At 46.7% G+C, this 143,820-nt stretch overlaps 1 protein-coding gene across 6 annotated transcripts; it reads right to left on the reverse strand.

The window, feature by feature from the left end:
- Positions 1–8,509: 8,509 nt before the first annotated feature.
- RALGDS (ral guanine nucleotide dissociation stimulator) lies at positions 8,510–115,950 on the reverse strand. Of its 6 annotated transcripts, none has more exons than XM_040406158.1 (18): positions 115,921–115,950; positions 20,670–20,846; positions 19,435–19,628; positions 18,867–18,941; positions 15,381–15,574; positions 15,177–15,298; positions 14,572–14,787; positions 14,371–14,474; positions 14,176–14,260; positions 13,191–13,268; positions 12,966–13,052; positions 12,838–12,870; positions 12,588–12,709; positions 12,083–12,178; positions 11,645–11,909; positions 10,853–11,098; positions 10,552–10,666; positions 8,510–10,280 (listed from the first exon to the last, which is right to left on the reverse strand). In XM_040406158.1, the coding sequence occupies exons 1-18, from the start codon at positions 115,939–115,941 to the stop codon at positions 10,105–10,107; spliced, it is 2,406 nt and encodes an 801-aa protein (XP_040262092.1). In that variant the 5' UTR covers positions 115,942–115,950; the 3' UTR covers positions 8,510–10,104. The 6 variants fall into 6 exon arrangements, with proteins under 6 accessions (XP_040262092.1, XP_040262091.1, XP_040262090.1 ...); XM_040406157.1 differs by lacking the exon at positions 115,921–115,950 and adding an exon at positions 78,804–78,991; XM_040406156.1 differs by lacking the exon at positions 115,921–115,950 and adding an exon at positions 71,981–72,147.
- Positions 115,951–143,820: the final 27,870 nt, after the last annotated feature.

Consider the following 143,820-nt stretch of genomic DNA (forward strand, 5'->3'; position numbering starts at 1 on the left):
ACCAATAAGAGAACTGGGGCAATTTTTTCCACTTAGGGCTCATTCACACAACCGTACGGCCGTGTGAACCCCGTGGTGCGAACCCATTGACATGAGCTGTGTATCTAATCCTATCCTGTGTGATACGGTCTGCTGAGCTGTGTATCTAATCTCATGATGAGCGATACTGTCTGCTGAGCTGTGTATCTAATCCTATCCTGTGTGATACTGTCTGCTGAGCTGTGTATCTAATCCTATCCTGTGTGATACTGCCTGCTGAGCTGTGTATCTAATCCTATCCTGTGTGATACTGCCTGCTGAGCTGTGTATCTAATCCTATCCTGTGTGATACTGTCTGCTGAGTTGTGTATCTAATCCTGTGTGATACTCTCTGCTGAGCTGTGTATCTAATCCTATAATATGTGATACTGTCTGCTGAGCTGTGTATCTAATCCTATCCTGTGTGATACTGCCTGCTGAGCTGTGTATCTAATCCTATCCTGTGTGATACTGCCTGCTGAGCTGTGTATCTAATCCTATCCTGTGTGATACTGTCTGCTGAGCTGTGTATCTAATCCTACCCTGTGTGATACTGTCTGCTGAGCTGTGTATCTAATCCTAGCCTGTGTGATACTGCCTGCTGAGCTGTGTATCTAACCCTATCCTGTGTGATACTGCCTGCTGAGTTGTGTATCTAATCCTGTGTGATACTCTCTGCTGAGCTGTGTATCTAATCCTATCCTGTGTGATACTGCCTGCTGAGCTGTGTATCTAATCCTATCCTTTGTGATACTGTCTGCTGAGCTGTGTATCTAATCCTGTCCTGTGTGATACTGTCTGCTGAGATGTGTATCTAATCCTATAATATGTGATACTGTCTGCTGAGCTGTGTATCTAATCCTATCCTGTGTGATACTCTCTGCTGAGATGTGTATCTAATCCTATAATGTGTGATACTCTCTGCTGAGATGTGTATCTAATCCTATAATATGTGATACTGTCTGCTGAGCTGTGTATCTAATCCTATCCTGTGTGATACTCTCTGCTGAGATGTGTATCTAATCCTATAATGTGTGATACTCTCTGCTGAGATGTGTATCTAATCCTATAATGTGTGATACTGTCTGCTGAGCTGTGTATCTAATCCTATAATGTGTGATACTGTCTGCTGAGCTGTATCTAAAATTATACAAAATAATCTAAACTTTATTCAGATATACACAAAATACATAGACACAGAGGCGCCATCAGCCGGGCAGGGCCTAAAAGGGTTGTATCCATTCTTAGGACCACAACTGCCATGAAACCAATTGGGACCACGCGGTCGCCATTGACAGCGGCAGGTTCAGCGCTCAGGATCTGATATAGCGTTGATCCCAGCCGTTGCAGCTGGCACCCAGTGGGGTACTTAGCAGTGGTGTGGTCTGCCCCCATGATATGTTGCCCTTGGTGTTGGGGGGCAGCGCCGAACTTCTGCTTCTACACATAAATACACTGCAGTTTCCTCCAGCCACCACTAGGAGCTGAGTGCAAATATTTTACAGTTCCCCTTGTGTTCAATGGTAACGGTATATCTTTCAAGACGCTGAGCTCCTCCTAGTGGTGGCTGCAGTTTTATCATGTACTGAAACTTGATTTTGCAGACTGTGACTCCATACAAAGCAGGCGATCAGCCAGAGTGGCCTGTCCCCATGGGCTGTTCAGCGAGACCCCACTTTCTGGGCTAAAACAGCATGAACCTGAAGATTGTCATTACTCCCATAGATGGATAACAGGGGTAGAGTTTTAATGTCAAGTCGTTTTTAGTTCGATTTAAGGTCGGCCTGCTTTAATGTTTTGGGTCGGGGCCAGTTAGGACCATCACCTACAGGCCTCATTCTCTGGTGGCGCCCCCTGTGGAAAGGTACCACTACATAGTATCAGCTACATAGTAAGTCCTGCATTATATACAATAGCTATATTCTAATATATAGGAGCAACATTATATATTTTAGTATTCTTGTACTTAGGAGGCAGTATTATAGTAGATATATTCTTGTACATAGGAGCAGTATTATAGTAGTTATATTCTTGTACATAGAAGCGGTATTATAGTAGATATATTCTTGTACATAGGAGCAGTATTATAGTAGTTATATTCTTGTACATAGGAGCAGTATTATAGTAGTTATATTCTTGTACATAGGAGCAGTATTATAGTAGTTATATTCTTGTACATAGGAGCAGTATTATAGTAGTTATATTCTTGTACATAGGAGCAGTATTATAGTAGTTATATTCTTGTACATAGGAGCAGTATTATAGTAGTTATATTCCTGTACATAGGAGGCAGTATTATAGTAGTTATATTCTTGTACATAGGAGGCAGTATTATAGTAGTTATATTCTTGTACATAGGAGGCAGTATTATAGTAGTTATATTCTTGTACATAGGAGCAGTATTATAGTAGATATATTCTTGTACATAGGAGCAGTATTATAGTAGTTATATTCTTGTACATAGGAGCAGTATTATAGTAGTTATATTCTTGTACATAGGAGCAGTATTATAGTAATTATATTCTTGTACATAGGAGAAGTATTATAGTAGTTATATTCTTGTACATAGGAGGCAGTATTATAGTAGTTATATTCTTGTACATAGGAGGCAGTATTATAGTAGTTATATTCTTGTACTTAGGAGGCAGTATTATAGTAAATATATACAGTTGCAAGAAAAAGTATGTGAACCCTTTGGAATGATATGGATTCCTGCACAAATTTGTCATAAAATGTGATCTGATCTTCATCTAAGTCACAACAATAGACAATCACAGTCTGCTTAAACTAATAACACACAAAGAGTTAAATGTTACCATGTTCTTATTGAACACACCATGTAAACATTCACAGTGCAGGTGGAAAAAGTATGTGAACCCTTGGATTTAATAACTGGTTGAACCTCCTTTGGCAGCAATAACTTCACCCAAACGTTTCCTGTAGTTGCAGATCAGACGTGCACAACGGTCAGGAGTAATTCTTCACCATTCCTCTTTACAGAACTGTTTCCGTTCAGCAATATTCTTGGGATGTCTGGTGTGAATCACTTTCTTGAGGTCATGCCACAGCCTCTCAATCGGGTTGAGGTCAGGACTCTGACTGGGCCTCTCCAGAAGGCGGATTTCCTTCTGTTTAAGCCATTCTGTTGTTGATTTACTTCTATTCTTTGGGTCGTTGTCCTGTTGCATCACCCATCTTCTGTTGAGCTTCAGCTGGTGGACAGATGGCCTTAAAGAGGACCTTTCATCAGAATCAAGTATGTAAACTGAATATACATACATGGAGAGCGGCGCCCAGGGACCCCCCCTGCACTTACTATTATCCCCGGGCGCCGCTCCGTTCTCCGGTGATAGCCTCCGGTAAAGTCATAGTTAGGCTCCACCCATTTGAGCCTGCCGGCGTCTCCTTCTCCTATGCTGTAGCGCTGGCCAATCGCAGCGCTCAGCTCTTAGCAATGCTATGAGCTGAGCGCTGCGATTGGCCAGCGCTACAGCATAGGAGAATGAGACGCCGGCAGGCTCAAATGGGTGGAGCCTAACTATGACTTTACCGGAGGCTATCACCGGAGAACGGAGCGGCGCCCGGGGATAATAGTAAGTGCAGGGGGGTCCCTGGGCGCCGCTCTCCATGTATGTATATTCAGTTTACATACTTGATTCTGATGAAAGGTCCTCTTTAAGTTCTCCTGCAAAATGTCTTGATAAACTTGGGAATTCATTTCTCCTTCGATGATAGCAATCCGTCCAGGCCCTGACGCAGCAAAGCAGCCCCAAACCATGATGCCCCCACCACCATACTTCACCGTTGGGATGAGGCTTTGAGGTTGGTGTGCTGTGCCTCTTTTTCTCCACACATAGTGTTGTGTGTTTCTTCCAAACAACTCAACTTTGGTTTCATCTGTCCGCAGAATATTTTGCCAGTACTGCTGTGGAACATCCAGGTGCTCTTGTGCAAACTGTAAACGTGCAGCAATGTTTTTTTGGACAGCAGTGGCTTCCTCTGTGGTATCCTCCCAGCGATGGACTGGCCATCGGGAGTACCGGGAGAATCCCGGTGGGCCGATCGAATTATGGGCCGGCTGTCAATCACTGTCATTTTCTGTGTGATTTTGATTCATTTACCTGGCGGCTGGCGTCGGCGGCGCCGTCAGCCAATGACCGGCGTCCATCAAGCTGCGCTGGCCTGCCACTTCCCTCAGGCTCCGCCTCCTCCTATGTTTAGAGCGGCCCTGATCACCTCCCAGCGACGTGAGGTATCTCAGGGGTCACGCTCACGGCCGTATGCGGGAGGAGAGGAGGAGTATGGGAGGAGCCGAGCCCGTTCAAGCAACAAGAGGAGGCGGAGCCAGCGCCGCCGAGGAGGAACGAGAAAGTGTACAAGTACAGCGATAATTCAGTGCCACCACCACAGCGTCAGCAAGTAAGGTTAACAACAAGTGTTACCTATTGCCATTAGGTGTGACTTGCAACAACAAACATGTTAAAACACAAGACTAAACGTAAGGGAGGAGCCGAGAAGTTAAGAGACAAAAAAAGGCAAGCACTTGAGGCAGATGCCACTAAATGTGTAAAATTAGATGCATTATTTGCTGGAACGTCCGCAAAAGCTGAGAGCAGTGCGGGCCTGACTGCTATGGTAAGTCAGACATTATTATTTATTCCTTCTTAAACCACATACAGATTTGTGGACTTTATGGAACATATTTAGCCTACAGTTGTGACTTACTATATGTCTATTCTCAGGCTGGGTCCACAATAGAGGAGAGTGGAGAGGAGAGGGAGCATGAGGCAGGCGATGAATGTGAAGACGATAGAGGAGATGAGCAGGAACATGAGTGTAGACAAGAGAGAGAAGTTCTGAAAAAAGACAGAGGATTAGAGAGAGGAGAAGACATAACGCATGAGATAGTAGATGACAGAGGAGATGGAAACATACTTATACTTACAGTGGAATGTTTTTACTTATGTTTTTTTTTGAGTGTGTTTGGGAAAAATAAAGTGGGCCGGTCTGGCTGAAGTCCAGGGCCACTTTATTGTCCCAGTCCATCCCTGTATCCTCCCATGAAATCCATTCTTGTTTAGTGTTTTACGTATCGTAGATTCGCTAACAGGGATGTTAGCATATGCCAGAGACTTCTGTAAGTCTTTAGCTGACACTCTAGGGTTCTTCTTCCCCTCATTGAGCAGTCTGCGCTGTGCTCTTGCAGTCATCTTTACAGGACGGCCGCTCCTAGGGAGAGTAGCAGCAGTGCTGAACGTCCTCCATTTATAGACAATTTGTCTTACCGTGGACTGAGGAACAGCAAGGCTTTTGGAGATACTTTTATAACCCTTTCCAGCTTTATGCAAGTCAACAATTCTTAGTCGTAGGTCTTCTGAGAGCTCTTTTGTGCAAGGCATCATTCACATCAGGCAATGCTTCTTGTGAAAAGCAAACCCAGAACTGGTGTGTTTTTGTATAGGGCAGGGCAGCTGTAACCAACACCTCCAATCTCATCTCATTGATTGGACTCCAGTTGGCTGACACCTCACTCCAATTAGCTCTTGGAGATGTCATTAGTCTAGGGGTTCACATACTTTCTCCACCTGCACTGTGAATGTTTAGATGGTGTTCAATAAAAACATGGTAACATTTAACTCTTTGTGTGTTATTAGTTTAAGCCGACTGTGATTGTCTATTGTTGTGACTTAGATGAAGATCAGATCACATATTATGACCAATTTGTGCAGAAATCCAGATCATTCCAAAGGGTTCACATACTTTTTCTTGCAACTGTATAGTCTTGTACGCAGGAGGCAGTATTATAGTAGTTATATATCTCAGAGGACTTTAACACCTCTAAAGGCTCATTATCAGGACCCCCTGCTAGGGATAATGAGGGTGTAGACGGAAGTAGTTTGTATATATCTCAGTGGTCTCACCGACCACGCAGACGGCCTCCAGTACATTTTCGTTAAACCATTCACAAGTCTTTGGCCTACAGACCAGAGGACAGGGAAGTATCAGATGTGATGATCACTTACTGAACCAACTTTGCTGCCACAGGGTAAGGCGTCTTGCATAAGAACATTGTGTGCCCGTGGCTGTATTCACTTGAACAGTTCCGCAATCACGGAGATGTGGAACGGAAGCACTACGGAGTGCTTCTGTGGCGTTTCTGTCCGTACCTCCACACCGCAAAAAAATAGAACTTGTTTGCAGTGCAGATGGATCACGGACCCATTCAAGTTGAATGGGTCTCAATCCGTCCCGGCCACCGCAAATTGTGGTCCCCAATGCATGGAACGGACGCACAACGTTCGTGTGCAAGAGGCCTAAGTGCTGATTTTCCTGTATGTCCATGGCATACTGCAGGAGGAGGTATGAGTCCTGGGGCCTCTAATCTAGTGCTACCCCCCAATTAGTATTACTGCAGGGAGCAGAACATTATTTTATTTTCCAATTATTTTTGCCAATAGAAGTCAAATGACTGCCGACGGCTTTAGTCCCCGTTCCCTTGTATTGGAGGTTGAGGGTCGTGTTACGGCTGATGGGTGTATCCCTCCCCTAATATTAATCATCTTTCCTACGGACGTGAGCGCAGCCATAGAGTAAACGTCCGTTATTCCCTTGGTTCTCTCCATAATGACCTTACGCCCGCATCTTTTCCCAAACTTACCAGTAAGCAGCGCACCTGACCAAATATGAAAACCGTTGCACCGAGATGTGTCTTGCGCCGCCATTTTATTTTTAGACAGAGGACACCACAAATCTCGGTTCTGGAGTGTCAGAATTTATTGCAAAGACTAGTTTCCATTGCTTGTGTACAATGAGCACTTTAGAACAGTCGCCTTCATTAATCCGAGTTACAAAATACATGACACACAGTCAGAGACAGGGTTACAAGTGTAAACATTCGCACCTCGCCGGCGCGGTCGCACAGACACATGTAGTCACACACACACACACAGGCCAAAAGAAGATTGCACTTTAATAAAGAGAGAGCAAATCATGAAGGAGCGAGCGAGGTTCGTCGCTGTAGTGTCTCCACGCGGATCTGTGGACATGGAGTTCACATGAGTTTCCTTTTGTGGTGCGTTACCAGTTTTTAACACAAGGTGGCATCGGTGTAATCCGTCCGTCGTGCACTTCTATCTGCAGAGCTTTAACTACAAGTCCCAGAATGCAGATGGCAGGGCAGGCTTTAGGTATAAGCTACCAACCCATCGGCTGTATTGATTGGCACTTGTGAGAATCCTTGAAATTGTGGCAGAGAAAAAAAATATATGACCCAGAACGGGAAGCGTCCGGGGCAAAGATTAGGCTTTAAGGCGCGGTGAGAACTTTGCATTCTGGGTATTGTAGTATATTTGGAGGATGTGAACTGATGAATTAGAACTGATATTTTTGGGGTTTTCCACTTAATGTACAAGACATCTGAGGAAAGGTTCTTATTAGCTTAAAGGGGTTGTCCAGGATCCTACCACCGAAGGACAGGCCACCAATATGTGACGGGCGAGGGTCCCACCATTAGACCAGTATGTAATGGACTGAGCTGGTTGCTGCAGTGGTGCTCCGGGATGTTGGACCCCCACCAATCAGAGAATGATGGCTATCCTAAGGGTAGGCCATAAACAGTCAAATCTCAGACAAACCCTTTACCGTGTAGACTTTTGCTCCAATGCATCATGTGTTTCCAGCTCCTATGCAGAGCCATGCATCTCCGTGTGATGTCAGGGACAGGTATGGCTGCGGGATCAGACTACACCGGGGTTGTTTGTAGTCTGTAACCATAGAGACGCATAGGTCTGCACAGGGGCTGTATACGCAAAACACTCTATTTTCAGAATGATTTCAGATGCAATCAAAGAATGGTTGCAGAAGTCTGCACGCCCTGTAATTGTGATAAGTCAGATTTACTGCAGAATGAGAAGTTCTGCAACTTTCTAACGCATTTCCGTTCCTCACCATTTTCAAGATCTCTGCTGCTTGTCAGAAAGTGGGAATATCCTAATTTACAGACAGACCCTTCTCATGGGTTGCTGAGGATTGTCTAGACTGGATGAATTGCTACAAACCCCCAGCTGTGAGAAGTCTACTAGAAATCTGCAGCTCCCTCAATTATTTACGGCAAAACCTCTTTTCAGATGTCAGAACATTAGAAGTGATGACAACATACAGATACAGCGGAGCTGAGTTTGTCATTTGGTGTTACATGGGACTGCCTGGGAGCATGCATCAGTACTGACAGAGCGAGTTCCTAAAAAAAAGCATTAGTGACGCATTCACCTCTGCTACATCAGTGTAGGAATGAATGATTACACCGCCAGTCGGACTTGTCTCCTCGCTGCAGGCTTATAAAACCAACCCGTTTACAGATGATTGCAAACCCAGAAAATACAAAAGGCATCAACTTCCGGAAACGACACAGCAGAGCCACCGCGCGGGGGGAGGGACAAGGGAGTCATAACGCCGTCGCCTGCAGGACTCCATGATGGCTTTTCCGTTCAGGAAGGTGATGGAGTCCGATATGCGGCATATCCGGCGAGCTCCTTGCCTTGTCTTTTGGTTATGGTATACAGGCAGTAAACATGGCATCGAGCTGCTAATATATCTCCAGCAAACCGACTGCGGCCGCCATCTTGGATTTAGACAATGCCGTCTGGGGAAGGGGGGGGGGGGGGAGAACCCTGAAAATGTAGAAATCTGACCCGATTGTGCAAATAGTGTAGAGAAAGCACTAAGGCCGCAGGGAATGTGTGCACAAGAACCGGTCTGACGGGAAGATCCACGACCAGACGGTTCATCTCCAGGCAAACAGCAAAAACCCATTTTCCGGGGCCATCAATGAAGCTGGAGCCTCCCCTGTAAACGCTGGCGCTGCGGCCACCATATTGGAGAAAGAAACAGGGCTGATGACGTCACTGCTGAAATCGCCCAATCAGCGTCGGCCACAACCTGGTTGCAATCGCATCGAAGCACTCTATGTATAAAAAAAAATATTAACCCCTTCACTGCAGGAACTGAAGGCGAACAAACGAAGCCGGGGCTCTGCCTGTACGCCGTATATACAAGAACGGAAAAAGCGTCCAAACAAAGATGGAAAATAACGTCATTTCACTCTAGCGTCTATTTACAGTCAATAAATATTCAGAAAGGGGAAAAAAAAATATGATAAAAAGATTTTTACACTAAGAAATAAAAACATTTTTACAATAATAATAATAAAAAAAAACCTCCGCAGATCTGACCGTCACTGCCGGGAAGCTGAAATCGCAGAAATTGTTAACTTGGCCCCAAATTTTTCTTTAACAGAAAATATTTACAGGAGAAAAATGACTGTACAGGGTTGGAGGAGGGGGCATCGTTTAACCCTGTGATGCCTGCAAGACGGGAGAGACCATTCAAGCCTAGCCTTCCGCCCCGTGGAAACGTAGGGGGGTCGATGTTTTTGTGGCGCGGGATCTTTGGTGCGGTTTGAGATGCTGGATCGGTCAGTGGTGACGAGAGGCCATCAAAGGCGTGTCCAGGTTTTTACAGGTTAAAAAAGTATTTTTTTTTTCCTTTTTACAAAGTGCTTTTTTTTTTTTTTATGAAAAATGCACAGAATCATGGTATCCACAGGGTGTATGTACATTAGGGTCCCTTTAAGGGGATAGATGGCTAGTGTCGGGCCGGTCTGCCTCTCATAGCCTTCCGAGTCTCTTAACTGTCCGCACCCAAGACTGGGCTGACTCCATCTAATACTGGCACCCTGGGCATGGCACAGGCTGGGCACTGTCAGAATCCAAGGTCTTCTTATCTACTCAACCCCCTTCCCTTAAAGGCACCTGTGGCATGGAGGCGGATGCTGGGATCCTGATGGCGTCGGCTGCCCCTGAACTTGTCTCGTGTCGGCCTTTTATTTGGAGTCCGTTCAGTGGAGACCCCAAAAACTCCACACAGAAATCTGCTCTTGGTTGTCAGTTTTGTAAAGTCAGAAGAAAAGGCCGGAGAGGGGCTCATTCCGTAGGACGTAATAGTCGTCCCCCGTCCCCCCTTGGAGAAAGTGCTATCCTTGGATCGCTCCAGAGCTCTGGCTGGGGTACGGTGGGCAGACCTGGGGTATCAGAAGATGCCCTTCGCTATCTTGAGTCCTTTCTGTTTCATGCGGGGTAACGTGGAGCTGGACCCGTGCTTGATTTTTACCCCTTTGGAAAAGCCGCGTCTTTTCAGTATAAAGTCATAGTTGGCTCCTGAGTTCATGGCGTAGAAGACGTTTGCATTATCCGGGATCTTCAATTCTGAGGAAAGACAAAAATAAAACTCCAAATGTTATTATTGTGCCCATAGACGCCATCACCCTCTAGGCAGTCACCCAGCTTAATGGAGGAATTACTGTTCAAGGCTCTGGGAAAGCTGGGTGAGCAGCTGTGGTAGCCATATTTTCTGGCACCCACAATACTTGCTGCTTTACCTTTAAAGACCCGAAACTTGTCACAAGTTTCATAGAAAGTGGCCGGGCTGGTCTGTAACCGCAAAACACTTCCTGTCCCATTGCAGAAATTCCATTACCTCTCTCCTCGGAAATGATCTGAACAAGTTCGTAGTCCTCGGCCCGCTCCCCGTCCAGGTTGTGTTTTGCCATTGCTTTGCGGATCACTATGGGGGTCTTGTCCTGACTAGTTACCTGCGGAAAAATGAGAATGTGGACAGGGCGGTCAGAGAGAGGAGATTAGATAAAGGTTCTGCTTTATTTCCAGGAACTTTGCCACTTCTGAGAGCTGCAGTACCAGACATAGCCTCTGAACGAGAGTGGCGCTGTTTGACTGGTCTACGCTGGGAAGCACATAGGGGAAAGGGGGGAATAACTCACCAGGATGCTCTTGTACATATTGCCGTTGTCCACGTCTAGGCTGACCCGGATGATGCAGCAGTCATCAATCTGCTGGTTGTAGAGAGGAAGAGACAGAGATGAGTAACTGGAGATCCCGGAGACGGAGCGCTTGTGCGTCCGAGAGGCAGACACAGGTGTGGAGGAGACAGACGAAGAAGAAGCGCTGCTTGACCCTGATCCGATGCCGGACGTGTCCAGAGACGAGAGCGACGTCGACTCCCAGAACTACAAGCACAAAAAAAATGAGTGTCAGATATTGGTGGAGAAGAAGCAAACCTTTATAATACACAAGTGAAGAGCCCCAAGAGGACAACGGACCCCCAGCTATAAATTACGGCCCACCGCCCCTTTATAGCCTTATAATGTACAGCTGTGGTCACGTCATGCGGTATATTGAAATGTAGACGCCAAGCAGGAAGAGGAAACTAAACCCCTAATGGCCTTAATACATTTGCTCACATGTCTTTCTGGGAAAGCTGGATGAAAACCAATATGGCCATCTACGAGGAGGGAAATAATCTGCCTTCTTGTGCAGTAGTACTGGAGCATGGGACATCAGTCAGTCTCTGTTTAGGAGCTTGAGTGACGCTCCCTACAGAGGCAGCCATTTTGTTTGTCATCGACAGTATTTACTGCACCACTGATGACATCATCTGTGACTGGACTTGCCCATTTGACTCTAGGGGTGTAATTTCCCGCTTACACTGAATGACGCAAAAGCTTTCTATAATCCTTTTCCAACACAGCAAAACACAGAGAGCAGGGACTGACCCCCAGGGGAGCGCAGCGTTCTGTGGCCTGTGCCGGCGGATCTTTGGGCTGTTCCTCTCGTACCTTCTTCTCCTGACAATCCGGGGACTCGGGCACAAAGCTGATGTTTATCTCCTCCACGTCAGAGCTGCTGGACCCGGCGGATGTCACACTGACGGAGTCTGTGGTGTCGTTCCCGCAAAGGTGCGGGCTGCATTTCAGCTGATCGAAGGACTTGGAGTGAGAGCTGACGCTGGGGCAGGGCTCTGAGCTGGGAGGCTGACGGCTGCGGGAGACAGAAGGGTTAATGGAGACCATCGCAGCCAGCGCTTGTTTTCTACATCAGAGAAGTGGTGCCAGAGTCTGGCAGCTGCTTATCCCCCCTCCAGTGAAATAACATCACTGTGAAAGGCTGGAGGGTTAGATACTCTCTGGCCCTTTAAATCTGGGGATACTCACTCGCTCCATCGTTTGATGATTCCGGTGTTTTTCTTGGCTTTTAACGTGTTGCTCGCAGATTCGGATAAAGGTTCGATCTCACAGGATAGGCTATAGCTGCAGCACAAGAAAAATATACAGTTAATCCTGGGACAATTACTGTCAAATTCCTGTGATCCGACCTCAGCAGGCGCCGGATTATTAAACTAATTATGTTCATATTACAGAATTACATAAATAGCAACTGCCTTGTGATGGTTGTGATCTGATAATAATGCAGTCGCCACAAAAGATGGATTTGCACATTCTGCAATTTTACGCCATGGACAAAGGCATTGGTCTTAGATCTAGATGCAGAATTGCTGCAGATTTATCACTTTCCATTGCAAAGGGTGAAAGCGCGTTCTGCGTGCAGCCGATTTGTCCATAGGGTAAAATTCCAGTTAAGTGCACACCTTGCTGTTCGTGTCTACATTGGAGATTTTCCACCTGCATGGCCGCACCCATGAACCGCTCGTCATCTCACCTCTCTGCCTCCGTCAGCCGCTCCACGCTGTGAAACCACTCCACAAATGCCTCATCTGGGATAAAGCTGTAGTTGTTACAAGCCGACTGCAGAAGCTTTATCTGAGCGATCACCTCAAACTCCTAAAAGTGCAAAATATATTAAAAAAAACTATAATAAATCAGCACAAAGGAAGCAAAAAGTTACCAAAAGCGGCACAAATTCTAGTAGAAAACTAACAGTATATAATAAGATTATAAAAGACACTTACCTTCCGTCTCTTCTCAAAGTTTATAAGGCCGCCCTATGGAGAAATCAGCAATAGGTTAATCAGTAACCCTTGCAGCATCTTTATATTATCTACTGATTACCCGACAGTCAGGACGTAAAGATACTGACCTCTAAATAGTCCTTCATAGCAGTGTCCAGCATCACCAGGTCAGTAAGAAAAGTGCCGAGGTAAGGAATGGTTCCTTGCATGACGCCCTGCAAACAGCATTAAAAAAAAATACAATTAATTAGCACTACTGCAATGCAACACTAGGGGGCGCATCTTCTGGTCAGCATGCACCAATCATATCGCCTCCTTGTTAGTAGGTACATAGATGCCGACATGTCGCTTACCATTTCTCTTTGCTGTTGGTGTCTCTTCTGTGCTCTCTTAGGGTTAATATCAAGGGTTGCAAATTTGGAAGTGCCCTCCTGAAAAAGGTTAACAAAGGGTTACGCGTCCCACAGAGGGCAAGAACTCTTCACAATACAAGGGTGGGTGTTAAATCACTGGATTCCTGGTAGATCGCCCACATCAGAGCAGGCGCCGGCAGCCTGAGGCTATTGAATCACCCCCCCCCCCCCCCCCCCCCCGCATTGATAGAACGCCAGATGCAATGTGAACTATGTGCAAGCAATTGTTTTGTGGTTAAAGTCAATTGGAAATAATAGGTGGAAGCCTCGTGACCAATCCAGAAATAGGAGAGGCCGTGTATTACAAGCCCCGGCTGCAAACCAGGGACATAAAGGTGCAGCTGCCACGGGGTTTATGGGGAATGCAGACACAGGAATGTGATTGGCTGACGTTCTAGGTGCCCCACTTGGGCTCAGCTGGCGTTGATGGGGGTTGTAGTGCAGGAGGGAATCCCTCCGCCTCCACATGGAGAGTATCTCTGCTGTTCCCCAGCACGCCCAGTCTGACACATGAACGTGAACTTGGCCTGATGTGTAAGGGCGTGAGCTGAGGGTTTCCTCGTTGATAACAGCAGCCTACAGACGTGTCTGGCACGTACACATGAATCATATCAGGGGAGCCCCACACATATGACGTGTGCAGAAATACTGCAATACACTAAAAACATGCTTAAAAGGGAGAGCATAAACAACTGCTGCCCTGTCCATTTAACACGGCATGTGACCTGTATAGAAATGGAGAAAAATGGCTGCCTTCTTCCAAAAACAGTGTCACTCTTATGTGTGGTATTGCATCTCCGCTCTATTCACATCAATTGAAGTAAGCTGCAATACCCCAGACAACCTATGGGACAAGGGTGGAGCTGTTTTTAGTAGAACGCAACATGTTTTTTCCCTTTGATGATGGGCTGGGCGCTATCCTCACCTTAATCAGCAGCTCCCGGCTTAACGAGTGGTTGTTCTCATCAGAGAAGATTTCGGAGAGTTCTGTGAACGTCCTGAGGCTCTCCCTGAAATAAACAGATATGTTTTTATAATGCACAGCGCCAAACAGCGGCCTCCAACCCGATGCATAACTACGACTCCCAGCAGGACCTGACCGCCTCTGGGGTGTACTCACCGTGACACCTCATCCCATGTTTTCTTTAGCCTGTGGATGGCGTTGCACTGGAGCGCAGACAGAATGGCACGGAGAGACGAGAAGTTCTTCAGGATGCGACATTCCTACGGACAGAGGGTACAGGGCAGAAGACTATTTAAAGGGCCCCGAGCAAACGTTTCAAGATAAAATGCATGTGGCGAGGAAACCTAGAGCACTTACCCTGGCCACGTCTATCCAGCGCTCCACCACCTTGGCTCTCTGCTGGGGCTTCAGTGACCGGTCGCTCAGGCACGTGGATATGACGCAGTTGGTGACGCTATTGAACTGAGAGACGGTGGCGCGGATCGTAGGTGCCAGGTGCTCCTTGCCCTTCTTGTCCCTTTGGGACCAGATACAACCCAGGCAGTGATATGGCACCACTTTCTTAAAGAGGTCCTATGATGGACAAAAAGAGCGTTCAGCTGTAGGCTCCAGCCGGATCAGGTACATATGGCTTTTATAGTCAATGTCTCTTTAAAAGCTCCATTTTTCTGAAGCAGAGCTCCAAAACCCCAGCACTGACAGTAAAATTGTAACTGCAGCCACCACTAGGGGGAGTCCACTGCATTATTACTGAGATCAATGGATAATCAGTATGCAGTGAGCTCCCCCTAGTGGTGGCTGCGGGTCGCCGAATTTTACCATATCATACAGGGAATTTGGACTTCTGTATCAGACAAATGGGAGTCCGATCCCTCTGGCAAATAGCTATATTATAACCTAAGCAAACATATAGCAAGATGCAGATATGGTTGATATATAATGGAGAACACACGAGTACTCACAGCATCCATGACTGTAAACTGTTCTGCCACCATCTCCTGCTGGAATGACAGGAAGTCCGGTTTCCCCTCCAGGAGGGCGCTCTCCTCCACCAGGCGGAAGGTGCAGCTTGTGTGGTCCACAACTGTAAAACACAATGCTGTCAGGGGCAGGCCTTTGTGCGAACAGAGGCGGCCATTTCTAAGGTTGTCACCTTCCTAACTTACCATACTGATCCAACTCGCTGATCTGCTGCCGCTGGAACTGTGACAGTAGATTGCGAGCTCTGCGCTCCAGGTCTGAGCCCGGGATGTTGTGCCGTACGTATGCGATGAGCTGCTTCAGACACACGTAATCCGGTGCTTGTCGAAAATCCTCCGAATACTGATCCAGCCAGGCTCCCAGGATGGATGAGATGGTGCTGAAAAGAGGAGACATGCTTTGTTAACATTCTCTGGTCTTCTGTAGAGTGTTAGCTCTGTGGGTCAAAACACCGTCGGCATTGTGCTGTCATTACATGGGGGATTGCTGCACTATATATACATCGTCCAGACGGGATTATGTGGTAAACCTGCATGCTCTCCAGGGCACGGTCTGGATCCACGTCTCCTCCTCCTACTCTTTCATCTTACAGAACAGGATTTTGTGGACTGGAAACACAAGGGAAGAGCTTTTGTTTGTTTCCAGGCTGGAAAGTCCCTGCATTTTGCAACATGACTTCTACAATAAGAAGCTTAGAATTGTGCTGAGCTAATCAAATGTGACACGGACTTTTATTAAAGGGCCGGTACACCTTAAATCAGCACCATCAGTCATGCTTATGGATGTACAGAGCATTTGGAAAGATATTTTCACATTTGGCTATGTTGCCCCTTGCGCCAAAATAAATATAATTCTGCACTCAACACCCCATAATGAGAAAGTAAAAACAGAATTTTACAAGTTTTTGCAAATAAAAAGGAAAGACAATAATTTGCCCCGGACATAAGTATTCAGCCCCATTTCTCTTGATCATCTCGGAGACGTTTCTTCACCTTCATTAGAGTCACCTGTTGTAAACTCAGTGGAGTGGATATGATTTGGAAAGGCACGGCCCTGTCTATATAAGATCTCACATCTGACCATGCAGATCGGAGCAGGAACCAAGCCATGAGGAGGAGAGAACTGCCTGTAGAGCTCAGAGACAGGACTTTGTGGAGGCTCAGATCTGGAGAAGGGGACAAAACCATTTCTGCTGCACTGACCGTTCCCGAGAGCACAGTGGCCTCCATAATTCTTACATGGGAGAAGTTTTTGAACAACCAGGACTAGAAGAGGAGATGGTGCTGACCCACCTAAGTAATTTGGGGAGAAATGCCTTGCTAAGGCCTCATGCACACGGCCGAGAGCGGTCCGTGGTAACCCGGCCGGGATTCCTGCTGACAGCAGGAGCGCACGGCGTCACCGGTTGCTATGACGCCGTGCGCTTCATGCAGTCGCTGCTGTACAGTAATACACTCGTATAGATCATATGAGTGTATTACTATAGTGCAGCGGCGGCATAAAGCGAACGGAGTCATAGCAACCGATGATGCCGTGCGCTCCTGCTGTCAGCAGGAATCCCGGCCGGGTTACCACGGACCGCTCTCGGCCGCGTGCATGAGGCCTAAGGGAGGTGATCGAGAACCCAATGGTCCCTCTGGCTGAGATCCGAAACATCCTGTGTGCAGATGATCGACCATCACTGCAGCCTCCACCAATGTGGGCTTTATAGCAGGGTGGCCGGAAAGAAGCCTCTCAGTAAAAGACACGTGAAAGCCGCCTGGGATTTGTAAAAAAAAGAAAAGAAAAAAAAAGACCCTAAAGGACCTCAGATTGTGAGAAACAAGATTCTCTTAGCTGATGAACCCAAGATTGAACTTTCTGACCACAATTCTAAGTGTCCTGTCTGGAGGAACCAGGCGCCGCTCATCACTGCCCAATACTAACCCTACAGTGAAGCATGGTGGTGGCAGCATCATGTCTGGAGGAACCAGGCGCCGCTCATCACTGCCCAATACCATCCCTACAGTGAAGCATGGTGGTGGCAGCATCATGTCTGGAGGAACCAGGCGCCGCTCATCACTGCCCAATACCAACCCTACAGTGAAGCATGGTGGTGGCAGCATCATGTCTGGAGGAACCAGGCGCCGCTCATCACTGCCCAATACTAACCCTACAGTGAAGCATGGTGGTGGCAGCATCATGTCTGGAGGAGACCAGGCGCCGCTCATCACTGCCCAATACCATCCCTACAGTGAAGCATGGTGGTGGCAGCATCATGTCTGGAGGAACCAGGCGCCGCTCATCACTGCCCAATACCATCCCTACAGTGAAGCATGGTGGTGGCAGCATCATGTCTGGAGGAACCAGGCGCCGCTCATCACTGCCCAATACCATCCCTACAGTGAAGCATGGTGGTGGCAGCATCATGTCTGGAGGAACCAGGCGCCGCTCATCACTGCCCAATACCAACCCTACAGTGAAGCATGGTGGTGGCAGCATCATGTCTGGAGGAACCAGGCGCCGCTCATCACTGCCCAATACCAACCCTACAGTGAAGCATGGTGGTGGCAGCATCATGTCTGGAGGAATCAGGCGCCGCTCATCACTGCCCAATACCATCCCTACAGTGAAGCATGGTGGTGGCAGCATCATGTCTGGAGGAACCAGGCGCCGCTCATCACTGCCCAATACCATCCCTACAGTGAAGCATGGTGGTGACAGCGTCATGTCTGGAGGAACCAGGCGCCGCTCATCACTGCCCAATACCATCCCTACAGTGAAGCATGGTGGTGGCAGCATCATGATGGGGTGGTGGGGGCAGAGGGACTGGTCAGGGAGGAGGGAAAGCTGAATGAAGCAAAGTACAGAGACATTCTTAATGAGAATCCAATGGAAAATCTTTGGAGAGACCTGAAGATGGCTGTCCACCGACGGCCCCCGTCCAACCTGACAGAGTTGGAGAGGATCTGCAGAGAAGAATGGCAGAGAGCCCCCAAATCCAGGTGTAAACCTTGTGGCATCATCTCACTGGAGGCTGGAATCACTGCCAAAGGGGCTGAAGACTTATGTCAATGTGAGATTTTAGTCAAGATTTCTAACAATCTGTTTTGAATTTGTCATTATGGGGCATTGAGTGCAAAACTGGAACTTTTTTCTTTTTAATTTCAGAACAGGCAGCGACATGGGAAAAAAGTGAAAGGGTCTAAAGACTTTCCGAGTACACGTCCGTGGTAGGTCTCAGCACTGGGGAAATGTGACATGGTGACGATTATGGGGAGGTTTCTGCACTTCTCGTCACTCTTTCTCAGGACTCATGTGGCTGATAACAGGGTGCAATAGACTGTATTCACCCGGGCTACAGTATAGTCAATGTGTCTCCAGACTAATAGGACGGACGGCAGGGAGCAACAGATTGCATTTGCCTGCACAGCCCTAAGAGACCAGACTGCTTGCAGAGGTAGTGTGTGCCTTTAAGGTTATCAAAATGGCCTCCACACGTATCAGGTCATTATAAAAATTCCATCTGCACATAAGGCGTGAGTGATAAAACGCCCGCTGCTACTATATGGTCATCTGCAGTATCTGTGAATGAGTCTGATCTCTGCTCGGCCAGGAACACCTTGTATTTCTGGGTGGCAGCCATTAGTCCTGCTGAGGGTTATCAGCAGCAGATGGATGATCACACTTACTTCTTCAGCTCGAGCCGATCGTCGATGGTATTATGGGAGTGTTCGCCGTTGAGCTGAGGGTGAAGACGCCCAAACCTTAAAGAGAAAAGACGTTCCATTTAATATAGGGTGATGTATTAGACGTTCACTGGTTCTTGGACGCGGTAAGTTGTCAGACGTTGACTACAGCGCTCATTATCAGTATCTGATCACTTGGGGTCCGACACTCGGGTCCCCTGCACCGCCGCTCGCAGCAGCGCTATCACCTCCCCCCAGCTTTGCCTAGGCCATGTGACGTCACGTTCATCGGTCACATGGCCTACCAGAGGATAGGTCATCAGTAGTGTTGAAGCGAACTTGTGTTTTAAGTTCGGCGTCTAAAGTTCGGGTTATCGAAGAATCGCGTTATGGATTCTAAATTACGTTATGGTCCGTGGTAGCGGAATCCATAACACAATTCTACGATAACCCGAACTTTAGACGCCGAACTTAAAACACAAGTTCGCTTAACACTAGTCATCAGTTAAAAAAATCCTGGAGAACCCCTTTAAAGGGATATTCCTGAGGAGCGTCGGTCTTTCAGACTCACTTGTTCAGCAGCAGGTCCAGGACCTGTTTAGTGGTAGCGAATGCCCGGTAGGTGCACAGGAAGATGGTGACGTAGGTGGAGTCGTTGCCTTTGAACGCGGAGACCAGGTATTCCACCAGCTTCTCCAGGGTCCCAGCCTTGATGGTCCGCACCTTGCATGTCTCGTACAGGCTCAGGGCCGTCTCGTTCTCGAACTAGATCATAAAAACACACGGCGTCAGTAGAACCTCAAAGTGAGCGTGCGAGAAGGTTTTCTAGCTTCTAGGCCCCAAGCATTAATATTAGATCTGCACCGTGACACAAGATGTCAGGGGAAGCAGTAAAATACCCTGACGGGGTTTCACTTTTCTTGCCCCAGGTCAGGTGGGGGTTAGGGGTGAAGTTTAGGATCTCCAACCTCTAAAGAAAGGATAGCTGCAGTTGTAGCGTTCGCTGGAGAACCCCTTATCGTCCTGAATGTCATTAGCCGGATAATTAGGGACTTGTATAACGAGGGCGTGAAGTCGCCCTTGACGCTCTGCAGCCGCCTTGAAGAATATCCTGATATAGGACAGGATGCCAGCAGCTATTTGCGGCTTTCCTTCCTTCAAGCGCAGAGGACCTGGAGATATAGTCCCCGAGGAGGAGAGGAATGTCAGGACTGGGGACTTCTGTAATGTCTCACACTTATCCTTCCGCTCATGGGTTTCTATAAACTAAACTATTCCCAGCGGAGACTGGCCGGGTCACTATTCTCAATTGGCTGCATGTTACCGTATAAGCTTGGCTGACCTCAACTTGGCCGCCACCATCCCCGCCGCACCCCCGTCCTTGACAGGGAGGCGGTCGGTCTAGCGGAGGTATAAAAAAACCACACATGTTGTTTAACTCTTTCTGAACATGGAGGCTTCTAGTCGGACGGCAGTCAGAGATTTCACAGCCTAGGAAAGGACACGGGGCAGAGGCGGCCATTTTGTCGGTGATCATAAGAACAGAGGCAGCCCATAATTCATAAGTATGGATGACAACCCCCTAGAGTAGCCCCTTAAAGCCGTACCTCGGCCCAGCACCTTACCACTAAGACATAGAGGCCACATGCAGATGCATGAACTGCTCTTCAACATGGTAAATCTATTTTAACGGTTTGCATTGGGCTGGCAGTGCCAGGCATTAGTGAGGGTGGCAGACCCATGCATGGATTCTTGCTGTCCCCGACTACAGACATCATTTGTACACAGCTCCACCATCTTCCTCACCGTAGTGTCCCGGGGTCCAGCAAGCCCGCCTTCAGCAGTGCCCATGGGGGACGGGACCCTGCTCACCCCCAGCCATCGCTGCCCCTTGTTGGCCGTGTGGTGCAGCTGCACTTTCCGCAGGGAAATGCTGTAGATAACACCGTCATCCAGCTCTTCTCCGATCTCCTGGGCGGAGCTCTGTAAGGACGAGACACATAAGGGGTTAATGCGCCAGTCTCATGATTCCAAACAATCACACCCATCATGCACTAACATACAATATTATTCTATAAGGTGCAGGCTGCAGTGCTAGTGATCCGCTGCATGCTGGGAGTTGTAGTTTTGCAGCAGCTGGAAAGCCACAAGTTGGGGGTCGCTATCCTAGAGCAATATATTGTGCCAGGTCTGGGCGCCCCCATGCTGATGATGGCATCGCACAGAGGGTCCCACAGCATTGGGCGGTGCCCCCCATACACACGCTGCCAGAAAAGCTTCTTGCCACTGGAGCGGCTTTCTCGACGGCTTCCATATAAATCCTCCATGTAATGTAATCGGATCCGGGGCCTCTCTGATAATGACACCCACCACACGGCGCCCGTCGCAGCTGCCAACCACCAGATGGCCGAGAAACGGCGAATCACATAATGAACACAATGCGATTAGCGGGTAAACCTGTAACGGGATTACATGTCCTTCTCTCCATCCATCGGAGCAAGAAATGTAGGAGATCGAATTCTACGCCTCCTACAGCGCAATACACCCCCGACCAACGCACTGGAAATGAGCCGCTGCTCCACAGCATCACAACATCTACAGCTAGACTGCCAGCTCCTGGGACAAGAGATGCCTAGACCAGTTCTAGGCGAGGACACCCTAGTAATGCATATGACCAGGGCAATGAGTGTAAGCTCCTGGGGCAAGAGATGCTTAGACTAGTACTGGGAGAATACACCATAGTAATGCAGCTAACCAGGGCAATGAGTGTAAGCTCCTGGGGCAAGAGTGGCAGTCATCGCCTCTTGACGGGTCGCAGAAAATCTCAAGTTGATTGTTTTGAATGTTCTCCTAACAAGATTGAGAAGGTAAACATGGCGGTCACACTTTACCACTTCTGAAGTGACCTCGTCAGAGGCCATCGGTGGCAGACCGTGAACGATGAGAGTAGGAGACGGCTCAGTGCACACAGCGCTCCAGCCGCCTGTCCGAGGGATACATGCGGAAGTATCACACAGGGTAGGATTAGATACACAGCTCAGCATCACATAGGGTAGGATTAGATACACAGCTCAGCATCACACAGGGTAGGATTAGATACACAGCTCAGCATCACACAGGATAGGATTAGATACACAGCTCAGCAGACAGTATTACTATTGACAGGATTAGATACACAGCTCAGCAGACAGTATCACACAGGGTAGGATTAGATACACAGCTCAGCAGACAGTATCACGCAGGGTAGGATTAGATACACAGCTCAGCAGACAGTATCACGCAGGGTAGGATTAGATACACAGCTCAGCAGACAGTATCACACATGATAGGATTAGATACACAGCTCAGCATCACATAGGGTAGGATTAGATACACAGCTCAGCAGGCAGTATCACACATGATAGGATTAGATACACAGCTCAGCATCACATAGGATAGGATTAGATACACAGCTCAGCAGACAGTTTCACACAGGATAGGATTAGATACACAGCTCAGCAGGCAGTATCACACAGGATAGGATTAGATACACAGTTCAGCAGACAATATCACACAGGGTAGGATTAGATACACAGCTCAGCAGACAGTATCACACAGGATAGGATTAGATACACAGCTCAGCAGACAGTATCACACAGGATAGGATTAGATACACAGCTCAGCAGACAGTATCACACGGGATAGGATTAGATACACAGCTCAGCAGACAGTATCACACAGGATAGGATTAGATACACAGCTCAGCAGACAGTATCACACAGGATAGGATTAGATACACAGCTCAGCAGACAGTATCACACAGGATAGGATTAGATACACAGCTCAGCAGACAGTATCACACAGGATAGGATTAGATACACAGCTCAGCAGACAGTATCACACAGGATGGGATTAGATACACAGCTCAGCAGACAGTATCACACATAGTAGGATTAGATACACAGCTCAGCAGACAGTATCACACATAGTAGGATTAGATACACAGCTCAGCAGACAGTATCACACAGGATAGGATTAGATACACAGCTCAGCAGACAGTATCACACAGGATAGGATTAGATACACAGCTCAGCAGACAGTATCACACAAAGAGTTAACCTCCCGCTGCTTTCCTTCCTCATACTTTGCAGTCACTTATGGTTTTATGTACATAAAGAAAAATACCCAAAATTTCATTTATCTTCCTTCCTCATACTCAGAACTTGGACGACCGGCTGACCATTGTAGAATGATGGGGGAGGTATCATTGGCTTTAATACAGTTGATACACAGCTCAGCAGACCGTATCACACAGGACAGGATTAGATACACAGCTCAGCAGGCAGTATCACACAGGATAGGATTAGATACACAGTTCAGCAGACAATATCACACAGGGTAGGATTAGATACACAGCTCAGCAGACAGTATCACACAGGATAGGATTAGATACACAGCTCAGCAGACAGTATCACACAGGATAGGATTAGATACACAGCTCAGCAGACGGTATCACACAGGATAGGATTAGATACACAGCTCAGCAGACTGTATCACACAGGACAGGATTAGATACACAGCTCAGCAGACAGTATCACACAGGATAGGATTAGATACACAGCTCAGCAGACAGTATCACACAGGATAGGATTAGATACACAGCTCAGCAGACAGTATCACACAGGATAGGATTAGATACACAGCTCAGCAGACAGTATCACACAGGATAGGATTAGATACACAGCTTAGCAGACAGTATCACACAGGATAGGATTAGATACACAGCTCAGCAGTCAGTATCACACAGGATAGGATTAGATACACAGCTCAGCAGACAGTATCACACAGGACAGGATTAGATACACAGCTCAGCAGGCAGTATCACACAGGATAGGATTAGATACACAGTTCAGCAGACAATATCACACAGGGTAGGATTAGATACACAGCTCAGCAGACGGTATCACACAGGATAGGATTAGATACACAGCTCAGCAGACAGTATCACACAGGATAGGATTAGATACACAGCTTAGCAGACAGTATCACACAGGATAGGATTAGATACACAGCTCAGCAGTCAGTATCACACAGGATAGGATTAGATACACAGCTCAGCAGACAGTATCACACAGGACAGGATTAGATACACAGCTCAGCAGGCAGTATCACACAGGATAGGATTAGATACACAGTTCAGCAGACAATATCACACAGGGTAGGATTAGATACACAGCTCAGCAGACGGTATCACACAGGATAGGATTAGATACACAGCTCAGCAGACTGTATCACACAGGATAGGACTAGATACACAGCTCAGCAGACAGTATCACACAGGATAGGATTAGATACACAGCTCGGCAGACAGTATCACACAGGATAGGATTAGATACACAGCTCAGCAGACAGTATCACACAGGATAGGATTAGATACACAGCTCAGCAGACTGTATCACACAGGACAGGATTAGATACACAGCTCAGCAGTCAGTATCACACAGGATAGGATTAGATACACAGCTCAGCAGACAGTATCACACAGGATAGGATTAGATACACAGCTCAGCAGACAGTATCACACAGGATAGGATTAGATACACAGCTCAGCAGACAGTATCACACAGGATAGGATTAGATACACAGCTTAGCAGACAGTATCACACAGGATAGGATTAGATACACAGCTCAGCAGTCAGTATCACACAGGATAGGATTAGATACACAGCTCAGCAGACAGTATCACACAGGATAGGATTAGATACACAGCTCAGCAGACAGTATCACACAGGATAGGATTAGATACACAGCTCAGCAGACAGTATCACACAGGATAGGATTAGATACACAGCTCAGCAGACAGTATCACACAGGATAGGATTAGATACACAGCTCAGCAGACAGTATCACACAGGATAGGATTAGATACACAGCTCAGCAGACAGTATCACACAGGACAGGATTAGATACACAGCTGAGCAGACAGTATCACACAGGACAGGATTAGATACACAGCTCAGCAGACAGTATCACACAGGACAGGATTAGATACACAGCTCAGCAGACAGTATCACACAGGATAGGATTAGATACACAGTTCAGCAGACAGTATCACACAGGATAGGATTAGATACACAGCTCAGCAGACAGTATCACACATGATAGGATTAGATACAAAGCTCAGCAGACAGTATCACAGAGGACAGGATTAGATACAGCAGCTCCATCACACAGGATCGGCTTAGATACACTGTTTCACAGTAATTTCCTCTGCATTGCACTTTCCTATACACCTTCAGAAGTGCGCACAATTCTGTGTACAGAGGAGCTTGCAATCTAACCACAGGTGCAGGGTGCTATGACTAGTGGGCTGACGGGCTGAAGGAACCACATGTGATAACACCTCACAGGAGGCGTCATATGCAGCAGAGGTACGAGGCAGTGCTCCTAGCCACTGAGCCATCCTGATCTGCCCAGCTTTAAAGGGACAGTAAAGTAAATCTGCAGGTTGTACCCAGGCATCACAAGGGTGGCTCTATATACCCTGCGGAGTTCATGCCAGGTCAGGCAGCTGGCGGCTCTTCGATGCAAATCTGATCCCTTCATTTCATAAGAACCGATAGTCTAAGGCACGCCGGGTAATAGACAAATCAGGCAGAAGAGACACACAGAGCCGGCTTAGCGAGGGTTAATTTTTTTTTTTACATAAAATAAGACACATACTGGTAACCTCTGCTAGTGGGTGACAACCAATACGGCCTCCATTGCATCTGCAAAATGAGTTGTCACCCAGCTTTCCCGGACTCCTGAAGGTAAGTCTCCCTGATGATACAGCGATGTGACACGTGCGATTGAAGTGGACAGATGTCTAAGAGCCTGGGCGACCACCTCATCCGCACCACTGTGATGGCGGCCATATTGGTTGTCACCCAGCTTTTCCAGAGATGGCTTCTATTGTAGATTATTTTTGGGGTGGTCACATGACTGCGGTTGTGGTTTATATTTATGCCCTGTTTTGTAACGTTCACTTCCTCTTTTTACTTCTTATTTTTATACTAAATTGTTAATGAGTCTGAAGGAAACTCCAAGGAGGAAGCAAGAGATGATGGGGGGGGGGGGGGGCATGGAGGGCGTCCATGGACATGCAGCGAGGTGCCGGTGGGGGTCCCAGAGGTCAGATCCTCATCGATCAGACACTTATCACCTATCCGATAAACGTATAAAAGAGAACCGCTGTGGTGGAACCCGGCAATAAGTGTTTATCCTCCCTGCAGCGCCACCACAGGGGAAATGAAGTATTACATGGTGACCACTGAAATTTTTATGGATTGTCCCTATAACGTATAGGGATAGTCTTGAGTGCAACTCCTATTCCCTTTATTACCTCCGAACATCCCCTTTAAGTTACTCTTCCAGCCTAGTGTTGCACAGATCTGCTCCCATACTGAGGAGATCGCTCCTCTCTACTTCCCTTTATTAAAAAAGCAACAAAACAAAAAGCAGAGATGTCACCAAGACACAAAGCAGCAGCAAAACGTGAATGGCGAAAGGATCATGTGACCCCCCCCCCCCCCATGTACTATTGTGGTAAAGTTACCCAAGTATTAGTCATACAGTAACAATAGCAGGACACATAGTGACGGTGCGAAACAAAACACGGCCTGCAGCCCTGGTTGTCACTGCGGCCAGGTCACATCATATGGAGGTGGTGGCGGAAGAGTGATCATGGAGACTATGTATAGAACAAACACACACAAAAAAATATTCTATACAAGTAAAAAAAAAAAAAAAAATTAAAAATTAAAATAATTATATATATATATTTTTAAAAAAGTAAAAAAAAAAAGGGAAAATAAAAAGTTAAAAATTAAACAAAAAAAAGTAAAAAAAAAGTTAAAGAAAAATAAATGTTAAAATAATATATGTAAAAAAATGTAAGTGTTATTTATAATTTTTTTTAAATTCTGGATTGTGCTGCATTTATCAGATCAGATCCCATGACATCATGAGAAAACCCAAGCGCTGTAGCTCCAATATACAGACGGCACTTTGCGTGCAGAGGGTGAGCGCGGCTCGTCATCCGCCGCGGGGTCTTGTGACACCACCAGAGGCGGCCAGGAGCTCAGCAGCAGATTAGGCCTCTAAACCTCTTAGCTCCAGCAGGAGACACACTGTTCCGATTTGGGAAGCTGAAAAGGCGAGGCATTGTTTCTTGAAAATTCAACAGAAAAGCACATCTTAATGACCCCCGCCGCGCACAACACCGAATATAATCCAAGGGGGCTCGGGGCTGATTTTTACACGCCAGGCCTCTCAGTTTCATAACATATTAGCCACCAATTCCTCGTGTCTCCAGTCACATCCAAAGCTGCGTCTACGATTCCAGGAAGCAGCGTGTCGTGGGCGTTCAGAAGCGTCACACAAAGTGCAGACGGTCGGTTTCCAACAGAGGACCGGCAGAATTATGAATGCAGCTCTGGAGGTGACTGGGGTATAATAAAATGGTCTGTCTTCAGTGACGAAAGCCATAAAATCGATCAGCAGCAGAAATCTACAACCAGGCCGCAATTAAACATGGCGGATGTCACCGAGCGTCGTGACGAATGCGGACGGATTAACACTTCTCTGACATTTCCGCACGCCGTCATAACCTATCATTTCCCCTTATATAATATCATTCCCGCCGCTTACTATAAATACCACGCCGTGAAATAAACCTGTCCAGGGCGCGGTGCGGAGGTTGGCATCCTGACAAAAAAAAAGATAATTCTAAATATTACAAAATGTTTACAAATTGTTACAACTGAATGTCAAAAAAGTAAAAAAAGATATAATAAAAAATGCAAAATAAATAAATAAATTTGCTAGTTTTTACCTAAACTCCCATTGAAGTCTGTATTTATTTTATTTTTTTATAGAAATTCTACAATTTTACATCTGTGGCCGACCAATATGGCTGCCAGCTGATCTGCAAACCCTCCTTTACCTTATTGCTGTGCCACTCCCTGAGTCTGGGAAAGCTGGGTGACAACCAATATGTCTGCTGCCACTACAGCACCCAGCTTTCCCCGATCTTATGTTAGGCCTCCGGGTCTGTCACATGCGGAGTTAATTCGACCCACTAAATACTCGAAGCAGATGTAATTCGCTCAGTGTCAGGGCAGAGAGGAGAGTTTTTGAGTCAATAGATTGGGCTGGGGGGGGGGGGGGATCTTGGCCTCTTCTCTCCATTTGCCCGATACAAAAGCTGTTTGCCTGGAGTCAGTGGCCGGGGACAATGCGTCGCCCAGATGCAGATGACCTCTCACAGAAAGAGGGACTCCGAATTACACGGATGGATGGACCGCCGCTGAACACAGGCCTCCGCTCCATCATACAAAATGTACCATCTACTAAAGAAGGGGCGGCCGATAATAGGAATCGGTTCTGGAATAAAAAGAGAGACTCCTCGTCTGCGTACTGTAATGAGGTATGAGGTTCTCGGAGGTCAAGCTAACCTCGGTTCTGAATGGTATATATGTAAATAACTAAAGGTAAATAGGGCAAATTACATAATCTAATTTGCATATGCAAACGACTCTTACCTAAAACCCTATTTATAGTATTAATTTCTGGATGCGATGATTTGCAAATAAATTAGGACGGGGTTTCCGTGATAGAATTGACTCCCAGATTCCTGGATAGGGCATGCCCAAAATCATCGGCGCATCTCATTTCCACCTGTAGACGGTGTCCTGAGGACAGTACTGTGCGGTATATGGCTGATGGTGGGGGGGAGGGGGGAGATGCATGTGCAGGAATGTACCGTTTCCCTATGGATCCAGCACAATCCAGGCCGTATGCTGTATCCGGTTCACTTGACAATGTCCATAAAATGTATTACCATAGCAACATTCACCGGGGGTTTCGGGAAAGGAGGGGGGGGGGGAGATGAAATGTCCTATTTTGCAGCCAGAAAAAAAAACTAGAGGGACTCCGCATGAAAACAACAAATATATAAAAAATTACAGAATAACACAATGTAATAATATTTAATACAATAATACAGCAAATAATCTCTATATATGTAAAGAAGGACGTATATACCTGTATGTATGTTCCGCGATCACTCGATTTCAACGACACTTGGTATACACATCCCTTGCTACCTGGAAAGAAATCCTGTGGGGGTCCTCCGCCCTACACAGCAGCTGCATGGAGTCTGTTTGCTCCAACAGTTTTTGCTACACACATTTTGCTCTGTAACTCAAAAACTCATCGATCGATTTCTACTAAACTTGGTGACATATCACTTACTATCTGGGAAAGAATACTGTGGAGGTGACATGCCGGTACACAGGGAGTTTCTGTCTGTCCCGACATCTGTCTGGACGTTCTTTATGCACGACCAAACGACTGGACCGATCTTCACCAAATTTGGCACACAGGTACGTTGGGTGTCAGGGAAGGTTTTAGACCGGGTCTCAGCTCTCTAGGACGTACTATTTCTGAGATATTCCCCAAAAATGACCTGCAATAGCCAATACAAGCCTGCAAGGCTTTCTCTTCATATCCCACCTGCCATTCACACGGTCACATGTCCCTCATCAGCCAATAGAAGCTCGCAGGCCCTTAGTCTCCACACACACAGCTTTACTCCAGGTTTCCATAACAACCCAGCCAACCCAAGTCGCACGACACGTAAGACACAACTACGCTGCTACATGCATCCATCTTGGATGGATTTATTTGCGACTGTCATGTCGCAGCGCAACACCATAGCCTATCATTATAAAAATTGTTGTGACTTAAAGGGGCAGGGCCCTGTGTAGGTCCCTGGTAAAGGGGCGGGCCCTGTGTAGGTCCCTGGTAAAGGGGCGGGCCCTGTGTAGGTCCCTGGTAAAGGGGCGGGCACTGTGGAGGTCCCTGGTAAAGGGGCGGGCACTGTGGAGGTCCCTGGTAAAGGGACGGGCACTGTGGAGGTCCCTGGTAAAGGGACGGGCACTGTGGAGGTCACTGTTAAATGGGCGGACACTGTGGAGATAACATAAAGGGGCGGGCACTGTGGAGATAGCATAAAGGGGCGGGCACTGTGGAGATCACTGTTAAAAGGGCGGGCACTGTGAAGGTCACTGTTAAGGGGGTGGGCGCTGTGTAGGTCACTGTTAAAGGGGGTGCGCCTGAGAAGGTCAATGTCAAGGGAGTGAGGTGCTGTGAAACTCACTGTTAAAGGGGTGGGCTGCTGAAACTCAAAGTTAAGGGGTCGGGCTGCTGTAGGCGTCCCATTGTAAGGAGGCAGTGGCACTGTGCGGGGGGGGGGTCAGTGTTAAGGAGGCGGGGGGCTGTAGATGTCACAGTTATGGGGGATACTGTGGATACTTTTTAACGAGACACAGAAACATTGAATGAAATAGATTAAATCTACCCGTGCGAAGCCAAGTCCTTCTGCTAGTCTAATAATATAAAATATAACCATTTGGGGGGAAATTCTAAAATAAAAAATTAAAACACTACAAATATAAAAAAAGGAAAAAAAATGCCTGGAATTTTGCGTTTTGCTGATTTTTGTAACCAGTAAACCTGGGGTTACAATCATAACATCTGAGTTTTTGTTTGGATTTCTATGAACTTAAAGTTCAATGACCACTTTTTCAAAAATGATGCCCCAAAATAAACTAAAAAAAAAGCATAAAATCGAAGTCCTTGGGTCCACGTGGCTTAGATGTACCAGTTACTGCAGAGTCTGAGCTACTAACATGGCCGCCAGCTGTCACCAGGCTGCCCATCTTTCAGATCTCACCCGTACAGGGGTAGCCATACTGGCAGTTATCCAGCTTCTGAAAATATCTTTTGTAACTTTTTTATTATTATTTTAGCGGTGTATATTATTATTATTATTATTTTAAAGGGACATTTTTCCCCCCGCACCAAATTAGCGGCCATCTTGTTATGGCTGATAGATAGCAATTAGTCTTTCAGTGGAGCACGACCTCAACTTCGCTGCCCCCTCCCCGCAGCCCATACAATAGAAAGTCAATTGTGAGAGACATATTGATTCTCCTGTGAGACGTGAATCGCTCTCTTTTTAGACAGACGTCCACCGGGACGAGCGCTGTTTACTGTGGAAAGTAAAGGCTCCAGGGACGAGAAGTCGGAAACCTCCAGTGATAAAAAACATGATAAGGACTGGTGACTGGCGGCCATTTTTACCCCTCCCCTGAGTCTGATGACACAGAGATGAGATGGGTATGAAGGAGTGAGCGGCGCAGAAAAGAGTGAAACTGGTTAATTAGGGAAGTAACTTGTCAGAAAATCCATCGCGGTTGTCAAGTGTAGCAGCTTCGGAAATACCGGAGGATCACTTCTGTAATTATGTCTGAGATTTATTATGGAGAACAAGCGGCGGCCTGCCCGCGGTGCTCACCTACGCCGTATCACAACTGTATAGGGCTGTAATCCAATATGGCCGCACCCTCCGACCTAAAAACAACTGGTGACGGCTGAACAGAATGATGGGAAATGTTCTTAAAGGGATGCTCTGGGCAAAACCGCAGGGGGCGGAGCGTGACAATTTCAAGTGTCCTTAGCATCCCTGTGTCCACTCAGGACTGGAACACAATGCATCAGTTTTACATGGAGTGTCCCTTTAAGGAGCAAAGCAAAAAAAAAAAAAAAAGGAAAAATTCCTCCGGAGCATCACTTCGCTTCTTCTGCCAAGGAAAAAATAAATTAAACACTTTTCAGGCCTGACAGCCCCTGGACGTCATCTGGTTTCCACTACTATGAAAAGCTTTTGAGAAATTGGGTCATTTTTTTATTTATTTTTTGGGAAAATGAAGGAAAAAATAAAAATAAAAAATTCTCACACTGCAAGAATGTAACACTTTACACTGACCCCCCCGGAAGCTGAGAATTAACAGACATCTGCGTTTAATTCCAATGGAAGTTTTTCATGTGAGCGTTAAAAAAAAAAAAAAAAAAAAAAAACATAAGGAATCCATTCCGCCGACGCAAATAGAATAGAAAATTCCAAAAGAGCAAATTAGTTGTTAAAATAAACGTGAAGAACAGCCAAAAATCAAGAAAAACTTCCAGGACAAAACATATACATATATAAAAGAAAAAAGTTTTCTGTTTTTATTATCTCACGCCTATCGGAGGCTGCACTACTACGGAGACATTTTGATGACATGTCCCAGAGTCGTCTCCATCAGCGCTCACATATATACACGTACATCGGTCACGTTTTCAGTAGGAAATGTTCGCCGTTTAAAGGGGAGGATAGGTGGCAAATATGTCTCATTTCTGCCCTGTGTGAACACTCCAGCCAATCAGAACCCCAGAAAGAGGTCATGTGACACTTCCTTGCAGTCCTGTACTGTATCGGTAGTCACTGGGACAAGGCTCCCCCTCCCAGATATCCCTGCCTGTAACCCCCGGAGGCTATTCAGAGGCTGCGGCTGCTCCTACTAGTCCATTTTTGATAGGACGCCCTCTAGACGCCCCAATCTAATCTGGTGACGGTTCCCCTTTAACATCTCAGATTTCAGCCCAGTCAATAATTAAGCCGCAAATAACGCTAATTGATACTTTCCAGCGATTGCTCTGCAAACAATTAGCTCAAATGACTTGCGGTTGATGTTTTTCATAACTTTTATATTTTTTTCCCCAAAATGGCCGAGAACGGGGGTGTAGAGTCTGCAGATGGTGAGAAACTCTGCCAGGAAAAATAAACTGGGTTCCAAGATGGAAACAAAAAAAAAAAAAAAGACGAGCGTAAGGAAGGACTATTACTGCAAATACTGCACCTTGCTGGAACGTTTAACCCCACGCGGTGCGACAAGGTGACATTTTAAGTTTTTTTATTTTTTCCCCTCGTTCCTTTCATTCCTGACTGCAGTAGTAATAATAATTTTTTTTTAAAAAGACGGCAGTAAAGCAGATCCAGGATGGGGGAGATAAGCCTCCATGTTGGGTGAGAGGTCGATGGAGGTAAACATTAACCTCTACAGCAGATAACAACCAAAGTGCTCACATTGTCCCCTGCACTTTCTCAGGACTCCTGCCAGGACCGGGCGCAGCGCATTCTTTTTGTACGTTTTTTTCTGTATTTTTTTAAATATTAGATTATTTTTGCTCTTACATCTATACAAGTAGTTTTTTTTGTTTTGGGCATCAGCTGATTAAGTCATCCCCCGAAGAACCCCACCCTCCTGACTCCTAACCCCAATTAGAGAGTCCCCAGTACACAAACGGCAGCCAATTTCGACGTTACTGGCCGACCATCTAATATGCCTGTAGGTGCCCCAACATCTCCAAAATCAGAGGTCGGGCATTTTGGATTTCAACATGCCTGATCATTTGTTGTTATGGGAGATGTCTGATGGCAACTTAATCCCCTTGTCCCGTTGAGAACACATGCATGCTCGGTCAAGTGAGCATGTGTATGGGGGAGGCTTGGGTGTAGAAGAAGCCATACTCGCCCCTCGTCAATCTCTGTGTATGGGGAGGCTTGGGTTGTAGAAGAAGCCATACTCGCCCCTCGTCAATCTCTGTGTATAGGGGAGGCTTGGGTATAGAAGAAGCCATACTCACCCCTCGTCAAGCTCTGTGTATAGGGGAGGCTTGGGTGTAGAAGAAGCCATACTCACCCCTCGTCAATCTCTGTGTATGGGGGAGGCTTGGGTTGTAGAAGAAGCTATACTCACCCCTCGTCAATCTCTGTGTATGGGGGAGGCTTGGGTTGTAGAAAAAGCCATACTCGCCCCTCGTCAATCTCTGTGTATAGGGAGGCTTGGGTTGTAGAAGAAGCCATACTCACCCCCCGTCAATCTCTGTGTATAGGGGAGGCTTGGGTGTAGAAGAAGCCATACTCGCCCCTCGTCAATCTCTGTGTATAGGGGAGGCTTGGGTGTAGAAGAAGCCATACTCACCCCTCGTCAATCTCTGTGTATGGGGGAGGCTTGGGTGTAGAAGAAGCCATACTCGCCCCTCGTCAATCTCTGTATATGGGGGAGGCTTGGGTTGTAGAAGAAGCCATACTCGCCCCTCGTTAATCTCTGTGTATGGGGGAGGCTTGGGTGTAGAAGAAGCCATACTCACCCCTCGTCAAGCTCTGTGTATAGGGGAGGCTTGGGTGTAGAAGAAGCCATACTCACCCCTCGTTAAGCTCTGTGTATAGGGGAGGCTTGGGTGTAGAAGAAGCCATACTCACCCCTCGTCAATCTCTGTGTATGGGGGAGGCTTGGGTTGTAGAAGAAGCTATACTCACCCCTCGTCAATCTCTGTGTATGGGGGAGGCTTGGGTTGTAGAAGAAGCCATACTCACCCTTCGTCAATCTCTGTATATGGGGGAGGCTTGGGTGTAGAAGAAGCCATACTCGCCCCTCGTCAATCTCTGTATATGGGGGAGGCTTGGGTGTAGAAGAAGCCATACTCGCCCCTCGTCAATCTCTGTATATGGGGGAGGCTTGGGTTGTAGAAGAAGCCATACTCGCCCCTCGTCAATCTCTGTGTATGGGGGAGGCTTGGGTGTAGAAGAAGCCATACTCGCCCCTCGTCAATCTCTGTATATGGGGGAGGCTTGGGTTGTAGAAGAAGCCATACTCGCCCCTCGTCAATCTCGGTGTATGGGGGAGGCTTGGGTTGTAGAAGAAGCCATACTCGCCCCTCGTCAATCTCTGTGTATGGGGGAGGCTTGGGTGTAGAAGAAGCCATACTCGCCCCTCGTCAATCTCTGTATATGGGGGAGGCTTGGGTTGTAGAAGAAGCCATACTCACCCCTCGTCAATCTCTGTATATGAGGGAGGCTTGGGTGTAGAAGAAGCCATACTCACCCCTCGTCAATCTCTGTGTATGGGGGAGGCTTGGGTGTAGAAGAAGCCATACTCACCCCTTGTCAATTTCTGTGTATGGGGAGGCTTGGGTTGTAGAAGAAGCCATACTCACCCCTCGTCAATCTCTGTGTATGGAGGAGGCTTGGGTGTAGAAGAAGCCATACTCGCCCCTCGTCAATCTCTCGCCGCTCCCGTTCTGACACCAGGTCTCTGCTGCTCTCTGCTTCTTGGTCCCGTCTTGACACACAGGAAATGCCTGCTCAGCCAATCACTGACTGAGGCGGGTCACTGCTGCGGCCGGTGATTGGCTGAGCAGGCATTTCCTGTGTGTCAAGACTGGACCAAGAAGCAGAGAGCAGCGGAGCCCTGGTAAGTGTCAGAATGGGAGGGGCGAGTATGGATTCCTTTACTATTTAGGCCTTTAGCAATAATTTTTACCTCCTGCACAACCCCTTTAAGAACACCCAGAGTGGGCCATTTGTATTTTCCAGCTCCCTGATGGTCCCTATTGGTTGGGAGCCGAATGCTCATTCACATGACCGGGTGTGTGCACGTGTCAATTCACTTGAATAGGCCGTCAATCCGCAATATACGGCATAAGATAGGACATGTCCCATCATCTGTGGTGTGGAGGCATGGACCAAAAATCCCACGGAGCGCTTCCCATCGGTGCCTTTGCACTGTATATTGAGGATTGTAGACCCCTTCAAGTCAATGTGTCCGCATCTGAGGGATTCTCATGGCTGCTGCCCATATATTGCGGAACCGCCGTTTGCGATCCGCAATACGGGCATGGACGGCCTACAGTCGTGTGAAAGGAAGACCACATACACGTGGATCCATACTAGGCTGTAGACATGCCATGTACCGCTGTATGGCACCCACCTGCCAAGGTTATAGATCCGATGGATCATTGGAAACCCAATATCATTTCTCATATCTGCCCTGTTTAAAGCCTCTCAGCCAATCAGAACCAAGAAGAGGTCACATGACACTTATTTGCAACCCTGTCCTGTCCACGTGGTCGTCGGGACACGGCTCCCCCACCTTCGAGCTTCCTGTCCGTCACCCCCGCAGGCCATGTAGAGGCTGCACCTACCAAGTTCATTTTTGACATGCCATCCTCTAGACCCCAGACTCGAACCTGGTGACAAATCCCTTTAAAATTTTGTCATCGTCTCTCTGCCTTCAGCCAACTCCATAATTAAGACGCAAACGGATAGCCAAAATATGGCCGTGTGATGAGCCCTTATGGAAAGGGTGGGACATGACTGTAACCACCTCATCCTTGGCTCAACTACAACTCCCACAATGCTCAGCGAGGAAGAAAGTTGATGAATGTAGTCACTACAACACAATAGTACGATTAGAGGCCATTATCACAAAATGGCAAACACACATTAGCCATAATCTGATCTTCCCTTTAGTATCTAACACAAATAACGTTATCACAGCGACACAAAGCCCCCCCCGCCCCCCATACAACACTGCCGCACCAAGGGGCCATAACGAGGCAACAATCAAGCCCACAACACAATGGCGATTACAAAAAGTGTGAAAAACCTGGGACATGACATCACCAGCGTCAATGATGACATCATCAGGTCAGATCAGTCCATCTATGGGACCACCACAGGGTAACCAAGAGCAGAACAGAAACCCCGTCCAGATTGGATCGAGCCCCAACTGCAAAGCATCATGGTCTGAAATTTCAGGACCATAAACATCACATTTTGCCATTTTTTTCTTCATCTAATAATTGTATCCCAGAAAAACTGGGGGCACATGGAGCTGCCCTTTAAGAGACGCCAAAGGTCATTCGATGGCTGAAAAATGGGTCACGGCTCGCTTCATCAAAAGGATAAGACGCAATGAAATGTAGGAGCAGCACGTATAACGACGAGGAGCCGCGGGCTTTCCCATCGCATGCATTGTGAGCGGCCGGACCGGGGCACGTATAGAATTTACACTGACGTCAGCGCAGGTAACACAATGCAGATGGAGAGGTCACACCCAGCATTGGTAATAACCCTCATCGTTGTGACAAAGTGGCGAGGACATACACGGGCCAAAAATAGAAAAAAAATGCTAAAAATTAAAATAATCGATGACTAAGGAGTGACGGCCGCGGGCTGCAGGCAATCCTGATGCTACAGGGAGCACTGATTGGTAATAGGCACTCTACCGACCGCTATGGCGGCAGCTTTCAGAATATTAGGCAATCGCTGGACAAGCAATTGCCCAACATTCGCCCTGTAAACACATGGAGGTCTATGGAGTGGTGAAGGGGCTGGGCGAGCCTTCTCTGGCCGCCATGCTCAATTTCTGCTGACCTTAAATGCAGTTTGGGAAGTGCTATGTAAGCGGTTTTCTGCCATCTTACTATGTAGACGGCTACCCCCGACTGTATCCCAGAGAGAGAAGGATGCAGAGGAATGCAGCGCGGCAGATGAAGAGGAGGCGCATCTGCTAAGTATTAACACAGGCTGTGATTTGTAGGGGGTGGGGGGCAGCGCGGCCCCTCCTGTGAACTCTGCTGAGTATAAACAAGAGCCCCTCTGCCTGCTCCAAAATATTAACCCCCTGGAGTCCACAACAAGGACAAAAACATACATAGATGTACCGGCACAATACACACATGTAACACATACATACACTATATATATATATATATTTCTACACATACTATACATATTGTATCAACAAACACAAGGTATACAGGCAACGATACACCCTACACACGTACATATAGTACCAGATGCCCCCCGGCCGCCATGTTGCTGGCAGTGTAGCCCGCTGTGCCGCCTGCGACTTGATCCCTTTAATGTGATCCATAAGCAGTGCGGGCGTGGCGTCTTGTGGACGGTTTTGGGAGCCCAGCAATGAATATACAGTATTATATCAATGAGCCGTCCTGCTACTTTGTCATAGACTTTCTTTGTCACCATTTGCAACATCTCTGCTTACTGTCGGCAAACAGGCACAACACTGTTTACACTGGTTGCAAAACGAATGTATACAAACATTGTATCACTGTAGGTAACAGTTATCAGCATGGAGTCCTGGACAGGAGTCAGAGGGTTACCTGCACTGATACACTGTAACAAACCTTCAGCTCAGAGGTCCCCCCTCAGGTACTAGGGGCTTGGTGTGACTCCTGTGCTCCCCCTATAGCTGTATTAGTCAGGATGAGTTATCAAGAATGTTCCCATTCACTGACAGCTAGCAGAGAACCTGATGATTAAACTGGATTTACATAATTAATGTCCGGGTTTAGGAAAATGTTGCGATAACGATTACGAAAAAGGCGATGGTGGCGTTGCTATGGGCGACCAGTGATTCTGCATCATTCCGGGTGGAATCTCCCGACTACTTCTCTCCAGATAGAAGTGACAGAACTTTCCGCCCGGCAGCTGACGCGCGGCGTGAGACGTCTTCTGCCGCTTATCTTTCCGTTTACGGGATCAGACGAGCGGTAAATAATTCAGCGCCAATCACACGGAAAAAAATAAATAATCTGACACCAAGAAATACACAGATAATTGTGACCGACGGCAGCACGCTGCAAGATACTGCCCCCAATATGGCTGCCACACAGCTTTCCTACAAATCTGTTATATAGTAATACAGCAACACACGGGAGGACGCTGGACTAGCGAGAAATTCCTTCCATCCGGCATCAGCCTGACAGTCTGATAATCCAGCACACAATATACCGTGGAGACGTCTCCAAAGGGACGGCAGCAGAATTTGGGATAACATTACATTTCGGGCTTTTATAGGTTCTCTACCGCTACACGTGATCTTTATAGACCGTTCTATGACCGTCCCATAATCCAGAATATTCAATAATCTCACACCTATCAAGATACAACTCAGGAGATCACAAAATAATCCAGAACATTTGATAATCTGGCATCTCTCAATATAATCTAGGAAATTCCCTAATCTGCACCCATCAAGAAATCAACCAGGACATATAATCTGGCACCTATCAATTAATAATCCAGAACATTTGATAATCTGGATACATAATCTAGTACCTTTCATCAATAATCCAGGACATTTGATAATCTGGCAGATATTAAGTCATAATCCAGGACATTTCACAATCAGGATACATAATCTGGTACCTTTCATCAATAATCCCGGACGTTTGATAATCTAGCACCTATCTAGAGATCAACCAGGACATTTGATAACCTGGCACCTCTCAGGTCCCACTGATTCTGGATTAGGCTACTCCCTTTCCGCTATTGAGATCCTTTATAGGATCTCAATAGCGGGGGAAACCGCTTCCGTTTTGTCCCCATTCATTGTCAGCAGCGTTTTTCTGTCCGTGATGTGGTGCGGACAGATCCGTTTTTCTCGGACACAATAGAAAACGGATTCGTCCCCCATTGGCTTTCAATGGTTTTAGAGACGGATCCGTCTTGGCTATAACGGATGCATGCGGTTGTATTATCAGAACGGAGGCGTTTTTGCGGATCCATGACGGATCCAGAGGACTGTCCTATCCCTGGCCTCAGCGTCCTTCCCATAGCTGGCATTCTGAGCTCCTCACGTGCAGTACGCCGTTATTCACACAGTAGGAGTGGAGCAGCTGCTGACACGTCGCTGTCACCCTGATGGCATCTCACCGTCCTCACAACAACAAATGCTGTAATTAAACCGTGGAAATAATTAAGACGGAACAAGAACCCTTCAGGGAGCCTCCGCCACCATTAGATTGGGGGGGGGGGGGGGGGGGGGGCTTTCTTCTCCGTCAGAATCTCCATGTCCAGGGGCTACAGTCTTTATGATGGAAACTTCTTCGCCTTTGAGAGAGAATTTGGAGTATTTGGCACCACTTATCATAACTGAAAGCCCCCATGGCCAGCTGTAAATGACACGTCGATGCAAAGGGTTAAACCCTGGACGTCTATTGTCTTTGGAAGATCCGGAGGAAGGAAAGTGAAGCGGGGGCCCAACCAGAGCCCACTGGGACTCTATTACTACTTTGTGACAACCCATATGGCGTGCATGGCAGCTCACAAAAGGTTATCCACCCAGCTTTCCTAGGCTCCTGAGTATTCTCCCTGCCTCCTTACACCTTATCCTTACTTCTGTATTAGCAGTGTCTCTGGTTAGCTATATGGACACCCAGCTTTCCCAGGCTCCTGAGTATTCTCCCTGCCTCCTTACTTCTTATCCTTACTTCTGTATTAGCAGTGTCTCTGGTTAGCTATATGGACACCCAGCTTTCCCAGGCTCCTGAGTATTCTCCCTGCCTCCTTACACCTTATCCTTACTTCTGTATTAGCAGTGTCTCTGGTTAGCTATATGGACACCCAGCTTTCCTAGGCTCCTGAGTATTCTCCCTGCCTCCTTACACCTTATCCTTACTTCTGTATTACCAGTGTCTCTGGTTATCTACATGGACACCCAGCTTTCCCAGGCTCCTGAGTATTCTCCCTGCCTCCTTACATCTTATCCTTACTTCTGTATTACCAGTGTCTCTGGTTATCTACATGGACACCCATCTTTCCCAGGCTCCTGAGTATTCTCCCTGCCTCCTTACGTCTGTATTAGCAGTGTCTCTGGTTAGCTATATGGACACCCAGCTTTCCCAGGCTCCTGAGTATTCTCCCTGCCTCCTTACGTCTGTATTAGCAGTGTCTCTGGTTAGCTATATGGACACCCATCTTTCCCAGGCTCCTGAGTATTCTCCCTGCCTCCTTACTTCTGTATTGCCAGTGTCTCTGGTTAGCTATATGGACACCCAGCTTTCCCAGGCTCCTGAGTATTCTCCCTGCCTCCTTACATCGTATCCTTACTTCTGTATTAGCAGTGTCTCTGGTTATCTAAGGACACTCAGCTTTCCCAGGCTCCTGAGTATTTTCCCTGCCTCCTTACTTCTGTATTAGCAGTGTCTCTGGTTAGCTATATGGACTCCCAGCTTTCCCAGGCTCCTGAATGGCCAGACTAGTTCTGTAATGAGACCACCTCCGGCGCCGTCACCTGGCAGATTTGTCATTTAGGACAGTCATGACGGCCCTACTGATGGTCACCCAGCATTTTTAGAAACAGATATAAAGGATTGCGGGGCATCATCTACCATGTATGCGGCTCTACAGTAAACACTCAGACCCCAGGTAACAATGCTGCACCCATTTGTGTATTCTGCAGAGGTCTGGCATTATCATGGAAATGGTACCACAAGCGCCGCCCCCGCCCCGGCACCATCCCCGGCCTGTTCCCTCCACACTTTGATCATCTAATCCCTTTCCCAGTCCAGATCCTTTGGAAGCAGAAACTTTGCCCAATAAACCGATCCCTGAGAACCTGAAGTGGTTTTTCCATCCACCGTAATCCACTGATGATTAAAATTCCATCTGCGGCCGCTCACCTCTGGGCACCACTGCCAAGACAAACCACGCCGGCCCGGGGGCACTCATTTAACCCTTTACAAACTAGTGCAAAATCAGTTTGCGATGATGGTATGTGCAGAGGTATGGCGCCCGCTTACTGTCTGGACACACGTGCGTTCCGCAGATTCAGCTAATCTGATTCCGAGTCACGTAAATAAGTCACAATCAGCGGATAATGAGAAGTTCTGCAACTTTTCTAATAGACTGTTTCCTCATCACTTTCAAGATCTCTGCTGGCGGTCAGTGAACGGCTTTGGGGTCTCGTTACACCTGGTGTAATTTTATGTTGTAGGCGGATCAGCGCATCTCACATGGGGCTTTTGACGTGGACTTGGATGCGAATTTGCCGTAGGAGTACTGCAGGATTGCTGCGTATTTCAGCCTCGCAAGGCAAGTCGCAGCAATTCTGCATGTAAATCCTGCCGATTTGTCTGCGGAGGAGAACGTGAAGGGATCCTTAGGGTAGGATCACATTTGTGTTTAAAGGATCTGACAGAGAACAGCCTGCCGGAATTCACCGGATCTAGCCTAGCTGGATACTGCCGTTCACCGCCGGACGCCACTGACTTTAATGGGATCCGGCAGGGATGGGGCCACTTTCCAGTGAAATGCTGGCTTTCAGCTGGACAGGAATCGTTGCATGCAACCAGCACTTATGCCGGAAAGCGGCCGGATCCCATTACAATCAATGGAGTCCGCCAGTGAACATTGATATCCAGCTAGGCCGCATCCGTTAAACGCAAATGTGAACTTACTCTAAGGGCTCATGTACACGAACGTTGTTTGGGTCCGCATCCGAGCCACATTTTTTGCGGACAAGAATAGGCTTTTCTATTATGGTCGACCCATTCCGTTCTGCAAACTACAGAACGCACGCGGGAGGGATCCGCGTGTGTCCGAGCTCTAAGGGTATGTTCAGATGGAGGATTTTGTCTGTGCTGTGTTCTCATGCAGACCCGCTCTAGGTTTAGCGCCATCGGCTTTGCGAGGAGTCCGCTCGGTAACCGCACCATGAATGGACCTGGCCATTCTTAGGGCTCATGCACATGAACCTATTTTCTTTCCGTGTCCATTCTGTTTTTATTTGCGGACCGTATGCGGAAACATTCATTTCAATGGGTCCGCAAAAAAAAACTGAAGGTACGTGTGCATTCCGTTTCCGTATGTCCGCATGTTCTATTATTGTCCGCATTACGGATAAGGATAGGACTGTGAGGGGCCAGCTGTTCCATTCCGCAAAATACAAAATGCACACGGACATCATCAGTATTTTTTGCGGATTCGTTTTTTGCGGACCGCAAAATACATACGGTCGTGTGCATGAGGCCTAAGCGTGGTCTTGAAAAACATTTAGAAAAAATCCTCATCCTGAACTGCGGCGCAAACTCCCATCAAAAACAATTTGAGGTGGTGTCGACCTGGTTTTTCGACACCGAAACCCATCTGAACATATCCTAAGACTATGGTCACACGCTGCAGATATAAATCTTAGGCTGCGGGTGCATAGGATGATAAGTCGCTCCTTAGGGTAATGAAAATCGTATCTATTGTGCTGGTTCTGTACTGGTTAGCCTGGGAAACTGGAACCCATTCTTAGGCCTCATGCACACGGCCGTTGTTTTGGTCCGCATCTGAGCCGCAGTTTTTGCGGCTCGGATGCGGACCCATCCACTCCAATGGGGCCGCAAAAGATGCGGACAGCACTCCGTGTGCTGTCCGCATCCATTGCTCCATTCGGTGGTCCGCAAAAAAAAAATATAACCTGTCCTATACTTGTCCGCGCTTTGTGGACAAGAATAGGCAGTTATATTAAAGGCGTCCCTGTGCAAATTGGGGAACGCACAGGGACGCCATCCGTGTTTTGCGGACCGCAAAACACACAACGGCCGTGTGCATGAGCCTTACAGAGCTGCAGTTTGTTACCATGTATCAGTATAGATGGGATCTGTCGGCCTGGAGAGAGGCATGTTTACTCCTGAACTGATACACTGTAACAAGCCATCAGCTAGGACAATACAGGTTATTGACCCATCACTGACAGCAAGCAGAGCTCTTGAAACAATGAAGAACTGTAAGCCAAAGTACGTTCAAAAACTGCAGAACTTCTCATTGTATGGTAAATAAGATGGACTCTATGACGGGGTCTTGTATTCGATAGTGAAGTAAATAGAAAGTCTCACCTCCAAGGGGGGCAGATCAGGGTCGAGCTGAGTGAAACTGCTGAGGACTACAGGACTGCTGTCCCCGGCCACCTCCAGCTTCACCCCATCCCAGAGACTTCTCATCTTCCTGGAGCCATCGAACATCTTTTCTGGGGTGCTGGTTTTGTCATGATGAGGCTCCAGCAACATTAGGAAAATCATAGGGGCCGCTTGTCAGTTCAGCATTTCTATGGGGTAGAGCTGGGATCCAGGACCCTCCCAGGTTAGGGAGGGGGGGGGTTACTGGAGCTGTGGCCCCATATTCTGGCTGCAGGATCCTATCCCTGCGATCTTCTGAAACCAGATCCTCTGTCCTGTGCCGAGACTTTGTATCCCTTGGGTTTTAGAAGGTTCTTCTAGGCTTGTAATATCCTCTGTGATGATACAATGTATCCCCTGGCGTGACTGCAATACATCCACTGCGGTACTGGGATCCTCCTATGATACAATGTATCCACAGCTCTGAAGGGAGTTGTGATCTTCTGTGATGGGACTTGATACAATGTATCTTCTGTTCTTGGATCCCGTTTATACAATGTATCCGCGTTCAGCTCCTGATACAATGTAGCCACTGCCGTGTGTCCTCCTGCCCTGCGCTCTCTTCTCCTCTGCCTGGGCTGCAGGATTTCCAGGGCTGTGGGTTTTGCCATTCACGCTCTGAACACTCCCACACAGTGATGTAAGAAAACATGTCCTCACCCTCTGATATGCAAACAAGGAACCCGGCTCAGCGGGTGAGAAAACCTGGCCTGGATCCGCCTGTCACTGGGCTGGAGGGAGCGCTGCATCAGGTTTTATGCGTCACAATAAAAAGATCCGCAGCTTTCTAAGAGGGACAGTCTAAGGGCCAGTTCACACAGAGATTGGCACTGATTATGGAGCGTTTCTGCCTCAATATCACCTCACAGCAGCCTCTCATCAGATTCCGGTACGCAGCGCTATGTTTTTAGGCTACTTTCACACTTGCGGCAGAGTGATCCGGCAAACGGACAGCATTTGTAGACGGATCCGGATGCGGAGCCGTCTTACAAATGCATTGCAAAAACGGATCCGTCTCTCCAGATGCATCCGGAGAAACAGATCCGTTATATATATTTTGTTCACATTTTTACCGGTCTGCGCATGGACGGATCCGGCATTGCGGTATTTTTAATCCGGCACTAATACATTTCAATGTAAATTAATGCTGGCATTCCGGCAACTGATCCGGAATTTTGGACGGAGATAATACCGCCGCACGCTGCGGTATTTCCTCCGTCCAAAAAGCTGTTCAGTGACTGAACTGAAGACGTCCTGAACGGATCGCTCTCCATTCAGAATCCATGGGGATAAAACTGATCCGTTCTTTTCCGGTATTGAGCCCCTAGGACGGAACTCAGCGTCGGAAAAGAAAAAGGCAAGTGTGAAAGCACCCTTACACATGTAAAAAAAAGAAGCTTGGAAAAAAAGCAGCGTGCCCTATCTTGGGGCAGAATCGGTGCTGAATCTCCCAATGAAATGGATAGGGAGCATTAAAAAAAACAGTTCATGCCTTGTTTTGTGCGATTTTTGGCACAGGTCCGCGTCAAAAACCTCAAGCTGAAAATGCAGCTTTGTACTGAAGTGAACACTCATTGGGGTAAAAAAAAATAATATTATTTTTAAAGTGTGTTTTTCAAACTGGCCCTTAACATATATATATATATAAAATAAAAAAAACATTGGCGTGAAATGCGCCAAATTTACTAAAAGGCGCACACCTCAAAAAATAAATCAACTTTTTCCTAAATTCAGAAAATGAATTCGCAGGTGGAGATTTGTGCCACAATTTGCACCACTTTCTGGGTCTAGCGTTAATAAAGGCTTTAGGCCACGCCCTTTCTGATAAACCACACCCACTGCATCAACATGTTGAGATGGCGGGGTAAATGGCATCATACTTGCGCAATTTGTGTGGTTTTTTTTTGCGTAAACTGCAACTTTTTGCTGAAAACTGGGTAATATAATAAATATAGCCCTATTGTGTCTCAATTCTTGATGATTTTCTATATCTCTGCTTCATGTCAGTGAATAGCAACAGCTCAGCTTGCCTGCACTGATACGGTCAGGACAGAGTTTTCCCCATCTTATCACTAGGATATATTGTCACTTTCTGATTGGTGAGGGGTCCAATCAAACCTGAGAATTTAGGGGCCCCACCCCAGCAATGTTTCAGCACTGCGGACCCCTCATTCTTTCCCCCCTGCTACCCTGCTGTGGAAGGAGCTGCAGCTCCCCTGCGGAGTGAGTGGCCGGTGCGCCGTCGTGCAGGGGCAGCAGTCCGAAATTTGAGCTGCAGCCCCTTCATTTTCTGAGGTCCCAGAAGCAGAACCCTGACTGATAACGACGTACACCAGAAAAATAAGGCCCCTTTAAGGCCTCCTGCACACTGTGCGGAGAACCTGCAGTTTTTCAGAGCGGATTCTCACGAGGATAAACTGCGACGTAATACATTACCAGCAAAATGTATGAGATTAGACCAATCCCAAGTACCATTTCTGCGGATTTCACCCTTTTCAATGCAAGGGTGAGATCTGCAGCAAAACTGCATCAAATCCGTAAGTAACACATGGTCTTCGCTGCGGAAACGCACAAAAAATCTGCACGGAATTTCTGAAGGACAGTCTGCACACGTGTACAGGAAGCCTTAGGGCTCATGCACACAAACTTATTATTTGTCCGTTTTTAGTTTTTTTGTGGACCCGCAGGAAAAAAATTAAGAAAACGGAAATGACTACGCGTGCGTTCTGTGTCTGTATGTCCATCGTTCCGCCTAAAAATAAAACATGTCCTATTATTGTCCGCGTTACGGACAAGGATAGGACTGTTCCATTAGGGGCCGACCTTGACGCAAAATGTGGAATGAACATGGCCGGTGTCCGTGTTTTGCAGATCTGCAATTTGCGGACTGCAAAACACCAACGGTCGCGTGCATGAGCCCTAAGGGTGGGACTAGACGCCGACTTTGGGGGCCGCGCTGCTTAAATCATATCTAATGAGTTGAAATCCAGCAGGTTTGGGTTTCTGCCGCATTCGCCATCATTACTCACACTTTTAGCGACATTGTCCAGCAGCCAAAGTCGCCTTAAAATCAGAGGATTGGGAAACGTGGCTACTGAATCTCGAGCATGCTAGAATCCAGCAGCACGCACTCGTTGACGTACTGCCACGTTATGTCCCACTTCTACCGTGGCGGGGGTCAGTTCTCTTTCGCCGCGGGCGCCCTTCGCTCTCCTGCCCTGGAGCTGCTCTCAATTCATCACTCCCTGCACAATGAGAGGAAACATAATCCGCCCGTCACTTATTTTCTAAGCTGATAATTGCCGACAATTCGATTTTCGAATGACTCCACGGAACGGATTCATCACTCTGACGGCTGCATCGCTCCATGATTAACCGCGTTGGCCATCATCATTTCATCCGCGATTATTGCTAGCAGTTACCGCTCGTAGACGGAAGAAGCCCCCCTTCCCCCAATAAAATGTTTAGGGCAGGGATGCTTAACCTGCGGCCCTCCAGCTGTTGCAAATCTACAACTCCCACCATGTCCTTCTGTAAGACGATAGCTGTAGGCTGTCATGGAATGATGGGAGTTGTAGTTTTGCAACAGCTGGAGGGCCGCAGGTTGAGCATGCCTACTGTAGGCTATCCAGTTTCACAACAGCTGGAGGGCCGCAGGTTGGCCATGCCTGGTTTAAGGGGTCTGATATCGTTACTCTTTAGAGATAAGTGGCACAAGAGATACCTGGCAGCTGCTTATCTCCATTGCTATGATCTCTGCAGAGCTAACATGCAGGTTATTGCACACCAGGAAATGAATGGAGGAGTAACTGAGGGTCCTCGCTAGGCAGTGAGGGGGTGTCTTTGGAGGCAGGGATGTGATGATGTGACTATGGGGGGGATCGGGATGGGGCAGTTGGCTTTCACTATGCCTGATCCTGAGCCACCGCCAGGAGGTGTCCTGCTACCTGTAGACCCTGGGGCAGAGCTGGAGCTGTACATGGGCCCCTGGCAGTGTTATCCACATAGCCCCCACATCCTGCGCTTTCCCCTATGTTCAGGCCACGTGCACACCTGGGACTATTACAAGTTTTTGGAGACTTGGAGGAAGCCCTGTCTCCTCCATCAGATGCCTCCCTGGCCAGAACCGAATCTCCAGATCATCATTTACTACTGAAGTATCGGATCACAGACCTCAGCCCTCTGCCCAGATGTTACTTATTAGGGCGAAGGGTTTCTCGCTTGCACCAGATGTTACAGGATCCGTCAACAGGAACGCTTTCTGTAACATGTCAGCAGTTCCAGCTGGAGAGCCAGTAAAGCGCCGCAGAGAGATTTTGGGTTTTAAGTCCATTTCCTCGCTGTTTCCGAGAAGTGCTGAGCTGTCGCCCTGCGGTCTTCTGCTGAGGAATGTGGACAAAACAGGAAGTTCATGGGAAAGGAGCCGGAGATCGCGGCCAATGGGACGGCAGCATTTCACTGCACCCGTGGTTCTGCTGACTCCGCAGGATTCCCATCATTCTGGTACACGGCCGGAATAATACACAACATGAAACCCGCCGTTCTGGGCGATTCTCCATCACGGGGGGAGCGGCGGAAAATGATCAGAATACGATGAGGTCGCTGAGATGTTCCTCCTATGACAGATTTATACTTTTCTATCACGCAATATCCGTTCCGTGACCCAGAATATTTTATCAAAAACAAGGACGTAACTAAAGTCCTGTGGACCCCACATCGGATTGTAACCTGACCGTACATACCGCCATAGACCTCCACATAATACCGCCATAAACAGTCCACATAATAATAGTTTGCATCACCACATAATACCACTATATAGAGCCATATAATACTTTCAGATGAATGTACAACTGCTGGGGGGGTTTGTCCGCTGGGACCCCACTGATCACCTCCTGTATGAATGGACCGGGACACAACGGGGACTGTATAGTGCAGCACTCACCTGTCTCCGTCAGTCCCATAGAAGTGAATGCCCCCCCCCCCCCCCCCCATGCAGACAGCGGACCCCTGCTCCTCGTAGCACCCAGAGATCATACATTTATCACCTACTGATAAATGTTGTTGAAGGGCCAATCCCTTAAGGGTATGACCACAGACTGTGGACGCAGCTGGCTCTTGTGTAGTTGGACTGCATTGTTAATAGCCGCATGGCACCTTCAATATCACGCGGCCATTAACAATGCAGACCGACTAAACATTGTAGGTTTCACTAGTCGACCCATACGGCCGGACGGTACGCAGCCACAGCCTGGCAGATACATTACCGCACCACGTGGTCCGACCACGTGGTAGGGCTGAAAACACACGGGCAGTTTTTGAGCTAACACTAAAAGTGAAGCCGGCAAGAAGAAGAAGAAGAAGCAGCGCTGCCGTCACAGGTCACAGTCCAGGCTCTCGGCTCCCCAAAAACTGCATTTGTATTTCCAGCCTTAAAGGGATTGTCCAGGGTTAGAAAACACATGACTTGTGGGCCCTTACAATCCCTTATTAATTATGGGCCCTTACACTAGATTGTAGTGCATGCCCATTCCCTGACACGCTCCCCTATGGTCAGGTTAATCAGACGGCCCAAGGCCCTAGGAGAAAAATGCATCCTTACAAGGCCGTATATTAAAGGCGATAATTAACCCCTGCCAACACGCCCTTTTACAGCAGCTATTAAGGAGCCAAAAGCCGCCAAACACAAACGAGATAAACCTTGGCTGGCAGCTATATCTCCCAATTCAACCATACACATACATGCTGAGTTTGGCCGAGCCTGCGATCCACCCGTACACATGCATGCTCGGTTTGGCCGAGCCTGCAATCCACCCGTACACATGCATGCTCGGTTTGGCCGAGCCTGCAATCCACCCGTACACATGCATGCTCGGCTTGGCTCAGAATGGGAGAGGCAAAATAGTCGCTGCCCAGACACCTTGGAGAAAAAAAAAAAAAGAAGTTCGGGGTGTCCTATTATGACGAGTCGACGACACAAAACGTAATTTTTTTTTTTACCTCAAGTTTTTTTTTATTGTGCAAAAGTAATAAAACTTAATTGAGATGGAAATACTGATATTTTTCCCATCCCCCCGAAACAAGAAAAAAATATTTAAAAAGTTGGGTTGTAAAAAATAAAAAAAACTTTGCCGGGGCATTAGGACCTTGGATGCCTGAGAGGGGAGCAGCTAATCCTTTATTTTACATTTATTTGCATTAGGCCTCATGCACACGACCGTTGTTTTATTCCGTGTCCGTTGCGCCGTTTTTCGTGATTTTGTGGGTCCATTGAAAACTCGGCTAATGCACCGTTTGCCATCCGCGTCCGTGATACGTGGTTCCAATCCGTCAAAAAAAATATAACCTGTCCTATTATTTTCGCGGAAAACAGTTCGCGGACCCATTCAAGTGAATGGGACCGCTAAAAAACGCAGAGGCACACAAGATTGTCATCCGCGTGTCCGTTTTTTTACTATCATTTGCATGGCAAACCTGTCTTAGACTTTTTTTTACATTCCTTTATGTCTGGTGATCCTCCAAAAATAAAGGAAGACAAACGGAAACAAAAACGGAAATAGATAACATTTTCTGATGCGTGATGTGAACGCATAGCGCCCGCACTGAATCCTGACCCATTCATTTCAATGGGGCTGTTCACATGAGCAGTTTTTTTCACCCATCAGTTCTGCGTTGCGTGAAAAACGTAGCATGTTCTATATTCTGCGTTTTTCACGCAGCCCTGGCCCCATAGAAGTGAATGGGGCTTCGGTGAAAAAAAGCATCGCATCCGGAAGCAAGTGCGTTTTTCACGGATGGTTGCTAGGAGATGTTGTTTGTAAACCTTCAGTTTTTTATCACGCGCGTGAAAAACGCATCAAAACGCATTGCCCCCGCGCGGAAAAAACTTAACCACTGAACTCAATCGCAGACAAAACTGACTGAACTTGCTTGCAAAATGGAGCGAGTTTCACTGAACGCATCCGGAGCCGATCTGGACCTAATCCGTATCCTTTGTGTGAAAGAGGCCTTTTCTTTCTGACTACAATGGGAGCCGTTTCGGTGATCACCTTCAGGAGACTAATTAGCAGCGGGAGGCCCGGGGGCGACACGTCTACATGCTCGGCAGCACATACAGAGACAAAGCACAACAACAACAACAAGGGCCGCAGGGTTATGGTGGTGTCCTGCTGGGGAGGGGGGTCTTCTAAGATGGAAGTGGTCTTACTGGGACGCCGAGTACTGTAGATCATCGGTGGCACTGGAGGACGATTATAATCTCCTAGAAGATGCAGACAGACACGCCACCAGAATAAATGGAAGTCGAGGTGAGCAACAGTCATGTAAAAATAATCCAAAAAACTGTAAAAAAAATAAAATAAAAATATATATAAAAACATTAAAAAAAAAGATAATAAATACTATAATATATAATAATATCCAATAGTTTTCCTGCACAAGACTGACATATAAGCACGTCTCCTGGAGCTGGGCTGGTCGCGGCGTGCTGTGGCTCCTCCGCTAATCAGTGGGGTGCCGAATCATCTATACCAGACCTGGAAAACCATTTTAACCCCTTTACTGTCCTAGACCACCAGGGATGCAGACGCTGCTAGACCTGGATGCGGGGATTATTTTTAGCGCTTTACTGGAAACCAAGACAAACGCGGGGAGAAGGTACAGGCTCCATGCAGAGGTGGTCCTTGGTCCGATTTGAACCGAGGACCCCCTGCTAATTACTGAGCCACCGTGCTGCCCGTATACATCGCATTATATTCGTTTGCTGTGGTTCTGTCCCGTCCGGCCTACAGGGATCAGCGCCCAGGTCCCGAACTGCCCGCTCACTGCCTACACTGGCTTAGGCCTCATCACGTGCCATATGAATGTACATTCGCCACCTGTAGGTTATAATTTTGCTGCTACTTAAAAGACCCCCAGACATAAAATACAGCAAATATGGCCGCCGTCCAGTAACAGGACTCCCCTGACGATTCCTCCCCTCAGCTCATCAGGACACAATGTCCCTTTTATTAGTCGCCAATAACCATTCATGACACTGATGACGCCAGCCCCCCTCCATTGTCCGGACCGCTACGGCCATGCATGATAACGCCATCATCCACCTGGAAAGTTTGGTTTTGTCCATTCCTTATCAGCACAAAGAACAATGAGCCAATTAACGGATATAAAGTACAAAGTAATTCATTCTCATTGATTAAAATCTAATTACATGAAAGTCACTATACAAATAATACCGCCATGAAGTGCACACATAATTATACTATGGAATGAAATAGCGCTATAGAAGACTTAAATACTGCCATGAAGTGCACATATAATTACATATAGAAAGAACAGCAGCACTACATAGTACCCAAATACCGCCATAAAGTTCATGCATAATTATACTATAGAACAAAATGACAGCACTATACGGGACTCAAATAATACCGCCATATAGTGCACACATAATTATACTAGAGAATGAAATAACAGGACCCAAATAATACCGCCATAAAGTGCATGTATAATGATACTAGAGATTGAAATAACAGTGCTATATAGAGGGAGATTTATCAAAACTGGTGTAAAGTAGACCTGGCTTAGTTGCCCATAGCAACCACTCAGATGCCACCTTTTCATTTTTCAGAGCTCCTTTGGAAAATAAAAGGTGAAATCTGATTGGCTGCTATGGGCAACTAAGCCAGTTCTACTTTACACCAGTTTTGATAAATCTCCCCCATAGTACCCAAATAATACCGCCATAAAGTGCATGCATGATTATACTATAGAATGAGAAAACACAGCTATATAGTACTCAAATAATACCGCAATAAAGTGCACACATAATTATACTATAGAATGAAATAACAGCGATATATAGGACCCAAATAATACCGCCATAAAAACCCTGAATAAAAAAGCTCCTACAGCCACGAAGGCTGCTAGAAATATTCCACCAGGGAGCGGGACATTGTTAGAGGCTTATAAATGGGGTCCTAGGACAGTTGCCCCCTATTATAGTGTGGCTTATAAATTAGGATTGGTTGGCAAACCCTATAAGGCAGCCATATTGGTTGTCACGCAGCCGGACAGATGAGGACGGCTCCAGGACATGTACGATGTTGGCCCCCACTGACTTATAATAGGGATCCAACAGTCTGACGGGATCACACGGATACATAAAACCGAGGGATGGACAGCGCGGCTAGTCCGCTGGTGATGGGTGCACGTCTCCTGGGAAAGTGGCGAGTTTTCCCTCTGATAATCGGATAATCCAGCCGAAACGTTGCATCTGGATTAAAACCAACTCATATGGGATGTGCCGTCTCCACAGTCCTTTTTCTCCATTGGATTATCCGCCTGTCCTTACACCACACAGATCTCCCTCCTCGAAGGCCACGCTGAGGTATCTGGGGACACAGCGCGTCACAGCTGGAAACAGGCACCGCTGGTTTCTCACGTGTGCGGACATGACCGTTTATCCCGGCTGTCAGCGCCAACCTGAGTCAGCGCAACGTGAAATTCCAGAGAGAGTGAAATCACCGCCGTTATCACCGGCTCATACAGATCCGCGCGTCCTCAGTTCACATCCCTAATTGTAACGGATTGGGTCGCTCCTCACCCGGGGCCGTTGAGCGTCCCGCTGGGATATTTTTGCTTCCATTTATGCAGACGACTGGCAACAAGTAAATGCAGAAAATAGAACACAAAGTAGCAATCAAGGGGCCACAAAGACAGATGGGGCCCCAGCAGAAGCGGATTTAATCCCCCGCGATCCCTCCACCCTGGAGGAATGCTCCTGCCCCTGTTACCCCCTAGGCTCGGCCCTCTCTCTATCACATGTATCCTTTTGTGCATGCATGCGTAGATTTTTGGCGGACACACGGACTGCAGAAAATCACGGAAATGTGGACAGTATGCTGTCCATAAAAAAAGCGGACAGCACGCGTCCATGAGAGGCGGACGAGGCCTAAGGCATTATGACAACCATGCGACTTAATAAGATATAGGTTGTCAATATGAGACCACACCTTTAAAGCGGTTGTTCGACTCGACAAAATAAGAAAAGGTTGCAGTACATGCTACTGACCTCATTACTGAGGCCACTGATTGGCTGCAGTGGTCACGTGCTAGCAGCTTGTAAATGAAGATTGGCGGGAGCGGCTGCGCTGGATTGGTGGTGGTTTGAGAGCTGTTTTTATTAGCGTGTTTGCTGCTTTAATATTGTGCCTGTCTCCAGATCCATTCTTAGCGCAGTCGGCGGGGAGTTGGGGTCTCTTAATGAGCCACGGCTGGCCTCCTTGCTCACAGGATCACCATGGGTCCCGGATAATGGACCACCTGTCGCCTGACGTGTCTAGGAGTCACATTTCACATAAGTTTGCTAGGGAGTGAGGCCTCATGCAGACGACTGTATCCGTTTTGCGGTCTGTGTGCCATCCCCATTTTCATTGGCGGACTCATTGACCTCGATTGGTCCGTGGTCTGTAATTGGTGGATGATTTGTGTGCTCTCTGCCTCCACAAATAGATAGAAAATGTCCTATACTTGTCAATAGGTCCGCAAAAAATGCAGACGCAACACGGCCGGTTTCCGTATTTAGTGGATCCGTGATTTGCGGACTGCCGAACGGATACGGTCATGTGCGTTAGGCCTTACCCTGTATTTACCAAAGGAAACAAACCTAGGTAGTGTCATTACTGCTGAATATTACCGAGACTGGTGAGGCCTATAACTGACCGGCAGCACGTGCCCGTGTCAGTGTGTTCCACATCAGGACGGCATTAACACCGTCCTATAGCAGCTCACGGACACCTGTAGTGGTTGCTCAGAAACTACAGCTCCCAGCATGCCCTGACGGCTGGAGAGCCCCAGGCTGCTGCAAAATAACGTGACTCAGTGTCTGAATGATCAGCAGTCACCCATTATCTTCTCAAGGTGGGATATCTGGCCTTATTCCTGGCAGGGGGCATGCCCTCGGGGCGGATAATCTGCGAGAGGGTCTGAGTAACGAAAGCTTCGCCACTGCCAGGAACCTCTGATCCTCCCCAATGAGCGCCGGTAAATCATCTGCGTATCATGAAGGGCGACCATCGCCACCACTCTCCCCCCTGGCGAAACAGAGGACCCGACCCCCCCCCCCCACAGGGTGTATAAAAATGGGTTTTCTAAACTGGACCCCCCCCCCCACCTTTTTCATACAAGCTGAGCTTCTCTACAGCGAGGACTCCTCAGTCAGCAGGATTCAGCTATTACATAATCGAGGACTTTTACAAGACTCTATTCTGGGAATACGAGGGCCGTGAAGTGGGAAACGGTAGACAAGCGGCAATCACCAAGAAGTGTCCGGAAATCAGTGGCGCCCAGGTGGCGCAGTGAAGAGGGAGAGTGTTACGACACAAGGAGAATTCCTGCCGACACAAGGAGCACTTCACCCCAAAAAGCAAACGAATGCAAGTGTCTGAGGTCACAGCTTGTTCCAATTCTGTCTCTAGGGAAAGCGCCCAATATGGCCGCCGTTACAGCTCCCAAATAGGTGCACAATTTTGTAGCAAAAAAGGAGGAGCCGCATAGTCATTAAAAGGGGTTGTCCGACAAAAAATATTTAGCCGTTTTCATACTTTTGAAATTGCATGTAATTAAAAAATGTTGTATAGCCGCTGAGTTATCCAATAAAATGCATCTGTATAGCGCCACCTGCTGTTTGTTTCTATTCCCTATTTCAGAGGTGCATTGTGGGAAAGTCAGATCTCAGTTATCCAATGAGGGCTCAGCAGCTGGGTCACATGTCTGACAGCAGGGTGGAGCTCAGCGGAGGTCTGTTTCTAAAGGCAACCAGCAGGGTTGTGAACGCGGTTACCTATACGAATAGAGGAAAATACACAAAATAAGGCTACATGCACACGACCGTATGTGTTTTGCGGTCCGCAAATTGCGTATCTGCAAAAAAAAAAAACCAGCCGTATGCCATCCGTTTTTTTTTGCGGATCCATCGTAACAATGCCTAAAACGGAGAATAGGAAATTTTTTGCAGATCCATTGAAATGAATGGTTCCGTATACGGTCCGTATATGGAACACAAAAACCGGAACGGAAACGAAAAAAAAAAAAAAAAAAGTGTGTGCAAGAGGCCTAAGGGCTCATTCACACGAACAAGCTGTAGACAGAAAAATTGCGGTCCGCAATGCACAGGCACCGTTCGTGGGGCAGTCGCATGGGGATCGCAGACACATTCACTTGAACGGGTCCGCGATCCTTCTGTTCCGCAAAAAGATAGAGCATGTTATATCTTTTTGCGGTGCGGAAGCACGGAACGAAACCCCAGAAAGCACTCCGTAGTTGCAGTAGTGTTCCGTTCTTCTGTTCCACATCTCCGGATTTGCGGACCCATTGAAATGAATGGGTCCGCATCCGTGATGCGGAATGGCTACAGAACAGTGCCCGTGTATTGCGGATCCGAAAATGCGGTCCGCAATACGGCAACGGGCATCACACGTTCGTGTGAACGAGCCCTTAGGCCTCTTGCACACGAATGGGTTTTTTTCCCCCGTTTCTGCGGATTCCGTTTGCGTTTTATATGCGGAAATATTCATTTCAATGGTTCCGGAAAAAAAACTAAAAGAAATAATGAATGTGCTCCGTATGTATTCCGTTTCCGTATTTCCGTTCTGCTGAAAGATAGAACTTGTCCTATTATTGCCCGCAAATAACGATTCGTGGCTCCATTCAAGTCAATGGGTCCGCAAAAAATACGGAATGCATACGGAACACATCCTTATGTCATCCGTTTTTTGCGGATCCACGCTCACTTTGCCCATGTGTATACCGTATAAACACATTACTGTACATTATATTAATGATTAAAAATGTTATGTTTCTGTTTGCTATCCGCAAACAACGGATCGCATACGGAAACCATACAGAGACTTTTTTGCGGAACGGAAACAAAAAACGGAACGACAGATCCCTTAAAAACGGACCACAAAACACTGAAAAAGCCATACGGTCGTGTGCAAGAGGCCTAACTCAAAATCTGCATGAAAGGAGCAAAGTTGCTCAGGTTTTAGGTAGATTTAGGCTACATGCACACGAACGTGAGGGCTCCGTGCCCGGGCCGCGGACCGCAAACAGAATCACTTGAATGGGTCCGCAATCCGGAGGAGACGGAGTATTAGGCCACGGAAGCGCTACCAAGTGCTTCCATGGCATGTCGGTCCAATAATAGAGCATGCTCGATTTTTTTGCAGTGTGGACGGATCGCGGACCCATCAATGCTGAATGGGTCTGTGTCCGTCAGTGCAGGACACACCGACGGTGCCCGTGATTTGGGGACTGCAATTTGTGGTCCTCAATGGATTGTACATGTTCGTGTGCAGGAGGGAAAAACTGCGGCAAAGGGAATGAGATTTGCCAAATCTCATGTATAATGTGCATGGTTTTTACAGCGTGGATCTTGAACGTCACAGGTGACATAAGGGCAAAAGCGCAGCAAAATCCTCAAGTAAACGCACACGGATTTTGGTGCGGAAACTTACAGAAACCCGTGTTTATGTATTCTTAGGCCTCGTTCACATTTCTGTTTTTCACAGAATTGATATTAATTAATAGGTTTTCCGCAAAAAAAAAAAAAAGAAACGAGAGCATGCGCTACTTTCACATCTGTGTTCCGGACCAAACAGGCCCATTTAAGTGTATGGGTCCGTGGAAAAACACTGACACAACATGGAAGGCATCCGTGTTCCGCCAATGGTTTTTCATGGACCATAACGCTCTGCAGATAAATTTTTCAGCTGAGTAGTGTCTGTAGAATACGGATGACGCAAAGAATGGACACACAGACCGAACACGGATTTTTCATGGATGAGGTGTTGACGCCAAACGGACCCAGAAATGTGACCGAGGCCTCGGACTCCAGCGGCTATGGTCCAATACAGTGACTCCTACAGGTTGCACGATGTTACTGCACCCTGGAGATAAATCGCCTCTTCAGGTAAGTGCGGAGGAGTGACTTACAGTCAGGGGCTGGTTTCTCCTTACCGTCTACGGCTCACAGAGCAGTATTTCAGCCCGACACCAGCGCCGGAGCATCTGCACCAAACTTGGCATTTCATAGCTGTGGGTGCGGATGTGAACCTGAGGTTATCGTACATTTCGAGAAAGAAACTTGTTTTTCCTGAAAAAAGTCAGAACCTGTCATATTCCGGTAGATGTACAATCCCCACAGACTGCCAGGAACCGATGTCACCTGTATTTCTGTCAGCGCGTTCTTATCTGAGGCACATACATAAGTGCAGCAGCATGCTGGGAGTTGTAGTTTTGACACAGGTTGGAGACCAACGAACTATAGTATCACTGGCATGTTATGGAGTACATTGCAGAAACTGAATATATGTGTGTGTGTGTGTGTGTGTGTGTGTGGGGGGGGGGGTTACAAAAACAAAGGAGAACCACCAGTAAAATCCTAATGGAGTGGGCCTTTGCTTTGCCCCATACACAAACTGCCCCTTCCCATAGACTGGTCGAGTAAGGATGCAGTGTATCCCAAATCCCACCCAATGTCCTAAGGTACTCTAAGGGACCCCTTGTCAAATCCTATGATGGCAGGTCTGGACCCTGGCACCTCTTCAGGCTGCTTCCCATGGCTCCCTAAGAGGGCTGCCGTCTCCAGGAGGGAGACCCCAAAGGGCAACTACAATAAGATTATCTAAAGCCATTACAGATGTGAAAACGTTTCTTCCAGTCCTTGCGGCTCCTCTGCTCCGGTGTCCCCCATGACAACACTTCCTGTGCAGCTCAGCGTTATGGACTGGCAGAGATGTCATGGGGACTCGGAAGCAGAGGAGCCGCTCGCTTCAATCACAGAGGTGGAGAAAACACTTTTGATCATTTTTTTTGATGGTTTCCGATTTTGCATCACGAAGAGGAAAGTGACAGAACACGGCAACCGCAGAGGAGATCACTTTTTTTTTTGGCCTCTAATTATATTTTTTGCATTGCCCCCCCCCCCCCCCCGGAGTGCATGCACTGACAGAAAGTCTTCAGCGGGTCCGATATCGTTCCTGCAGCTGCGGAGCACAGACCAGAACTCTGGCCCAGTCCCCCCGCGCCGAGAGACGTGACAGAGAAGAGACATACACACACAGGCCTTGCCTTCATGGGAAGCTGATGTTCACCGGCTGGAGCCCAGGATTCTGCTCCCTTCTGCAGAGTTCCTCGAGATCATCCCCAATCCCCCTCAGATCCTCCACAGCTGCCTGCTGGTGACTGAGGCAAGGAGCTCACCCTTGGCAGAGAGGTCTCCTCTCAGCTACACCCACGCAAAAACAAGGAAAACCAGAGAACGTTAACCCGCTCCTCTGGTATTCTCACTCTGCAGCCTTCCCTTAACACATCGACTGCTGGAGCGTCCAACAGCCCTAAGGCCCATCCGAACATTAATATGGAGGAAGGCAGTGAGACCCTAGAAGACCGGTCTTCTGTATGTACCATAGCAATGTAATCAGTGCAACGCATAATCCAGTGGACTAATATGCTTGGAGGGTCCACAGGCAGTCTCTTCACTAGGGGGTCTTGGGTCCGCAGGTGCAGATAGAGGACAGTCTCTTCACTAGGGGGTCTTGGGTCCGCAGGTGCAGATCAAGGACAGTCTCTTCACTAGGGGTCTTGGGTCCGCAGGTGCAGATCAAGGACAGTCTCTTCACTAGGGGGTCTTGGGTCCGCAGGTGCAGATAGAGGACAGTCTCTTCACTAGGGGGTCTTGGGTCCGCAGGTGCAGATAGAGGACAGTCTCTTCACTAGGGGGTCTTGGGTCCATAGGTGCAATAGAGGACAGTCTCTTCACTAGGGGGTCTTGGGTCCGCAGGTGCAGATAGAGGACAGTCTCTTCACTAGGGGTCTTGGGTCCGCAGGTGCAGATAGAGGACAGTCTCTTCACTAGGGGGTCTTGGGTCCGCAGGTGGAGATCGAGGACAGTCTCTTCACTAGGGGGTCTTGGGTCTGCAGGTGCAGATAGAGGACAGTCTCTTCACTAGGGGTCTTGGGTCCATAGGTGCAATAGAGGACAGTCTCTTCACTAGGGGGTCTTGGGTCTGCAGGTGCAGATAGAGGACAGTCTCTTCACTAGGGGGTCTTGGGTCCGCAGGTGCAGATAGAGGACAGTCTCTTCACTAGGGGGTCTTGGGTCCATACGTGCAATAGAGGACAGTCTCTTCACTAGGGGGTCTTGGGTCCGCAGGTGCAGATCGAGGACAGTTTCTTCACTAGGGGGTCTTGGGTCTGCAGGTGCAGATAGAGGACAGTCTCTTCACTAGGGGGTCTTGGGTCTGCAGGTGCAATAGAGGACAGTCTCTTCACTAGGGGGTCTTGGGCCCGCAGGTGCAGATCGAGCACAGTCTTTTTACTAGGGGTCCAGGCTCAGGGGGTCTTTCCCATGTAATTATTTGGGGAGTATTTGGGGAGAGTTGCAGTGAGCCCTATTTGGTTCCCTTTGCATTGCTGTAAACATTCTCAAAGAAAGGCAGGGTCCCTCCAAAGCCAAGGAATATTGAGGGTCTTGATTGGGGAACCCCTGCTATTTAAAAAGTTTACAATGGGCTGCTGCCTACAACCCTCGCTAGGGGTAGGTTTCTATATGCTCCATCTGACCCCACCTATGTCAGTGCGATGATGCAGACACTTTGCTGAGATGTTTTGCCCCATGAAAACTGTGATAAGAGACGTTCCTTCAACCGGCTCCCATTCCAGAGCACGGCCAGGGCCATCCCTAGACCAGACCCCTGGGGGGTTCAGACCGAGGTGCAGGTAGCTGATGCCCCGGTGATAATGCCCGTGCATGGCCCTATACACACAACTGTCAGTCTCAGAGTTTACCTGAGTAATAGGGCACCACCAAGTGGAAGCAATGTGAATGCGCACCTGTCAGTATCACCAGGGTCACATTTCGGACTTTCCCAGGAACGTACCTAGGAAGGAACAACCTAAAGCTGCCCCATAACCCAAGACAAACTCCAAGACGCTGACGACCATCAGAATGGGCAAAGAAGAAAAATCATCCCAGATTTTAGGACGTTACCTACGTGACTGGAGGGGCCCTTTAAAAAAAAACTGCCGAACCTACACTCATCCGCTTAAAGGGGCCCCTAAATGTAGGACAAAAGAAGTCTTTGCACCATGTGTCTAGGCACTGTTCTCCAAATACAGCCTGCAGTGTAAAGAATGGCGGATCATGTCTATATATACTCTGTACGCATCTCTGTATATGAATACATTGTGTTACATGTGCAGTTTGCAACATAATTGCCAATGAGATCCATGCCTAAGCCTGGATATAACCATGGCAACCAGATTGAAAGCCTCAATTCTTTACACTGCAGGCTGCATCCAGAGAACTCTAAAATGATGCAACATGACAAAGAAGGATTACAGGTGTATACAGATGTTCTGACTGAACGGCTTTTTTCATAAAAAGGCTTTGAGCCCCTTTAATCGAGGGGGTCTGACTAAATTTTCATACTATAGGATGTGAACTCTGCCACCCCTGAAGAAGGGGGGCAAAATGGGGCTGGAATGTCATCTCCCATGAACCCGCCTGAGGCTGACATACCAGCGCTGGATTCTGGTCCTGGGGACATTCCACAACCTTGTCCTTCGGTCTCCGCAGAGCAGCTGTCACAATGTGTCAGTTATCACGGCTCCTCAGTCACTGGGACTCTGGATGTAATGCTCAAATATGACCGAAATGTGAAGCGTGCGTTCCTGCTAGGTGTCATAATGCAGAAGGACCTGTAAGGTGATGAATTCACACCCGTCAGACTGAGATTAAAGTGGTTGATAACAGGGGGCAATCGTTCCCAAGCACAAGGAGGGGCTCCGCTCCGGAGGGCCCGAGTTCAATGACAGAGTAAGGCGGTATTCACACTGTGTTTTGCAGCGTCCATTTGCCACTTGCACCCGGAAAGCTCAAGGCGCACACGTCAAATGAAGGCATTGGCCCCATGCATCCAATAGAGGTGATGGATGGCGGTATAGCTCTGCTGTACGGAATAGCGCGGTCTGCTGTGCTGTTCCATCCACAGGCGTCTACTGAATGAACGTATATCAGGCGCGGTATACATTTTTGGCCAGTGGAGTCAATGGGTGACATAGTCCCCTACAGGACTATACAGTGCCACCTGTCAGAGGTACACCTCCTGATGTATACTGCAAAACGCACTGCGAAAGCTGCCATATGCTTCAATTCCCGTGCTGACTATGGGGGTCCCACCGCATAAGGCAGGGATGTCCACCTTCCAAACGCCCCCAGTATAGGACATGAGGAAAGCACCTTTAGGTCTTCCGGCAATTGTCTCCGCCACGAGCGGCACCTGCTCAGCGTCTGTACAGACCTTATATTGTCATCGTTTTGCAGGAGCCCGAAATGACAAGTGACAGAGACCTCTCCGCCGTGCAGGGCTGAGCGCACGATGGTTCACGAGGACAGCGAGGACAGGCGCCGTCATTGTGCTGGAATGTTTGTTGTGAATTCTGGATTTTTACTGCCAGGGGGGATGGGGGGGGCACAGGACCGAACAATAGCGCCCTGTTTTGTGTTGGCCACAGGCTGGCACATGAGGCGTACAGTCAGCTTGTGACGCGATTATCACAGACCCACATTTTATCCTCCCCTGCTGCAAAACAATAGGAAAAAGAGAGAAATAACCTGAAATCGACCATTCGGGGCAAATGGTTTCTCTAAGGGTTCATCAACGATCAGTCTAAGGAATAGAAGCAAATATGTCACCCCAAAGTCATAATACTAAGAAGAAGTAATATAGAAGGAGCAAAGGGGACGGAGAACTACAATTATACTGTACGTAGGAGGATTACTACTACTATAATACTGCCTCCTATGTACAGGAATATAACTACTATAATACTGCTCCTATGTACAGGAATATAACTACTATAATACTGCTCCTATGTACAAGAATATAACTACTATAATACTGCCTCCTATGTACAAGAATATAACTACTATAATACTGCTCCTATGTACAAGAATATAACTACTATAATACTGCTCCTATGTACAAGAATATAACTACTATAATACTGCTCCTATGTACAAGAATATAACTACTATAATACTGCCTCCTATGTACAAGAATATAACTACTATAATACTGCTCCTATGTACAAGAATATAACTACTATAATACTGCTCCTATGTACAAGAATATAACTACTATAATACTGCCTCCTATGTACAAGAATATAACTGCTATAATACTGCCTCCTATGTACAAGAATATAACTACTATAATACTGCCTCCTATGTACAAGAATATAACTACTATAATACTGCTCCTATGTACAAGAATATAACTACTATAATACTGCTCCTATGTACAAGATTATAACTACTATAATACTGCTCCTATGTACAAGAATATAACTACTATAATACTGCCTCCTATGTACAAGAATATAACTACTATAATACTGCCTCCTATGTACAAGAATATAACTACTATAATACTGCTCCTATGTACAAGAATATAACTACTATAATACTGCTCCTATGTACAAGAATATAACTACTATAATACTGCTCCTATGTACAGGAATATAACTACTATAATACTGCCTCCTATGTACAAGATTATAACTACTATAATACTGCTCCTATGTACAAGAATATAACTACTATAATACTGCCTCCTATGTACAAGAATATAACTACTATAATACTGCTCCTATGTACAAGAATATAACTACTATAATACTGCTCCTATGTACAAGAATATAACTACTATAATACTGCCTCCTATGTACAAGAATATAACTGCTATAATACTGCCTCCTATGTACAAGAATATAACTACTATAATACTGCCTCCTATGTACAAGAATATAACTACTATAATACTGCTCCTATGTACAAGAATATAACTACTATAATACTGCCTCCTATGTACAAGAATATAACTACTATAATACTGCTCCTATGTACAAGAATATAACTACTATAATACTGCTCCTATGTACAAGAATATAACTACTATAATACTGCTCCTATGTACAAGAATATAACTACTATAATACTGCTCCTATGTACAAGAGTATAACTACTATAATACTGCTCCTATGTACAAGAATGTAACTACTATAATACTGCTCCTATGTACAAGAATGTAACTACTATAATACTGCTCCTATGTACAAGAATATAACTACTATAATACTGCTCATATGTACAAGATTATAACTACTATAATACTGCTCCTATGTACAAGATTATAACTACTATAATACTGCTCCTATGTACAAGAATATAACTACTATAATACTGCCTCCTATGTACAAGAATATAACTACTATAATACTGCTCCTATGTACAAGAATATAACTACTATAATACTGCTCCTATGTACAAGAATATAACTACTATAATACTGCCCCCTATGTATAAGAATATAACTACTATAATACTGCTCCTATGTACAAGATTATAACTACTATAATACTGCTCCTATGTACAAGAATATAACTACTATAATACTGCCTCCTATGTACAAGAATATAACTACTATAATACTGCTCCTATGTACAAGAATATAACTACTATAATACTGCTCCTATGTACAAGAATATAACTACTATAATACTGCCCCCTATGTATAAGAATATAACTACTATAATACTGCTCCTATGTACAATAATATAACTACTATAATACTGCTCCTATGTACAAGAATATAACTACTATAATACTGCTCCTATGTACAAGAATATAACTACTATAATACTGCCTCCTATGTACAAGAATATAACTACTATAATACTGCTCCTATGTACAAGAATATAACTACTATAATACTGCTCCTATGTACAAGAATATAACTGCTATAATACTGGTACTGTAGACATGACCTGACACTTGGAGTCTGTCTGGGACGGTTGAGAATATTATTTCTTGTCGTCCTCCTGTCATGGGTTTGCTGTAATTGAGTTTAGCGTGTTGATGAATCCTCTTCTGTCTCTGAGGGCAGAGAATCACGCTGCGCTCATTTATCAGGGGATGGAAGCCATGACAGGAGCCTGAAAATGTCAACAACAAGGGGGCACGGTGTTACACCCGGTCATTGCCTCTCCATATAATGGGCCCATGGTGCGATGGATCCGAGGGGTGAGGACCCCAATCTACAGAAAATAACACAATAAATACCTCTCCGTATAGTCGCACAGGGGCAGAGGTCGCCCATGGGGAGGCATATGGCGGGTGAATGGAGCCCTATGGATATGATGTTTCATACAGTAAACACAGGGCTCAGACACAGTGTGCACAGAGCCTTACCTGCACGGATACATTGTATCAATGTATCCAACTGTACACAAAGTACCGAGGATACAACTGTAACAAGAGCTCAGCTGTGAGAAGGATCAGGGCATGCTCACAATCTGCCTGTAGCCAATCAGAGACGATCCATGGCAGAAATCTGAGGAGGACGCTCTGATTTCTGATGGCAGATCTTTGGCCAATGTTTCCTCGGATCCGCGCGTCATTCAATTATCATCGTTTGAGATTTTTTCAATGCGAAATCCAGAAGCAGAATGGACATACGAATGAGGGGCTTAGATCAGGAAGGGCTTCCTGCCTCTGGATGTAAACAGGAATGCACAGACAGCAAGCAGAGATCTTGAAAATGGAGAGGAATTAAAACACAAAATATCAGTGATCGCTCTTCATATCTAAGAAGTGGACACCGGCCCTTTAAGCTTCTCTCTCTTATGTAAGGGGCCCGCGCTGAGGTGTGCGGCCTCTGTAATTTGGGTGACGAGCAGGGAGTGGGGACAGATGACTTCACCCCCCATCACCGAGACCCCCCGCCGCCCTGTATCATCCAGCGATGTGATGTGTCCTGACAAGAATGCTATCACTTTCACGCCTCACTGCTGGGAAGACGGTGCCTCGGCAGGACATCCATCCGAACGGGGCGCTCATGGACTATTTATACACAGTGATCTCCGCCATGAAGACAACGTGGGCCCGAGACCGACAAGATGGCTTCCTTCTGCACCCCGACAGGACACGTCAGACACCAATGGGCAGTCGCTGTAGACATTAGACTGTGAGCGGATCCAGGGCCGCCATGCGCTTCCTCATGTATCCCCATACACATACTTGGTCAGATCAGCCAAGCGCAACTCTATTTCCATGCAGGAATGGAAAAACATGGCTGCCTTCTTCTAAGAACAGCGCCACACCTGTTTATGGGTGGTATTGCAAGCTGACTCCACCAACGTGAATGACACGGAGCTGCAATACCACCCACCACCCGTGGACAGGGTGTCGCCGCTTCTGGAGCACTCTGCAGGTCCGGGACAGGGCGGCCGAGCACGCGCTCCGATAATGATTTTCATCGTTCGGCCATGCTCTGCCCCCCCCCCCCCCCCTAATAATGCCCCCATTAGTGACTCCCAGTACTGCTTAAGCCCCTATTAGTGACTCCCAGTACTAATAATGCCCCCATTAGTGGCTCCCAGCACTAATAATGCCCCCATTAGTGGCTCCCAGTACTAATAATGCCCCAATTAGTGGCTCCCAGTACTAATAATGCCCCCATTAGTGGCTCCCAGTACTAATAATGCCCCCATTAGTGGCTCCCAGTACTAATAATGCCCCCATTAGTGGCTCCCAGTACTAATAATGCCCCCATTAGTGGCTCCCAGTACTAATAATGCCCCCATTAGTGACTCCCAGTACTAATAATGCCCCCATTAGTGGCTCCCAGTACTAATAATGCCCCCATTAGTGGCTCCCAGTACTAATAATTCCCCCATTAGTGGCTCCCAGTACTAATAATGCCCCCATTAGTGGCTCCCAGTACTAATAATGCCCCCATTAGTGGCTCCCAGTACTAATAATGCCCCCATTAGTGACTCCCAGTACTAATAATGCCCCCATTAGTGGCTCCCAGTACTAATAATGCCCCCATTAGTGGCTCCCAGTACTAATAATGCCCTCATTAGTTGCTCCCAGTACAAATAATGCCCTCATTAGTGGCTCCCAGTACTAATAATACCCCCATTAGCGACTCCCAGTAATAATAATACCCTCATTAGTGGCTCCCAGTACAAATAATGCCCCCATTAGTGGCTCCTAGTACTAATAATTCCCCCATTAGTGGCTCCCAGTACTAATAATGCCCCCATTAGTGGCTCCCAGTACTAATAATGCCCCCATTAGTGACTCTCAGTACTAATAATGCCCCCATTAGTGGCTCCCAGTACTAATAATGCCCCCATTAGTGGCTCCCAGTACTAATAATGCCCCCATTAGTGGCTCCCAGTACTAATAATGCCCCCATTAGTTGCTCCCAGTACAAATAATGCCCTCATTAGTGGCTCCCAGTACTAATAATACCCCCATTAGCGACTCCCAGTAATAATAATACCCTCATTAGTGGCTCCCAGTACAAATAATGCCCCCATTAGTGACTCCCAGTACTAATAATGCCCCCATTAGTGACTCCCAGTACTGCTTAAGCCCCCATTAGTGACTCCCAGTACTAATAATGCCCCCATTAGTGACTCCCAGTACTGCTTAAGCCCCCATTAGTGACTCCCAGTACTAATAAAGCCCCCATTAGTGACTCCCAGCACTAATAATGCCCCCATTAGTGGCTCCCAGTACTAATAATGCCCCCATTAGTGGCTCCCAGTACTAATAATGCCCCCATTAGTGGCTCCCAGTACTAATAATGCCCCCATTAGTGGCTCCCAGTACTAATAATGCCCCCATTAGTGGCTCCCAGTACTAATAATGCCCCCATTAGTGGCTCCCAGTACTAATAATGCCCCCATTAGTGACTCCCAGTACTGATTAAGCCCCCATTAGTGGCTCCCAGTACTAATAATGCCCCCATTAGTGGCTCCCAGTACTAATAATGCCCCTCATCTTGCACACGTAGGGACAGTTGCTCCTCACTAGATGCAGTACTTTTATTATTTTAACCCCCCCGAAGGCCAAGTTTCACTGGTGTATCCATTTTTAATGGCTGTTAGACGGGTGCACTCCTGTATCAACAAACGTTAAATACGGCCCCACTGATTTTGACCACAAAAATTGCCAAAAATAGGACATGTGGTATTTTGTGACGGCTGCTAGTTATTCACTGGCCATGTGAACAGCTCCATTGGGGTGAATGCATCCTAAGATTTAGCAGATTGCAGTCGGCGCCGCCGGTCTCCTATGGTGGGAGATCTCCGTGCAGCGGCCGCCTCCGAGCTCTGCCAGTGACACCTGCGGCACCATTTCCATACGTATCCCATACAGAATGGTTATCTGCCCTACATAGCTGACAATCCCAGTCTGCAGGGACAAGGCTCACACAAGCGCTCGTTCCCATCACTGCCCCCTGTGAATATGTCCGCCGATCGCATCTTTTACACGGATGTTAAGATCATCGTCTGTTGGAAGCAAATTCCCCCCCCCCCTTCCCCGGGTGAGGATGAATGATCCTAATAAGGATTGTTCGCCCCCATGCTCATGGAGCTCCATCTGCTCGTGTAGTAAGGAGGAAAGCAGAGGTCAGGAAAGATCGGCCTCCGGGACAACGAGCTTCCACCTGAATCACACACATGGCGTCTGCCCCAGAGGAACTTACACTCTAATCTCCGGTGCAATATAGTGAATACGGCCGTGGGGAGACGTGGCAATGGACGTGGGGCTGTGTGGTGGTCAGGTTTGCCAGCCAGCGTGCAATGTCTCCTGTGCAGACATCACTAGTTTGTGGAAAGTTAAAGGGGTATTCTGGTTAGATTAAGTTATCGCCCCCCCCCCCCCCTCCCCATCATGATAAAGGGGGCCTTGTACCCCCTGAAATGAATGGTGCGGCATGCAGACTGTAGCGTAACTCCATTCACTCTCTATGGGAATGCCAGAGACAGCTGAGCGCTCGGCTATTTCCCGCAGAGATGAATGGAGCGGTCCTGCCAATGCTCAACCTGCTGCTCCATTCATTTTGGAGGTGTTGGGGGTCCTTGTTCTAGGTGGGGGGGGTCACAGTGGTTAGACCCCCACGATCCTGAAGATAGGGTATAACGTCATCTAAACAGAATGGCCCTTTAAGGATGCGTGTGGCCATCCGCTTATTAGCACATGAATGTCTGTACGTTGCTGTGCACACGCATGCATCTGCAGGTGTCTGTACCCTGTACGGTATTATAGCACGTGACGCCGTCCTTCCACATGCTGACCCAGGATTACCAATAAAACAGAAAGTGCCGAGAATCATGAAAACTGCAGCAAATGTCAGCAAAACTGCAGAGAAACAGGAAGTGGAGGCGACCCGACGTAAACCCCCAGCGTCCCGAGGTCGTGCGCTCCCAGATACTTCCCTTTAATTGGAACTTACTCTGAATTAAATCTTCTACCCCCTTGGAGATTTTGTCATGTATCTAGTACATCCATGGAGGGAGGAAGAAAGGATTATGGCAGAGGAGTAGCATGAAGCCTCCGGGGCTTGGTCGTAGGTGGTATAATAGCCCAGGAAAGTGGGCAACCTGTCGGCAGTCCCCCCCCCCCCCCACACACACCCCGAATGGATGGGGAATGTCACGTGAATCAGTCGGCCAATTTAGGTAGGACGCTTCTATGTGTAAGGGGACCTCCGGACAGTAGATGGATCGGGCAGTTGTATTTCAATATGCCCAATCCTTTTCTGCTCACAGGAGCGAAGCTCTCTGGCAGTGGTTTACACCCTTCTCTTACTGAAAACACATGCACACTTGGCTGAACCAAGAATGCATGTGTATGGGAGTCAAGAGGAATGGCGGTCAGCTGAACGAGAACTCGGCTGACCGCTACGAGAGGCGTATGGCCAGCGTTAGATGAACACAAATCAACCAATTTGCATGGGAGCGACCAATAATGTGCAGGCGGGTGTCCTGACCCCTACAGGCAGGTGTTGGGCGGTGTGAACAAACATTGGGCTGATCCTTTACCCTTCAGGGAGGCAAGCTACTTCCCCCTGTCCATACTGACAACACATACATGCTCAGCCGCGCCGAGCATGCATGTGTATGGAGGACTCAGAGAGGGATCTCTCCGACTGGCCCCATACCCGCCCCATCCGTACACTGCACAAAGGATTGAAAGAATGCAGCAAAGAGTTAACCAGGAGCCGCAATTCTTTGCAAGACTTGCAGAAAATGAGGTTTCAGGAGTTCAAAAAACAAATAAAATCACATTGTGCTGCGGCTCCTCCACAAACCACAGGCCGGATTTCACAACGGAGGTAGTGCTGATACAACAGAAGTGTCCGCAGGGCCCGGGCAGAGGGCCACGTGACTGTCAGGAACCCGGCGGCCATGAATGAACAGGCCCAGCTCATTCACTATTGTTTTCTCGTTCTTTTTGTCAACCTGTGATTCCTGGAAATGATAGGAGTCATTTCTGCGGAAATTTTTCACTGGAAATTTCCAAAGAAATGTCGCCGTCCTTAGAAATGAGTCGTATCAAACGTCTCACGTGCACGGCCACGTTTCTCACCAGGTTGTCGCTTTGTGGGCACTCTATCGTCTCAGCACTGAGATGTAATTCACATGATTTCGGAGTGTGCCCCCATCCTAATGGACTTTTAGAATAAAAATTGGCGTGTTTGCTACACAGATGTGAAAACACTGAGGTTTCCGCAGACGCCTTTACCCCAACTGTAATAACAGATAATTAGAAAATTAAAGCACAAGCTAAAACCTCGAGGGCGACGGCGTTAATTAATTCAGTGCAGTCTGCATTGGGCTTGTGATGCATGGAGGGTAAGGGTTGTCTCCTCTGAGTGGTCCCATTCTCCAGACACAGAGTGGGCAACCAAACTGTGGAGGCAACTGATTAAGGAGAAAGGAGAACTAGGACCAGCGAGGCCGGGGGGAGGAGGAGTCGGACCAGCGAGGCAGGAGTCGGACCAGCTAGGCAGGGGGGAGGAGGAGGAGGACCAACGAGGCAGGGGGGAGGAGGAGGAGGACCAGCGAGGCGGGGGGGGGGGAGGAGGAGGAGTCGGACCAGCGAGGCGGGGGGGGGGAGGAGGCGGACCAGCGAGGCAGGAGTCGGACCAGCGAGGCGGGGGGGGGGGAGGAGGAGGAGGAGTCGGACCAGCGAGGCAGGGGAGGGGGGGAGGAGGAGTCGGACCAGCGAGGCAGGGGGGAGGAGGAGGAGGACCAGCGAGGAAGGAGGGGAGGAGGAGGACCAGCGAGGCAGGAGGGGAGGAGGAGGATGACCAGCGAGGCAGGGGAGAGGAGGAGGAGGACCAGCGAGGCAGGGAGGAGGAGGACCAGCGAGGCGGGGGGGGGGGGGGGGAGGAGGAGGAGTCGGACCAGCGAGGCAGGGGGGGGGGGGAGGAGGAGGAGGAGTCGGACCAGCGAGGCAGGAGGAGGAGTCGGACCAGCGAGGCAGGGGGGAGGAGGAGGAGGACCAGCGCGGCAGGAGGGAGGAGGAGGAGGACCAGCGAGGCTTGGAGGAGGAGGAGGAGGACCAGCGAGGCAGGGGGGAGGAGGAGTCGGACCAGCGAGGCGGGGGGGGGGGGGGAGGAGGAGTCGGACCAGCGGGGCAGGAGGAGGAGTCGGACCAGCGGGGCAGGAGGAGGAGTCGGACCAGCGAGGCAGGGGGGAGGAGGAGTCGGACCAGCGAGGCAGGGGGGAGGAGGAGGAGGACCAGCGAGGCAGGGGGGAGGAGGAGGAGGACCAGCGAGGCAGGGGGGAGGAGGAGGACCAGCGAGGCAGGGGGGAGGAGGAGTCGGACCAGCGAGGCAGGGGGGAGGAGGAGGAGGACCAGCGAGGCAGGGGGGGGGGTTTGGAGTCGGACCAGCGAGGCAGGGGGGAGGAGGACTTGGACCAGCGATGCAGGGGGGAGGAGGACTTGGACCAGCGAGGCAGGGGGGAGGAGGAGGAGGAGGAGGACCAGCGAGGCGGAGGGGGGGGGTTTGGAGTCGGACCAGAGAGGCAGGAGGACTCGGACCAGCGAGGCAGGGGGGAGGAGGATTTGGACCAGCAAAGCAGGGGAGGAGGGAAGCGGGTGGTCTTGTACCAGTGAGGCAGGGGCGGTCTTGGACCAGCGGGGCAGGGGAGGGAGGTCTCGGACCAGGAGGCAGAGGGGAGGCTTTTGACCAGCGAAGCAGAGGGAAGGCCTCAGACCAGCAAAGAGGGAAGGGGGTCTTGAACCAACAAAGCAGGTGGAGGTCACCAAGCAACCCAGCGAGGCAGTGTTTTGGACCAGTGAGGCATGAGGGAGGCATTGAAGCAGCGAAGCAGGAGGGAGGTCTCGAACAAACGAGGCAGGGAGAGGTCTCCGACCAGCCCAGCAAGGAAGGTGGAGTTCTTGGAACAGCAAGAGTAGAGGTCATTGAACAGCGAAGTACGGGTAAGGTCTCCGACCGGTGAGGTGGGTGGGTATCTGACCAGGGAGATAGGGGGATAATTCTCCTACCATCGCCAAAGGGAGGTCCCTGATCGCCGAGGGGAGGTCCCTGATCGTCGAGGGGAGGTCCCTTATCACTGAGGGGGGGGGTCCCTTATCACTGAAAGGGGGGGGTGTCCCTGATCATTGAGAGAAGCAGATCAATGGAGCATAGTCATGCAGTACGGCACCATGCGGTAGGTCACCAATAAACACACCATAAAGAGTTGACAAAATCAGCCACAGAGCGGCAGCTTACCATGCTTGGCACCGGGACACGGAGGCAGAAGGACTCTAAGATTTTGGCCAGGTAGTTGAGGTACAGGTTGTCTTTCTTTGGGGGCATGGGCCCCTCCTGTGGTGCCGGTGGCACGTTCATACCTGGGCGCTGCTTCTGACCTGTTCTTATGGGTATTTCCTTCCACTACGGCACAAACCCTCCGATTGTTAGGTCTGAACATTCCTCAGTCATCTTCTTCCTTCTTAGATGTTTACTTACTGCTCGCACCGCCCACTTAATGCCAGGTTAGCAGCTGGCACAGCAAACCTGTACTAAACCGCAAGTGAGTCAAAGTATAAGCGTCTGGCTAAAGCAATAAGGGACGGGGGTGGAGGATTTCCGAGAAAAAAAATTGTGTGACCAAATGGTTAATTCTAAATAAATAAATCAGGAAACATGGCAGCAAACCCGACCATGGAGCCGTCAGGACGGGAAGAAGGAAAGGTCCTGCAGCCGTCCGCCTCTGAATTCCTCACCATTTTCTAGATCTACACTTGCCGTCAGTGAGGGGCAACCAACAATCATACGCCGTCACAATGTGTCACCGCAGGTAACAGAGGATACTATGGGCTGTATATATTTGTAACAAACCCTCAGATCTGAGAAGTATTAGGTCCGGAGGGATTTTTGGCCTTAGGTTTTAAATATAAAGCTGGTCAATCATCGCTCGCACCACGTCCTTATGAAACCCTGTACTCTGCCAAAAAGGAAATCCTTTCATTAAATGCCCAGCACTGATGCCAAGGGGCGCCTGTCACCAGCTGGGTTATAATGTGCTCAGATTCCATATCTGTAACTGGAGAAGCTCAGCCCCTGTACAGTAGAAGAGGCCCCCCACACCGGGTAAGGACCACCCAACCTGTACAGGATATTCCTCAGTGGAAAAACAAGCAGATCCAGACCACCAAGATATGAGAACCAGTCCTTCCCACCTGTATATCAGGACCGGACACGTGCTTAGAAAATTCACTATTATCCTTCTTCACGTTCAAACAGTTCTCATTCATCCAGGGTATGACATTACTTATCCTGTACTGATCCTGAGTTACATCCTGTATTATACTCCAGAGCTGCACTCACTATTCTGCTGGTGCAGTCACTGTGTACATACATTACTTATCCTGTACTGATCCTGAGTTACATCCTGTATTATACTCCAGAGCTGCACTCACTATTTTGCTGGTGCAGTCACTGTGTACATACATTACTTATCCTGTACTGACCCTGAGTTACATCTTGTATTATACTCCAGAGCTGCACTCAGTATTCTGCTGGTGCAGTCACTGTGTACATACATTACTTATCCTGTACTGATCCTGGAGTTACATCCTGTATTATACTCCAGAGCTGCACTCACTATTCTGCTGGTGCAGTCATTGTGTACATACATTACTTATTCTGTACTGTTCCTGAGTTACATCCTGTATTATACTCCAGAGCTGCACTCACTATTCTGCTGGTGCAGTCATTGTGTACATACATTACTTATCCTGCACTGATCCTGAGTTACACCCTGCAATATACTCCAGAGCTGCACTCGCTGTTCTGCTGGTGAAGTCACTGTGTGTACATACATAGAAACCTAGAATGTGTCGGCAGATAAGAGCCATTTGGCCCATCTAGTCTGCCCAATATACTGAGTACTATGGATAGCCCCTGGCTTTATCTTATATGAAGGATGGCCTTCTGCCTATCCCATGCATGCTTAAACCCCTTCACTGTATTTGCAGCTACCACTTCTGCAGGAAGGCTATTCCATGCATCCACTACTCTCTCAGTAAAGTAATACTTCCTGATATTTAAACCTTTGCCCCTCTAATTTAACACTACAGTAGGTGAACCCGATTTTGTGTCAATCTCGCTCTCTTTCTCGGCGAGATTGAGCACCTACGAGCCCCATCGCGGGAGCCAGCGCCGAGCTGGCTTGCCGCGATGGAGACAGAGCCGTCATAGAAGCGACGGGAGATCCGACTTGGATTCCCGCCAATTCTACACGTGTGCGGCGTTTGTTATGAATCCTGAGGGGGAAGTCCCCGCCGGATTTTAAATAAAAATCCGGCCTGGGTCCCCCCCTCAGGAGCATACCGGGCTCTTAGGTCTGTTATGGGTTGTAAGGAGAGCCCCCCCTACGCCGAAAAAAACGGCGTAGGGGGTCCCCCTACAATCCATACCAGACCCGTATCCAAAGCACGCTACCCGGCCAGCCAGGAAGGGAGTGGGGACGAGCGAGCCCCCCCCCCCCTCCCCCTCCTGAGCCGTACCAGGCTGCATGCCCTCAACATGGGGGGGTTGGGTGCTCTGGGGCAGGGGGCGCACTGCGGCCCCCCCACCTCAGAGCACCCTGTCCCCATGTTGATGAGGACAGGGCCCCTTCCCGACAACCCTGGCCGTTGGTTGTCGGGGTATGCGGGCGGGAGGCTTATCGGAATCTGGGAGCCCCCTTTAATAAGGGGGCCCCCAGATACCGGCCCCCCACCCTAAGTGAATGAGTATGGGGTACATCGTACCCCTACCCATTCACCTGCAAGAAAAGTGGTAAAAACACAAATAAACCACACAGTGTATTAAAATATTTTATTTTTCTGCTCCGGAGGCCGCCCCCTGTCTTCTTTATTAGCTCTTTTACCAGGGGGGGGCTCTTCTTCTTCCGCTATCCCGACGGGTCTTCTCCGCTATCCGGGGGGTCTTCTCAACTCTCCGGGGTTCTCCTTCTGTCTTCTCCGCTATCCGGGGGGGTCTTCTCAACTCTCCGGGGTTCTCCTTCTGTCTTCTCCGCTATCCGGGGGGGTCTTCTCAACTCTCCGGGGTTCTCCTTCTGTCTTGTTGACTCGGCGCACCCCGGTTCTTCGTCTCGCGAGACGAAGAACCGGGGTGCGCCGAGTCTCGCGAGACGAAGAACCGGGGTGCGCCGAGTCAACAAGACAGAAGGAGAAGACAGAAGGAGAACCCCGGAGAGTTGAGAAGACCCCCCCGGATAGCGGAGAAGACAGAAGGAGAACCCCGGAGAGTTGAGAAGACCCCCCCGGATAGCGGAGAAGACAGAAGGAGAACCCCGGAGAGTTGAGAAGACCCCCCCGGATAGCGGAGAAGACAGAAGGAGAACCCCGGAGAGTTGAGAAGACCCCCCCGGATAGCGGAGAAGACAGAAGGAGAACCCCGGAGAGTTGAGAAGACCCCCCCGGATAGCGGAGAAGACAGAAGGAGAACCCCGGAGAGTTGAGAAGACCCCCCCGGATAGCGGAGAAGACAGAAGGAGAACCCCGGAGAGTTGAGAAGACCCCCCGGATAGCGGAGAAGACCCGTCGGGATAGCGGAAGAAGAAGAGCCCCCCCCTGGTAAAAGAGCTAATAAAGAAGACAGGGGGCGGCCTCCGGAGCAGAAAAATAAAATATTTTAATACACTGTGTGGTTTATTTGTGTTTTTACCACTTTTCTTGCAGGTGAATGGGTAGGGGTACGATGTACCCCATACTCATTCACTTAGGGTGGAGGGCCGGTATCTGGGGGCCCCCTTATTAAAGGGGGCTCCCAGATTCCGATAAGCCTCCCGCCCGCATACCCCGACAACCAACGGCCAGGGTTGTCGGGAAGGGGCCCTGTCCTCATCAACATGGGGACAGGGTGCTCTGAGGTGGGGGGGCCGCAGTGCGCCCCCTGCCCCAGAGCACCCAACCCCCCCATGTTGAGGGCATGCAGCCTGGTACGGCTCAGGAGGGGGGGGGGGGGGGGGGCGCTCGCTCGTCCCCACTCCCTTCCTGGCTGGCCGGGTAGCGTGCTTTGGATACGGGTCTGGTATGGATTGTAGGGGGACCCCCTACGCCGTTTTTTTCGGCGTAGGGGGGGCTCTCCTTACAACCCATAACAGACCTAAGGGCCCGGTATGCTCCTGAGGGGGGGACCCAGGCCGGATTTTTATTTAAAATCCGGCGGGGACTTCCCCCTCAGGATTCATAACAAACGCCGCACACGTGTAGAATTGGCGGGAATCCAAGTCGGATCTCCCGTCGCTTCTATGACGCGCTTGCTGGGATGTGCTGTCACTATTCCAGTGAGTGCGAGATCTCGGCACCATGTTGCCGAGTATCAGCGCGACGCTGTCGTGCTAAAAGCACAATCTCACAAACACCTACTGTATGTCCTCTTGTAGCAGTTTTTCTTCTTGTAAATCTTCTCTCCTCTTTTACCTTGTTAATTCCCTTCATGTATTTAGCAGTTTCTATCATCTCCCCTCGGTCTCGTCTTTCTTCCAAGCTCTACATGTTAAGGTCCTCTAATCTTTCCTGGTAAGTTTTATCCTGCAATCCATGGACCAGTTTAGTAGCTCTTCTCTGAACTCTCTCCAAAGTATCGATATCCTTCTGGAGATATGGTCTCCAGTACTGAGCACAATACTCCAGATGAGGTCTCACTAGTGCTCTGTAGAGCGGCATGAGCGGCCCCCTCTGTCTACTGGTAATGCCTCTCCCTATACACCCCAGCATTCTGCTAGCATCTCCTGCTGCTCTATGACATGGTCTGCCTACCTTTAAGTCTTCTGAAATAATGACCCCTAAATCCCTTTCCTCAGATACTGAGGTTAGGACTGTATCACTGATTGTATATTCTGCTCTTGGGTTTTTTACGCCCCAGGTGCATTACTTATCCTGTACTGATCCTGAGGTACATCCCGTATTATACTCCAGAGCTGCACTCACTATTCTGCTGGTGCAGTCACTGTGTACATACATTACTTATCCTGTACTGATCCTGAGTTACATCCCGTATTATACTCCAGAGCTGCACTCACTATTCTGCTGGTGCAGTCAGTGTACATACATTACTTATCCTGTACTGATCCTGAGTTACATCCTGTATTATACTCCAGAGCTGCACTCACTATTCTGCTGGTGCAGTCAGTGTACATACATTACTTATCCTGTACCTTTCCTGAGTTACATCCTGTATTATACTCCAGAGCTGCACTCACTATTCTGCTGGTGCAGTCACTGTGTACATACATTACTTATCCTGTACTGATCCTGAGTTACATCCTGTATTATACTCCAGAGCTGCACTCACTATTCTACTGGTGCAGTCACTGTGTACACTTATTACATTACTTCCTAAGTTACATCCTGTATTATACTGCAGACAGGGGTGTAGCTATAGGGGAAGCGGCTGCTTTGGGGCCCTGACCCAGAAGGGGCCCATACAGGAGGAGGAGGAGGACTAAAGGATTTTGTCAGGGCCCCCTCAACATTATTACACAATGAAATTATATACAGTGGCAGTATAGACAGTGTAGGAAACGGATGGAACAGCTGCCGGGCCCGGTCTGAGAGAGCGATCTTTACTAGCCACAGGAATGGGGGTGGCATGAAAGGAAGAGGTCACTAAAAAATTACTGTAGGAGGGGGGCCCCATTGAAAAATATGCTGTGGGGCCCAGTCATTTCTAGCTACACCACTGACTGCAGAGCTGCGCTCACGCCTATAAAAATAGCCAAATCTCAAACATAATGCAATTAAAGGGACTGTCCAGTTTGGCCGTCATTCTTTTTACCTGGAGGGCGAGTTGATTAGATGAGATGTACAAGCTGATATTGTGGTGCAGCTCGTCAGTGAATCCTCATGGGCACATCTATATTTTTCTGGATTTCTGCAATAAATCAAATTATACTGTCCTTTGAAATCAGCCCCTTTCATACATGTTGATGGTTACAGGCCCTGCCTAGTGTGAATTGCGGCCTGTTCACAAATGACTGGAAGGCTGTGGATTTCCCTAGTATTCCACTGTTTGCAAACAAAGCAGAAATAACAGTGCGTCTCTATGGAGGGGGGGGGGGGGGGGGGGGGGGGGGCGCTCACCCCGTGAATCACATGCCCGTCGTCAGAACGAAACTGAAATGTTATGAAGAGTAAAAGCCCCGAGAGCGAGAGGCGGAGGCGCTTCGTGACGCTGATCTCTGGCTATGTGGACAATGCTGTGCGTCAGGTGCTGCATACCAAGCACCCTTTACTTGCCAAGCCGTACAGTGATGCCTCCGCGTGGTGAAAGCGATTATCCCAAGTCATCCTGGCCGCAGACGTGGCAAATATTATCTACGGCCACCCAAAGTGGGTCTTCTGCAGTGCCTAGGACCCCCCTATATCAGCTGGAGGAAGCACTGGTGCTTTACATGGCGCCTGTACAGTGCACAGCAGTCAGTGGTCCAGCAGATGCTCTCTGCATGGTCTGGTTAGTAGAGGGGGCTCCTGAAGAGACCCCTTCTATTACAGCCAAGGGATCAACCATACAAGGGTTCCCCGCCTTCAATCACACTCGAGTCACAGTAAGAGTCTAGAGTTACAATTGTAACAAAAACTCAGCTGTGAGACGGGATCTCAGCATTCGGGTGTAAACATGATTCCATTCACTGTCAGCAAGCAGGTACTGCTGCAAATCTCGAAATGCCCGACACGGCAGATGAGCGAAGTGTCTGGTTAGCTGCCCAACTCATCCCAATAGGACGCCATGGGGACTTGCTTCGCTGAAGGGTTCGTTACTATTTGGCAAAAGTAAACAAGCTCCGCCGTGAATCACTTCTCATCAGTATGCACTGGGTGAATCGCTTGCAAATATAAAACGTATATGCACATGCGGCAGAGATTTCCGTGACTGCCCTAGTCGTAACAACCCTTAACCGACCATCAAATAGCCTTTGGGGCCCCATGGGGTCTCATAAGCCAGGGGCGCCTGCAGCCACTGCAGTGATTGATGCTGGTTGCCATCATCTCATATTGCACAGGGTCCCCCCCAATCCCTGCAGCGGGGGTCTACTCACTTCCTGATCCACCAGCAGGGGCATGTCCAACATGCACATCTTCACCGGCTGCAGCAAGGCTTTCTGTAGTGTGAATGCCGGCCTTTGCTCCATCGTTCCCTCTGGTCCTTCGTCTTCTCCTTAGTCACCGCTCAGCAGCTCATTCATTGCTCGTCCTCGGCCTGTAGGTCCCTCCTCGATGGACCCACCACTGAGCGTCGGGCAGTAGTAACAGGTGATCCTCTTGTTTTGCAGGGATCTTGGAGGTGCGAGGCTTTACGTAGAGGTTTCCTTCTCCCTCCAAGATATGAAAAGCTGTGATTCCCTCTCACCCCACCCTGTGAGCGTGCTACAACAGGCCGGGAGGATCCGTCTCCAGGAGCTCATCTGTATTCTGCAGACATGAACAGCCCCTCCGCCTGCGGTATAGACCACTTTATGATACCACGCTGAGATGGAGGGGAGCACAATCCTCCTGCATCCGCACGCCGCTGAGTCGCTTACCCTCTGGTCTGCACTGCAGCTTTGTCTAATGGGCTGAGCTGGGTAAAGCCTCTGTTTGCCCAAAGATGCAAGGAGACGATAATTTATTTGGAAGGTTTGCACACAGATGAGGCCCACGTGGGTGGTGGCGCCCGTACAACAGCAGACTACGACGCTCGTAACAATAAACAACATAGGGTTCTGTTGCTTTGGGGGGCACTAGATGAGGCACACATGGAGTCCCCTTATACACTGCAACCACTAGAGGTCATCATCATTGCCTACAATGGAGAAAATAATGGGTTCAGCATGCAAAGCACCCAAAAGGGAGCAAGTTATGTCTAGCATTCAATTTCCGTGTCATTCAGATGTTTTTTCAATCACTGTCAAAATCTCTGCTTCCTGTCAATAAGTGGGACAATTCTGCTTTACAGTAAAAACTTGCATCTGAGGCCGTGCCCATGAATTTCAGTAGTGAGCGAAAACCCCTATAAAAGTCCAGCGGCCTCCTACAGAGAAACACTGGTCACGGGGACCCCTTTACTGCTCACCCCTATTGACAGTGGTGGGCTACAATCTTACATCAGGACAAAGCACTAGAAAGAAAATCAGCAGCATCGAAACATTCACTGCAATCCAGAAACCAATCACAACACGGTGCAAACGCTGCGTGCAAAGGTCGCCATACATCCACTTGTAGTGCATCAGGTAGACATCCATGGCACAGTTACCTCTGCCGCATCGATCCGGGAACTAGAAGGGATCGTCCATTACATGATGGAAATAAGGACAGTGGTGTTGCCATAGCAACCGATTAGACGTCAGCTAACAGTACGGGATACGGGATAGAAAATAACAATGACCAGTGCGGGTTAACAGGTACCGGGGGCAACTACCAATCACTGCTGCCGTGACCTTTCCAGAGCGACAAAACTGAGATTTATTCTAAATGTCGCAACTGTCAAAACGCAGCGAAAAATCGCTTTACTGTGGAGTAAACATCTCGTTTCTATAGTGTTGAACATTGTACGGGGAAAGGTAATGTACTAAAATATTAGGAGCAAAAGGAATGAGAACTCCCATTATAGTGTACTTTGTACATAGGAGGATTACTACTACAATAATACTGCTCCTATGTACAAGAATATAACTACTATAATACCGCTCCTATGTACAAGAGTATAACTACTATAATACTGCCTCCTATGTACAGGAATATAACTACTATAATACTGCTCCTATGTACAGGAATATAACTACTATAATACTGCTCCTATGTACAGGAATATAACTACTATAATACTGCTCCTATGTACAAGAATATAACTACTATAATACTGCCTCCTATGTACAAGACTATAACTGCTATAATACTGCTCCTATGTACAAGAATATAACTACTATAATACTGCCTCCTATGTACAAGAATATAACTACTATAATACTGCCTCCTATGTACAAGAATATAACTACTATAATACTGCTCCTATGTACAAGAATATAACTACTATAATACTGCCTCCTATGTACAAGAATATAACTACTATAATACTGCCTCCTATGTACAAGAATATAACTACTATAATACTGCCTCCTATGTACAAGAATATAACTACTATAATACTGCTTCCTATGTACAAGAATATAACTACTATAATACTGCCTCCTATGTACATGAATATAACTACTATAATACTGCTCCTATGTACAAGGATATAATTACTATAATACTGCCTCCTATGTACAGGAATATAACTACTATAATACTGCTCCTATGTACAAGAATATAACTACTACAATACTGCTCCTATGTACAAGAATATAACTACTATAATACTGCTCCTATGTACAAGAATATAACTACTATAATACTGCTCCTATGTACAAGAATAGAACTACTATAATACTGCTCATATGTACAAGAATAGAACTACTACAATACTGCTCCTATGTACAAGAATATAACTACTATAATACTGCTTCCTATGTACAAGAATATAACTACTATAATACTGCTTCCTATGTACATGAATATAACTACTATAATACTGCCTCCTATGTACAAGAATATAACTACTATAATACTGCTCCTATGTACAAGAATATAACTACTATAATACTGCTCCTATGTACAAGAATATAACTACTATAATACTGCTCCTATGTACAAGAATAGAACTACTATAATACTGCTCATATGTACAAGAATAGAACTACTACAATACTGCTCCTATGTACAAGAATATAACTACTATAATACTGCTCCTATGTACAAGAATATAACTACTATAATACTGCTTCCTATGTACAAGAATATAACTACTATAATACTGCCTCCTATGTACATGAATATAACTACTATAATACTGCCTCCTATGTACAAGAATATAACTACTATAATACTGCTCCTATGTACAAGAATATAACTACTATAATACTGCTCCTATGTACAAGAATATAACTACTATAATACTGCTCCTATGTACAAGAATATAACTACTATAATACTGCCTCCTATGTACAAGAATATAGCTACTATAATACTGCTCCTATGTACAAGGATATAACTACTATAATACTGCTCCTATGTACAAGAATATAACTACTATAATACTGCTCCTATGTACAAGAATATAACTACTATAATACTGCTCCTATGTACAAGAATATAACTACTATAATACTGCTCCTATGTACAAGAATATAACTACTATAAATAATACAGCTCCTATGTACAATAATATAACTACTATAATACTACCTCCTATGTACAAGAATATAACTACTATAATACTGCTCCTATGTACAAGAATATAACTACTATAATACTGCTCCTATGTACAAGAATATAACTACTATAATACTGCTCCTATGTACAAGAATATAACTACTATAATACTGCTCCTATGTACAAGAATATAACTACTATAATACTGCCTCCTATGTACAAGAATATAACTACTATAATACTGCTCCTATGTACAAGAATATAACTACTATAATACTGCCTCCTATGTACAAGAATATAACTACTATAATACTGCTCCTATGTACAGGAATATAACTACTATAATACTGCCTCCTATATACAAGAATATAACTACTATAATACTGCCTCCTATGTACAAGAATATAACTACTATAATACTGCTCCTATGTACAAGAATATAACTACTATAATACTGCCTCCTATGTACAAGAATATAACTACTATAATACTGCTCCTATGTACAAGAATATAACTACTATAATACTGCTCCTATGTACAAGAATATAACTACTATAATACTGCTCCTATGTACAGGAATATAACTACTATAATACTGCTCCTATGTACAAGAATATAACTACTATAATACTGTCTCCTATGTACAAGAATATAACTACTATAATACTGTTCCTATGTACAAGAATATAACTACTATAATACTGCTCCTATTTACAAGAATATAACTACTATAATACTGCCTCCTATGTACAAGAATATAACTACTATAATACTGCCTCCTATGTACAGGAATATAACTGCTATAATACTGCCTCCTATGTAATACTTCCTCACGATTTCCTGGGGTGAGAGCAGTTGATGGTCCTGTATATAATTGTGGCACCCCCTTGTGTTTGGTGGCTTGTTAACGTTCTGGGCAGCCTCTGCACATGTAATGAGGCCTGAAAGAATGAACATTGTCAGGATTCCTGTCCGTTCACGTGTCCTGATGAATCAGCCTATATCCACAGGGTGTGAACAGCGCACATGGAAACACTCAGTCTGACAACAAAATAAACATCTTGGAGCCAAGGAGCTGCAGAAAGTCACCGAGATAGAAAATACTTAGAGATGTCACCAAGACAACCGGCAACAGAGCAGAGAAACCAGTGACCACAGGACACATAGTGAGACCCAGAACTATCTATCTGCATCTCCTATTATTATCTATCATCTCATATCTAATCGATCTTTCCATCTTCCATCTATCTCCCTCCTATCTATATTATTATTATTATTATTATTATTTATTATAGCGCCATTCCTTTCATAGCGCTGTACATATGATAAGCGGTGCACATACATAATACAGACAACTGCACTAAGCATGACCAAGATGAGTTACAGACTGGTACAGAAGGAGAGAGGGCCCTGCCCGCGAGGCTTACAATCTACATGTTATAGGAGTAGGACACAGTAGGTGTATATCCATCTATCTGATTTTGCCAAATCTTTTTCAGTAATACATAAAGACTAAAGTTTGTATTTAGGGCGTCTAGCAGCATTTGTATAATAATATGCAAGTCCAGTGGCGGAGGGCGTCACTTGCCCGGACTCTGACATCATAGGACGGCCGCAGATGATGACAGTCCTGTTACCTTGAGGACATCTTGTATACAGTAGCAGATTCTCCACATACTGCATGCTGCACTGTGTGACCACATACCGCCGGCGGAATGGGAGAGGCGACCACAGGACACATAGGGAACATTGCTGAGGACACACAAATACCTCAGGTGCAGTGAGGGGACACAGGACATCTTCTGGTGCTGAAGTAGCATCAGATTATGAGCCGCCACGGCTGACCGACCACTGATCCGTAATAGCGATGCTGCACTGTTTATAATGCTATTTTACAGGGTCTTTACAGAGAATAGCTATATATTTTTACTAAAGGGTTGTCCAAGACTTTTAATACCACACAAGAATATAAGTACTATAATACCGCTCCTATATACAAGAATATAACTACTATAATACCGCTCCTATGTACAAGAATATAACTACTATAATACTGCCTCCTATGTACAAGAATATAACTACTATAATACTGCTCCTATGTACAAGGATATAACTACTATAATACTGCTCCTATATACAAGAATATAACTACTATAATACTGCTCCTATGTACAAGAATATAACTACTATAATACTGCCTCCTATGTACAAGAATATAACTACTATAATACTGCTCCTATGTACAAGAATATAACTACTATAATACTGCTCCTATGTACAAGAATATAACTACTATAATACTGTTCCTATGTACAAGAATATAACTACTATAATACTGCTCCTATGTACAAGAATATAACTACTATAATACTGCTCCTATGTACAAGAATATAACTACTATAATACCGCTCCTATGTACAAGAATATAACTACTTTAATACCGCTCCTATGTACAAGAATATAACTACTATAATACTGCCTCCTATGTACAAGAATATAACTACTATAATACTGCCTCCTATATACAAGAATATAACTACTATAATACTGCTCCTATGTACAAGAATATAACTACTATAATACTGCTCCTATATACAAGAATATAACTACTATAATACTGCTCCTATGTACAAGAATATAACTACTATAATACTGCTCCTATGTACAAGACTATAACTACTATAATACTGCCTCCTATGTACAAGAATATAACTACTATAATACTACTCCTATGTACAGGAATATAACTACTATAATACTACCTCCTATGTACAAGAATATAACTACTATAATACTGCCTCCTATGTACAAGAATATAACTACTATAATACTGCTCCTATGTACAAGAATATAACTACAATAATACTGCTCCTATGTACAAGAATATAACTACTATAATACTGCTCCTATGTACAAGAATATAACTACTATAATACTGCTCCTATGTACAAGAATATAACTACAATAATACTGCTCCTATGTACAAAAATATAACTACTATAATACTGCCTCCTATGTACAAGAATATAACTACTATAATACTGCTCCTATGTACAAGAATATAACTACAATAATACTGCTCCTATGTACAAGAATATAACTACTATAATACTGCCTCCTATGTACAAGACTATAACTACTATAATACTGCTCCTATGTACAAGAATATAACTACTATAATACTGCTCCTATGTACAAGAATATAACTACTATAATACTGCCTCCTATGTACAAGAATATAACTACTATAATACTGCTCCTATATATAAGAATATAACTACTATAATACTGCTTCTATAGACCATTATATAAAAACAATAAGTCCAGCAAGGGTACCCTGTTATAACATGAGGTGACTAAATTTAATAAGAAATATAAATATATACATCAACACAAAAAACTCTCAATAGTTGATCCGAGGTGAGCGGCCAGGATACAGTCAGATGCACTGGGTAAGTGGTGGGGAAGAAAAATCCCTAGCACTGATACCCTAAACTGGTCCTCTGCCCAGGGACGTCTCCTGGTGGTGGGGACGCCCTGTCCACGTACCTAATCTCAAACTCCTGACTGTCCCTATTAAAGTGAACAGTGGAGGGAGATAGGTAAGGAGTGGTGCCCTAACGGATAACTAGAGCGGATTACTAGCACACAGTCAAAAAGTTTGAGAGGTGTCCACTGTATACTGCCCTCGTGACAAAATGCCAGGAGGTACAGGGTCCACCAAGAGGATAAAAAATATATATATACACAAACAGACACACGCACAAATAAACACAAATATATAATAACCATAGATGACCTACAACCCCGACGCGTTTCACCCACAGCAGTGGGATCATCAGGGGGTTATACGGGGTAGGTATAATAAGGACGGGAGGCCCGTGACAATAGCGATGGCAGGCCCAGTCCAATGATACGTGCGTAGATAAATGCGTGGATAGATAGACACTTATAACGCAATAACAGACCCAGAATTGGTAAGTAGTTGCCAAATGGCAGATTACATATGGTCAACTCGGCGGCACGGTTAGTGAAATCCACCGCCTAGATGCAAACTGCAAATCTATATAGAGAACAAAGGCTTGGGTAAGCACATATAAAACAAAAAAGGAAGGAAATACATCCGTAGCGCTAAGAAGATACAGTGATAGTAAGTACCTGTGATTGGCGAAGGTATTAGGATAACATTAAGGATAATTAATGAAGAGGCTCATGCAGGGGCATATAGAATAATCACCCCGGATCCACCTAGCTGTATAAAACACAAGGTGAACATAATGATCCCTAAATACATGATCCTAACCAATAACGAATAGAACCAGGATAGGAGAATCCTATATAGATACCTGATAAGCCCTCCAGGAATACGATAGCTGGGTTGTAGCTCATAAGATGTAGGGCTACCCGCCAAAGAGATACCTAAAATGCATATATGCCTGAAGTTAGACTCAGGGGCTAGGCCGTATAGAAACTCTAGTAAACATAGCGCACTGGTACTTACATGATGCCGCCGTAGGTGTAAGGAAGAGGGTCTGGGGCGGTCATGCTGTATTGCCCCGCCCTTTAAATACCCTATGCGCCCATTACATATGATGGAGCAGATACCCAGGAGGCGGGGCGGCTAGAATGCAGCCGCCGTGATTAGTGCGTTCCAGGGTGGAACGCACGCTAAGGTGCGTCCAACCAGATGATGGGCCGGACGGATATCTGGTGAGAGTGATACGACCATCCTCTGTATAGCTGGCGTATGACGTGCGTGCCAGGGTGGAACGCAACCCGGAAGTAACGCACCATGTCACTGCCGGACCAACAGTATGGTATGTAGACCGCATATATCCATAAATGGGGTAACTGCTAAACAGGGTAATGGTGAAAGTAATGGGCATACAATGAAGAATAAAGAAAAAGGAAAAATGGGCAAAATGGGGGGCGAGGGAAAACATATGTGCCAGGAAAAAATAATGATAATGAATATATATATAAAACTACTTAGATGCAGCGGTAGGGCTACCTCGATGATAGCGAGGACGCCCACAAGGGGGTGTGAAGAGGTACAAGAACACCCCAAATAAGTGACATTCGGGTACTTTACGTACCCAGGCTAAGTAACAAGGGAAAACATACTATTTTTACTGAGGCCATAGGTGCTAAAGGGACACCCACGGAGCAGGGGAGGTCCCGCACCGAGGCCCGGACAGCGAGGCAACAGGAAAATTACAGTGTAAATAGGCATGGATGAAAGTGGGTATATAAAAGATGGATATAGGTGGGCATACAGGGGAAGTAGATAATTATAAAAAGCACGAAAAGGTCAGACGCTCGTTAAGTCCACGGGGTGATTGGGAGCGGAACCTGTGAATCCACTCACTCTCCTTCTGTAGAATACGCCTGTCCAGGTCACCCCCTCGTGGGGACGGGGGTATCACTTCAAGGACCGAAAACCGAAGACAAGAAGGATCGCCACCATGGCAGTCGTTAACATGAGTGGCCACAGGTGTAGGCTACTTCTTGATGACATCATTGACATAGAAACATAGAATGTGTCGGCAGATGAGAACCATTTGGCCCATCCAGTCTGCCCAATATACTGAATACTATGAACAGCCCCCGGCCCTATCTTATATGAAGGATGGCCTTATGCCTATCCCATGCATGCTTAAACCCCTTCACTGTATTTTCAGCTACCACTTCTGCAGGAAGGCTATTCCATGCATCCACTACTCTCTCAATAAAGTAATACTTCCTGATATTACTTTTAACCCTTTGCCGCTCTAATTTAAAACTGTGTCCTCTTGTAGTAGTTTTTCTTCTTTTAAATATTCTCTCCTCCTTTACCGAGTTGATTCCCTTTATGTATTTAGCAGTTTCTCTCATCTCCCCTCTGTCTCGTCTTTCTTCCAAGCTATACATATTAAGGTCCTTTAACCTTTCCTGGTAAGTTTTATCCTGCAATCCATGTAATAGTTTAGTAGCTCTTCTCTGAACTCTCTCTAGAGTATCAATATCCTTCTGGAGATATGGCCTCCAGTACTGCGCACAATACTCCAAGTGAGGTCTCACCAGTGTTCTGTACAGCGGCATAAGCACTTCACTCTTTCTACTGCTTATACCTCTCCCTATACATCCAAGCATTCTGCTGGCATTTCGTGCTGCTCTATTACATTGTCTTCCCACCTTTAAGTCTTCTGAAATAATTACTCCTAAATCCCTTTCCTCAGATACTGAGGTCAGGACTGTGTCAAATATTCTATATTCTGCCCTTGGGTTTTTACGCCCCAGGTGCATTATCTTGCACTTATCCACATTAAATTTCAGTTGCCAGAGTTCTGACCATTCTTCTAGTTTTCCTAAATCCTTTTCCATTTGGCGTTTCCCTCCAGGAACATCAACCCTGTTACATATCTTTGTGTCATCAGCAAAAAGACAAACCTTACCAGCGAGGCCTTTTGCAATATCACTTATGAAGATATTAAACAAAATCGTTCCCAGTACATGTTCTAAGATTCTTCTCCTAAACTCCTGTATCGTTTTGCCCACGTAGTCCATGGGACCCTGGAACGCACTAATCACGGCGGCTGCATTCTAGCCGCCCCGCCTCCTGGGTATCTGCTCCATCATATGTAATGGGCGCATAGGGTATTTAAAGGGCGGGGCAATACAGCATGACCGCCCCAGACCCTCTTCCTTACACCTACGGCGGCATCATGTAAGTACCAGTGCGCTATGTTTACTAGAGTTTCTATACGGCCTAGCCCCTGAGTCTAACTTCAGGCATATGTGCATTTTAGGTATCTCTTTGGCGGGTAGCCCTACATCTTATGAGCTACAACCCAGCTATCGTATTCCTGGAGGGCTTATCAGGTATCTATATAGGATTCTCCTATCCTGGTTCTATTCGTTATTGGTTAGGATCATGTATTTAGGGATCATTATGTTCACCTTGTGTTTTTGTCATGGTCTTACCTTCTTGCTGTTCTCCTTCGTTTGACATGTGCTGGCGGCCATCTTGGTTTCTGGGTTTCTTGTAGCCTTCCACCCTGCGGCTCCTCCTTCCCACTGGGAGGAGCTGGATGCCTAGCTCATATATATAGGAGGTCTGTGGCTTCAGTTCCTTGCTTGGTCCTCCTGTGTTCACATGCTTCTAAGACTGCTGCTGCTTCTGGTTCCTGATCCTGGCTTCGTCTGACTACCCTGCTGGTTCCTGATCCTGGCTTCGTCTGACTACCCTGCTGGTTCCTGATCCTGGCTTCGTCTGACTACCCTTCTGGTTCCTGACCCCTGGCCTCTCAAAGACTCTGCTTCGGTTTCACCATCCGTTTGGACTTTTGCTTTACAGCTTTATTTTCAATAAAGCCTTCTTATTTTCACTTATCTCTTGTTGTACGTCTGGTTCATGGTTCCGTGACATTAGGACCAAGCCATGAATTCTGACGGTACAGGGCCATCCTCGCTACCCATGATGGTTGCCAGACTTGATCAGCAGGATCACCTGTTGGGTCGGTTCGCTGTGGCGTTGCTAACCCTGCTTGAACGCACGGCTCATTTCGCTCCCGTTGCCGATGGGTCGGTTGTCGCTCCTACTGCCGCTCCGGTTGTTGCGCCAGAGTCTACCCCGACACCTGTTGTTGCGCCTGCGGTGTTTCGGGGTATGACCGGTTCTGCCCCTCTTCCACAGCGCTTTGGGGGAGAGCCAACTCAGTGCCGAGGTTTCCTTAACCAGGTGGGCATTTATTTCGAGTTGCTGCCACATGCCTTTCCTACTGAGAGATCAAAGGTGGGCTTCTTGATCTCGCTGCTCTCGGACAAGGCCTTGGCCTGGGCCACCCTTTATGGGAGAACAACAATCCGGTGGTTGCCGAGTTTTCCGGTTTTGTTGCTTCTCTTCGGAAGGTATTCGATGTGCCGGCTCGTGCTGCCTCTGCTGCGAAGCTCCTTATGTCCATCAGACAGGGTTCACGATCCGTAGCTGAATACGCCATTGAGTTTCGTACCCTGGCAGCAGAGGTGGGCTGGAATAATGAGGCTCTGGTCGCTGCTTTCTCTCATGGTCTCTCGGATGCCTTGAAGGATGAGGTTGCAGCTAAGGACCTACCAGTGGAGCTCGAGTCTCTTATTTCTTTCCTGATTTTGATTGACACCAGACTCAGGGAGAGACCTTCCTTTAAGGAGAGCCTGCGGAGGTCTTCTAACAGATTGGCGCCTACGTTTGCTGTCCCACCCGTGCCTCCCTCTCCTCCCACGCCTCCTGGGGATGACTTGTCTGGGGGTGAACCCATGCAGCTGGGGTTTGCTCGCCTGTCCGAGGGGGAGAGGGTACTCCGGAGACGCGAGGGCCGATGCATGTACTGTGGTCTCGGTGGGCATTTTCGGTTGGCATGTCCGAACCGTCCGGGAAAACGCTCGCACCTGAGATCCTGTCGTGGGCAGATCTTGGGTGGAGTCTCCTCGTCCCTGGTTTCCCGTGTTGACAAACCACTGATCACTGTTGTCCTCTCCTGGGTCGGGGGCTCGGTGACGACCCAGGCGTTGGTGGACTCTGGTGCTGGTGGTTTGTTCATTGATAGTGTGTTCGCTGCCGCCAATTCCATTCCTCTGCAGGCTCGAGGTTCCCCACTGGCTCTTGAGGCTATAGACGGCAGACCCCTTCTTCCGCCACACGTGACTCATGAGACCCTTCCAGTGGGGATAGCCATTGGTGCCGTTCACAGAGAGTCGGTCTGCCTCCAGGTTATTTCGTCTCCACACTACTCGGTGGTCTTGGGGTACCCCTGGCTCCAGAAGCATAATCCGACTTTCGATTGGAGATCGGCCGAGATCCTCTCGTGGTCACCGCAGTGTGGGGCTAGTTGCATCCATGGGTCTGTCAAGTTGCTGTGTACTTCCTCGGACTCTCTGTTGCCTCCTGAATACGAGGAGTACCGGGATGTATTCGATAAGGTGCGCGCGGTTGCCCTACCTCCGCACCGCCCATACGATTGTGCCATAGAGTTACAACCTGGTGCCGTTCCTCCTCGTGGCAAAGTCTATCCACTGTCGGTAGCGGAGAATGAGGCCATGGAGGAGTACGTGAGGGAGGCGCTTTCACGCGGACACATTCGCAAATCCTCGTCCCCGGCAGGGGCTGGATTTTTCTTTGTGAAAAAGAAGGGCGGTGAGTTGAGGCCTTGCATCGATTACAGGGGTCTCAATCGCATCACGATCAAGAACGCTTACCCGATACCCTTGATTTCCGAGCTGTTCGATCGCCTTAAAGGGGCCACGGTCTTTACCAAACTCGACCTGAGGGCGGCATATAACCTGGTAAGGATCAAGGCGGGCGATGAGTGGAAGACCGTGTTTAACACCAGGACCGGTCATTATGAATCCTTGGTTATGCCCTTTGGGTTGTGCAATGCGCCCGCAGTCTTTCAGGAATTCTTCAACGATGTTTTCCGTGACCTGTTGCAGCAGTGTGTGGTGGTCTATTTGGATGACATCTTGGTATATTCTGAATCCATGGAGGCCCACATTCTGGATGTCAGACGAGTGTTGCAACGGTTACGAGAGAACAAGCTGTTCGGTAAGCTTGAGAAATGCGAATTTCACCGATCCCAGGTAACCTTCTTAGGTTACATCATTTCCGCTGGGGGGTTCTCCATGGATCCTGAGAAGGTTTCGGCTGTCTTACAGTGGCCCCAGCCCAGTGGTCTTCGTTCCCTGCAGCGCTTTTTGGGCTTCGCCAATTATTATCGGAAGTTCATCAGGGACTTTTCCATGCTGGCCAAGCCTCTCACGGATCTGACCAGGAAGGGCAGTAATTCCCAGGTCTGGCCGCTCGAGGCCATCCGAGCTTTTGAGGCCCTAAAGTCCGCTTTTGTGTCGGCTCCGATTCTGTCGCATCCCAACCCTGGGTTGCCCTTTGTCCTCGAGGTGGACGCGTCTGAGACGGGAGTAGGCGCCCTTCTGTCTCAGCGTAGAACACCAGAGGGTCCTCTGCTTCCTTGTGGGTTTTACTCCTGGAAACTGTCTTCCGCGGAGTGCAACTATCAGATTGGTGACAGGGAGTTATTGGCCATCGTGCAGGCCCTTAAAGAATGGAGGCACTTGCTCGAGGGTTCGGTGGTTCCGGTTCTCATCCTGACGGACCATAAGAATCTGACCTACCTTTCTGAGGCCAAGAGATTGACACCACGTCAGGCCAGATGGGCTCTGTTCTTGTCACGTTTTAATTACGTGGTCTCCTACCTACCCGGTTCCAAGAACATCAGGGCGGATGCCCTATCACGGCAGTACTCCGAGCTGTCCAGGGAGGAGTCGATTCCGACTTCGGTCATACCTCCGAATCAGATCCTGGCCGCCATTCGCACCAGCCTGACCTCTCCCCTGGGTGAGCAGATTTTGGCGGCTCAATCTGGTGCTCCCTCTGGGAGACCCAACGGCAGATGTTTTGTGCCTGAGGAGTTGCGCACTCGGTTGTTGCGAACCTACCATAACTCCAAGACCGCGGGGCATCCTGGAAAGAATCAGCTGTCCTGGGCTGTTTCACGTCTGTTCTGGTGGCCTTCCCTACGTTCCGACATCGCCGCATATGTAGCGGCATGCTCCGTTTGTGCCCAGAGTAAGTCCCCTCGGCACCTTCCGTTGGGCCTTCTGCAACCCATAGCCACCGGGGAGCGCCCATGGTCACACCTGGGGATGGATTTCATTGTGGACCTCCCTGCATCCCGAGGCCATACGGTCATTCTCATGATTGTGGATCGGTTTTCCAAAATGTGCCACTGTGTTCCTCTCAAGAAGTTACCCTCTGCACAAGAGTTGGCCACGATTTTTGCCAGGGAGGTCTTCCGGTTGCACGGTTTGCCCAAGGAGATTGTGTCGGATCGGGGGAGTCAGTTTGTGTCCAGGTTCTGGCGCGCCTTTTGCTCCCAGTTGGGGATTCATCTCTCCTTCTCCTCGGCCTACCACCCTCAGTCCAATGGGGCCGCAGAACGATCCAATCAGGCCTTGGAGCAATTCCTTCGTTGCTATGTCTCCGATCACCAAGACAATTGGGTTGACCTCCTGCCTTGGGCTGAGTTTGCCAGGAACACGGCGGTGAACTCTTCCTCTGGGACGTCTCCCTTCATGGCCAATTATGGGTTCCAACCTGCCGTGTTACCGGAGGTATTCTCTCCCCAGGATATTCCGGCTGTGGAGGATCACCTTTCCGTCCTACGTGCTTCTTGGGTACAGATCCAGAAGTCCCTTGAGGCCTCTGCGCAGCGCCAGAGACTCCAGGCTGATCGCAGACGAGCGCCTGCTCCTTCCTACCAGGTCGGAGACCGTGTATGGTTGTCCACCCGCAACCTCAACCTTCGAGTGCCCACTCCCAAGCTGGCGCCTCGCTTTGTTGGTCCCTTCCGAGTGCTTCGCAGGGTAAACCCGGTAGCCTATGCCCTTGCGCTTCCTCCTGGCATGCGGATCTCTAACGTGTTTCATGTCTCCCTGTTGAAGCCACTGGTGTGTAATCGTTTCACTTCCTCGGTTCCTCGGCCTCGTCCGGTCCGAGTGGGCAATCGTGAGGAGTATGAGGTGAGCAATATACTGGACTCACGCCTGGTCCGCGGTCGGGTGCAGTTTTTGGTCCATTGGCGTGGTTATGGTCCAGAGGAGCGTTCCTGGGTTCCCTCCGCAGATGTCCATGCTCCTGCCTTGCTCCGAGCCTTCCACGCACGCTTCCCTCAGAAACCGTTTTTTGCTCCGCGGAGGAGGGGCCCTTGAGGGGGAGGTACTGTCATGGTCTTACCTTCTTGCTGTTCTCCTTCGTTTGACATGTGCTGGTGGCCATCTTGGTTTCTGGGTTTCTTGTAGCCTTCCACCCTGCGGCTCCTCCTTCCCACTGGGAGGAGCTGGATGCCTAGCTCATATATATATAGGAGGTCTGTGGCTTCAGTTTCTTGCTTGGTCCTCCTGTGTTCACATGATTCTAAGACTGCTGCTGCTTCTGGTTCCTGATCCTGGCTTCGTCTGACTACCCTGCTGGTTCCTGATCCTGGCTTCGTCTGACTACCCTGCTGGTTCCTGATCCTGGCTTCGTCTGACTACCCTGCTGGTTCCTGATCCTGGCTTCGTCTGACTACCCGTCTGGTTCCTGACCCCTGGCCTCTCAAAGACTCTGCTTCGGTTTCACCATCCGTTTGGACTTTTGCTTTACAGCTTTATTTTCAATAAAGCCTTCTTATTTTCACTTATCTCTTGTTGTACGTCTGGTTCATGGTTCCGTGACAGTTTTATACAGCTAGGTGGATCCGGGGTGATTATTCTATATGCCCCTGCATGAGCCTCTTCATTAATTATCCTTAATGTTATCCTAATACCTTCGCCAATCACAGGTACTTACTATCACTGTATCTTCTTAGCGCTACGGATGTATTTCCTTCCTTTTTTGTTTTATATGTGCTTACCCAAGCCTTTGTTCTCTATATAGATTTGCAGTTTGCATCTAGGCGGTGGATTTCACTAACCGTGCCGCCGAGTTGACCGTATGTAATCTGCCATTTGGCAACTACTTACCAATTCTGGGTCTGTTATTGCGTTATAAGTGTCTATCTATCCACGCATTTATCTACGCACGTATCATTGGACTGGGCCTGCCATCGCTATTGTCACGGGCCTCCCGTCCTTATTATACCTACCCCGTATAACCCCCTGATGATCCCACTGCTGTGGGTGAAACACGTCGGGGGTGTAGGTCATCTATGGTTATTATATATTTGTGTTTATTTGTGCGTGTGTCTGTTTGTGTATATATATATTTTTTATCCTCTTGGTGGACCCTGTACCTCCTGGCATTTTGTCACGAGGGCAGTATACAGTGGACACCTCTCAAACTTTTTGACTGTGTGCTAGTAATCCGCTCTAGTTATCCGTTAGGGCACCACTCCTTACCTATCTCCCTCCACTGTTCACTTTAATAGGGACAGTCAGGAGTTTGAGATTAGGTACGTGGACAGGGCGTCCCCACCACCAGGAGACGTCCCTGGGCAGAGGACCAGTTTAGGGTATCAGTGCTAGGGATTTTTCTTCCCCACCACTTACCCAGTGCATCTGACTGTATCCTGGCCTCTCACCTCGGATCAACTATTGAGAGTTTTTTGTGTTGATGTATATATTTATATTTCTTATTAAATTTAGTCACCTCATGTTATAACAGGGTACCCTTGCTGGACTTCTTGTTTTCTATATAAATACTCTGATTTGATATATTATTGGCATCTTCATTGCTGGACTTTTCCATTATATAAATACACCAGTTTCTTTCATGTATACTTTCGTTGTGCGCTCTTATCTTTTCGCTGGGTATCGGTTATATTTTTGTGGCCTCTGTTATTGCAGATATTATCTTCTACAATCAGGAAGTCATCTCTCACACAAGTATTTTTCGGTGACCGATAAGCGTGATGCGTCCGTCAATATCGCATAGAATTCTGCTGTATTTTCGGCCTTGTTATCAGTTTAGCATTTCAAGGACATGAAAATACAGGAAGCGGAGAGAAGTGATAAGTGCTGGGGCCCGACCTCCACACCTCTCAGGAAGCCCCCGCATCCGATCTGCACCACACGGGAAAGAGATGGCGACACACAGACACCGCAAACGCACCCAACGTGAGCAAGAGGTCAGGGCAGATGCCAGACAACACAAGCAGTGACATCAGCAGAGCCCCACCACAACCCTGAACGTGGAGGAGATAGAGCGCTGCAGCGGAAGACCTACGGGTGGGGGGCTTTACTGCCTCCTCACTGACATTAATTCATTGTTTTGATTTATTTATTTTTTTACAAAAATGAACTTAATTAAAAAGGGGTAATATTCATGATAGAATTAGATACACAGCTCAGCAGACAGTATCACACAGGATAGGATTAGATACACAGCTCAACAGACAGTATCACACAGCATAGTATTAGATACACAGCTCAGCAGACAGTATCACACAGGATAGGATTAGATACACAGCTCAGCAGACAGTATCACACATGATAGGATTAGATACACAGCTAAGCAGATAGTATCACACAGGATAGGATTAGATACACAGCTCAGCAGACAGTATCACACAGGATAGGATTAGATACACAGCTCAACAGACAGTATCACACAGGATAGGATTAGATACACAGATAGCAGACTGTATCACACAGGATAGGATTAGATACACAGCTCAGCAGACAGTATCACACAGGACAGGATTAGATACACAGCTCAGCAGGCAGTATCACACAGGATAGGATTAGATACACAGCTCAACAGACAGTATCACACAGCATAGTATTAGATACACAGCTCAGCAGACAGTATCACACAGGATAGGATTAGATACACAGCTCAGCAGATAGTATCACACAGGGTAGGATTAGATACACAGCTCAGCAGACAGTATCACACAGGATAGGATTAGATACACAGCTCAACAGACAGTATCACACAGCATAGTATTAGATACACAGCTCAGCAGACAGTATCACACAGGGTAGGATTAGATACACAGCTCAGCAGACAGTATCACACAGGATAGGATTAGATACACGGCTCAGCAGACAGTATCACACAGGACAGGATTAGATACACAGCTCAGCAGACAGTATCACACAGGATAGGATTAGATACACAGCTCAGCAGACAGTATCACACAGGATAGGATTAGATACAGCAGCTCAGCAGACAGTATCACACAGGATAGGATTAGATACACAGCTCAGCAGACAGTATCACACAGGATAGGATTAGATACACAGCTCAGCAGATAGTATCACACAGGGTAGGATTAGATACACAGCTCAGCAGACAGTATCACACAGGATAGGATTAGATACACAGCTCAACAGACAGTATCACACAGCATAGTATTAGATACACAGCTCAGCAGACAGTATCACACAGGATAGGATTAGATACAGCAGCTCAGCAGGCAGTATCACACAGGATAGGATTAGATACACAGCTCAGCAGACAGTATCACACAGGATAGGATTAGATACACAGCTCAGCAGACAGTATCACACAGGGTAGGATTAGATACACAGTTCAGCAGACAGTATCACACATGACAGGATTAGATACACAGCTCAGCAGACTGTATCACACAGGATAGGATTAGATACACAGCTCAGCAGACAGTATCACACAGGAAAGGATTAGATACACAGCTCAGCAGACAGTATCACACAGGATAGGATTAGATACAGCAGACAGTATCACACAGGATAGGATTAGATACACCGCTCAGCAGACAGTATCACACAGGATAGGATTAGATACACAGCTCAGCAGACAGTATCACACAGGATAGGATTAGATACACGGCTCAGCAGACTATCACACAGAATAGGATTAGATACACAGCTCAGCAGACAGTATCACACATGATAGGATTAGATACACAGCTCAGCAGACAGTATCACACAGGATAGGATTAGATACACAGCTCAGCAGACAGTATCACACAGGATAGGATTAGATACACAGCTCAGCAGACAGTATCACACAGGATAGGATTAGATACACAGCTCAGCAGACTGTATCACACAGGATAGGATTAGATACACAGCTCAGCAGACAGTATCACACAGGATAGGATTAGATACACAGCTCAGCAGACAGTATCACACAGGATAGGATTAGATACACAGCTCAGCAGACAGTATCACACAGGATAGGATTAGATACACAGCTCAGCAGACTGTATCACACAGGATAGGATTAGATACACAGCTCAGCAGACAGTATCACACAGGATAGGATTAGATACACAGCTCAGCAGACAGTATCACACAGGATAGGATTAGATACACAGCTCAGCAGACAGTATCACACAGGATAGGATTAGATACACAGCTCAGAAGACAGTATCACACAGGAGAGGATTAGATACACAGCTCAGCACAGTATCACATAGGATAGGATTAGATACACAGCTCAGCAGACAGTATCACACAGGATAGGATTAGATACACAGCTCAGCAGACAGTATCACTATTGACAGGATTAGATACACAGCTCAGCAGACAGTATCACACAGGATAGGATTAGATACACAGCTCAGCAGACATAATCACACAGGATAGGATTAGATACACAGCTCAGCAGACAGTATCACACAGGATAGGATTAGATACACAGCTCAGCAGACAGTATCACACAGGGTAGGATTAGATACACAGTTCAGCAGACAGTATCACACATGACAGGATTAGATACACAGCTCAGCAGACTGTATCACACAGGATAGGATTAGATACACAGCTCAGCCGACAGTATCACACAGGATAGGATTAGATACACAGCTCAGCAGACAGTATCACACAGGAAAGGATTAGATACACAGCTCAGCAGACAGTATCACACAGGAAAGGATTAGATACACAGCTCAGCAGACAGTATCACACAGGATAGGATTAGATACACAGCTCAGCAGACAGTATCACACAGGATAGGATTAGATACACAGCTCAGCAGACAGTATCACACAGGATAGGATTAGATACACAGCTCAGAAGACAGTATCACACAGGAGAGGATTAGATACACAGCTCAGCACAGTATCACATAGGATAGGATTAGATACACAGCTCAGCAGACAGTATCACACAGGATAGGATTAGATACACAGCTCAGCAGACAGTATCACACAGGATAGGATTAGATACACAGCTCAGCAGACAGTATCACACAGGATAGGATTAGATACACAGCTCAGCAGACAGTATCACACATGATAGGATTAGATACACAGCTCAGCAGACAGTATCACTATTGACAGGATTAGATACACAGCTCAGCAGACAGTATCACACAGGATAGGATTAGATACACAGCTCAGCAGACAGTATCACACAGGAAAGGATTAGATACACAGCTCAGCAGACAGTATCACACAGGATAGGATTAGATACACAGCTCAGCAGACAGTATCACACAGGATAGGATTAGATACACAGCTCAGCAGACTGTATCACACAGGATAGGATTAGATACACAGCTCAGCAGACAGTATCACACAGGGTAGGATTAGATACACAGCTCAGCAGTCAGTATCACACAGGATAGGATTAGATACACAGCTCAGCAGACAGTATCACACAGGATAGGATTAGATACACAGCTCAGCAGACGGTATCACACAGGATAGGATTAGATACACAGCTCAGCAGGCAGTATCACACAGGATAGGATTAGATACACAGCTCAGCAGACAGTATCACACAGGATAGGATTAGATACACAGCTCAGCAGACAGTATCACACAGGGTAGGATTAGATACACAGTTCAGCAGACAGTATCACACATGACAGGATTAGATACACAGCTCAGCAGACTGTATCACACAGGATAGGATTAGATACACAGCTCAGCAGACAGTATCACACAGGAAAGGATTAGATACACAGCTCAGCAGACAGTATCACACAGGAAAGGATTAGATACACAGCTCAGCAGACAGTATCACACAGGATAGGATTAGATACAGCAGACAGTATCACACAGGATAGGATTAGATACACCGCTCAGCAGACAGTATCACACAGGATAGGATTAGATACACAGCTCAGCAGACAGTATCACACAGGATAGGATTAGATACACGGCTCAGCAGACTATCACACAGAATAGGATTAGATACACAGCTCAGCAGACAGTATCACACATGATAGGATTAGATACACAGCTCAGCAGACAGTATCACACAGGATAGGATTAGATACACAGCTCAGCAGACTGTATCACACAGGATAGGATTAGATACACAGCTCAGCAGACTGTATCACACAGGATAGGATTAGATACACAGCTCATCAGTCAGTATCACACAGGATGGGATTAGATACTCAGCTCAGCAGATAGTATCACACATGATAGGATTAGATACACAGCTCAGCAGACAGTATCACACAGGAGAGGAATAGATACACAGCTCAGCAGACAGTATCACATATGATAGGATTAGATACACAGCTCAGCAGACTGTATCACACAGGATAGGATTAGATACACAGCTCAACAGACAGTATCACACAGGATAGGATTAGATACACAGCTCAGCAGACAGTATCACACAGGAAAGGATTAGATACACAGCTCAGCAGACAGTATCACACAGGAAAGGATTAGATACACAGCTCAACAGACAGTATCACACAGGATAGGATTAGATACACAGCTCAGCAGACAGTATCACACAGGATAGGATTAGATACACAGCTCAGCAGACAGTATCACACAGGATAGGATTAGATACACAGCTCAGAAGACAGTATCACACAGGAGAGAATTAGATACACAGCTCAGCACAGTATCACATAGGATAGGATTAGATACACAGCTCAGCAGACAGTATCACACAGGATAGGATTAGATACACAGCTCAGCAGACAGTATCACTATTGACAGGATTAGATACACAGCTCAGCAGACAGTATCACACAGGATAGGATTAGATACACAGCTCAGCAGACAGTATCACACAGGATAGGATTAGATACACAGCTCAGCAGACAGTATCACACAGGATAGGATTAGATACACAGCTCAGCAGACAGTATCACACAGGGTAGGATTAGATACACAGTTCAGCAGACAGTATCACACATGACAGGATTAGATACACAGCTCAGCAGACAGTATCACACAGGATAGGATTAGATACACAGCTCAGCAGACAGTATCACACAGGATAGGATTAGATACACAGCTCAGCAGACAGTATCACACAGGAAAGGATTAGATACACAGCTCAGCAGACAGTATCACACAGGATAGGCTTAGATACAGCAGACAGTATCACACAGGATAGGATTAGATACACCGCTCAGCAGACAGTATCACACAGGATAGGATTAGATACACAGCTCAGCAGACAGTATCACACAGGATAGGATTAGATACACGGCTCAGCAGACTATCACACAGAATAGGATTAGATACACAGCTCAGCAGACAGTATCACACATGATAGGATTAGATACACAGCTCAGCAGACAGTATCACACAGGATAGGATTAGATACACAGCTCAGCAGACTGTATCACACAGGATAGGATTAGATACACAGCTCAGCAGACTGTATCACACAGGATAGGATTAGATACACAGCTCAGCAGTCAGTATCACACAGGATGGGATTAGATACTCAGCTCAGCAGATAGTATCAGACATGATAGGATTAGATACACAGCTCAGCAGACAGTATCACACAGGAGAGGAATAGATACACAGCTCAGCAGACAGTATCACATATGATAGGATTAGATACACAGCTCAGCAGACTGTATCACACAGGATAGGATTAGATACACAGCTCAGCAGGCAGTATCACATAGGATAGGATTAGATACACAGCTCGGCAGACTGTATCACTATTGACAGGATTAGACACGCGGCTCAGCAGGCAGTATCACACAGGAGAGGAATAGATACACAGCTCAGCAGACAGTATCACATATGATAGGATTAGATACACAGCTCAGCAGACTGTATCACACAGGATAGGATTAGATACACAGCTCAGCAGGCAGTATCACATAGGATAGGATTAGATACACAGCTCGGCAGACTGTATCACTATTGACAGGATTAGACACGCGGCTCAGCAGGCAGTATCTAATCTCTTGCTGTACACCACACGCTATGTAGTATAAAGGTGCAGTTACACGGGTCATGAACGCTCGTTCCCGGCAATCTATCCGTGTAAATGTGCCGCCGATCACCCAAAGCTCGTTCATCGGGTGGTCCTGTCGCTCGTGCAGGCACTGCCGATCACGGCTTCTGGGCTGCGGATCGTGCGGTATAAACAGGGATGCCCAGAAACCATGATTCTGTATGAGGACGAGGGATCGCTATAGCCACCACTCATCCTCATACTGTGGAGGTGATCGCCACATGCATCTCCTCCACTGAACGAGCAGCCGAGTGTCAGGAAGGAACGCTATTTCCTGACAGTCGGCCCGTGTAAATCCAGCTTTAGGCCCCTTTTAGACAAGCGAGTTTTCCGCACGGGTGCAATGCGTGACGTGAACGCACAGAATGCGCACTGAATCCGGACCCATTCATTTCAATGGTTTTTTTTTACGCATCAGTTCTGCGTTGCGTGAAAAACGCAGCATGTTCTATATTCAGCGTTTTTCATGCAGCCCCGGCCCCCTAGAAGTGGATGGGGCTTCAGAGAAAAACGCATTGCATCCGGAAGCACGTGCGTTTTTCACTGATGGTTGCTAGATGTTGTTTGTAAACTTTCAGTTTTTAATCACGTGTGTGAAAAACGCATCAAAACGCATTGCACCCGCGCGGAAAAAACTGAACAACTGAACGCAATCGCAGACGAAACTGACTGAACTTGCTTGCAAAATGGGGCGATTTTCACTGAATGCACCCTGAACGCATCCAGACCTAATCCGTCACGCTCGTGTGAAAGGGGCCCTACTCTTGTTTTGTAGGAGTTCCCCTTTAAACAGGGTGACTTATTCCTGATCTATTTACTGTAGCCGTCAGCTCTGGGTCCCTCACACCCTCCATTCCACTGACAGACACATCTGTGCGGAGTGCCCAGCGGGTGGCAGTATAGGAAGCTATAGGAGGGCTGATGGCGGAGGCCCTTTATATACACTGAGGAAGCGTCTGATTATTTTGGCCCAGTCCCTGACATAACAGAAACCTATCTGCACATGAACCCCTCCATCTACAGAAAGCGATCACCCCCCCGTCACCCACTTGGCTCTGACCTATTCACTATACTTCCTGCCTGACAATAACAGGAAGGTCCCATCCAGAGGGATTAGAAGGGGGGAGTTCCTGAACGTACAGCAGGGGCAGAGGGGGGTGTCACGTGAATTCTGCTGTTTTTCAATCATTTTGGGATAAAAGACGAAGCGATTGTGATGGAATTGTCTATCGTCAGGCTCCTCTTATCACAGGGCAGGGATACATTGTGGCAGCTGCTGCTTTTTGACCTCATACTTTGTTGCAGCTTGTTTAACCCTTTTCTCTCCACCAGCCTTACACAAGTTAGTAGGTCTTGCAGGAGATACTAGGCAGTTGCTTAAAGGGGAATTCCATTAAAATGCATCCGTCATGTGACAAGAGTGAGCGGCTCCAAAAATCAACAACTCTCTGCATGCCAGGCAGGTTATGATGGGAGTTCTAGTTCAGGGTTAATCAAAAAAAGAAGTGTGCCCTAAACTTTGGCTTTACGGCTGCTGAAGACTACAACACTCTCCATGCCAGGCCATGATGGGAGTTATAGTTTAGGAGAATTAGGAAGAGCAATGCCTCTTAAACTTTGTAAAGCTACAACTCTCTGCGTACCAGGGTAGCCACAGGTAGTCAGGGTATGATGGGAGTTGTAGTTTATAGTCATAAAAAATACGAAAAAAAAGTGTTTCTTGCCCTTCACGGCTGCCGAAAACTATCACTCTCTGCATGCCAGGACATGATGGGAGTTGTAGTGTAGGATTAACAAAAAAAGGAGCGTGCCCTAAACTTAAGGCTTTACGGCTGCTGAAGACTACAACACTCTCCATGCCAGGCCATGATAGGAGTTGTAGTGGAGATGAATTAGGAAGAGCAATGCCTCTTAAAACTATAGCTTTATGCAGTTGCAAAACTACAACTCTCAGCATGTCAGGTCAGACACAGGCTGCTAGGGTACACGGTGGGAGTTGTAGTTTAGGGTTGTCAAGAAGAGCCGTGTTCACTAAATTCTGGCTTTATGACTACAACTCTCAGCTGCGGGCTGGTAGTTGTAGTTTAGGGGAATCCAGAACAGCAGTGCTCCCTAAACTTGTTGCAGAAGTATAACTCTCAACATGGCAGGCCGACCGCTGGCCATCAGTCTTGCAGCAGCTGCACAGCTCTTCTAGGTGACCCCTAAACTAAGTGGGGTTAATGAAGAATCCCTAAAAGGGATAACCTAAAAGCAGGCGCTAGGGGGCGCTGTGAGGGGATGGGGATCTGATGTGATCACCTCGCATCTTACACAGAAACGAGTAACTGTGGAATTCCCCTTTAAGCAATTTCCTAATAAATTCTGCAAAACAGCAGCTTTCCTCGTCGCATACCCAGTTGTGTCACTAATGAGCCCCTCTGTCAGGACACCCTGCTGACGGACGCCACCGCCGAACGCTGACATCTGACCTACTTCTATGGACTGAGCAGGAATTAACCCACTGTGTAGAGCCGCCATATTGTGCATTATTATTGTGGTGCAGGGATCGTCCAGCTGTTCTGAAACTACAGCTCCCAGAATCCTCCTCTTATTTCTGTTGGGAGCATGTGTGCATGCTGGGCGTTGTAGTGCGTATTCACATTGCCTATCTTCGCAGTGACCCAGTTATCTCAGGGGAGTGATGTCAGAGATGCCACCAGACATTAGAGGCCATGGGGTCAGTACCCCAGCCTCAGACACTGGAAGGAAGGTCTTCATCTCAAGGAAGTTTTCAAGGTTTAGAAATGAAAGGTCCGGAATTCCTTTAAAAATATGACAAATCATCAGCCCGCTGGGGCGCCAATTAGTGATGACCGGCTTTGCCGTATGTAGGACACGATGTATGGTACATACACAGGTACATCCGTGGCAGATTGAGCTTCAAGGAAGCCCACGCTATCTGTGTGTACAGTATATACACATATATTATATAAAGCTGAGTGTATCTACGTATGTGTGTGTGCGCTAAAGAAATCCGCACGGTCGCATTTACAATCACGAAATTTGGCACACGGGTACATCAGGTGTCCGGGAAGGTTTTAGACCAGGTCTCAGCTCTCTAGCGCGTACTGTTCCTGAGATATTCCCAAACAAAATGCATTAGCCAATAGAAGCCTGGTCACATGACCCTTATCAGCCAATAGAAGCTCACAGACCCTTAGTCTCCACATACACACAGTTTTACTCCAGGTTTCCATAACAACCCAGCCGATTTTCTTCACTGCTGTAGGTCAGCTTTAAAGGGGCAGGGCGCTGTAGATGACACTGTTAAGGGAGCGGAGTGCTGTGGAGGTCACAGTTCAGGGGCAGGCCACCCTCAAAAGACGGACTGAAAAACCCCGCACCGAGTCCAGCTAAGCCACGCCCCTGACCCTGTTAGGCCAATCACGTCTCATTCCGCAGCCGACGGGGATTGAAAAAATGAAGGTAAAAATCACCTTCTGTCAGCGGCAGGGGTGGGAGGGAGGGCGACTTTCTTCCTGCAGCTCACACTTAGACAGCACGGTGCTGCGGTCTGAGAGTGAGCTGTTCAAAAGGACATCCCTGTGTCCGTCCAGGCCCTGCGCCAGACAGGGAGTCTGAAAGCCGGACTGTCCGGCCTAAAACCGGACCTCTGGCCACCCTAGGGGGAGACTGCTGTGGAGGTCACAGTTAAGGGGACGGTCCACTATGGAGGTCAGTTTTAAGGGGCAGATTGCTGTAGAGGACACTGTTAAGGGGGCGGAATGTTGTCGAAATCACTGTTAGTCCTCTTGCACACGACCGTATGCATTTTGCAGTCCGCAAAAAACGGATCCGCAAAAAATACGGATGACATCAGTGTGCATTCCGTATCTTGCGTAGCGGAACAGCTATCCCCTAATAGAACAGCACTATCCTTGTCCATAATGCGGATAATAATAGGACATGTTCTATTTTTTTGCGGAACGGAAATACGGACATAAGGAAATGGAATGCACACGGAGTAGCTTCCCTTATTTTTGCGGACCCATTGAAGTGAATTGTTCTGCATACAGTCCGGAAAAAAAAAAAAAAAAACGGACACGGAAAGAAAATACGTTCATGTGCAAGAGGCCTTAAAGGGATTCTGTCATCAGATTTAACCCCTCTAACCTAAACATATGCTCATGTCTAGACTAAGAAGAATCCTAAGCTGGCCTTATTAAACCTCACTGTGGCTCTATTTGCCCAAAAAACAGGTTTTTATAACCTGCCAATCACTTACTTAAGGTGCCCAAGGGGAGGTCCGTTAATACAGGGTGCCCGGCCGCACCCCTTGCCATCCAGTGCCCAGCGACGCCTTCCCTGTCTTCAGCGCCGCCTTCCCTGTCTTCAGCACCGCCTTCTACAGCTTAGCGCCGCCTCCGCAATCCTCCCCGTCCCTCTGCCAGATCCCGCGCCTGCACACTAGGCTCAGCCTGATGCGCCCGTGCGGACTCCAGGCCAGCTTAGGATTCTTCTTATTAGTCTGGACATGAGTATATGTTTAGGTTAGAGGGGTTAAATCTGATGACGGAATCCCTTTAAGGAGATGGGGTACTGTGGAGGTCACTGTTAAGGGGGTGGGATGCTGTGGAGGTCGCTGTTAAGGGGGCAGGATGCTGAGGATGTCACTGTTAAAGGGGCAGGCTACTGTGGAGGTCACTGTTAAAGGGGCGGGATGCTGTGGAGGTCTCTGTTAAAGGGGAGGGCGCTGTGGATGTTACTGTTAAGGGGGCGGGCACTGCGCAGGTCACTGTTAGTAGGGGACTGTGGAGGCCACTATTAAAAGGGGCAGCGGGGTACTGTGAGGTCACTGTTAAGGCAGCAGGGTACAGTGGCAGTCACTGTTAAAGGGGCAGTCGCTGTAGAGGTCTCTGTTAAGGGGGCCAGGAATAGAGGAGGTCACAGTTAAGGAGACTAAAACCTATGGTCAGTGTTAAGGGGCGGGAGCTGTAGAGGTCACTGTTAAGGGGGCGGGCCCCTGTAGAGGTCATTGTCAAGGGGGTGGGGTGCTGTGGAACTCACTGTTAAAGGGACAGGCTGCTGTGAAGGTCAAATTTATGGGGGTGGGGTGCTGTGGAGGTCCAATTTTAAGGAGATGGGTCACTGTAGGGGTCAGTGTTAAGGGGGCGGGGTGTTGTAGTGGAGGTCAATGTTATGGAGGATACTGTCTATATCTTTTAACAAAAAACACAAACATTAAATGAAATGGATGAAATATACACGAGCGAAGCCGCGTCCTTCTGCTAGTATATTGCAAAAACCAATGTCCGTCTGTCTGTCCTCTGTAGACATCCTGAACGTTTGGACACCACATTTGGCGCACGGGTCCATCGGGGGATGTCTGGGAAGGTTTTAGTAAAGGTCTCAGCTCTCTAGGACGCACCGTTCCTGAGATATTCCCAAAAAATGTGTTAGCCAATAAGGGCTCACAGGTCCTTCACTCATATCCTGCCACACACATGGTCACATGACCCTTATTAGACAATAGAAGCCTGCAGGTCCTTCACGCATATCCTAACTACCATACGCACAGTCACATGACCCAAATTAACCAATAGAAGCCTGCAGGTTCTTCAGTCTTGACACACACAGTTACACCAGGTTTCCATAACAACTCAGACATTTTCTTCACTGTTATAGGTGCGGGGGCGCTATGGAGGTCACAGAAAAGGGGGTGGAGTGCTGTGTATATACATATATACTGCATACACAGCACACTACATTACAGCCCCCTACCCAGTATTTTTGGCCAGGGGGTGTGGGGGTTGGTGCAATTGCAATCACATGGACGCTCATTTACTGCACTATATTATGAAAGAGTCTTTAGCACCTGTTGAACTACAAGTCTCAGCACGACTACAGATGCAATTTAGCCACAAGCACTTTAGGTCATCAATGCCGAAAACCCCACAGGGCGGCGCTCCGCCCCATCATGTGCTTCCCGGATTACTCCGCGCGGGGAGGTGGGGGCGTGCTGAACGCTTGCTACTTTTCAGGGTTATAAATTTAGCTGCGAAAACTCTAACAATGGAAACTTTCACAACTTCTATGGACAAATGAGTCACAGAAGAATAATCAGCACATTTCACTTTCGCTGACGCAGAAAATCACAAAAAATACTGAATTCACCAGAACCAACCAGACAGAAGAAAACTGCAGGACTGAGGTACTGAGGACGCCTGCTATCGGGGAAGGCACTCGTTATAGTCCGGCTAATGAGATCATGTGACACACGAGGCGAGGCTCACAGTCATTAGAGGGTCATTATTACTATTAATTATTATTAGGAGACTTCTTTATTGTACGGGCAGCTGCACTAGTAATATACATGAAGCCACAGCGCCACCCTGTGGACAGAGAGCGTTACAGATCAGCGCATGATGGGACAGGATCCGCCAGCTCAGCAGACAGTATCACACATCACAGGATTAGATACACAGCTCAGCAGACATTATCACACAGGATAGGATTAGTTACACAGCTCAGCAGACTGTATCACACAGGATAGGATTAGATACACAGCTCAGCAGACTGTATCACACATCACAGGATTAGATACACAGCTCAGCAGACAGTATCACACAGGGTAGGATCAGATACACAGCTCAGCAGACAGTAGCACACATCACAGGATTAGATACACAGCTCAGCAGACAGTATCACACATCACAGGATTAGATACACAGCTCAGCAGACAGTATCACACAGAATAGGATTAGATACACAGCTCAGCAGACAGTATCACACAGAATAGGATTAGATACACAGCTCAGCAGACAGTAGCACACATCACAGGATTAGATACACAGCTCAGCAGACAGTATCACACATCACAGGATTAGATACACAGCTCAGCAGACCGTATCACACAGAATAGGATTAGATACACAGCTCAGCAGACAGTATCACACAGAATAGGATTAGATACACAGCTCAGCAGACTGTATCACACATCACAGGATTAGATACACAGCTCGAGCAGACAGTATCACACATGATAGGATTGGATACACAGCTCAGCAGACTGTATCACACAGGATAGGATTAGATACACAGCTCAGCAGACAGTATCACACAGGATAGGATTAGATACACAGCTCAGCAGACAGTATCACACAGGATAGGATTGGATACACAGCTCAGCAGACAGAATAGGATTAGATACACAGCTCAGCAGACAGTATCACACAGGATAGGATTAGATACACAGCTCAGCAGACAGTATCACACAGGATAGGATTAGATACACAGCTCAGCAGGCAGTATCACACAGGAGAGGATTAGATACACAGCTCAGCAGACAGTATCACACAGAATAGGATTAGATACACAGCTCAGCAGACAGTATCACACAGGATAGGATTGGATACACAGCTCAGCAGACAGTATCACACAGGATAGGATTAGATACACAGCTCAGCAGACAGTATCACACAGGATAGGATTAGATACACAGCTCAGCAGACAGTATCACACAGGATAGGATTAGATACACAGCTCAGCAGACAGTATCACACAGGATAGGATTAGATACACAGCTCAGCAGACAGTATCACACAGGATAGGATTAGATACACAGCTCAGCAGACCGTATCACACATGATAGGATTGGATACACAGCTCGGCAGACAGTATCACACAGGATAGGCTTGGATACACAGCTCAGCAGACAGTACCACACAGGAGAGGATTAGATACACAGCTCAGCAGACAGTATCACACATCACAGGATTAGATACACAGCTCAGCAGACAGTATCACACAGGATAGGATTGGATACACAGCTCGGCAGACAGTATCACACAGGGTAGGATTGGATACACAGCTCAGCAGACCGTATCACACATGATAGGATTAGATACACAGCTCAGCAGACAGTATCACACAGGGTAGGATTAGATACACAGCTCAGCAGACGGTATCACACAGGATAGGATTAGATACACAGCTCAGCAGACCGTATCACACAGGATAGGATTAGATACACAGCTCGGCAGACAGTATCACACAGGGTAGGATTGGATACACAGCTCAGCAGACTGTATCACACATGATAGGATTGGATACACAGCTCAGCAGACAGTATCACACAGGATAGGATTAGATACACAGCTCAGCAGACAGTATCACACATGATGGGATTAGATACACAGCTCAGCAGACAGTATCACACAGGAGAGGATTAGATACACAGCTCAGCAGACAGTATCACACAGGATAGGATTAGATACACAGCTCAGCAGACAGTATCACACATGATAGGATTGGATACACAGCTCGGCAGACAGTATCACACAGGATAAGCTTGGATACACAGCTCAGCAGACAGTATCACACAGGGTAGGATTAGATACACAGCTCAGCAGACAGTATCACACAGGATAGGATTAGATACACAGCTCAGCAGACAGTATCACACAGGATAGGCTTGGATACACAGCTCAGCAGACAGTATCACACAGAATAGGATTAGATACACAGCTCAGCAGACAGTATCACACAGAATAGGATTAGATACACAGCTCAGCAGACAGTATCACACCTGACAGGATTAGATACACAGCTCAGCAGACTGTATCACACAGGATAGGATTAGATACACAGCTCAGCAGACAGTATCACACAGGATAGGATTAGATTCACAGCTCAGCAGACAGTATCACACATAATGGGATTAGATACACAGCTCAGCAGACAGTATCACACAGGATAGGATTGGATACACAGCTCAGCAGACAGTATCACACAGGATAGGATTAGATACACAGCTCAGCAGACAGTATCACACAGGATAGGATTAGATACACAGCTCAGCAGACTGTATCACACAGGATAGTATTAGATACACAGCTCAGCAGATAGTATCACACATGATAGGATTAGATACACAGCTCAGCAGACAGTATCACACAGGATAGGATTAGATACACAGCTCAGCAGACAGTATCACACAGGATAGGATTAGATACACAGCTCAGCAGACAGTATCACACAGGGTAGGATTAGATACACAGCTCAGCAGACAGTATCACACAGGATAGGATTAGATACACCGCCGCAGCAGCACACTGGACCTGGAAATAATTTTTTATGCAATTCAGCAATATTTACTGATGTGGAATGCACCTTGTGCTGTAAGGGCCATGCTGGGAGTTGTAGTTCCACAGTAAGGGCACACGATTATACAGATGAATCAATGAGATCTAATTAATAACTCGTTTACGCGAAGCTGGCAGGAAATTCTCATGTATGGGATGTGTATCTGGTTTGGAACTTTTGAGGAATTCCTCGCTTCTCCGAATGCCCCTGAGTCATGCGACAATTATCACACCGCCAGGTGCCATTGAACGTGTTACTAGCAGAACAGCAACCCAAGACGCCATCTCCAGGATCCAGAAAGGCTGATCTCATCGCTAATTAACGAAAGAAAGAACAATCATTCCTAATTGACATCTGCTACAAGATCCAATCACATCAATGTACCAGGGACTCTGCCGCCACCCTGTGGCAATATGATGCACTGCATGTGGCACAAGGAGAACACAAATGTGTTTTTCTAAAAAAAAAAAAAAAATCACATAATATGAGGGACTAGGACTTACATTTTGCTGTTGCCTACCTACCTCAGAGGCAGGGTGAGTGCTGACCGCAGTCAAATGAAACTCGACTATAGATGAAATGGATGAACTGAGCAAAATACACCAGCAGTCTACATATCTTTTCTGCTGATTGTTTGCTTCAGTGTACCAGTGCAGGTAGCACAGACCGGACACACTGCAGCAAACCCTCAGTATCCAGCCTACAGCCACAAGGCCCCTACAGCACAGGTCTATTCGGGTGAATGGGAAATCTAGAGAAATAGTTCAGTGACATCACTGTAATCAGTAAAGGACATAAATCATATCACTACAAGCATGCAGATCGTTTGATGACATCATTATCCCCTGGGGCAGCAGCCTTACTACGTTATTTTGGCCGTGTGAGGAGGTCACTATAAAAAGGTTAGCTGATGTCACTGTACACAGAGAATCAGTTTGATGAGGTCACTATCAGCAGAGAAGCAGTTTGATGAGGTCACTATAAGCAGGGAAGCAGTTTGATGAGGTCACTATCAGCAGAGAAGCAGTTTGATGAGGTCACTATAAGCAGGGAAGCAGTTTGATGAGGTCACTATAAGCAGGGAAGCAGTTTGATGAGGTCACTATAAGCAGAGAAGCAGTTTGATGAGGTCACTATAAGCAGGGAAGCAGTTTGATGAGGTCACTATAAGCAGAGAAGCAGTTTGATGAGGTCACTATTAGCAGGGAAGCAGTTTGATGAGGTCACTATAAGCAGGGAAGCAGTTTGATGAGGTCACTATAAGCAGGGAAGCAGTTTTATGAGGTCACTATAAGCAGAGAAGCAGTTTGATGAAGTCACTATCAGCAGAGAAGCAGTTTGAAGAGGTCACAATAAGCAGAGAAGCAGTTTGATGAGGTCACTATAAGCCGGGAAGCAGTTTGATGAGGTCACTATAAGCAGGGAAGCAGTTTGATGAGGTCACTATTAGCAGGGAAGCAGTTTGATGAGGTCACTATAAGCAGGGAAGCAGTTTGATGAGGTCACTATAAGCAGGGAAGCAGTTTTATGAGGTCACTATAAGCAGAGAAGCAGTTTGATGAAGTCACTATCAGCAGAGAAGCAGTTTGAAGAGGTCACAATAAGCAGAGAAGCAGTTTGATGAGGTCACTATAAGCCGGGAAGCAGTTTGATGAGGTCACTATAAGCCGGGAAGCAGTTTGATGAGGTCACTATAAGCAGGGAAGCAGTTTGATGAGGTCACTATCAGCAGAGAAGCAGTTTGATGAGGTCACTATCAGCAGAGAAGCAGTTTTATGAGGTCACTATAAGCAGGGAAGCAGTTTTATGAGGTCACTATAAGCAGGGAAACAGTTTGATGAGGTCACTATAAGCAGAGAAGCAGTTTGATGAGGTCACTATCAGCAGAGAAGCAGTTTGATGAGGTCACTATAAGGAGGGAAGCAGTTTGATGAGGTCACTATAAGGAGGGAAGCAGTTTGATGAGGTCACTATAAGCCGGGAAGCAGTTTTATGAGGTCACTATAAGCAGAGAAGCAGTTTGATGAGGTCACTATCAGCAGAGAAGCAGTTTGATGAGGTCACTATGAGCCGGGAAGCAGTTTGATGAGGTCACTATAAGCAGGGAAGCAGTTTGATGAGGTCACTATAAGCCGGGAAGCAGTTTGATGAGGTCACTATAAGCAGGGAAGCAGTTTGATGAGGTCACTATAAGCAGGGAAGCAGTTTGATGAGGTCACTATAAGCAGGGAAGCAGTTTGATGAGGTCACTATAAGCAGGGAAGCAGTTTGATGAGGTCACTATAAGCAGAGAAGCAGTTTGATGAGGTCACTATAAGCAGAGAAGCAGTTTGATGAGGTCACTATGAGCCGGGAAGCAGTTTGATGAGGTCACTATAAGCCGGGAAGCAGTTTGATGAGGTCACTATAAGCAGGGAAGCAGTTTGATGAGGTCACTATAAGCAGGGAAGCAGTTTGATGAGGTCACTATGAGCAGGGAAGCAGTTTGATGAGGTCACTATAAGCAAGGAAGCAGTTTGATGAGGTCACTATAAGCAGGGAAGCAGTTTGATGAGGTCACTATAAGCAGGGAAGCAGTTTGATGAGGTCACTATAAGCAGGGAAGCAGTTTGATGAGGTCACTATCAGCAGGGAAGCAGTTTGATGAGGTCACTATAAGCAGGGAAGCAGTTTTATGAGGTCACTATAAGCAGGGAAGCAGTTTGATGAGGTCACTATAAGCAGGGGAGCAGTTTGATGAGGTCACTATAAGCAGAGAAGCAGTTTGATGAGGTCACTATAAGCCGGGAAGCAGTTTGATGAGGTCACTATAAGCAGAGAAGCAGTTTGATGAGGTCACTATAAGCAGAGAAGCAGTTTGATGAGGTCACTATAAGCAGAGAAGCAGTTTGATGAGGTCACTATAAGCAGGGAAGCAGTTTGATGAGGTCACTATAAGCAGGGAAGCAGTTTGATGAGGTCACTATAAGCAGGGAAGCAGTTTGATGAGGTCACTATCAGCAGGGAAGCAGTTTGATGAGGTCACTATCAGCAGGGAAGCAGTTTGATGAGGTCACTATAAGCAGGGAAGCAGTTTGATGAGGTTACTATAAGCAGGGAAGCAGTTTGATGAGGTCACTATCAGCAGGGAAGCAGTTTGATGAGGTCACTATAAGCAGGGAAGCAGTTTGATGAGGTCACTATAAGCAGGGAAGCAGTTTGATGAGGTCACTATAAGCAGGGAAGCAGTTTGATGAGGTCACTATAAGCAGGGAAGCAGTTTGATGAGGTCACTATAAGCAGGGAAGCAGTTTGATGAGGTCACTATAAGCAGGGAAGCAGTTTGATGAGGTTACTATAAGCAGAGAAGCAGTTTGATGAGGTCACTATAAGCAGGGGAGCAGTTTGATGAGGTCACTATAAGCAGAGAAGCAGTTTGATGAGGTCACTATAAGCAGGGGAGCAGTTTGATGAGGTCACTATAAGCAGGGAAGCAGTTTGATGAGGTCACTATAAGCAGGGAAGCAGTTTTATGAGGTCACTATAAGCAGGGAAGCAGTTTGATGAGGTCACTATAAGCAGGGAAGCAGTTTGATGAGGTCACTATAAGCAGAGAAGCAGTTTGATGAGGTCACTATAAGCAGGGAAGCAGTTTGATGAGGTCACTATCAGCAGGGAAGCAGTTTGATGAGGTCACTATAAGCAGGGAAGCAGTTTGATGAGGTCACTATAAGCAGAGAAGCAGTTTGATGAGGTCACTATCAGCAGGGAAGCAGTTTGATGAGGTCACTATCAGCAGGGAAGCAGTTTGATGAGGTCACTATCAGCAGGGAAGCAGTTTGATGAGGTCACTATAAGCAGGGAAGCAGTTTGAGGAGGTCAGAGTTAAGAAACTTAATGATGTCATCACAATCAGGGAAAACAGTCTCTGCCACTAACTGGAGGTCTTCCAATGTCATCAATGTCATGATGTCAGTAATCCTTGCTATTAGCGTCCAGTACTCCACAGACAATCCCGCCATACTGACCGGCTGGCCATAGGTTACTCAGGAGCTGAGCCAGGTCTGAGCGGCCGGGCCCGGCGTGAGCCCAGATTAGAACCATGCCGACAGTCCATTTACATTCTGCCAATACAACTACAAGCTGGCAGAGTAACACGGCGATCAGCGGCAGGCATGTCATCCAGGCCAACGTCTCCAGACAAGCCACGTCTCCACGCAGCACTGTGCATACCGCCAGCAGCTACTCCCAGCTCTCTCCCTGTATATTATATGGATATTACAAGACAAGGCGCCGAGTGCTTTCCTACAGGCCCTTATTGTGTACCCATATGGGTGGAGAAGGCCATGGCATGAATGGTGTTATACAGACGTAGAGACGGCCCTCTGATGTACCTACAAAGGAGAGGGGACGGCGTGATGACATCACAACTCATCCTTTATACCCATGCCTATATAAAATATAAGCAAGGCCCACGTAGGAGGATAAAATCAACAAAGTGACTAGCTGCCAAGATGGCGTGTTTTGGCCGGGAACCGTTTACAAGCCAGGAAAAATGCCTAAGCATGACTATACCGCCAAAGAGCGCCATTTCTAACATTGGTGTATTTATATGGACAATAATACTGCAATACCACATACAACCTGTGGTGGAGTGTGGCGCTGTTCAAAGAAAACAGCCATGTCTTACTAAGCCTGGACAACCCCAAAGATCCCCTTTAAGCAACAAGGGTCTAAATATAATCCAGAATCCATGGCTGCCACATCCCCCCTCCCCCCATACCAGCAACGCTTGGTACCGACACCCCTAGATCTCTCCAAGACCAAGAAGAAGCATCAGTGTGGCCAAAGCTGCTTCTAAACAAGCAGTTAGAAGCAAGGCGTGGGAACCCCATTTTTTATGGCGTTCCCCTTTAAGAATGAATAAAGCCATGACGCACCCGCGATGACATCACCGGACACTGTTTATACGATTATAACACACTGCAATACCCTCCTTGCTTCCAGTTATAAATCCCATCCACGTTCCTCTATCAGAAGAGAACACTTCCTGTCCGAGGGGGTCCGCCGCCACGCTTTACCCACTATCGTTTCTGCCCGTCACGTAATATTCTATACAGTACAGCACGTGTATCCGACGTATCCTACCTGAATATCGAGCATCATCATTATATATGGTCCTTCATCCTCTCCCAGGGGGTCATGAAATCCTTGGAAGAGCTGAGGTGGTTAGAGGGCTCCTCAGGGTCGGCTGCCCCCCACCCCGCGGTCCAGAGACGGGTGGCACAGATTAATGCCCTGTCAGACGATGACCCATGTTGTGTCAATCAATCCATTGAGCAGCGGAGGCCTTCATGCGTCTTGAAGGACTATCCAAGTGGAGCAGGTGTCAGTGGTGGTAACCCTACTCCAGCAGCCTCTACAGGAACCATATCATCAATCGGCCAATGGTGCTGAAAGCAAAAAAAGAGAAAATAGAAGGGTCTTGTGGGAGAGAGCAGGAATTTAAAGGGACAGATGATTGCATCCCGATTCTGGCTACCTATAAGGTAAAGGTTGTCTTCTCTAATGGAAGACACCAGAGGTTCCTCAGCATCTTCTTGAGATCCATTGTGCTTCTCAGAGGTTGGAGGTAGCTGTCCTTGTCTCACCTTAGGGAGTAAGGAGGGGTCTCGATGGAAGAGAGAGGGGGGGAGATCCGAGCAATCAATGCTTCCGACTGAGGGAAAATGACCTGTGTGATCTTATTAGGGTGTCAGCCTTCCTTCTGGAGAGCGGTGGTGGCTGCAGAGGAGGATGGAGCTGTGGATGAGGCACGGGGTCTTCTTGGAGACGTCTTGGTCTTGCGTGTGACAGACAAGGGCAGAGAAGGAATGTCGGTCTCCTGGTCATAGGGAGACACATTGCTCTGTAGCTACAAAGGCCATGGAAGCAGGGAGGAGAGGAGAAAAGAGAGAGAGAAAGAGAGAAGGGAGGAGGGGAGAGAGAGAGAGCGCGAGAGAGCGTCTGCTAGCAACCAATGACAGCAGAACAACCACACACTGCAAATGCAGAGACAGACAGAAGCAGAATTTCTGCAAAAATATTCCAGGTCACGCTCCTGGAGACAATGTAACGAGTCAAATCTCCCTATTTACACCCCGGGAAACAATGTAACAAAGCAGGAAAAATATGAGGAAATAAAGGTTTATGGCAGTGCACTCGCTAGCAGCTGGTGTGACAGTACGGGAAGGGCAGGCACCAGGGAGTGCCCCATGTAATTGCCTGTATTAAATGTCCCCTCGCCCCCCGCCCCCCCTCCACCAATAAACCAGCCATTTATGGTATTAACCGCCCCCTTACATAAAGCACAGGGGGATCCGCTCCCAAGAGAGAGCGCTGCATTCACCTCTACTAACACTACAAGGAATGGATTAGATGCTGCTGACTCTGGAATTCTGCTTTCAATGGAGATGGCAATGAGGCATGAGGCACTGGGTGCCTCATGGCTGGGATAGATAGGACATATATGGCTCCTGACCTTTGTGCACGGTAGCCATACCTGTACATGTAGGTGTCTTGCTAGAGAAAAAAAAAGGCCACAATTTTCTCAATTTGCATAAACCCTAATAATTTTTTTGATAATTTTAATATTTTTTTTTAAGATTTACAAATTTTGGAGGCTGCATGATAAGTGAAAGTGGCAGGAAATAGAGCGACAACCCAGACACCGGTCCCAGGGGTAAGTGACAGACTGTCAGGGGCTCAGGTTACTGCACCTCCTGCCCGAAGTCCAGCTGAGTAACATCCAGAAACCGAGGAGCCGCCATATGTCTGTCTGCTGAGTCACCGCTACATGCAGGAAAGATGCCAACCTCCTGGACATCTAATAGTCTGCAGGGAAGAACACTACTCAGACCTGTCCAGGACAAGAGAGGGCGGTATTAGTTATATTCTTGTACATAGGAGCAGTATTATAGTAGTTATATACTTGTACATAGGAGCAGTATTACAGTAGTTATATTCTTGTACATAGGAACAGTATTATAGTAGTTATATTCCTGTACATAGGAGCAGTATTATAGTAGTTATATCCCTGTACATAGGAGCAGTATTATAGTAGTTATATTCTTGTACATAGGAGGCAGTATTATAGTAGTTATATTCCTGTACATAGGAGCAGTATTATAGTAGTTATATTCTTGTACATAGGAGACAGTATTATAGTAGTTATATTCTTGTACATAGGAGACAGTATTATAGTAGTTATATTCTTGTACATAGGAGCAGTATTATAGTAGTTATATTCTTGTACATAGGAGGCAGTATTATAGTAGTTATATTTTTGTACATAGGAGCAGTATTATAGTAGTTATATTCTTGTACATAGGAGGCAGTATTATAGTAGTTATATTCTTGCACATAGGGGGCAGTATTATAGTAGTTATATTCTTGTACATAGGAGGCAGTATTATAGTAGTTATATTCTTGTACATAGGAGGCAGTATTATAGTAGTTATATTCTTGTACATAGGGGCAGTATTATAGTAGTTATATTCTTGTACATAGGAGGCAGTATTATAGTAGTTATATTCTTGTACATAGGAGCAGTATTATAGTAGTTATATTCTTGTACACAGGAGCAGTATTATAGTAGTTATATTCTTGTACATAGGAGCAGTATTATAGTAGATATATTCTTGTACATAGGAGGCAGTATTATAGTAGATATATTCTTGTACATAGGAGGCAGTATTATAGTAGTTATATTCTTGTACATAGGAGGCAGTATTATAGTAGTTATATTCTTGTACATAGGAGGCAGTATTATAGTAGTTATATTTTTGTACATAGGAGCAGTATTATAGTAGTTATATTCTTGTACATAGGAGGCAGTATTATAGTAGTTATATTCTTGTACATAGGGGGCAGTATTATAGTAGTTATATTCTTGTACATAGGAGCAGTATTATAGTAGTTATATTCTTGTACAGAGGAGCAGTATTATAGTAGTTATATTCTTGTACATAGGAGCAGTATTATAGTAGTTATATTCCTGTACATAGGAGGCAGTATTATAGTAGTTATATTCTTGTACATAGGGGGCAGTATTATAGTAGTTATATTCTTGTACATAGGAGCAGTATTATAGTAGTTATATTCTTGTACATAGGGGGCAGTATTATAGTAGTTATATTCTTGTACATAGAAGCAGTATTATAGTAGTTATATTCTTGTACATAGGAGCAGTATTATAGTAGTTATATTCTTGTACATAGGGGGCTGTATTATAGTAGTTATATTCTTGTACATAGGAGCAGTATTATAGGAGTTATATTCTTGTACATAGGAGGCAGTATTATAGTAGTTATATTCTTGTACATAGGGAGCAGTATTATAGTAGTTATATTCTTTGCCAATTTTCTTTTTATTCAAATAACAGCAAAGTATTTCAAGAAGGTACAGATATCTCTTAACAAGAACAAGTAATGCTTGAATAGTCATATCTTCAAACATGTAGGTTCACATAAACATTTGCTTGAAACTACAGTTGATATGGAGTCGTAGTACGGACAAGGTTGTAGAAACCTAAAATTGGGGAAGTGCCTAATATAGCAAGAAGGTGTTACTAGGGGTCACATTTACACGAAGACAAGGGAAGACAGAAGACATCATGTAGATTGATATGTGGGCAACATGTGAGGAGAGGGGGGGGGGGGGGGGGAGAGAAGGTCGCTGTCATAAAGTTGGAAAGCTCAGATGATCAAGCAAAGCCACGAAAAAGCCTCCAGGGTTGCCAGACCTTTAGAAATTTCTGGCGGTTTCCCATTTCCCAGGCCGCAAATTTTTCTAAGCGGTACAACTGGTCCGCTTTATCCACCCATTCTGCTTGTGACGGGGGTCTATCAGATTTCCATTTCAGCGGGACAAGTAGTCTGGCTGCTGTGAGTAGCATCGTGGGTAGATTAGCTTTCGACGGGGTAAAGGATTGGTTTGGGCACCAGAGTAGTGCCAGTTTGGGGTCGAGTACCATTGGGTACTGCGGGGAGCATACCTGGTTAATAGTAGTTTCCACTTGAAGCCAGAAGGGACGCATTTTGTGGCAGCTCCACCAGATGTGAGACAGTGATCCCGGCTCAGTGCCGCACCTCCAACATACATATGGTATGGATGGATTTAATTTGTGGAGAAATACAGGTGTTTTGTACCACCTAGTCGTGAGTTTGAAGGAGTTTTCCTGTACTATTACGCAGCGTGAGAAGCCATGGGAGTTGGTTAATATGGCTGCTTTCTCAGGAGCAGAGAATTTAGTCAAAAGCTCCGTCTCCCACGCGGAGATATGAGACATAGTCAGGGGGGGGGGGCGGCCGAGAGAAGGAGCTTGTACATTTTGGATAGAGCTTTTGAAGCAGGGAAGGGTGTCCCCACTTGCTCTTCGAGCCATGTTAGTGGGGTGCTATGGGGGGGGAGGTATCTTAAGCTTCCTAATGTCCATGCGAAAGCTTAGTATCTGCAGGAAAGACGCTCCTATCACCAGTGGCATGTCTAGTATGGATGACCAATCCAGCTCTCCATTTTGCTTTCTGATGGATGGTTGTGAAGAGTGCCCAGATGCCTGAGGAGTCAAGTATATCTCTGTGGATGTGTGCTTGTAGCAGAGATAGCGGGAGGCGAGTGTGCGGGAATCTCAGCTCATTAGTTGCAAACAGCTTAGACCACATTCCGCTAGAAGCGCTTTCCACATATAAGAAATATTTGTGGAGTTGTGCAGGCAGAGGCGGACCCCCCATAAGGCGAGTTTTTCTCTATAGGCAAGGGTGGTGGCCTCCAGACGGGCGCACAGTGACGTTGGCTCACCAGCCAGTATGTCTAATCCCCTGATCACTTGGGTGGCCTTGTAATAAAGGCGGATATCTGGTAGCCCAAATCCCCCAAACCTCCTTTCCCTTGTTAGGGTCGAGTAGGCCACTCAAGCTTTTTTACTCTTCCAAATGAAAGAAGAGAAGATTCTTTTGATGTCATTAAAGTAGGAATTGGGCAGCCAGATAGGTAACGTTTGTATGAGATAGATGAATTTGGGGACAATGTAAGTCTTTAAGTAGTTTTTCCTGCCCATCCAAGAGACAAGTGGGAGCTTCACTGTCTGGAGGTGCTGTCGTATGTCTTTCAGAAGCCGAGCGTAGTTTAAAGGGAACCTGTCACCAAAAAAACGCTTACTAAGCTGTTAATAGTACCTTATAGTGCTGCATAGTAGTTTCCTAATGCACTTTTTCATCGTTTAGCCGCATCTATCCTCCTTGAAAAATCAATGTTTTATTCAGCCGCTGCCCCCTGCTTCAAGTCAGGTTTGAAGTCAAGGGGGCAGCGGCCTAGGCGTCTCCAACGCTGCTCTCCCCGCCGCCTTTATTGACACGCCGGATCTCAGTGCCGGGACCGCGCTCCCAGCCCGCATGTGCCCGGCATCTTCTGTAACTGCGCTAGTATGTAAGGCTGGCGGGCGCATGCGCAGTAGCGAAACTGAAGCCGGCTGAGTGTACGAGCCGGAGCCGGGATCGCGCTACAGCAGCCCTTTACTGCGCATGCGGGCTGGGAGCGCGGTCCCGTCACTGAGATCCGGCGTGTCAATAAAGGCGGCGGGAGCAGCATTGGAGACGCCTAGGCCGCTGCCCCCTTGACTTCAAACCTGAAATGAAGCAGGGGGTAGCGGCCCAGTCAATTAAATGCAGCAAGCGCTTAGGCTGGGTTCACACCAGCGCGTTCCTACGCGCTGTAAAACGCTCAACGGGCAAGAACCAATGATTCCCTATGGGCATGGTTCTCACCTGAGCGTTTTACAGCGCGTACGAACGCGCTGTAAAACGCCCTACGCCCCAAGAAGTACAGGAGCTACTTTGGGGCGTAATGTCGCGCGTTCCCGTACATAGACTTCCGGGAACGTGCGACAATGGGCGTTTGCTTGTTTCCGGAGCCGCGTATGTAAACGCCCGATAAAATCGCGCATACAGAGCGAGTACGCTCAGGTGTTCTCGTTACCTTGTCTGCCGTGGACGAATCCTACTTGTTCCCTATTGATGATGTCTGGAAGAACCGATTGGAGTCGGGTAGCTAGTATCTTTGCCCACCATTTGATATCTGTGTTCAGAAGGGAGATTGGTCTGTAATTTCCACATGAAGCAGAATCTTTGTTTGGCTTTTGTATTATGGGGATGTGTGCTTCCAGCGCCTGAGGAGGAATAGCTCCCCCCGTCAAGAGGTGGTTAAACAGATCTCGGAAATGCTGTGCTAAAATATTTTTGAATGTCTTGTAGTAGACAATGGGGTATCCATCGGGGCCTGGACTTTTGAACGAGGGGATCAATGCGAGAACTTCTCGTAATTCGGTATCTGATATTGGTGCTGTCAGGGCTGTCGCTTTGTCGCTATAGCAGTTATATTCTTGTACATAGGAGGCAGTGTTATAGTAGTTATATTCTTGTACATAGGAGCAGTATTATAGTAGTTATATTCTTGTACATAGGAGCAGTATTATAGTAGTTATATTCTTGTACATAGGAGGCAGTATTATAGCAGTTATATTCTTGCACATAGGAGCAGTATTATAGTAGTTATATTCCTGTACATAGGAGCAGTATTATAGTAGTAATATTCTTGTACATAGGAGGCAGTGTTATAGTAGTTATATTCTTGTACATAGGAGCAGTATTATAGTAGTTATATCCTTGTACATAGGAGCAGTATTATAGTAGTTATATTCTTGTACATAGTAAGCAGTATTATAGTAGTTATATTCTTGTACATAGGAGCAGTATTATAGTAGTTATATTCTTGTATATAGGAGCAGTATTATAGTAGTTATATTCTTGTACATAGGAGGCGGTATTATAGTAGTTATATTCTTGTACATAGGAGCAGTATTATAGTAGTTATATTCTTGTACATAGGAGGCAGTATTATAGTAGTTATATTCTTGTACATAGGAGGCAGTATTATAGTAGTTATATTCTTGTACATAGGAGCAGTATTATAGTAGTTATATTCTTGTACATAGGAGCAGTATTATAGTAGTTATATTCTTGTACATAGGAGGCAGTATTATAGTAGTTATATTCTTGTACATAGGAGCAGTATTATAGTAGTTATATTCTTGTACATAGGAGCAGTATTATAGTAGATATATTCTTGTACATAGGAGCAGTATTATAGTAGTTATATTCTTGTACATAGGAGCAGTATTATAGTAGTTATATTCTTGTACATAGGAGCAGTATTATAGTAGTTATATTCTTGTACATAGGAGCAGTATTATAGTAGTTATATTCTTGTACATAGGAGGCAGTATTATAGTAGTTATATTCTTGTACATAGGAGGCAGTATTATAGTAGTTATATTCTTGTACATAGGAGCAGTATTATAGTAGTTATATTCTTGTACATAGGAGCAGTATTATAGTAGTTATATTCTTGTACATAGGAGCAGTATTATAGTAGTTATATTCTTGTACATAGGAGCAGTATTATAGTAGTTATATTCTTGTACATAGGAGCAGTATTATAGTAGTTATATTCTTGTACATAGGAGCAGTATTATAGTAGTTATATTCTTGTACATAGGAGCAGTATTATAGTAGTTATATTCTTGTACATAGGAGCAGTATTATAGTAGTTATATTCTTGTATATAGGAGCAGTATTATAGCAGTTATACTCCTGAACATAGGAGGCAGTATTATAGTAGATCTATTCAGAAATCTTTTACCACTTTGTCTCTATTAACCCTGCAATGTGACTTTCATGTCTGTAGAATTTCTCTATTAACCCACATCTTTTATAAATAACATTGTAATATTTTCGGGTTTGCAGTAAAATGATGGGTGACCCAAACATTAGATACCTTCTAAATTCAGACACTGAAGGACTTTCCTGGTAACCATGGTAACAGATAGGATAGATAACGAGAACCTGCCCAAGCATGGATATGCGAGTCTATTCCTAGGAGGCTGGAAAGGAAAAAAATGCATGAATATTACATAACTCAGACTGCTCTACGCGCTGCTAAATATAGTCAGATGTGGTTGGACCGGCAGAGGTAACACAGGCCACCCCAATAATTCATCGGCTCGCCCATTTTGGGGTAGTAAATGTTATAGTACTGTGATGTTGTGACGGAGTTATAAATTGCCTCACCCTCTCAACCCCATTTTCATAATACTTGCTTGTTGTCAGTGAATGGAAACCAGTGTAGCTGAGTGCTGCACAAGACGTACTTTTAACAAGCCATGAACATGTGCTAGCAGGACCAAGTTGGGACGATGTACATACACTGACAGCAAGCAGAGAGCGATAACCCATCCAGATCTAGTCCTGACCACACAGAAGGACAGCTTGTCACACTGTGTCTACAGATGGACAGTTTAATTTCACTATCAGCAAGCAGAGGTCTTGCTATTGGTCCTTTCCTATACATATTAGGAATTATTGGCAGCCGCACGGTATTTACGTGCGGTCAGATTACACGTTTCCGTGAACTTGTGATATTAGGAGATCTGACAGCCCCTCGGCAGGGAGCCGTGTAATGGGAGTCGCGGAGAGCGTCCGGGCACCTGATAGCTGGCACGGATTGATTAAAACGCTGTATAAAAATTCTGGAAAGCCGCTGCTGCTGGTGCGTACGCGCTGTCGACTGCCGTTCCCATGGCGACGGCTGGATTAACTGTGGATGTCTGTGTTCCTTCCTAGGAGCTATTGTGCGGTCTCCACAGAGTCCGGGAGGAGAGGGGACGGGGTGGGGATTAGTATTCCCATGACAGCCGCAAACACCATTAAATTCCTCATCACCTCGCCACTTCTTCTGGCTGAAATTATTATCATTAATTAATATTTTTGAACACAATTATGACTGAGGATCCAAAACGCATGGTGGGCGAGGAAAGGGTTAACAGGGCTGAAGGTCCTATAAGAATGGGACGCCAAGGTTACATATGTGTGTGTATATGGATACGTGGTGATCCCGTGTAATGTGATCTAGTGGATGACAGGAGGATCTATTTCTGAACAGGAATGATGGATCTCCAGCGCTCACTGCCACCGGACAGGAGGCTCACAGTATACAGCGCCAAACACCACGTATGGTATATATATGTATACACACACACACACACACACACATATACACCTACCATGTAATACACACACACACCACTACTATATGTATAATACATGTATATACACTACTCACAAAGTTCGGGATATTTGGATTTCGGGTGAAATTTATGGAAAACGTAAAACGTTCGGGCTCTGGTGATATTATATCATGAAAGTCAGGCATGGAGTATAAAGCAGCAATGGTGTCTCCTCATCTCAGAGCCGACCGCCACAAAATGTCAGCTTCTCAGTAACTTGTCCTGTGGCCTTGAGCATCCATTACAGCCCGACAACGACGTCTCCTGCTGTTCACAAGGCGACTTATTGCCTGCTGAGGCATGATGTGACCTCGATGAGCTGGAGCATTGTCCTCCATGAAGAGGACATTAGGCCTGTGATGGTCGTACAGAGGCACAATGACCGGATTACTGATGTCCTTCTAGTAGTCTGGGCTGTCACTGGACCACAGTGTGTAGGGCAGTTCTGTACGGACTAGACACACCTGCCCAGACTAACACTACCCCCACCAAAGGCTGATTCAGAGCGCGCTCCTTGACGTCTCCAACATCATTGGCGGCCATCATTTCCGCTCAGAGTGAATCGACTTTCATCAGTGAACAGCACTGAGGCCCACTCAGTGTAGATGGTTCCTGGCCCATACAAGACGATGAGGCCTGTGCCTGGTGGTGTGGTGGCATTCATCATCCAGTTCTGCAGGGCATTGTTTACAATGAAGCGGCCATCAGTGTGGGATGTGGCCAAAGGACGTCCACTTCTCTGCCTGTGACTCTTCCAGTCCCTGCTGAGGACACTCTGTGACACTCTAAGCTCAGGGGCCACTTCCGTCTGAGAACATCCTGCTTGAAGCCTCGCAATGGCGAGGTACTGTTCATCAATTGTTAGGCGTCGTCTTGGTCTCATGATGTCAGAATGTGAGCAGCATGATGAGGAGGACTGTTTAATACCAATTCTCATAGAACCTGGAAATTTATTGAGTGATTCATGGATCAAACTCCTGTTGTGAATTTTGCCGTTAAGCTCCTTGTTAGAGAACAGCAAGTTGTGCAAAAAGTCCTGAAATATTGAACAGTTGGACATCTGCATTCAGAAGGTATTCAGAAGGGCATTTTAGGTTCATCCTGATATTTCACCCACAATCTAAATATCCCTGACTTTTTGTGAACAGTGTATATATACACACACACCTACTATATAATACACACTGTATACACACACGTCACCTACTATATAATACACACACTGTAGACACACACACCTACTATATAATACACACACACTATACACACACCTACTATATAATACACACTGTATACACACACGTCACCTACTATATAATACACACACAGTATACACACACCTACTATATAATACACACTATACACACACCTACTATATAATACACACACTATACACACACCTACTATATAATACACACACTGTATACACACACCTACTATATAATACACACAGTATACACACACCTACTATATAATACACACACTATACACACACCTACTATATAATACACACACTATACACACACCTACTATATAATACACACACTATACACACACCTACTATATAATACACACACTATACACACACCTACTATATAATACACACACTATACACACACCTACTATATAATACACACACTGTATACACACACCTACTATATAATACACACAGTATACACACACCTACTATATAATACACACACTATACACACACCTACTATATAATACACACACTATACACACACCTACTATATAATACACACACTATACACACACCTACTATATAATACACACACTATACACACACCTACTATATAATACACACACTATACACACACCTACTATATAATACACACACTATACACACACCTACTATATAATACACACAGTATACACACACCTACTATATAATACACACACTATACACACACCTACTATATAATACACACACTATACACACACCTACTATATAATACACACACTATACACACACCTACTATATAATACACACACTATACACACACCTACTATATAATACACACACTATACACACACCTACTATATAATACACACAGTATACACACACCTACTATATAATACACACACTATACACACACCTACTATATAATACACACACTGTATACAAACCTACTATATGTATAATAGGGGTCGTTCCTGAAAAAGAAAATATTTGTAACTTGCATTTCCCACAGTATTCCAAGAATATAGTGGTGTGAAGTCTGGTGTGGTATCACTTATCATAGGGTTAGATACAGTGGCTCAGTAGACAGTATCACACAAGGTAGGCTCAGATACTTCAGCTCTGCAGACAGTACCACACACAATAAGCTTAGATCAGGGATGTCCAACCTGCGGCCCTGCATGCACTGATAGCTGGAGGGCTGCAAGTCGGACATTCACAGCTTAGATTCTTCAGCTCCGCAGACAGTATCACACAGGAGAGGATTAGATACACAGCTCAGCAGACAGTATCACACAGGATAGGATTAGATACACAGCTCAGCAGACAATATCACACAGGAGAGGATTAGATACACAGCTCAGCAGACAGTATCACACAGGACAAGATTAGATACACAGCTCCGCAGACTGTATCACACAGGAGAGGATTAGATACACAGCTCAGCAGACAGTATCACACAGGATAGGATTAGATACACAGCTCAGCAGGCAGTATCACACAGGATAGGATTAGATACACAGCTCAGCAGACAGTATCACACAGGAGAGGATTAGATACACAGCTCAGCAGACAGTATCACACAGGACAAGATTAGATACACAGCTCCGCAGACAGTATCACACAGGGTAGGATTAGATACACAGCTCAGCAGACAGTATCACACAGGATAGGATTAGATACAACCCCAGTGAGGTGATACAAGCTCCACAGTAACATTAATGTCTTCCTGGTAGGAAGCTGCAGACCATTTTCCTCACCTTTTACCCGCAGAGGTAGCACAATGGTTGTCCAACCACAATTTTACAGCCACCAGAGCGGGCACCACCATAAATGTAATATGTAGCGTTCACACAGCTGAGGAGCTGGTACTAGTGCAGGAAAATAAAGCTGCCCACCAGCACTCTATCATCACACTGAGCTGTGCTGCCACCTAGTGGTTATCATCAACACAAATCCCAGAGAAGGCTGCCACCCGCAGCCAGCACGGAGTAACCAGTGTGCAGCCTGTGTGTTATGACCAGCCTGGCACCCGCTCTGCTCAGAGGGGTTTGCCCAGGGTGCATGCCCCCTCTGTGATGGAGGTCCTGTGCATCACTAGACGTTACCCCCCACGAGTCTCACTCGTCTCTGTGATGTTTTACATATTATGCTTGCTTTGTGGAAATTTGTGTCACACCCCGATCTCTGCCAGTAATTCTTTGAAAAATACAGATCATGTTTAGCCCAGGCAAATCCATAAGGGCCTGTCCACTCTCTATCCAGGGACCAATCTATGTCAGTGGTATACAGCGTGTCTACAGGTATATACAGTGCATACAGTATCCATAGCTACACCGCACCCGATTCCTGGTGGTCAGTGGATTATAACTGACCCGATCCCTGGTGGTCAGGGGTATACAGCGTGTCTACAGGTATATACAGTGCATACAGTATCCATAGCTACACCGCACCCGATTCCTGGTGGTCAGGGGTATACAGCATGTCTACAGGTATATACAGTGCATACAGTATCCATCGCTACACCGCACCCGATCCCTGGTGGTCAGGGGTATACAGCGTGTCTACAGGTATATACAGTGCATACAGTATCCATAGCTACACCGCACCCGATTCCTGGTGGTCAGGGGTATACAGCATGTCTACAGCTATATACAGTGCATACAGTATCCATCGCTACACCGCACCCGATCCCTGGTGGTCAGGGGTATACAGCGTGTCTACAGGTATATACAGTGCATACAGTATCCATCGCTACACCGCACCCGATCCCTGGTGGTCAGGGGTATACAGCGTGTCTACAGGTATATACAGTGCATACAGTATCCATCGCTACACCGCACCCGATTCCTGGTGGTCAGGGGTATACAGCATGTCTACAGGTATATACAGTGCATACAGTATCCATCGCTACACCGCACCCGATCCCTGGTGGTCAGGGGTATACAGCGTGTCTACAGGTATATACAGTGCATACAGTATCCATCGCTACACCGCACCCGATCCCTGGTGGTCAGGGGTATACAGCATGTCTACAGGTATATACAGTGCATACAGTATCCATCGCTACACCGCACCCTGGTGGTCAAGGGGTATACAGCATGTCTACAGGTATATACAGTGCATACAGTATCCATCGCTACACCGCACCCTGGTGGTCAAGGGGTATACAAAGTAATAACTTGCACACAGTTCCAGGAAGATAGAAGCAGCAGGGACATAACACAAAATTTAGCCACCCTCTTTCTTGCCATGCCAATCCCTCTCTCCACATTGCTTCTCTGCCTGACACTTTCCACGGTTTGCTTTATAGGCGGGCATGCGTGTGCCTGACATGTTAGCACTTTGCCTCCCCCTAGGTGTTCCCCAGCGATACCCTCAATGCATCCCCTCCCTGCACTGATAAACTATTCTCTGCGCCATCAGATCCGTATAGAAATCCCAGGAGATGAGATCATTCCACGAAGACATTTCTACTGCGCAGCACCAACTACACTCCCCATCATGTAATATTAGGGTCCTGATACGCAGGACAATAACGAGCGCCCACTGGCGATATAAAAAGTGAAGGGTCCCACTACATTGCATTCAATATAAAATGGTGCCATAAGAAAGCACAACTTGTCCTACAAAAAACAAGCCCTAATACACTTATGTTACACAGACGTTATGGCTGCAAGAAGACAGGAATGAAAAAAAGGAAAACGCAAAAACAGAAAATTGCAAGGGGTTGAAGTTAATGGATGTGTGAGCGGTCTGTGCAGAGTACGGACCGCACATGTCACCGATTCACTGACGCGTGACGTTACTGCATCACCTTGCACAATAATGGCCAGGGACAGCATGCTGCTAGTCACTGTATGCAGGGGTGTCGCTCATGGGCCCTGGGGAAGGGTTCAGCTTCAGCTCCCCCTTGAGTAAGTAAGGTCGCACAAAGGTTTCTGTGTAAAAAGGTTTCTACTCTTCAGTGTTATTTTTCTCATTAATGTACCGGTCTGAGAAGAATCCTCCTTGTCTACTTATACATTTATGATGGGAGATAAAGATAAGCTCTATGCAGCTGGTGATAATTACCTATACAATTAGGTATTTATTAGTGAAGCAAAATATATAATATGTATGTATTCATTTAATGAGCCTTAGTTAGTCCTTAGCATAAGACAATCAGTAGGACATATATATATATATTTGTTTATATTATATTGTTATATGTTACGAAGACAACATGTATCCAGTATATTGTATATATTTCTCATTAGGAGAATATTTGTCTCTAAAAGAGTGTCTGTAAAGATGTGTGTTTTGTAACAATTAATCACATCTTTGGTATGACAGGAGGTACCTATATCTCTGTGAGAAAACAAGGCCATTCATATCATTATGATCCATAAATCAACAGTGTGAGAAACATTCAGAGAGACGCCTAGAGGTCTGTCTCTAATTGCTACAAGTGTCAGAATTAATCCCTAAAGCTTTGAATTAAAGCCTCTAAGGTCAAATGTATAAAATACATTTTATTCAGACTTATATAAGTTAACCCTTTATACTATGATGCAAATAGCTTATACAGCAGTGCCACCTAGGTATCAGTAGGTGACATTACAACAGTAGCAAAAGTGCATTCTGGGTAAGGTTATGATGTCACATTTTTTATCAATGGTCACGCCCATCCGACAATGATTGGAAAGTTCCAAACTAGGAAGGTGCGTCTAACTGATAAGTTTGGGATCATAAACCATAAACAGAGGGAGGAGAAGGAGGAAGAGAAGTGGCGCTCTCTAGAGGGGTCTATCAAGATGAAAGCCATGGTGAGATGCGCTATGATGGACCACCCAGCTTTCCTAGGAGCAGAAGTGAGATTCCTACTAGGACTTGGTAAGAGACACAGAAAATGATTTCATTTTATTAAGACTAATTTGATAGTGTGGGTGAAATTATACCATCTAGATTGGCGAATAAATAAATAAATTAATTGATCATCTCCATATTGAGATGTAGTCTTAGGATATTGTGAGGCTTCATTCTACCTGCAGAAGAATCTAGACTCATAATCTAGCAAAGCATTAAATGATTGCTTTTATATATATATATTGATAGAACATTCTTTGCCAAGCTAAGTGATGGATTCCCACAGGAAAGACTTGTTTCAAGTCCTTCCCATTTAAGATACTAGATCCCTGTTATTTGTCTTAATATTCTTACCAAAGTTATATATGTGAAAATAGTCCAGGATGGGGTGGAAGGATACAGGTATCTCTTCTAAGTTATATCCTTGGATGGATTTGCCCATCTTGAAGTCATGTGATGTGTAGTTGGTTAGGGGGGGCAGAATGTATGTAGCATTCTATAATGATGTCTAGGATTAGACAGGCCCATCCTGATATCATGAGGTTTTCTCTGAACAGAAGTAATATATATAACTTATGTTCATATTTTGATATCCTAACCTAATAATAGCTCGGTTATAATGTGACAAGTTATTTCCAATCACATGTATTGTTAAGATTGTAATGCTTTATATTAACGCTATATATATTCATTTGCCTGTATCATTGTGTTTATTTACTTATATATGTATATAACCTTGTAACCAATAAATCTGCATATTTTTATACCCGTGTATTATTGTATAATGCAGAACTACATGTTTATCATTAACGTCATCTCACGTCAAAAGAACTTATTTATCTGAGGAAATAGTCGGACTCAGACGTGAATTGTATCGATTAGTTTGTCTACAATTCACCAGGTCATGATTTTAAGAATTTATGACAATATTTATACATTTTATTTTTTGATGGTTAATTATTTTTATGACCATAATTAATAATTCTTAATTGAATTATTCCCCCCCCCCTTCCCCCCCCCCCCCGACAACCTGGAAACAAAGCCGCACCTTTCCAATATCTTTGTGATTTCATTTCTCTCCGTTTTCTAAATCTCCTTGTCGTCAGTGAATGGAAACCTGTTCAGGTAATTCCAAAACGGGACAAGTCCATGGCTTATTACTGTCTCTCACCTAACGAGCCCTTCTGATGTCACATGCTAAATATTTGGTCAGTATTTTGCATCAGTATTTGGTCAGTATTTGTAATCCAAAAACACAGAAGAGGCACAAATATTTCTGATACCTTTTCTCTGTAGGTTATATTCCTGGTTTTGGCTTACAAATACTGACCAAATACTGATCGTGTGAAACAGGTCTAACTCTGGATGCAAGCAGGATTGCTCCCAGTCACTGATAGCATGCAAAGATTTGCAAATGGCGAGGATATTATCACACAAAGCAGCATAATTTTCATCACATATTGTTTAAATTTCATTTACAGAAAAAATATTTTCTTGTTTGTTTTTTTAAAGCAATCAACATCACTCAATTCACTGCAGAGGCAAACTATCAAGGCTCTGAAGTTTGGGTTATGTCATTATAATAATCACAGGGTGCATTCTGCTAAGTGGCCACAGGATGGCGCTAAATTTCAGCAGGTCTATTTTTAATGTAGAGCCAGAGAAAGGGATCCTCTAAAAATTTCAACTGATACAATGTATTAACCACCTCAGCCCCCAGTGCTTAAACACCCTGAAAGACCAGGCCACTTTTTACACTTCTGACCTACACTACTTTCACCGTTTATTGCTCGGTCATGCAACTTACCACCCAAATGAATTTTGCCTCCTTTTCTTCTCACTAATAGAGCTTTCATTTGGTGGTATTTCATTGCTGCTGACATTTTTACTTTTTTTGTTATTAATCGAAATCTAACGATTTTTTTTGCAAAAAAATGACATTTTTCACTTTCAGTTGTAAAATTTTGCAAAAAAAACGACATCCATATAGAAATTTTGCTCTAAATTTATAGTTCTACATGTCTTTGATAAAAAAAAAATGTTTGGGTAAAAAAAAAATGGTTTGGGTAAAAGTTATAGCGTTTACAAACTATGGTACAAAAATGTGAATTTCCGCTTTTTGAAGCAGCTCTGACTTTCTGAGCACCTGTCATGTTTCCTGAGGTTCTACAATGCCCAGACAGTACAAACACCCCACAAATGACCCCATTTCTGAAAGTACACACCCTAAGGTATTCGCTGATGGGCATAGTGAGTTCATAGAACTTTTTATTTTTTGTCACAAGTTAGCGGAAAATGATGATTTTTTTTTTTTTTTTTTTTTTTCTTACAAAGTCTCATATTCCACTAACTTGTGACAAAAAATAAAAAGTTCTATGAACTCACTATGCCCATCAGCGAATACCTTGGGGTCTCTTCTTTCCAAAATGGGGTCACTTGTGGGGTAGTTATACTGCCCTGGCATTCTAGGGGCCCAAATGTGTGGTAAGGAGTTTGAAATCAAATTCTGTAAAAAATGACGAGTGAAATCCGAAAGGTGCTCTTTGGAATATGGGCCCCTTTGCCCACCTAGGCTGCAAAAAAGTGTCACACATCTGGTATCTCCGTATTCAGGAGAAGTTGAGGAATGTGTTTTGGGGTGTCTTTTTACATATACCCATGCTGGGTGAGATAAATATCTTGGTCAAATGACAACTTTGTATAAAAAAATGGGAAAAGTTGTCTTTTGCCAAGATATTTCTCTCACCCAGCATGGGTATATGTAAAATGACACCCCAAAACACATTCCCCACCTTCTCCTGAGTACGGAGATACCAGATGTGTGACACTTTTTTGCAGCCAAGGTGGGCAAAGGGGCCAATATTCCAAAGAGCACCTTTCGGATTTCACTCGTCAATTTTTACATAATTTGATTTCAAACTCCTTACCACACATTTGGGCCCCTAGAATGCCAGGGCAGTATAACTACCCCACAAGTGACCCCATTTTGGAAAGAAGACACCCCAAGCTATTCCGTGAGGGGCATGGCGAGTTCCTAGAATTTTTTATTTTTTGTCACAAGTTAGTGGAAAATGATGATTTATTTATTTATTTTTTTTTTCATACAAAGTCTCATATTCCACTAACTTGTGACAAAAAATAAAAACTTCCATGAACTCACTATGCCCATCAGCGAATACCTTGGGGTCTCTTCTTTCCAAAATGGGGTCACTTGTGGGGTAGTTATACTGCCCTGGCATTCTAGGGGCCCAAATGTGTGGTAAGGAGTTTGAAATCAAATTCTGTAAAAAATGACGAGTGAAATCCGAAAGGTGCTCTTTGGAATATGGGCCCCTTTGCCCACCTAGGCTGCAAAAAAGTGTCACACATGTGGTATTGCCGTACTCAGGAGAAGTTGAGGAATGTGTTTTGGGGTGTCTTTTTACATATACCCATGCTGGGTGAGATAAATATCTTGGTCAAATGACAACTTTGTATAAAAAAATGGGAAAAGTTGTCTTTTGCCAAGATATTTCTCTCACCCAGCATGGGTATATATAAAATGACACCCCAAAACACATTCCCCACCTTCTCCTGAGTACGGAGATACCAGATGTGTGACACTTTTTTGCAGCCTAGGTGGGCAAAGGGGCCCATATTCCAAAGAGCACCTTTCGGATTTCACAGGTCATTTTTTGCTGAATTTGATTTCAAACTCCTTACCACACATTTGGGCCCCTAGAATGCCAGGGCAGTATAACTACCCCACAAGTGACCCCATTTTGGAAAGAAGAGACCCCAAGGTATTCGCTGATGGGCATAGTGAGTTCATGAAAATTTTTTTTTTTTGGCACAAGTTAGTGGAATATGAGACTTTGTATGAAAAAAAAAAAAAAAAAAAAAAATCATCATTTTCCACTAACTTGTGACAAAAAATAAAAAATTCTAGGAACTTGCCATGCCCCTCACGGAATACCTTGGGGTGTCTTCTTTCCAAAATGGGGTCACTTGTGGGGCAGTTATACTGCCCTGGCATTTTTCAGGGGCCCTAATGTCTGGTAAGTAGGTAAATGACCTGTGAAATCTGAAAGGTGCTCTTTGGAATGTGGGCCCCTTTGCCCAGCTAGGCTGCAAAAAAGTGTCACACATCTGGTATCTCCGTACTCAGGAGAAGGTGGGGAATGTGTTTTGGGGTGTCATTTTACATATACCCATGCTGGGTGAGAGAAATATCTTGGCAAAAGACAACTTTTCCCATTTTTTTTATACAAAGTTGGCATTTGACCAAGATATTTATCTCACCCAGCATGGGTATATGTAAAATGACACCCCAAAACATATTCCCCAACTTCTGCTGAATACGGAGATACCACATGTGTGACACTTTTTTGCAGCCTAGGTGGGCAAAGGGGCCCAAATTCCTTTTAGGAGGGCATTTTTAGACATTTGGATACCAGACTTCTTCTCACGCTTTGGGGCCCCTAAAATGCCAGGGCAGTATAAATACCCCACATGTGACCCCATTTTGGAAAGAAGACACCCCAAGGTATTCAATGAGGGGCATGGCGAGTTCATTGAAAAAAAAAAATTTTGGAACAAGTTAGCGGAAATTGATTTTTTGGATTTTGTTCTCACAAAGTCTCCCTTTCCGCTAACTTGGGACAAAAATTTCAATCTTTCATGGACTCAATATGCCCCTCAGCGAATACCTTGGGGTGTCTTCTTTCCAAAATGGTGTTATTTGTGGGGTGTTTGTACTGCCCTGGCATTTGAGGGTCTCCGCAATCATTACATGTATGCCCAGCATTAGGAGTTTCTGCTATTCTCCTTATATTGAGCATACGGGTAATGAGATTTTTTTTTTCCGTTCAGCCTCTGGGCTGAAAGAAAAAAATGAACGGCACAGATTTCTTCATTCGCATCGATCAATGTGGATGAAAAAATCTCTGCCAAAAAAAGAAAAAGGAGGGGAAAGGCGTCTGCCAGGACATAGGAGCTCCGCCCAACATCCATACCCACTTCAGCTCGTATGCCCTGGCAAACCAGATTTCTCCATTCACATCAATCGATGTGGATGAATAAATCATTGCCGGGATTTTTTTTTTTATATATACAAAGTGTTTGCCAAAGTATATGAACACCGCCACCTCCTCAGCTCATATGCCTCGGCAAACATATCTTTTACTGCTGAGGAGAAATCTCGTCTTGCAGCGCCGCATACACCGACTTGCGTGTAATCTGACAGCAGCGCAATGCTTCTGTCCGAATGCACATCAGTGCTGCAGCTAGTCGATCGGTTGGGCCACCTGGAAGGTAAAAAAAACAAAACAAAAAAGAAAAAACCAGGCCGCAAAGCAATAACTTTATTAACTTTAGAACAGAACATATTAACTTTTTTAAACTTTTTTAACTTTTTTACTTACCGGTAATTTTTTTTTTGTTTAGTTTTTTTTACCTTTATAGAACAAACCTCTCCTTCCCCATGGGACAATGTGCAAAGCGCAAATCGCCCAAAGATGTGGCGAAGTACGTTATGCACTTTATCCCAGGTGAAAGGAGAGGTTTGCAGCAGCTGAGAGTAAAAGGGCCCTAATAGCCCTGTGTGCCTGTCCTGTGAGATGCAATCCCTATGCTAGGTGTACCTGTGTGTGGTACTTCCGGAAACACTCTCCATAGCATAGGGCAGGGTGGTCAGCACAGTCAGGACAGAAATAGCGGGTGTCACGCCTTATTCCACTCCTGCTACAGACACGACATCTTTTTCGGGGTGACGGTTGGGTTGAGGTACCAGGAACGACACTGGGGAAATGTCGCTCGTGTAGACGGCTAACTACACTGGGGGATGGGGCCACGGAACCTCCTGGGTAAAGGAGGTTCTCGATGATCTCTTCCTGGAATTTGAGGAAAGATCGTGTTCTCCCAGCCTTACTGTAGAGAACAAAACTATTGTACAGCGCCAATTGAATTAAATATACAGACACCTTCTTATACCAGCGTCTGGTTCTGCGGGAAACTAAATACGGAGACAACATCTGGTCATTGAAGTCCACCCCTCCCATGAGCGCATTATAGTCGTGGACACAGAGGGGCTTTTCAATGACACGGGTTGCTCGCTCAATTTGGATTGTCGTGTCTGCGTGAATGGAGGAGAGCATGTAAACGTCACGCTTGTCTCTCCATTTCACCGCGAGCAGTTCTTCGTTACACAAGGCAGCCCTCTCCCCCCTTGCAAGACGGGTGGTTACAAGCCGTTGGGGGAAGCCCACGCGACTAGTTCGCGCGGTGCCACAGGCGCAAATCCGTTCTAGAAACAAATGCCTAAAGAGGGCCACACTTGTGTAAAAATTGTCCACATAAAGATGGTACCCCTTGCCGAATAAGGGTGACACCAAGTCCCAGACTGTCTTCCCACTGCTCCCCAGGTAGTCAGGGCAACCGACCGGCTCCAGGGTCTGATCTTTTCCCTCATAGACACGAAATTTGTGGGTATAGCCTGTGGCCCTTTCACAGAGCTTATACAATTTGACCCCATACCGGGCACGCTTGCTTGGGATGTACTGTTTGAAGCCAAGGCGCCCGGTAAAATGTATTAGGGACTCGTCTACGCAGATGTTTTGCTCGGGGGTATACAAATCTGCAAATTTCTGGTTGAAATGGTCTATGAGGGGCCGAATTTTGTGGAGCCGGTCAAAAGCTGGGTGGCCTCTGGGACGGGAGGTGGTGTTGTCGCTAAAATGCAGGAAACGGAGGATGGCCTCAAATCGTGCCCTGGACATAGCAGCAGAGAACATGGGCATGTGATGAATCGGGTGCGTTGACCAATATGACCGCAATTCATGCTTTTTTGTCAGGCCCATGTTGAGGAGAAGGCCCAAAAAAATTTTAATTTCGGAAACTTGGACTGGTTTCCACCGGAAAGGCTGGGCATAAAAGCTTCCCGGGTTGGCGGATATAAATTGTGTGGCATACTGGTTGGTCTCTGCCACGACTAAGTCCAAGAGCTCCGCAGTCAAGAACAGCTCAAAAAATCCCAGGGCCGAACCGATTTGAGCGGTCTCAACCCGAACTCCAGACTGGGCGGTGAAAGGGGGAACTACAGGTGCGGCTGAAGTTGGTGACTGCCAATCAGGGTTTGCCAGCACCTCAGGGATTCTAGGGGCTCTACGGGCCTGTCTTTGCGGTGGCTGCGACGGGGTAACTAGTGCACGTGCCACCGTACCAGCTTCAACTGCCCTTCTGGTGCTCGCCACGTCACCATGTTGTACGGCAGTGCTGGTACTAGGTCCAGGGAGGGCTGCGCTGCTGGTGTATGCCTCACCACGTGATCCGGCAGCGACAGCCCCACTCTGCTGCTCTTGAAGCGGATCCTGCATAACCTGTGGTCTAGCGACATGGGGCCGGGTACGCCTGGTGCTGCCAGGGACCTCCACCTCCTCGTCCGAACTTTGGGTCAGAGAGCCACTGCTTTCCACAGGTTCATATTCTGACCCGCTAGATTCATCAGATGAGGGTTCCCACTCCTCATCCGACTGGGTCAGAATCCTGTAGGCCTCTTCAGAAGAATACCCCCTGTTTGACATTTTGGACTACTAAATTTAGGGGTATTCCCTGAGACTACCCAAGAAAAAAAGCAAACCTGTCTTTCAAAGGGGAGGCTAGCGAAGTACCGGAGGCTGCTGCGGTTGATAAAAAATATCAAAACTGATTTTTTTATCGCCGCAGTGCGTGTAAAATGAATGTGCAGTGATCAAAAAATATATTTTTTTTGTCACTGCGGTGGGGCGGGCGTGGGTGAACGCACGTGTGGGCGACCGATCAGGCCTGATCGGGCAAACACTGCGTTTTGGGTGGAGGGCGAACTAAAGTGACACTAATACTATTATAGATCTGACCGTGATCAGTTTTGATCACTTACAGATACTATAAAAGTACAAATGCTGATTAGCGATACGCTATTCAGCGAATAAAAGTGACTGCGGTGCGGTGGGGTGGGCGCTAACTGACGCTAACTACCTAACCAAGGGGCCTAAACTATTCCTAAAACCTAACAGCCAATACTAGTGAAAAAAAAAAAGTGACAGTTTACACTGATCACTTTTTTTCCTTTCACTGGTGATTGACAGGGGCGATCAAAGGGGTGATCAAAGGGTTAATTGGGGTGCAGGGGGGTGATCTGGGGCTAAGGTGTAGTGTTGGTGCTACTCACAGTTCAGTCTGCTCCTGTGCTGGATCCAACCGACGAAAAGGACCAGCACAGGAGCAGAGAAGCCATATAACAGATCATATTTACTAATATGATCTGTTATATGGCTTGTGATTGGATTTTTTAAAAATCGCCAGCCTGCCAGCCAATGATCGTTGCTGGCAGGCTGGTGACGAACTTGTTCTTTAACTTTTGCCGGCCCGCGATGCGCATGCGCGGGCCGGCTTGGAGCGAAATCTCGCGTCTCGCGAGATGACGCGTATATGCGTGACTGTGCGCAGCGCTGCCACCTCCGGAACGCGAATCTGCGTTAGGCGGTCCGGAGGTGGTTAAGACTGGGGCTTAGATTTCAGGTGTCATTTACACCAGGCAACTATTTTTTATTCGAACACAAATTTTTTGTTTGCGGCCCGCTCAAAAATGTGTGGGATATTTATCAAGACTGACGTTATGTACGTTGGTCCTAATTTGTCCTGTGAGGACGTAAGATGTTCCACAATTAATAAGAAGCACATGCATCCTAAAACTGTCAGCCCGTCCATGAGCTGGAGCTGCGTCGAGCCACAGAGGTCCCACTTATTTTTTGGAAAAGTGGAAAGGGCGTCGGAGAAAACGTCAAAGTTGCAAAATTTACAGCAAACTGACACCTACGACAAACTTATACGACTTTTCTAAACCAGAAAACTGGGTTAGATTAATAATAAATATCCTCTTTTGTGTTCTTTTGGACTCCAGAAAATGCAGCTTTAATACATACCCCTCATTCCTTTTTTTGGCCTATGGATGTATTCACACATGCCACTTTTGCTGCTTTTTTTGGTGATTTTTTTTAATTTTTTTTAAAGGTGACAGAAAAAAAACCCTCTCTCTTTCTGCATTGTTACAAAGATATCTTTAAGAAAGCAGCAAAATCAGAGCAAAATACGCTGCAGTCCCAGCTACTCCGCAACGTTTAATGGCTCTCCATCTAGAATCACTGCGCTGAGGAGTCACTTGAAAAAGGACTTATACACTATTGTACAGATTAGAAAACAATAGGAAGCATATTTAGTTGTAGGACGGTGCTTTATGGACAACAATGGGCTTCCAAGACTTTAGGGCTCATACACACAACTGTGATCGGAAACATGGTCTGTGTGTGTCGGCCGCAGATCCCTTGATCCGAACTGTATCATAGTAATTCCTATCTGATTGCGAGTCTATTGTAGACATGATGATGCGAGCGCAGTGTAATAGCCCCGCGATCAGATAGGAATTGATAATACAGTACAGCCGGGTCAGGGGAGCCGCAGTCAACCAGCCGACTCACAGGCCGCATTTCCTGGGCCAATCACGGGCCTGTGTGTGGACGTCAGACATTGTCCATACAGTACTGTCCTACAACCAAATATCCTTCCCATATTTTTTAACTTACCACAAACTTTTCTTAAAGGTGTCAGAGACAGCAGAGAACTGCTGGTCCGAGGGGCGGACATTAGTGACTGGTAAACAATACAAAACAGCTGAAAGTCTATTGATGGCGGCGGATGGATCGTAAGTCACTAACAGCACTGAGGGGGTCCGTCACTCATTTATGGTTGAGGTTTAGAAAGGATTCCTCATCTCCAGTGTTCAGTGGAAATAAATGGCGGACGGTTATGACAAATGCAGTTTAGCTTATGGAGCTGACTAGTCACCTGTGAAAGCGATGTCTGCACGGAAGACGACATCAGCCCCTGCACAGGCCACATTTATATAACAGTATCGTGCCGCTACCAGGCCCCGGAGGGTAGAGATCCATACTGACCTTCCTTCCCCCACGCGCAGGGGTTTCACAGACGCTGGGATGGATCCGTTGATTTTACCCAGAACTGGAACGCTTCCAAAGAAGGATTCGGAAGTCATCACGAGTTTTGGCTGGGAAATGAGAAAGTACATAGATTAACTGTACATGGTAATTGCCTATTATAGTCCTCCCCACTTACATTATCAGGAGTGGACGGGTCAGACCTTCCTTTCCTGAAATACTCTGTGCTTCTGGGGAACCTGCAATTTCCACTATGTAAAGCCTCATGCAGACGTCCGTGGAACACAGTCCGTGAGATGTCGGACTGGCATTGCAGAAGCGCACGGCGTCATTGGTTGCTATGCCAGTCTGGTATCTCACGGACCGTGTTCCACGGACGTCTGCATGAGGCTTAACTCAGTCTGTGAAAACACCCATCAAATAAAATCAGCACACTGCTCTCCTGAAATCATCTGTGCTGCTAAAAATCCTGCTCCTCCCACTATGTAACTCTCAGCCTGTGACCTCCACAAGATCAGCACACTCCTCTCCTGAAATCCTCTGTGCTGCTGGGACCCTGCTCCTTCCACTATGTAACTCTCAGCCTGTGACCTCCACAAGATCAACACAATCCTCTCCTGAATTCCTCTGTGCTGCTGGGACCCTGCTCCGGCTGGCGTTATGAAGACAACACTGAGGATGCCCTGCCAAACCCTGCACATCTGATGATAACCCCCATCATCCTATTCCTCCAGCACCAAGGTTCCCCGAGCACCAAAGATTATCCCTCGTTAATCATCACACGTGGGAACATTGTGTAGTTTTCTAATACACTCAGTCTTTAAAGATCTCTGCTTCCTGTCAATTTATACAATCATTCCTGTTCATACCGAGAGGCGTATTTGCGCTCACACAGATGCACGGTTCATTACCAGCTCTCTCCAGTACTGAGCTGAGCAAGGTTCAATGTAAGCATAGTTTCCATTCCCTGACAGCAAGACAAAAAAAAAAAAAAAAAGTCTACGATAACAATCACTATCGTCTTTCACACATTTTATGGGCCACAGAAATCTGCCGTGTGTGAACTCACCCTTAAAGAGGTTGTTGCTAAGATGCGCCATCAATGTCAGATGGGGCAGTGGTATCTCCAGAACGGGGCTCCTAAGGTGAAGTGAGAGCAATTAAGCACCCGGATAGTTGCCTGTCTTGCAGTGATAAGATTTACACCCCTTTAAAGGGCTTCTGTCACCCCACTAAACTCATTATTTTTTTTGGGGGTACTTATAATCCCTACCCTGCGATATATCTATACATTATTTTATCATTTTCGATCTGTAGATATGCCAAAAAATGTACTTTTATAATATGCTAATTACCTGTCTACCAGCAAGTAGGGCGTCTACTTGCTGGTAGCAGCCGCAAAAAACCGCCCCCTCCTCTTGTTGATTGACAGGGCCAGCCGCGATCTCCTCCTCCGGCCAGCCCTGTCAGCATTTCAAAAATGCACGCCTGTGTTCATTCGGCGCAGGCGCTCTGAGATAAGGAGGCTCGCCTCCTCAGCGCGCCTGCGCCGATGACGTCTTCTCTTTCGGTGACGTCATCGGCAAGGACAGGAAAAACTGTGACCAGAGCCAAGTTGTCAGAGCACCTCCAGAACAGCCAGCGGCCTGGTCTGAGGAATCACATTACGTCATGTGTATGGCCCGGTGTGTGTGTGCCACTTACCTGGAGAAGAGATGGCACCAGGTGCACTATGGGAAGAAGGCGGCCTGGTCTGAGGAATCACATTAAGTCATGTGGATGGCCCGGTGTGTGTGCCACTTACCTGGAGAAGAGATGGCACCAGGTGCACTATGAGAAGAAGACGGCCTGGTCTGAGGAATCACATTACGTCATGTGGATGGCCCGGTGTGTGTGCCACTTACCTGGAGAAGAGATGGCACCAGGTGCACTATGAGAAGAAGACGGCCTGGTCTGAGGAATCACATTACGTCATGTGGATGGCCCGGTGTGTGTGCCACTTACCTGGAGAAGAGATGGCACCAGGTGCACTATGAGAAGAAGACGGCCTGGTCTGAGGAATCACATTACATCATGTGGATGGCCGGGTGTGTGTGTCACTTACCTGGAGAAGAGATGGCACCAGGTGCACTATGAGAAGAAGGCGGCCTGGTCTGAGGAATCAGGTTACATCATGTGGATGGCCGGGTGTGTGCGTCACTTACCTGGAGAAGAGATGGCACCAGGTTTACTATGAGAAGAAGGCGGCCTGGTCTGAGGAATCAGGTTACATCATGTGGATGGCCGGGTGTGTGTGCCACTTACCTGGAGAAGAGATGGCACCAGGTGCACTATGAGAAGAAGGTGGCCTGGTCTGAGGAATCACATTACATCATGTGGATGGCCGGGTGTGTGCGTCACTTACCTGGAGAAGAGATGGCACCAGGTGCACTATGGGAAGAAGGCGGCCTGGTCTGAGGAATCAGGTTACATCATGTGGACAGGACACCTCAGAGGTCTTGTGGCGTCCACGGCTGATCGCTATAGAGATATACGCACCTTTCCGGTTCCGCTCCTTCTTCCCGCGTGTGACGTCCAATCACTGTGGTGACGTTTCGTCCATAGTGCAGTCATGTCTGGCAGATGTCATTGGTCGCTGCAGTCATGTGACATCTCATCGTCATGGACGATTCTACGCGGCGCAGAAAGAGGAATACCTCAGACAATTTATGTCCCCCCAATATGGGTGCAGCTGGCACCGCGGGGACACTGCGAGCCTCCACAGCGGCACTGATAGTGATTCCTGATAACCCGGCACCTTACAGGCTTCATATAGGGGCTGTCTCAGTAGTGCAGCCTCAGGCTCTGGGCCCGTCACTTCATTCCATTAGATC

The sequence above is a fragment of the Bufo bufo genome, chromosome 8 (genome assembly GCF_905171765.1).
Source record: "Bufo bufo chromosome 8, aBufBuf1.1, whole genome shotgun sequence".
NCBI classification, from domain to species: Eukaryota; Metazoa; Chordata; class Amphibia; order Anura; family Bufonidae; genus Bufo; species Bufo bufo.

Bases quoted from the DNA above. Each gene is read 5' to 3' on its own strand.
- RALGDS (XM_040406154.1), bottom strand. From the start codon at position 43,430: ATGATTTTCCTAATGTTGCTGGAGCCTCATCATGACAAAACCAGCACC. The intron at 12,871-12,965 runs GTCAGTATCTTT...ATTTCTCCATAG, and splicing joins CTATGAAGGACTATTTAGAG to GGCGGCCTTATAAACTTTGA. The intron at 10,281-10,551 runs GTAATGGAATTT...GTCTTTCCTCAG, and splicing joins GATCATTTCCGAGGAGAGAG to AATTGAAGATCCCGGATAAT.